At 51.6% G+C, this 138,330-nt stretch overlaps 12 protein-coding genes across 12 annotated transcripts; 6 read left to right on the forward strand and 6 right to left on the reverse strand.

Moving 5' to 3' along the window:
- Positions 1-562: 562 nt before the first annotated feature.
- On the forward strand, positions 563-3,739 carry LOC100900340 (uncharacterized). The gene is made up of 9 exons (XM_018638593.1): positions 563-875; positions 979-1,022; positions 1,621-1,689; positions 1,875-1,943; positions 2,129-2,197; positions 2,326-2,367; positions 2,933-2,974; positions 3,383-3,459; positions 3,669-3,739. The coding sequence occupies exons 2-9, from the start codon at positions 1,020-1,022 to the stop codon at positions 3,688-3,690; spliced, it is 393 nt and encodes a 130-aa protein (XP_018494109.1). The 5' UTR covers positions 563-875; positions 979-1,019; the 3' UTR covers positions 3,691-3,739.
- Positions 3,740-4,038: 299 nt separating this feature from the next.
- Positions 4,039-5,555, forward strand: LOC100900484 (coiled-coil domain-containing protein 51). The gene is made up of 5 exons (XM_003740996.2): positions 4,039-4,369; positions 4,488-4,643; positions 4,756-4,939; positions 5,022-5,128; positions 5,248-5,555. The coding sequence occupies exons 1-5, from the start codon at positions 4,184-4,186 to the stop codon at positions 5,467-5,469; spliced, it is 855 nt and encodes a 284-aa protein (XP_003741044.1). The 5' UTR covers positions 4,039-4,183; the 3' UTR covers positions 5,470-5,555.
- Positions 5,556-6,089: 534 nt separating this feature from the next.
- LOC100908158 (H(+)/Cl(-) exchange transporter 5) lies at positions 6,090-11,343 on the forward strand. Its single transcript, XM_003740965.1, has 20 exons — positions 6,090-6,182; positions 6,551-6,641; positions 6,748-6,880; positions 7,166-7,278; positions 7,383-7,516; positions 7,629-7,688; positions 7,785-7,961; positions 8,171-8,278; positions 8,358-8,468; positions 8,580-8,702; positions 8,810-8,959; positions 9,052-9,176; positions 9,322-9,463; positions 9,553-9,760; positions 9,867-9,973; positions 10,056-10,205; positions 10,323-10,443; positions 10,564-10,661; positions 10,772-10,878; positions 10,970-11,343. The coding sequence occupies exons 2-20, from the start codon at positions 6,563-6,565 to the stop codon at positions 11,091-11,093; spliced, it is 2,370 nt and encodes a 789-aa protein (XP_003741013.1). The 5' UTR covers positions 6,090-6,182; positions 6,551-6,562; the 3' UTR covers positions 11,094-11,343.
- Positions 11,344-23,194: 11,851 nt separating this feature from the next.
- Positions 23,195-29,440, forward strand: LOC100900626 (homeobox protein prophet of Pit-1). Its single transcript, XM_029110791.1, has 6 exons — positions 23,195-23,662; positions 24,475-24,659; positions 28,261-28,389; positions 28,670-28,793; positions 28,886-29,218; positions 29,381-29,440. The coding sequence occupies exons 1-6, from the start codon at positions 23,549-23,551 to the stop codon at positions 29,438-29,440; spliced, it is 945 nt and encodes a 314-aa protein (XP_028966624.1). The 5' UTR covers positions 23,195-23,548.
- A 1,010-nt stretch (positions 29,441-30,450) lies between these two features.
- LOC100908304 (myosin-2 essential light chain) lies at positions 30,451-34,450 on the reverse strand. Its single transcript, XM_003740966.1, has 5 exons — positions 34,355-34,450; positions 33,234-33,374; positions 33,039-33,127; positions 32,808-32,961; positions 30,451-30,611 (listed from the first exon to the last, which is right to left on the reverse strand). The coding sequence occupies exons 1-5, from the start codon at positions 34,371-34,373 to the stop codon at positions 30,583-30,585; spliced, it is 432 nt and encodes a 143-aa protein (XP_003741014.1). The 5' UTR covers positions 34,374-34,450; the 3' UTR covers positions 30,451-30,582.
- Positions 34,451-35,877: 1,427 nt separating this feature from the next.
- Positions 35,878-42,158, reverse strand: Liprin-alpha (PTPRF interacting protein alpha). The gene is made up of 17 exons (XM_029110803.1): positions 41,988-42,158; positions 41,400-41,562; positions 40,907-41,100; positions 40,654-40,803; positions 40,224-40,430; positions 39,988-40,115; positions 38,863-39,488; positions 38,533-38,720; positions 38,302-38,397; positions 37,980-38,212; positions 37,790-37,929; positions 37,430-37,635; positions 37,129-37,335; positions 36,642-36,979; positions 36,380-36,533; positions 36,027-36,176; positions 35,878-35,937 (listed from the first exon to the last, which is right to left on the reverse strand). The coding sequence occupies exons 1-17, from the start codon at positions 42,156-42,158 to the stop codon at positions 35,878-35,880; spliced, it is 3,411 nt and encodes a 1,136-aa protein (XP_028966636.1).
- A 738-nt stretch (positions 42,159-42,896) lies between these two features.
- Positions 42,897-45,298, reverse strand: LOC114828083 (uncharacterized). The gene is made up of 10 exons (XM_029110804.1): positions 45,040-45,298; positions 44,781-44,929; positions 44,533-44,682; positions 44,197-44,385; positions 43,980-44,094; positions 43,782-43,879; positions 43,563-43,671; positions 43,310-43,454; positions 43,157-43,232; positions 42,897-43,022 (listed from the first exon to the last, which is right to left on the reverse strand). Exons 1-10 carry the CDS (start codon positions 45,296-45,298, stop codon positions 42,897-42,899), a joined length of 1,416 nt encoding a protein of 471 aa, XP_028966637.1.
- A 927-nt stretch (positions 45,299-46,225) lies between these two features.
- Positions 46,226-48,155, reverse strand: LOC100900916 (forkhead box protein K2-like). Its single transcript, XM_029110805.1, has one exon. The coding sequence runs from the start codon at positions 48,053-48,055 to the stop codon at positions 46,226-46,228; it is 1,830 nt and encodes a 609-aa protein (XP_028966638.1). The 5' UTR covers positions 48,056-48,155.
- A 1,891-nt stretch (positions 48,156-50,046) lies between these two features.
- eIF2alpha (eukaryotic translation initiation factor 2 subunit alpha) lies at positions 50,047-52,726 on the reverse strand. The gene is made up of 9 exons (XM_003740967.1): positions 52,597-52,726; positions 51,952-52,189; positions 51,757-51,827; positions 51,508-51,662; positions 51,062-51,176; positions 50,853-50,942; positions 50,602-50,733; positions 50,287-50,415; positions 50,047-50,171 (listed from the first exon to the last, which is right to left on the reverse strand). Exons 2-9 carry the CDS (start codon positions 52,187-52,189, stop codon positions 50,118-50,120), a joined length of 984 nt encoding a protein of 327 aa, XP_003741015.1. The 5' UTR covers positions 52,597-52,726; the 3' UTR covers positions 50,047-50,117.
- A 183-nt stretch (positions 52,727-52,909) lies between these two features.
- RpS12 (ribosomal protein S12) lies at positions 52,910-54,025 on the forward strand. Its single transcript, XM_003740968.2, has 4 exons — positions 52,910-53,033; positions 53,368-53,487; positions 53,564-53,666; positions 53,791-54,025. Coding segments are annotated over exons 1-4 (393 nt in total). The 5' UTR covers positions 52,910-53,031; the 3' UTR covers positions 53,959-54,025.
- A 1,716-nt stretch (positions 54,026-55,741) lies between these two features.
- On the reverse strand, positions 55,742-77,979 carry Ptp69D (Protein tyrosine phosphatase 69D). Its single transcript, XM_018638592.1, has 22 exons — positions 77,937-77,979; positions 77,535-77,831; positions 68,219-68,602; positions 67,802-68,095; positions 65,275-65,510; positions 65,096-65,165; positions 64,847-64,968; positions 61,352-61,456; positions 61,071-61,185; positions 60,323-60,422; positions 59,935-60,084; positions 59,506-59,755; positions 59,164-59,405; positions 58,932-59,068; positions 58,525-58,637; positions 58,349-58,439; positions 57,594-58,225; positions 57,249-57,492; positions 57,061-57,137; positions 56,692-56,955; positions 56,196-56,504; positions 55,742-56,111 (listed from the first exon to the last, which is right to left on the reverse strand). The coding sequence occupies exons 1-22, from the start codon at positions 77,977-77,979 to the stop codon at positions 56,028-56,030; spliced, it is 4,359 nt and encodes a 1,452-aa protein (XP_018494108.1). The 3' UTR covers positions 55,742-56,027.
- LOC114828084 (adult-specific rigid cuticular protein 15.5) lies at positions 63,267-64,128 on the forward strand. The gene is made up of 2 exons (XM_029110808.1): positions 63,267-63,368; positions 63,554-64,128. The coding sequence occupies exons 1-2, from the start codon at positions 63,267-63,269 to the stop codon at positions 63,917-63,919; spliced, it is 468 nt and encodes a 155-aa protein (XP_028966641.1). The 3' UTR covers positions 63,920-64,128.
- Positions 77,980-138,330: the final 60,351 nt, after the last annotated feature.

The following is a 138,330-nucleotide window of genomic DNA, read 5'->3' on the forward strand; positions in this document are numbered from 1 at the left end:
CAGCTGCCTCCCGGACGGCCACTCGAGGAATTTTATTCTTTGAACTCTGACTATGCGTCACAAGACGTGCATGAGAATTCGAAAGCGCGCCGAGACCATGGTGTGAGGGACCGCTCGAGGTATCGAGCGCAATAGCCATCGCGGGAATAATTTTCGATGGATATAATATACAGTGGAAGCTCGTTACTACGAACACGAAGGGACCGACGAAACTGGTTCGTTGTACCGAGTTTTCGCTGTAACGAATGCCGCTCAACACTATCCCTATGGCGAGCTGGCCAAAGGAGGCGAAATTCCTTGTTCGTTGTACCGAGGAATTCGTTGTAATGGGGGTCGTTATAACGAGCTTTTACTGTAACGAGCTACGCAATATTTAGCGTTAAGGAATAAACCAGGGAATAAACCCTCTAATTTTTGAAGGGTCCAGGCTAGGTTTTGAGGGGCAGGGGTCCGGAATGATGCCGTGCTGTACACTCAATCTTTAGGGAATGGGAATTTCCGGGCCATGCTCCCCCCGATTCGCGCCCGGTATAGCGGGTCGCAGGCGAAGATCATCAATAACATTGTTTTCAAAAGCCAACCCGCGAGCCCTTCGCGAGAGAGAGCTGGAGAAGACGCTGCTCGTGAAAACAGGTTACCCAGACTCGACACCCCCTGTCACGTCCAGTTGTTCCGCAGTGACGACACAGTCTCTCGGGAATCACGCAAGGGGTTGGCTGGACCGCGTCGCGGTGGAACATCACTAGGTAGCCATCTTCAGAGGAAGTGAGCGGCTTGCTACGTAAATCGCAATTCTCTTGTCAGTAACGAAGTGGTGTGCAACATCTTTCCTCCGACTCGATTCTTCCGAATCTCGAGTCGAGATCGACCGCTAGGTATGAAAAGTTTCCCTTAGCCGGGAATCTCGGAATCGATTTGTATGGTCACCTTTCTCCTCGGATAATTTCTCGAATTCTCAGCAACGTTTTTCGATTGCAGCGTTCGCCAACATCGCTTTCTCGACGGATTCAACCATCGTCATGGTGAGTTGCCCCGGTTTGAATTCCGAGGAGCGCCCTCAAGGGTGAGACATCATCATCAATGACAATGGCTTTGTGCGCTCCCGATCCTATGGTGCCCGTCTGTCGAAGCATTCCCATCTTTTAGTATAGGACTTCTTGAACTGTTTCCCTGCGAACTGCAGGACCAGATATTCGCTTCGTAATTTCCATGGGACGTCTCGTAATATAAATGAATAAGCTCTTCATCCGTGAACGTTATTTCAAAGGAGGGCTTCTAAGACCCCCACTTCGAGCGATCGCATGCGAGTTCCGGCTATTGGACCGTGATCTGTGCGAGGTCGATGTAGGTGTGAAGTTCAAGGAGTGCGCGAGAGCGTTGGCTAGCCCCATCCAAGCACAGAGGTGAACGGAACGCGAAGTCGTGATATCCCACATTTGGAGCTGAACAACCTATGTCTGACCTCCGTGCAGCGAACAGCAACCCCTGACGGCTATTTCGAAATTAGACTGCACGGGCTCCGGGAATTCGAGATTTTGACCTCATTTACTTTTGGATGGAAATTCGGCGCAGGTTCTCTGCCACGTTACCGGTAAAGAACAAGTTAATGTAACCTTCCAGCCTAAACGGCTCAGCAGGGCTCAACCCGAGAAAGAAGTCGAGAAATTGAGATCCCAGCTTGAAGAAAAGGTAATTTCTTCTCCATCCAAGCCGAACGATCGAATGAACCACAGCAACCCCTGACGGCTATTTCGAAATTAGACTGCACGGGCTCCGGGAATTCGAGATTTTGACCTCATTTACTTTTGGATTGAAATTCGGCGCAGGTTCTCTGCCACGTTACCGGTAAAGAATAAGTTATTGTAACCTTCCAGCCTAAACGGCTCAGCAGGGCTCAACTCGAAGAAGAAGTCGAGAAATTGAGATCCCAGCTTAAAGAAAAGGTAATTCCTTCTCCATCCAAGCCGAACGATCGAATGAACCACAGCAACCCCTGACGGCTATTTCGAAATCAGACCGCACGGGCTCCGGGAATTCGAGATTTTGACCTCATTTACTTTTGGATGGAAATTCGGCGCAGGTTCTCTGCCACATTACCGGTAAAGATTAAGTTATTGTAACCTTCCAGCCTAAACGGTTCAACAGGGCTCAACTCGAGGAAGATGCCGTGAAATTGAGATCCGAGCTTAAAGAAAAGGTAATTTCTTCTCCATCCAAGCCGAACGATCGAATGAACCACAGAGATTACCATGTCAAAATTCCCTTCCGAGATGATGATAATCGACGGAACTCCAATTCTAACAGGTAAACCACTTCCTTTTACAGGACGAGAAGGCTGAGTGGCTGGAGGAGCTTACGATGGAGCGTGTGAGTCTACTTTGCTTGCCTAACACCATCAAGTCAAAATGAATCATCGTTACTTAGGAATCTCGATACGGCGATAATCTATATAGAATCTCCAGCTGAATCTCCAGACCTTACTCGGCTCAAGCTGCCGTTGGGAACCTAGTTCGTTTCGCGGGCCACTCTGCCGATCGGTGCTGTTGACGGATCCCTGTTTCAAGCGCTAAAGCATTGGTACTGCCGGTTGAGGGAGGGGCGAAGATTCTGGCGGAAAGCTCCTCGACTTAAGGGTGATCACCAAGGAGTCCTGCTCATTATTCATGCATAATATAGTAATTCTCTCAAGACCAGGATTGCCCACGCTTCTCTTCGACACCTGCCTTCCCCCGGCTCGCTCCCATTCGGAATCCGGTCGCTCACAACTTTCGGAGAGATTACTGAAAACTGGATTCTGTTTACGATAGGTGGCACCGATATACGAGTGGCCTTTCACCTACATACGCGGCAACTACTGGAGTCATACAAATCGCGATCCACGCTCTCATGTGAACTCGAATGATGAATTTGGAAAATACCTTTCCATTTCCAGGTAGCGAGACGCCAAAAGGTGGAGGCAGACATAGCAAGACTTGTGAGTTCATCCGTGGCCTCAGAGACTCTGATATATACAGTAAAACCTCGATTATATCAACTAATTGATGTCGAAAAATGTTGATATAATCAAGGATTGATATAATCGAGGTTCCATAGGAATACATGGGAAACTCGATTATATCAACCATTTTTCCCTCACAAAAGTTGATATAATCAAGGTGGAGCTTTTGAGAGTTGACATAATCAAGGTTGATATAATCGAGGTTCTACTGTATGAATATATGTGAAACGGTGAAAAGAAGTGATCAAACGGCATCTGATCGAAGAGCCGCCGAGGAGTTCCGTTTATCACCGCTGATTGCTGCGGATGGGCTCCGCTTGTCCGATCTTCTCGCGAAAACAGGAGGGCTTCGAAAATCACCTTGACAGAGGAATCCTCTTTCAGCATGAAGCTGGGGCAAGAGCCAAGGCGGCGATGGCACAGTTGGGAGCTCAAATCCTTCTGTTGAAATCCCAAGAGCGGTACGTAATGTCGCTGATCTCGTGGCATCGGAAAACGAAGCTACGAAGTATCTTAGTAGCTCCATTTCATCTTCAATGCCTACTTTTGACTAGCTTATGGTGTCCTATAAGATCCAGTTGGAGTGCGCGGAGAAACTGCGGGAGGAGTTCCGAAGATTGATAAGAATCACCGCGCTACCGGAGATAAGCTGAACGACTTCCTCTTACAGCTCCACGCAAACCACGGAGTAGATCGGGCGCGCTGCGAATCATCAAATAAATAAACGCCTTGTTCATGGTTCATCGAGCCACCTCATCACTTCAAGAAGAATGCCTGCATGTTTGGTAATCGGACTGTGTCCTGAGATGAATATCGATCGATTATCCAGTAGCCCAGGTTTGGGCCAAGTGGGGTTAGTTATCGAGGCAGCGAAGCGAGCATTGGCGACAGGCGATCGCGAATCGAAATACCTACTGTGTTGGTCTTCCGGAGCTAGTTTCGAACACATAGGCAACCTTCCCGTTCCTTTGGAGCCTCAAGAGAGCGACTTCCGAGAATTAGGCCTCCCGAGCTTTAAGAGAGCGACTTCTGAGGATTAGCGACGAGCGATCGGTGCGGCGGTCACAATCAGCTGTTATCATCTCAGAAGAATTGGTCATCCGAGTCAACATTGCGAGACATTAGCCGATGCTCTCAACTTCGATTCCGGAGAGTGTCTCCTGATCTTAAGGTTTGCCTGCCAGCATGCTGGAGACCATGAAAATTGGCAACAAAGCCGTGAGTTTCGGCCTGCAAGTTTCCCGTGCGAAACACACAGCTAGTAGTGGTTGGATCGTCGGCAATCCCAAACTTGAGGAGAAACTTACCTATATCATGCGGGTGTATGAAGAATTCATCGGCTTGAGAGAAGTGAAATTAGCTCAAGCAAAAGTGAGTGAGAATCTGGATGCGGCGGAAGATGAAAATAGACAGTTGACCCCGCTCACACCGGGTGATGATCCTCTTCATCTATCTGATCACCTATGCGAAACTCTGTGACTCTTTCAAGGTCATAGAAGCTGAGACAAAGTTCAAGCAAGCCCAGGAACGACGAATGCAACAGCAACAGCAAATGCTGAATATCCAAAAGAGCCTGAGAGAGATCCACGCTGAACTCGATAAAACTGCTCGTGGGGAGGACCGATATTTGCAATTAATAACAAAGGTATCGTCAGATTGAGAGGTAACTGTGGAATACAAGGAGCTCGATGGAATGGCCGCGGATACATCAGAGAGGGGTAATGTTTCTGAGAGGGGTTACACTGTAAGACTTACAGGAACACTCACTCCTGAAAGAAGACAGGGCTCTGCTAGCGGAGTTCCGAGCCACCGAGAAACAGGAATACGACAATTTTTCTATGTTATCGTTCGCTCTCCGCGAGTCCCACGAGAAAGAGCGAGCGCAAGCTGAGAAAACCAAATATTGGTCGATCATAGGCTCCATAACGGGAACTCTGATAGGTGATCAATTTCATTTCGAACTTCAAGCTTATCCTACCTCTCCAAGAGCGAGGAATTCAGCTTCCGATCGCAACAATTTCAGGAGCTCTGGTGAGCACTCTGACGAATCGATACAGGATGCAGCAGCTGAGAGAAATGATTTCGACAGCGTCGTCAAAGTCAGCTACAGCCAGCGACTTGATGGAGCAGGTGAGGGTTCCGCTCACATGAACGAGACTGCGGTAGTTTCCGAGCGAGGAATGGAAAAGGAGGAGGAGGGGGAGGCGATCTTCCCCAACCGTTGTTTGATGTATGCAGACTTCTTCCAGATACGTGACAGTCTGGACAGACGGAAAAATCCGAGCGAGGACCCGACAGCCGGAGCGGCCTCCGACTCATCTGCCGCTTCTCTGGAGGATGCCGTTACCGAGCTGATAGACAGAACAGCTCATTTAGAAAAAGTTGTCGAACAATATTCCGCAGTCAACATCGGTCTTCTATCGACCATCCTAGTGATTACCCCCTTGGTGGGCTGGATGCTTTCCAGATGAGATTGCATTCCGAGGAGAATAGATCTATGAGCTCCAGGAAGACACCGTTATTGACGTACATGAATAAATTCAAGCCATTCCCGGCTTCTGTGTCGAATTCCGTTCCGTGAATGTCACTTCGTGGATCAAGACGATATAGACAGATCTTTCTGTAGATACTTCTCCGGCTTCGACAATGCTTATGCATCGCCATCACTGTCCCGATATTTCGCGAGGCAGTTGAGCATGAAGAAATCATCACTGGGAGGAGCGGAGGGATAATTATACTATGATCTGAATGAAGCTTAAGGATTTGGTGGGTCGCCAAATCGAGAAACTCTTCCGCGGGCATCTGATGTTCGAAGAATGGTTCGGCTCACTGCGCGCTCAGCCGTATCGGATGACTCTAGCGGCGATCAGGTGCCATCGAGTAGAGATAGACCACGGTGATGTTGATGATGATGTCTCCCCGTGCTCTCTTCCGAAATTCGCTCGCAACAATCGTGGGAGACCCGGAATCTCAGAAATTCCTCTAAGTCAAACTCTGGCAGTGACATAAATAATCCCGAACTGGGGTTCTCGAGGCTCGCCGAGTTCCGTTCGGGCAACTTTTCGAATCCGAGCAGCGGTAGCGTTTCTCACCAATGATGTAGACTGTGCTGCGCAAACAGTAATGAATTTAGACATGACGTACACGAAATCGGGAAAATTGTGAAAGATCTTCCTGCTTAAAAGTAAGTTGACCTCACTCTTACCCTCGTGACCGGGATCCCATATCCCTAGTGTACCGGGTGGAAATCGGAATTTCATGTTGAGAAACGTCAGTTGGTTTTCCGCCGTCGATCCAATTCGCGTCTACTTCACAACGAGCATGAGTCGGACGAATGAGATCGTGTGGAAGGTCAACGCAGTTTTTGGGATTTCATTCCGCTCCTATGCGTTGATGCAATTGGTTTCGAGTCTCGCCAAGATCGAAATACTTTTCCCATCGAAAGTTTCAATATAAAGTTTCGTCAAGACACCGGTGTCCCACCGGAGAGATGGAGTTTAGGCCGGTAGATGCCAGTGTCCCGCACGAAGATTCATTAAAGCTTCTTCAAAGGTTTCTAGGAGTATGGCCGAGTCTTCCCAAAAGAGGCAGTCTCTGGAATATCTTGACTTCGATCGCGAAGATGACTCCGAAACATACGGAGGTAAGTCTCTTTATGCTAACGGAGAATGCAGGAACAGTACACGAAAATTTCCGCGGTCAAGCTCTATGATCCTTGCGAGGAAATTCTAAAAATCAACATGGGACAGGTACGCGCTCTCAGGATGAGCCTGCGGAGGTCGAAGAGCCCGCTGATCCCTTGGCTTCAACGTCAACACATTACGATGATTTTCACACGATAGACTGGCAGCGAGACATCGCTGCTGAGCGTCAGCGACACCGGTGAGTTCCTCGAGTCTAAAGAACCCACCTAACACTATTCCCTCGGAAACTATCCGGAGTTGAGCTTGATCTCAAATCATCTGACTGGGGAGCGATACCGCTCGAGGATTAAGCATCGAGCTCGATCGGCAAAATAAAGGTGCCTTTGACTGCAGTGAAATCAGCTCAGTCGCAACTCGCTTCGCGGAGCGAACGGAAGCGAGACTAGAACTTCCGCGGTGCAAGAGACTTCTCCACGGATAGTCAGCAGCGTTCTAATTACCTCAACATTCCTCCCAAATTCAGAGTCATCTTGAAACGGAAAGGGACACTTCCAGGACTATTGCTCGCTGGTTTCGATGCCTGTTCCGGTTGGCTCTGTGTTCTCATCGTTGGTGTGCTAGCCGGTTTCATCGCAGGTATACTTGAATACTGAAAATGAGATCCGATCTAAGAGATGATCAGATAGCTTGTCGCGATTATAAGTCGACGAGAATCCTGAGTCGTCTCATTGAATCGGCAGGTGTCATAGACATAGGCGCAGCATGGATGAAGGATTTGCGCGAGGGTGTCTGTCCTGACGCTTTCTGGCTGAATAAAGAGCAGTGCTGTTGGTCCTCAAACGAGACGTCGTTCGAAGGCGAAACCTGTGATCAAGTGAGTTCAATGGAGCTCTGGACCTCCTCTCCCCATTCATTCGAGAATCTGAAAGACTGTCAAGTAATCGTTGAGAGCATTTCCCGAATTTTGAGATCCCTTCGATTTTCAGTGGCGCTCATGGCCCTCGACTGTCTTCACATCCATCGATACTTCAGGGGGATGGCACTACGTGAGTTAATTCCCAGCTCACGAGTTTCCATGCAACGTCCCAGAGAAAAAGCCCCCATCGGGACTGACAGCGGTATCAATGTTTTCATGGTTCCAGATTCTGGCTTGGTTGACATATCTAGCCCTCTCAATCCTGATGGCCGGCTCTGCTGCTCAACTTGTCAAGACTTTCGCTCCCTATGCGAGCGGTTCCGGTATCCCAGAGATCAAGACAATCCTCAGCGGTTTCGTTATTCGAGGTTACCTCGGTAAATGGACACTTTTGATCAAATCTGTGAGTGCTCAACGCAAGATATTTTGACTAATGAACCGAGACGCATAGAAAGCTGGGGATAGGCGAATCCTCGTTCCGCCTGATTCGTCGATAGCGGACAGATGATCCCGCGCAAGTGCGCGGGACAATCATTTCCCAAGTAGATAATCATTCAGGGAAACCCGTCCGAATTTCCGTGTCGGCTCATGCTCGGCCGCCTTATCTTGCAGGTTGGCCTAGTGCTGGCGGTCGGTGCCGGACTCTCATTGGGAAAAGAAGGACCGCTCGTCCACGTCGCGTGCTGTATTGGGAATATTGTCGCCTATGCCTTCCCTAAGGTTAGCTGCCGTAAGAATCAATCGAAGATACTTCATCCTACCCGCAAGAGCCCGGGAACTGAATAGGAATCTTTTTCAGTATGGTAAAAACGAGGCCAAGAAACGAGAAATTCTTTCTGCCGCCGCCGCAGCAGGTGTTTCCGTGGCCTTCGGCGCACCCATCGGTGGAGTTCTGTTTTCTTTGGAAGAGGTTTGTGGGCTGAAGGAGGGGTATTTCTCGTTATCAGCAGATGGAAGCTTGATGGATTATTATCTTTCGATAGACGTGACCATGAGGATTGACATCCGTTCCCTCCTCCAGGTTTCCTACTACTTCCCTCTAAAGACACTTTGGAGGTCATTCTTTTGTGCTTTGGTGGCGGCGTCGGTTCTCCGCAGCATAAATCCATTCGGAAATGATCATCTGGTCATGTTCTCGGTCAAGGTAGGTATCGATACAGATATCTGAATCAACCGAGCCACTCTTCGATCTACACCCGTCGGTTTCATATATGAGATCCTTACGATAATTTCATGACATTCCGCTTCCAGCACGACTTCTCCTGGTCCTCATGGGAATTGCTTCCATTTTTGCTGCTGGGAGTATTGGGAGGCATTATTGGCACTGTGTTCACGAGGTTGAACCTGCGTTGGTGCAAGTTCCGTAAAGAGTCATCACTCGGCCATTACCCTATCTTCGAGGTGAGCCCAACAGACGCATCTTCCCAAGCACGATCAGATCGATGCCATTGGGATCACTCACCGTCTTCTACACGATGACTCGTTCCTTGAAGGTTCTAGCCGTTGCCGCCGTCACGGCCCTCTTCTCGTTTCCGAATCTGTACACGCGAATGAACACTTCCGATCTCATCAAACTCCTCTTTGTCGACTGCGGCATAGGCGATAGGACTCCATTGTGGTAAGTAGCTTATCCTCCTACACGGGCAGTCAGATACGCTGAATCATTTCATGCATCCGATCGAGAGATCATCCATTGTCTCGACGACGTGCGTAGCGGGAAAGAGCAACTAAGCTGGCCTAAATTGAATCGCTCTCGATTCCAGTGACTACAAAAGGAACTTTACGGATGCCAAGTCTCGGATTGATATAGCAGAGGCAGGAGATGGCGTTTACACTGCCATGTGGGAGCTCGGTCTCGCCTTCGTCCTCAAAATCTTCATTACGGTTTTCACTTTCGGCATGAAGGTGATCATTTGAGACTGAGCCCATTTGTGTGATGTCGTGCTCTTTCGTTTCATACCTCTATAGCGCCATTTTCCCCTGCTTCGATCCAGGTGCCTGCTGGGATATTTATTCCTTCTCTTGCGATGGGTGCCATAATCGGACGAGCCATGGGAGTTGCGGTCGAGCAGGCGATCTGGAATCACAGAACGTCTTGGCTCTTCAATGAGATATGCGCCAGTGGAGAAGGCTGCATACCGCCCGGTCTCTACGCCATGGTTGGGGCGGCAGCGTGTCTCGGAGGGGTCACCAGAATGACGGGTGAGAGAGGGAACTCTCGTTATGATAGACCATAAGCATCAGCCTCCGGAGTTCAGCGATGAGCCAATCGACCGGGTCGTTTTAATGATGTTTCCTCTCCTTCTAGTCTCACTCGTCGTTATAATGTTCGAGTTGACCGGATCAGTGAAATATATCCTGCCGCTGATGACCGCCATCATGGCCGCCAAATGGGTCGCGGACGCATTGAATAAGGTAATTCTTCGGCGCGTCACTTGCTTCCCTTGGAGCACTCGAAAGCGAGCCATGGGGATAAACGGATGAATCTTCTTCTCAGGAGGGGATATACGATGCGCATATAGGTCTCAATAATTACCCGTTCCTCGACACGAAGGAAGAGTTTCATAATACATCGAAAGCCGGAGAGGTCATGAGACCTCAACCCGAAGAAGGGCCACTCAAGGTTCTCCTGCAAGAAGGCCTCACGGTAAGTTCTGAATCCCGAGTATATCTTCCCTTGGCTCATTGTTGTCGTGCGACAACTAGACAGGCTCGAGTGATCGAAACGATCAGACCTCTTCGATGATTCTCTGTTCTCTCGAAGGTTGATCAGCTGACCGCATTCCTGGGAGCAAACACTCATAACGGGTTCCCAGTCGTTGTGTCCGAAACAGACAAGTCACTCATCGGCTTCGTTAAACGGAAAGATCTCACAGTCGCGCTCAGTAAGTTACTTCCCTATTCCCTTTATAACTCAAAGTTGACTTTGTTTCTCGTTTTGGCCATCGATCGATAGAAGCAGTCACCCTCGAAATTCCGCCTAAGAGTTTCATATTTGCTTCTAGCCATGTTGAATGCCGCTGAGAACATCGTCGGGTCGAGCCCGGTCGTTTTCTCGTCGCATCCTCCGGCGTCGAATCCTCCTCCATTAAAACTGAGAAGGGTAAGGGATTAAAGCGCAGGTGCCTTAGTTTAGGATAGATTCTATTATGAGAGTTCTTCAGGGCCTCAAAACCTCCCGGATAAATTGGATTGAACGCTTCTCTTCCGCAGTATCTCGACATGGCACCCTTAACTGTCACGGAAATGACGCCAATGGAAACTGTTGTCGACATGTTCCGTAAATTAGGAGTGCGACACGTGCTCGTCACATCAAACGGGTATTAGTTCATGAGATCTACGACATTTCAGCTTAGAATGTGATGGTCAGGCAACATGTTCAAGAGAGTTGACTAACCCCCGATCTTCCAGCACGATAAGAGGAGTCATCACGAAAAAAGATGTGCTCCGGTATGTCAAAACTATGAAGGGAGAATATGATGGAATTCTGATTAATCATCGACATGTAAATACTTTCGGAGCCGTGGATACGTGATCCTTCAGCGGGCTCGGAGAGAGTCCATCTTGGCCACAAGTGTTCATCTGGCTCGTTGGGCCAAGAGTGTCGGGAGGAGCATTCCCCATGTTTCGTCTTCGTTTCAACCAATCCATTTCTACGTGTTCTTCTTGTATCGCTCGTTTGATTTCCGGAATGGGACAGAATTAATATAATTGACGCTGTATTTTCCTGGGAATGAACATGCATCAATGACAATAAGTGAATAAACGAAGCACAGGTAACGATGCGAAATCCCGGGCCCTTCTGTTGACCAAGTTTATGCATTCGCTTTCCCGCCATCGACTCATTCTCAGAGTATGCAGATGATTTACAATGATCTAGCTCTCCAGATTTGGGTGGGTGGGTGCGAGATGTGCTCCGAGATTAGGTCCCTCTCGACAATACCGAGAGTTCCGCCCGCGCAATAATTTTCTCCGCGCACAAATATAAAATTCACTGGGGGTCAAATTGATAGAGCCTCTTGTGATCCAAGAAGCCCGTCAAGAGTGGCTCTATTTCTCGACCGCCAGTGCATCTTCAATGAGCGAAGCTGAATATAAGCATCATACTCCAGAGATCGATGATTGCTCCGTGGTTGCAATTCTGGAAAAAAAATTGGACCAAAAATGTGGCACACGATCTCCGATCACTAAATGAAAACACAGAGAATCATCGAGAGAAAGGATTCGGTGCGCACGGATTGAGTTCGACTAGGCCTAGCCTGTTGATTCGACTTGGGGATTTGAACCCTTGGTTTGAGAACTTGGGTCCTCGGATCTCACGGACGTGTCCGGTTGATCGAGAGCGTCAATGTTGTTGCGTGTATGTGTGTATGTCCGTGCTTATCTCGGCTGGGTCGCGGTACTTCTCCAGAGCGCCGGCAGACGCTTGACAGATGTCTGTAGCGCCGCCTGCGGGAGGAGATGACTCGGAGAGACCGCGCGCGATCGAGACATGTGCTCGTGTCGCTGTGTTATCCGTGGAGCGGCCTAATCCACACCCGTTTTTTGGCATCTCTCCTCGAGATGAATTACTCGAAAATTATGGGGAATAACTTATTGTAGCATGAATATTACTGTAGATGGTTAGTTGGGTAGGCAGGATGATAATTACCTAAGTAAGGTCCTATGCGTCTCCTGAATTTCGCTGTGTCTGCATGTGAGGTGTAAATGAGGTGTTTAATCGTTTGTTCGTTTCTGGGGTTTGGTGGAGTCGACTGGGTGAGGTATATGCGCAAGGAACCTAGTCCATTCGCCATAATGAATATTCATTGAATTATCAATGAATTTCTCATCGGAACAGTGCAGATTCAAACGGGCTTGCGTGTCTCTATTCTCAACAAGATTGAGCTCCTGGCCCAGGGTTCTCTCCACGGAAGGCCTCTCTTCCTCCCCTGAAAGTCTTCTGGGCCCACCCTGGTCGAACACATCGATGCACAGACATTGTAAGGAAGTATCCAGACCATGTCTCTTCGATGACATGATGTGATTTGACCATGATGTCTTTTTGCGATGTCAATAGCTGATCAATTATCTTGCTTGTATAATGTATATGCAGTAGTGCACTGTTGGCCTGCTCCCAATGGATCTCTCAATTAGGACCGCACCCCATGATTTCCGCCGTCCAGTCACTGGAGGTCCTAGGACGAATCACGACGCTTTCCGTCCGGCGCGCGGTTGGTGCTCGAAATATAATCAAAACCATTTGCGTCGCAGCCGTCATCAGTCATCAACAATTCGTTCGAATGGCTTCTTGAGATCCAAACCTCACCGCGATGAGGCCTGAAAGCAGTCACATATTTCGACCTGATTTTGTTGAGGTCTAGGTCGCCTCATGGTTGTCCTGTCTCTCATCTTCCCAAACCTGAGCTCCCACTGGCCGGCGACTCGGAATCCGGGACCCTCACAGGAAAACTGTTCTGTAACCAGTCTCTGCTAAGGGGTTTCTGTGGGACGTGGGATCGGGAACACCTCGAATGCCCCGGGCCGTGCATCCACGTGCTTGCTGGCGGAAAATTTCTGCAATTCCATGTATCAGATGAAAGGGATATTTCCCCCCTCTAATGCCATCCCCGCTCGCAAGTTCGGTCGAAAAATTCCTCACCCTCATCAGTCTCCTATCGGTACAATGTCGAGAAGCGAGGGACGGCCAAATTGTTTCTCATCTTCCCTCATACACAAATGTCCAGACTTCCGAAAGTATTTGTCGCTGTAGTGTACCGGGCTGATCATGGATGATTTCAACCGGAGTACTCCAGAATCGGTCGAAACGCAGTCACTTCGGGGTTGTCGGGGCACTTGACCACGTCGCACAGTTCTTAAAAAGATTCTTAGGTGGACAAAATTATTTTTCCGATCTTCGATGTTTAGCGCAAAAAATGCGTCGTCGGACCTTAAGCTGTGTGCAGGTTTTCCGCGAGCTGGTTCGCTGAGCGCGAGGAATCAGAGAATTACGCCACATTCGGGAGCGAGGCGTCGTCTGTCAGCCAGGTCAACAATCTTGATGGATTACGGAGGGCATAACAAAACTTGTCTCGGTCCCATACCCGGTCGCCGTGACAAGGGGCTGAGAGCGAGCTACAGCTAAGCTCATATTCGGGGTCGCGCATCAGATCCGATTGAGGCTCGATCTCTCTCTCCGGTTGACGTCGGCGTCGCTGGAAGGGTTTGTCTCCGGCTATTCGATGGGAGGGTGTCGACTCGAGTCATCCGTCTCAAAGAAGCACCCTCACCATTGACCCTCCAAAGCGATTTGGAGACTATCATTTATAATGCCGAGACGTGACGACGACGTGCTCAGGCTCATGCACAGATACGAATCACGCCCCCGGAAGCCTCCGTTCCCCGCCCCTGAGTACTTCCGCCCCCTCATGCACGGGTTGAAACAACAGTCGAGGGAGCTATGCGTCGCTTCCGTGTGTAGAGAGAACGCTTGCTCGCTTGGTTTGCTGAACGCCTGAAATTTTTTCCGGATTCATCGATGTTCTCAACGCTGTTCACCGTCGATCCCTGTTCGTGTTCGGAAGAGTTTGCATATCCTGGGATGAGCGTCGCGTCGGCAGTACACTTATCGAAAACATGATCGGTGTTCGTAGGAGAGCAGTCACATACGAAGGTCTCAAATAGCCCGGAATGGTAAGATGCTGCGCAATGCAGCGAGCTTCCGCGAACTTGGGAGAACGTTCCGCGAAAGACTCACACCTCGATCTAACGAGAATCATTATGTACGCAAAACCATCGCCAGATGTCAGAAAACGAATCTGAATAATTGACGGTGATCAAATGCTCTCAGGGAATCCCTTTCCAGTGGATCTTCAAGCTGGAAAAGAGTCCACCATGTTTCGGTGCGTAAGAGTCAGCCCAGGTTGAAACGTCCTTTCGCAGGAAACTCGGCGGGTAGAGCCGAATCGATCGAGGAACGCAGACAAGATTAGCGGGATTGACTTCCCTTGCCCGAGACCGTCATCTTATTCTCGCTCCGGGAGAGACACATGCTCACACTAAAAAAGGTGCAGGTCGCAGACCCGTCAAGGAATAACTAGACTAGTCGATCGGGCGTCGCGATTGTCAGACGAATCAGAATGACTGATTCCATCGGAATGGATCCTTCTTCCTTCTTTTTACGGATGACAAGCTGATGCAACGTTCCCCGCTGGGAGAGATCGCTCCCGCGATCAGGGCGGGTGTGGCCGGTATGTCTGACGCTCACGCTTCAGCAAACCGGGTGTCGCGTGCGGCTCTAATCGTAGAAACATTGGCGACTCAATTGCGAGAGTTTCTTCCGTCGAATCGCCCAGACCGCTACCCTTATCCCGATGGAGAACGAGAGATTCGAGCACCGGAACCGAAGACTCCCGCATGAGTTCCTCCTTCATAGGCCGATCCGATGCGGTGTAAAACGTATGCCGCGGAAAGTCTATCGATACACAACCAGAAAGAGTGGGGGAGGTGATTCCGAACGATCGTGTGAGTTTAGAAACTGAAAAATGGGTTCTTCGCTCCTCGCTGCGGCTAACGTAAGGACTACTCCTCGTGAGGTGATAAATCTCGACCAGATGAAAGTCCAACGTATTAAAAAGTTAATTCGGCAAGGCTCACTTGAAGCCGACACCTCTAGTCCTAGCCAAGCATGCGCGTCCCTTCGGATACGTCGAGCATCGATCTTTGGATTTCCCCATATCTTCCAGGATCCTCCTGGGTCCTGGGCTGCGAAAGTTCCTCGGCCGTCAATTGAACGGTGAAAGGAGCCGTCTGACCAGTCGCGGGAAGCTGTTCTCGCTTCGACGTGTCGTTTCCCAGGAGCCGTAGGAAATGAATTCGAGTTCGAGTAGCGCTCATGAGCTCTCTCTCTCTCATTCAGAAATCGGCGATTGAATTTTGTGCGAAATTCCGGTAAGCGTAGGCCCAAGATGTTTCCGAATGTCAAGCCAGAGAACACAGCGGGCATTATTTCCGCTCATCTAGAGATCACGATGGAACAAGTTGTTGTCGATGTTGCTAATGTTGTCATTCGAGGAGGAGTGTGCCGCCTCTTCATCAGCGAGTCGAGCGTGGTCGCTCGTCCTGCTGAGAGCACTGGAGGTTCTCTAATGCAGTGCTAATGCGATCTTTTGTCGGCACTCCTCAGCCCCTTCGACCACTGCTGCTTCCGCCACTACCACCAACCACCAGCAGCGACTCCACTACCACCCCGTCGAGCTCAGAGAGTTCTCTGTCCTCTCCGCATCACCCCTCCTCCTGCTGGTCCGAGCTACCTTGTTCGCTCCTTGTCAGTCTGCACATCCAGAAGCTTTCGTCTCTTCCTTCACCCCGAGCATAACAGGTGCGTTGCACACTAGATGTACGAGCGCCACCGAGAGATGAGAGGAGCAGCGAGAGATTGTCAGGGGAAGTAGAGGAGGAGGACGACGCCGACGACCAGGTACAAGGATGGTGTAGAATTTCCAGCTGCGCGAAACTTCCTACACCTCGGCTACCTGGCTGAAATTGAATTTCTTCTTCGGCTGGCTGGCTTGCTTTCCCGCCATTCTCGCCCAACTTTCCTCCATAGCTGAGTCACTCGAAACACACGAAGATCCACTGGAGGTACTTCCACAACTCCAAGTCGATTCACTCTTTATCCTCACATTTTTTTCCACGTATCCACCCGTGGGTCGGCGATTCATGGTGATGATTTCAACTTCGCGTACGATATAATGTCCGAGACGGCAGATAAATCGAATCGACCCATATACAGGGACCATCGCCTTCAGGGATATTGACTCCTTCTCCGAGAAAGTATCTGCTTCGAGTCATTCCTCCATCTTCAGGAAAAGTTCTCCCTCAGAACGCTCTCACCGAAGAATTCGTCGAATATATCGCGTATGAGAACTCTGATGGACCATACGTCCGTACCAGAGCGTCTACAGTCTACGGGGGGTCGATGAATATCCCCCTCGCGAGAGAGATAAATCAGTCGCCCGCTAAAACCCTGCGCTATCTCTTCAATTCGGGCTGGACTCGATTCTCACCCCCGGACGCTTCTCGAAATTATTACTTTTCTCTCGCACGGTATTGCATCGCAGGAGACTGAGCGAAACTAGGTATAAAATTATGGGACGTCGTGATGCTCACGTGAAGTTCGCTGATTCTTGGGGGCAGTTCCCTCCAGAGAACTCTTGACGAATATATAGCTCTCCAAGTTCGTCGTGGAGCGGATCTCGAATGGAAAACGCGCCAGCCGCGGCCGTCGAGCCTCCTGTACAAGTTTCCTCATTTGCAAGTCGATCTGTGCATTCATGCGGCATATAGAGTTGTCCTGCAGAGCCGCTGCTCCCTCAATCGTCCTCTCATCAATCCACTGTGGCTTCCATCTGGATAATCATCTGAGTAAGCATCGTCGGCGTGATCTTCTGTCCGCGGCTCTTCCGGCTTCCCCGCACATCGATTCATCCGAGGGATTCGTACATCGCGCAAGCCTACAATCATACTCAATTGCGAACAGGAACCCTGCTGGGCCCTCGGCGGCTCCCTCAAGCGGACTCGTGCCGGGCGACGCAGGTGCATGACAGGTCCTCATGAACCCAGTTACCTGTGTCATCTGTCCTGTCAAGGAACTCGTCGGCCCAGCACAAGCTTATTGAGGGGTATCTGGGCCTAGCGCATCGAATGTATCTAACTCGCGATCGAGTTTTTCTGGATCACGCGAATGTGACGTCTGCCACACGTGGGCGTCCTTCGGAATTTCTTCTACAAGGTCTGGACCCCCACGCCAAGTTTAATGTCCCGAGAATCGTCGATCAGGTATCGCTTCTGCGAACAAATTTAGGAGAAAGCACCTGACTGCATTGTGACCCATACCAGCGAGTTTTTCGGACGGCGAAAATCCAACCCCTCTCTAATGGAAACTCAAAAAAATATCCACAGGAAAATCTCAATGGATGACCTGATAGTGAAGCAGCCGAGCGATCGAGCAGCTCTCTCGAACACACTGGAGCATCACTCCATTATACATACACACGGGGAGAATGCACTTTTGCACGACTTGACTTTCTCGGAACTAGAAGCACTTTCTCCAAAAAGGCGAAAGAAGCGCCGACCCCCGAACCACCGGGTCGAGCATGTCTCGACCGAAATCACGCTGCGAAATGTGGAGAGCTGAAATCGCGTTTTGGAATCTCGACTCGGATGAAGGATGAGGAATTATTTTCTGAGAGCTTCCAACAGAAACACTCCGGATGCGGACATTGTACAAAGAAATAACTGGTATTCACTAATGAAGTCATTCTCCGGGAGACAGAGCTCCCCGCACGATACAACCTGTCTGAAATTCGATATTTGTGTTAGATATTCAGAGGCCGGGGGAGAAACTGTGTTAAGTGCTGTGTTCTCGTGACAGATGGCCTTACTCGACACCAGACACTTTGCTCATTCGGTCATTCGTTCTAGCGACGGAGCATCCGTCTATCGCTCCTAGCATCCCGCTCCGAACCCACTCGAGGGGGCTGATTGCCTGCAGGGAGCAGGTTTAAAGTGCCGCTGATAGGAGTGAGCAATAACAGCGAATTCATTGATTCGCGACTCGAGTTACTCCAAGGCTCGGAGTCGCTTGGGGACTCAAGTGCTACATTGCCTCGACGACAGGCCAATGTTTGCTCTTCAGAGAGACAAGGACTTCAGATGTTGAATTTGGCTCATCCGTATCCGCGGAGGCTGCTCGGATTCCGGCCGAAGCGGACTTCGATTTCTCCGTGGGATTCTGCGGCTGAAAATCGAGTCGTGGATAAGTCGAAGGTCGGTCGATAGCGAGGGTCTTCAGATTCTAGACTCCAGGCCAAGGCTTGACGAAGTTCTACAGCGTAATTAACACGGAATAAATCTGTTACACAGATCGAATGTGGAGAACCTTTTCTGGGTCCGGGAATGGGGATGATTAGGAAGCCGCCGAAGCAGCTTTCGGTCCTTGGACACGCAGCCCGCAACATTGATTTTTCGATCTGAATCTCGTGTGATTCATTCACGGAAGCTCATCATCTTGGAGGACATGACGGGTGATTGCGAGAAGCGTAGACTCGAGTCAGAGCGCGTTGAATTGTTTCGAGAGCACGGTCGCCAGCGGGAGGGATGCATCATACTGTAGCTTCAAAATATTGAGTAAAGTCTGCACAGTGAACCTGCAAGTCGACCTCTTGAGAGATGACCCTTCGAGAATGAACCTGGCTGACTTTCGCACGCCTGAGCAATTCGATACTCTTTCCTGTTCTAGTCAGTGAGGCCGTAGCCTCTCGGAGAACCGCCTAGCCACCTCCTACCGACGTGATTCACAGGAAAACCGCATGGAAGAAGCAAACGCGAGATATCCGAATTCAGGATCGCTTCCTCTGTGTCTCTCATGAGCGAATTCAGGACATAGGGGTTTTTACCTGGTTCGCTGTTCTCCCAGAGGCAGAGTAAATCCGAAGATCCCTGGTGATTGTTCATTGCACAGATTACGAATCGTTAAAAATACCTGGACTTTCATACGCAGACGATTGAGTCCTCACGACCACCTCGTATGAGGAAATGGACGTTCACCTCGGGATGACGTCTGATTTCAGACAAGAACCAACAATTATTCAGTCCCGAAAAGTGCGCGGTCGTGATATTCAGCGAGGTGAGCCTGAGTCAGGTTCACCCTCGAGATACAGGGGATTGACCCGGAGTTATCCGACCATTACGAATACCTGGGGATAATCCCATGCGCGAGCTCGAACCATTTCGCAATACCATGGGACGAACGTTGGGAGGGAAGCAGAAGAATGGCGCAGGCACGCGCAGCGCCCATGGACGTTTGATAGGTCCGAGAAGTCCAAAATACGATGGAAAGCTACTCGACGTACGCAAATGCTATCAATGCATGGCGAGGGACGAGGAGGCTCACGGCACACCTTGGGAAAATTCAAATGGCCGGGGCCGGCGGGCCTTAGGTAGATATCACGGGATACAAAGTTGCTAAGGAATTCATCATGGGCGAATTGGGATGGTCAACGTTCGGAGGAGAGAGGCTTTGGGCAAGATCAGGTACTTCACGAGAATAAGTGCTACGAGACCGGATGGTGGTGGCCACTGCCGATCCTGTCGATGAAGGCGATCACAAAAATATACCTACATAGAAACAGCCAAAGAACTTGAGATCTCGCGATGCAGATACCATTGCGGGGTGAGCCCACTGATTTAGGTACAACCGAGACGAACACTTCTGGGTTCTTAATACAAGGAACGGAAAACCACGAAGCCCAGACATGGAGAGAAGGTGTGAGCCAGAAACGAAGCCAGGAATTATACGCCAACTTTAAGGAAGCTCGAGGGGTTACAAAGTTTGGCAATACAGTAGAACCTCGATTATATCAACTAATTGATGTCAAAAAATGTTGATATAATCAAGGATTGATATAATCGAGGTTCCATAGGAATACATGGGAAACTCGATTATATCAACCATTTTTCCCTCACAAAAAGTGATATAATCAAGGTGGAGCTTTTGAGAGTTGATATAATCAAGGTTGATATAATCGAGCTTCTACTGTACATTTGAGAACGGGGGCGGGGAGCACCACGCATTGCATTAGCAAGAGCGGGCACGCATTCGGGCCTACCGTTGAAAGTTTCAAAATATAAACCCGAACTGTTCTAAGCGCGGAGTAGAAGACGGAACGGTCGAGCATGTCCTGAGGAAGAGGTTCCAAGAAAATAAAGGTTCTTGGAAGACCTTGACAATGGACAGGTGAAGCGATCAGAGCAACAGTTTCAGCGACAAAATGAGAGACCCGAGTTATTCGCTGAGGAGCCGCCCCTGATGGAAAGGAATATGATTCATGTGAATGATTACGAGTTATGTGGATCAATGAAGTATGGATCAACAACTCCGCAAGAGGACATGTGTAAGCATCAGTACTGCGACGTTATTTGCACTTTTTTCTCACAAGCGACTCAACCGGCCTTCGCTGCTGCAAGGTCGCTCGATCGGTTGCCTTCCCCGGAATAATCAGTCTCGGTTCGAATTCGCGTATTCTCCCATCTCGCTCCCGAATATTACCGAGACAGCAACGCTATCCTAGGCTGTGCCAATCGTGCATGCTTGCCTTCCAGGATATATCCTCTCCATCCGCTCCGCGAGATCTGGAGATTGAAGTCGTGTTTCTTGAGCGCGAACCTCCGGAGTCGATGGGGAGCGTTCCGAAAAGTGATAGCCCCTCCTATTGTCCCGGCCACTTTTATCGGACTGAAGGAACCGAGCAAGCAGAAGCGATGATAATGAGGTCAGCTTGAAGGTTCTGCCCTTAACAGCCCCGCGCGAGCTCTTCGCGGCCAGGAGCTCCGTTGAATCATGGTATGGTACAAACTACCATTCCTGGAAAGACATGCGTTCAAAATCTTGCGAAGGGAGCGATGTTCAAATCCAATGATCATCTGGAATTTCGGTTCCAAGAGATACTTTTTTCGGAAGGGCCGCTGTGGTTACTCGAGAATCCTGGGATTTCCGGTGATTCATCAGGGTTCGTGATGGAGTCCTTCTCCTGGGAGGTATTCACTGAGGAGCCTGCATTTCCTTCGGCCGAAACTTTCCAAATTATTGCTCATCCGTGACTAACGTCCACGGTCACATCATCGCGGGAGAGTCTTCTTCGGCCCATTCCCTTGAGCCGAGAGGTCTCCCTCTGAAAGGCTCATTGATCGAGTTCCTATCCAGCCTTCTCATGGGATCTGACCGCGCTCCGTCGATGCTTCGTAAAAGTCCCTCTGAGCCGGCAGTTCTCGGCCTCCTTGTCTCGCGGGCCCCCCTCGAATCATGAGGCCGAGTAAAGGACCCCCTGCGATCAAGTCTCGTATGTATTGCCCTACGGTATCCCACGATGAGTATCATATCTACGATAATTCGAGTCATCATCAAGAATGGATGCCTATTTTAACGGTCTGATGTTGCTGATGCGAGTCCTCGATCTCATGATGATGACACCGCATAGGTTGATCCTCTGGTGTCTCAAAATTGTGCCGTGAAACTCTGATCGGAATACACAGTCGAGTTCTCCCATGAGTAGGTTTTTTTCTTTCCACGCGGGAGGCTGGGATGAGACTGGAAAGCGGACGGGTAGGCTTTCCGGATGGAACATCAGGGAACAAGTCGGCTGGAAGTGGGACTGGAGGGATCATTGGATCATGCACCTCGGCTCGAATTCGGGAGAAGCTCCCCGTAGCGAGGTAGCGATTCGAGACTCATGCTGTCATCCACCCGAAATCCTCGAGGAAATTCTGGAGAGACCTGGCTTATCATAAGCGCGAGCAGCGTCTTTAGAGAATTATCTTACTTTAAGGTATCCCGAACTTATGGATCCGGTTTACGAGCTGTTCGGCCTGAGCCTCCGAGTCGGGGCATGAATAAGTCCGAAGCGAGATGAATACCTGACAAGAAGTCGTCTGGGAGAGATCTTGCGGCGCAATATTTGTTGTATTGCCTACGAAACAGATGCATCGCCGATGGTATTTGGATAGGGAAAAAATGTCAGTTAATTTGTATTCCTCCATTCCTATGTCAGGCTCTCCTAGGAAGAATGCTCGAGAAGACCGCACAATATCGATTGTGTTCCCCGGCTCAATTTGTCGGTACTATACCCCCCGGAGGCGTGGCGTCCGTGACCCCACCTACGTCGATATCCAAGGAGAGGGCGCTGGTACCTTATATTCGGAGAGTGTAGGACGGTCCAGTATCCACCAGCACCGCGATGAATTTTCCCAGCGTCGAAAATCTCCAGAGATTCAAGGGGACGTTGGCTCCAGGAGCCGATTTTTTATATTTTCGTGGAGTTCCCCGCGAAAATCGGGCCAGGAATCAGGGAATCTTCCCAGAAACACCAGAAACTGATTTTGGAAGGGATCTACTCTCGCGGAGTCGTCCATGCTTCTGTGCAGGGTTGAATCATTGGACAGTTTCCGAGAATGGAAGCCTCTAACTTGCATTAAAATTACAATCACTCTGATCCACGAAATCCTACTTTCTCCAGCCAGCGTCTCTGACCGATTTAACGATTACATGGCTCAGCTAGTCGGGGACTACGCCAGACCCGACAACCCTAGAGTTGACTCGCTTGTATTTCCTCATTCGAAGAGCGTTCTTGTGATCTGTTTTCTCCGTGGAAATCCAGTGAAACTTGCCCGAAAGGCGAAGAAAAAATGACTCGATGTGCATGAATACGCTTCTCGGCCTAAGGGAAGCGCGAGCCGAGGCGCTGGCGTCATTCGCCGAGAGCGGACGAACGAACGAGCGAGAGAATGAGGCTGTCGAATAGAGAGCGTTGGTTCGTGGCATCCTCGCCCAAGACGAATTACATTCGCAGACTCGTCTATCGGATTGCGCCTGCGCTGAGAGGCGGAGTCTGCTGGAGGTCCGACTTGGGGGCAGGTTTTTGTGTCGAGGCAGAATCTGTTTAAGGAGTAATTGAGTTTGTCTTGATGGGAGTGACGGTAAGAGGTGCTGACAACCAGAGCTGCCGAAGATTCGCTGTCCTCCCTTCAAGTTCACGAATCTGACATCGAATCGTGCCTTTTAATTGCGAGAAAACTAGTTGGTTACTCCGTGTTTTAAACAATCGCTAGCTCGCTCATCCGCTCGCTTTCGTGCCTAGCGGTCCTTGAGACCGAGTGCCCGACCGACCGACCGACTGACTGACTGACGTACTGACCGGCCGAACGAGCGATCGAGCAAACGACCGATCGACGGACCGTCCATTCTTTCGTCAGCTGTTCGTCCGTCCGTTTCCCAACTATGTTATCTACGTGCGCGGGTGTAGAGTGTACGCGGTGTGAAGTACAGTGATCGCATCGGAATTTTGTGCGAAGGAATCCGAAAAAACTATTATTCGAGCCAAAGACACGACGACGGACAGGCTGCTGCTCAGAGACGAAACCCTCCGACAATTCGGGGGTGGGTTAGCAGCCGGGATGGTGGAACGACACACAGGTTGCGATTGCGGGAGAAGTTGGTGTAGTCTTTGCGGAACCAATTCCTTAGCGTCCGCCGTCGCGCAAGTCAACGGAAGGCTTAACGCAGAGCAGGTGAGAATTCACTACGAAGTCTAATTGTTCTGGCCGGATCGTCTCGTGCGTATCGTCGTCTGCTTATCAGCCGCGATCGGAAGGGAGAATGTCGAGGCACCTGTGCAACCTCTGACTCTTGATTTTGAGCTAACTTTATGAATGAGCATAAGCACAAGGTTAGCTGAAACTAGCTCACGCTCCCCGTAAGAGCAACCGGATTTGAATATCGACGTCGTCTCGAGAACAGCACAAGTGTCTGGTTGACCTTCCCGATGTCAAAAATGCTTTGAGGTCGTAAACGAGAGCTCTCGAATCAATCACAAGTAATTCTTCAGACTCTAGTCCCAGCACAGGGGCTCTTGATATTGAGTTCAAGTTAAACGAGCTTGCTTCTTTTGCTGGGCTCGATTCTAGCGGAATCCTCGATTAACCGCATATCCTACCGGAACTCCGGAGGGTTCTCCGCGAAAGCCCTCAGCTACGTACTTCGTGCTCCGTCGCGGCAAAATGACCGAAAGTACTCTGCTCGTCCCAAACTTCTAACCGATCAGGACACATCGAGCCCATCATAGGAAATGGAGACAGGACGCTTCTCCCTAACTCGGCGAATATCCATTAGATAAGAAAGAGCCATGCCAGTAAAATCCTCCGCGCTGCCGTTGAGCGCTCCAACCATGAGTGTTCAGAGATTCTGTTTTTCCCGTGAGCTCCGGAGCTCGGATTTCGGAACTCATCCCGTTCCTCTTCGCCGCAATTTTCGATAGGCAGGGTACCATTTTTGGATCCGCGTCCCGAAAATCACCAAAGTCATCCAATACTGTCACTTTCAGAATTCACCGAGTCCATCACCCGTGGAGAAGCCTCTTCCACCGCTCGTCTTGGGAAAAGGCGGCTCGGGCAGTTCTTTTCTGTACAACTCTCCACATATGGCACCGCCATCGCCTTCGAATACGCCGACCGACAATCTACTCCCAGTGGGCGCCCATTCTCCTTATAACAAGAATACCTCAGGCAAGTACCTAGTCTCCGAACCACGCCATCTTCGGGGCGGATCCAACGACTCCGGATGATTGCCAGAAATCGGAATTTATTCGAATATCGGAAAGTATTCGTGACCCTATCGGAATTCCCATCTGGGTGATTCTTTCGGCGACAAATTACACTGGTCTCCGTCATTCATCGGTGACGTGAGCTTTCCCGATCGGAATTCTAATCGAGTCACTCTAAATCGAGACCAAAGCTCACAATCGCCGACACTGAATAATTCGAATAGAGCTAGACGGTCGCGTCGACGCCCGTACGATCGCTCCGGAAAGTGTTTCTCCACTCCTCCAAACTCCGACAGAGGCAATCGGCAGATTGGAAGAATGCGTCAATCTTCCTCTTGACGATCGCCTCAGGCTCGTCGATCAGGAGTCGCAACTCTCCGAACCAAATCCTGGAATCCGGCATTAGGACAGCGGGAATTTCAGTGGCGCGATCAGTCGCTCGAGGCTCAGACAACTTTATGACTCAGACGATCTCCTCTACATGTCACTCGCGATAAAAGCTTTTTTGTCGCGCTCGGCTCTGATAAGCATTCGCGGAGCCCAAGTGGCTTGAACCTTTGACCCCCTGCGTGTTTCGCCAAAAATAATCGCGTGGTCAATAATTACGACCGAAATCTCCTTCGAATGGCACGTGAAGTCAGATCACACCGACCGAATCAACTGCAGACGAGCCGTTAGTTTCAGTTGTGTCTTCCAAGCGGCGGGAAGTAATGCTGGGCAGGGAAATTTTTCGTTCCGGGACTCCGGTCCTTCCCCGTAAGAGCCCTGAGGGAACTTCGGCGCGATGCGAGGACGACTGAGACTCAGACGTTGCGATAGCGGCGATACCCGACGGATTTCGAGCCAAAGCTCATTGATGGACAGCCGCCCCTTTGCTTTTCGAGTTTTGCTCCGACCGACGCCTCGCGGACAGTAGCGGTATAAGTGCCCGGTGAAAGCTCGAAGACAAAAAGTCGCAGAGTGTGAGCCACAGCAGTGACAGATCGGTCTAGTGTGCGACAGTCGACATGAAGCCAGCATTTGTGCTCAACTATCAGAACCTTTCAAGCGCGTTCAGGCACTGTCGCAGCCAGACAGGCGGACACGGTGGCAGTCAAGCGGGCCAACGATGCCGACGTTTCATTCAGGAAGTCTCTCACCTTACACAAGCAGTGCGCTGACAGCCGACTCTCTCTGTTTCTTTTTCTTGAGCTACTAGTTCTGTGAAGCACGCTCGAATTCGATACTCTCACGTACCATACGGAAACTCTCCATTGAGAAGACCCTCAGCCTAGAATTCATCATCGGAATCGTTCCCTTAAATTATCGTGCAAGTCCTCTGAAAAGGTCAGAGCCTCCTCGAAGGATGGAAAGCTGGACCAATTAGGCACGGATCTTGCCTCGATATTTACTGGCGGGTATCATATTTCTTCCACCCTGCTGAGCGCTCTTCACCCATCAATCCATTCCTTTATACGCCTCCCCGTCCAGTCACGGAGATGCGGTCGGAGTTCCCTCCGCGACCTTTCCGATTCGCCCATCGTCACCACGCGCGGAGGAGCGGACGAACTCGCAAGCATCGGAACGGAGAGCGAGTGGGGGTGATCTGCGATACGTTTCCGCTGAAAAAAAACTCGCTGGATTCCCGTCGGAAAATTCGGGGCCCGAAAGCTCCAACTCGGCCAAGATTGGGAGGCGTCTAACCCTCTCTCAATCATCTTGTCATCCCCGTAAGAAGGAAGCGTCTACCTTCCAATGATCATCGAATTCCCGGGTGAATGACTCGTAGAGGCAGGATTCACATAAAGGAGGATTTTCGAGACCCTCTTCGCGCGATGTGTCAGCGGTTGTCGAGCGGATGGTCTGATGGGGAGAAATTCGAAACAAGGATTACCGTAACCAGTCGTTATGGAAGCGAAAAGGGAAGATTCGATGGCAAAACAGAGGGGTCAGACGTGAAATAAAATACAGGAAGTAACGCACCAATACGTACCTCCATCATGTATTGCAGTCGAATCCGCTCATGAGAGAGCTTCCGGGAATCGAAAGCATTCCTCTATATGAAGTTTCCTCATACGTGTGGTTTCCCAAAGCACGACCCCGATATAAGACGGTAGGATTATTCAGGTCTCTCTCGCGCGGTCCCCTCTCAGATGCAATTTTCCCATGAGTGGGTCAAACTGTATGTGGAAATACTATCGATCGAAACTGCCTATCGAATGGGCTAGACCTTCTCGCACAGAAGCATCGGGGAATGAACTTATTCTCGTGGGAAGCTCTCGCGGCAAAATATTCCAAGGCGAGATTGGAACCACAAAGGCATGTCCTCTAGAATTCTAGACTACGACCTTCGAAGGCTTCTCCCGTAATTTCGCGAGTCCAGAGAGCGGATGTTCCACCCGGTTTGATAGCCAAATGGGACGGGTTGGAGTCAAAACTGACGTATGGTCGAGGGGTGAGGACTCTTAACACGTCACATGCGAGTTTGCGCTGATAACTTTCGATCCGTGCTGCTACTTTGTTTTGTACGGAAGATTGCTACTTCGGACGCAGCGGCCGGCCTTCTTGCGTCACCATTAGGTTTTCCAGAAAGTCATATAATATCAACCTTGATTTTCCTTAGGTTCCCTCCTGTTCCTTCATCGGTATGCCAATTCTTTTCGGGTAGATGCCGGACTACATTCGAACCCATTACATCGGCCGCGACCGACTGATTTCCGGAGAGAGTCGAAATCTTTCCGAGTCTCGACACTTTGGAGAAAGCCGGAATTCAAACAATTCTCTCAGACCGCTCCGTCCACTCACTGCAGGGGGGCGATGGAATTTTCAAACAACCTGCTGGCCGCACTGACCCATTGACTATTACTATAAGGAGCCGATTCTGACCCAGGCGTGACGCCAGCAGTCGTCTTGGAGCCTCAGACGTAATCAAAACTCCCTCTCCATCGGAGCTCGTGAGAGTTCCTGCGAATAGTCCGTAATTCCCATGAAGTCTGCACATCCATCGGACACCATGGATGGTCTTGGTCTCAAGTCGAGAAGCATTCGATATCGTGAAAAAACAGCTCATTGGAAGTGCGCCGCGCCGCCGCCATGACGGGCACCGACAGCACGGCTGCTCTTGGGGAACGCGTTCCGCGAGAGACCTCCGGTTCCCGAAGCCTCAGCGAGACTTGCAAACCCTCGCCTCGATTTATACACATCTGCTTTCCGGATTAGGACACCTGCGCGATCCCGTCGATGAGCTGAACTCGGAAGCCAGCTCGTAATTCGTCGGTTGTGTCTCACCGTATTCGAGAATTCTGCGCGCGAGACGTCAGTGAAGATTTGCGGTATGCTGTGATTCCCCATTCCGGAGGAATGTTCGCGATCATGATCCTCGGATCTATCGAACTCGTCAACGGCTTCAGAGGCAGCGATTGCGGCGCTGCGTTCTGGTGCGCATCCCCGAAATATGGGGTCTCGTCAAAGCTAGGGACTCGTTGAGCGTGTCGTAGGCCTTGCGAACCCTTATCTCGCTTTCGGTCCTGACCAGCCGCAGAACATAGCGGAATACCTAGCCCAAGCCGAGAAGAATGTCTTATGGAGTGGCTTTCCAGGTGGCGCGTTCAAAAAGCTGAAGGTGGAACCCGGCTGCCTCCCGCTGTCTACTGCACCTCAAGGATCTCTTAGCTCTCCGGCTTGCTTGCCTCAAACTCCAGCTCGGAGAAGACACAGGTGAGTTCAATTCACATTGAGCAGTGACGCTCCTGAAATCAAGTGAGCATGTATGGAAGACTGGGCTCGCGGTCGAGTCTCGCGAGTACTCACGGAGCATTGCCGGTGTTCTCGAGATTTTCGGAGAATCATCCCCCAAATCCACCCATTGCACTCCGACTATTCGCAAGAATATCTCCCAGATAGGCTGAGTTCTACATACACCGCTCCGAATAATGGAATTTGAAGCGGAGCACCACCGTGCTGATGACGTGACAAATTGTCCCTTATCCTCCTGCAGGACGACGTTCACCCAAGAGCAGCTGCAGGAATTAGAATCTGCTTTCGCTAAGAGTCATTATCCAGACATATACTGCAGAGAAGAATTGGCTCGCATAACGAAGCTCAACGAGGCGCGGATCCAAGTAAGTCCGATCGTGATGGAGGCAACCATCCAGAGACGGGAATAGTCCGGAAGATTTCATGTATCCTGAACGGAGAATCCTTGTCCTCTCAGGTCTGGTTTCAAAACCGACGAGCAAAGTATCGCAAGCAAGAGAAACAACTCCAAAGAGCCTTGGCTGGCCCGTCAGCGATGTTACCGGCGGCTTGCATGAGATCCATGTACCCCACCGGAGCCGCTCAACAAAGTCCCGGTGTCGTAGGAGGTTATCCCGGTGCTGGATATGGACCACCTCCTCAGAGTTTGAGCGGACCATCGCCATCGCACTACATGGCGGCGCAAGGCAACCCCTATTGTCCATCATCTCAAGCGGGGACACCATTCCACTCTCAGGGGACATCCGGCAATTCCGCAAGCAACTCGCCGGGTCACGAATGGTATACAAAGGTGAGTTTGGCCAGCGATTCACTCTCGATTCACTCACCGACCTCGGCAACATCGACGCTTCCGTTCGGAACCGCATGCGAAGACGGCTGCGGAGAAGGTCGAGCCTCGGGAGCGAAAGATCTTGGGATGCCAGGGCTCAAGAAATGCTCGTGTATTTTTCAGGCAGGAGCTTTAGCGGGACTTCGATTGAATTCTTCGTCATTACATTACCCCTCGAGCTAGACAGTGATAGCAATGTCGTATGATCTTATGGCAAACGACGCGATACAGAACGCCCGGAGTGACTTCGGTTCGACCATGAGCAACGAGACAGCTGTTTCCAGGTTCTGTTTGGATTAGGAAGCGGAATACTATCGAGAGAACCCCCAATATCAGGAGAAAGAGCTTACGATTGCAGAATCATCCGTGTACATAGAGAGCGTTTTCTACGACCCAGCACGACTTGTTCAACAACTTACAGCAATCTGAGGATGAGTCCACACAGCGGTACTTTTTCGTATGCTTGTGTTACTTTCGGGCCCTGAAAGGCAGAAGAACACACCGAGCGTGTCGGCTGAGTTGTTCCGGAGCTCTCGATTATTGTGCAGAGAGACGAGACCGGAGCGAAGGAGCGATATGCTCGGTTCCTGAATTTGTGGATGAGTCGATCGGGGCGGCAAACTCTCCGAACATGAAGGAAGGTATCGTAGAGTTTTAAAATGGTGACGCTCATCAGACAGAATTGCTTGACAGTCTCCATCGAGTCTCATTTCTTGTGTTTGCCAACAATTCAATTGATGTGATCCGCAGAGGAGCCTAGATGAAGCAGAAGACAAGAAGCGAATCTATGACGAGTGAATACAGAAAGACATACTAATCTTATCATTACTAACACTATAACCACTACGGCAACGGACAATCTGGGCTCACGAAATTCTAGTCAGACGTTCGCCACGCTCGTAACAACTTCGTGGTGCTTTCCCGCTCGGTCCGAGTGAAAACAAATGACGATGCTAACGATAACTGCGATTCTGTCACGTACGATCTTGCAGGAGGCGAGGGGAGGCGACCTCTCTCTGATAACTTACAAAAGAATGAGTATGTTTTGAACTCGACAGCGAAGATGCAGGCAGCCCGAGACCGATAAGCCTTGTATAAAATCGTATATTGTAATATCAAAATGTAACTCAGAAATGCGCCATTGAGGATCGATGATAGAGTCGACGGAGGACGATATTGAATAAACCAGAAATAAACCAAATTTATGATGAAAATTCACAAAGTCCTCATCGTCACGATCTCAAAAAAATATCTTTCCGAGCCCGCTTCCCGACTGCTGGAGAAGAGGATGAGGGACCTCGTCTCGAGCAAGCCGAGTCCCTCATTCAATTTGAAACGATGATTCTCACGAATTCTGGAATCAAGAAAGACTCTCGTCAGGTATATGAGCATCATCTGGCCGTGCGTCGAATTGGGAGGAACCGAATTCGACCCATCATAGATTTCCTCCGAATATTTGCTAGTACAGGAGCTTCAAGTCCGACGCATTGTATTTCATCGGGGAGGGTTTCCTTGCCTACATCTTCTCTTGGAATTGATCCCTCGCAGCAGAACCCAAGAGATTTCTGATACAAGGAACGGTTAATGCCCTTTTTCTGTTTATCAACTGGTATCTCCCGAATTCCCAGTTGTCTCGCATTACATAGGACAGCCGGGGATACAATTCCGTAATTTCAGTCTCCTACGCTGGATGCACAGGGGCTCTCTACCGACTTATCAACATGCAGAACCGTTTCGCCGCTTCAAGACTGAGAAAGTTCTATCTATCTTATGGTAGGACGGGTGGGTTTGGGCCTGGGTGGCAGTTGAGATGGCTGACTGTTTGGCCGGACGGCTGGTCGGGCGGCCCGACTTGGTGCATCAGGCAAAAAGGGAGCTGAGCTAAGCCAATTTACTTCCTTGGGGAGTAGCACCAGGGTCTCTAGATCAAAAGGCTGGATCCCGGACGTTCTTCCGAAGCTCCCCTCGGCCTGACTCGCCCCACTGCCATAATGTGCTCCGCCTCTGGGACTTTCGCTTCTTCACCCTCCCTTGATCTTAGCAGTCGCCCAACCCTCGTGTTGGCACCGACTGACGTGAAGCCAAGCGCCCCTGGCGGCTCGATGAAATCTCCCTACGTCTCTGTCTCGAAGCCACCACGAAGATTCCGGCTCGATTCATCAAACAAAACCGCGAAGGAAATCAATGAAGCCTGGAATCGTAACTCGTCCGATTGTCGATTTCTCAGCTGAGCAAGATTCTCGCTGCTTATGCTGGCTTGAAGTTTGCTGCTTCCAGGAGAAGCATGAGCCAGACAATTTCAGTGTGGGTTCTTCGGATAGCCCCCTGATACCCCAGAAAACAGCGCAGCGTCGCGGTGACGATACGATATGCAGCACATCAGACGCGGAGGCGATCCAGTTCACGTTCCGATTACGCCGCGCCTAGATCGAGGGACTCGAACGGGAGGATTGACCGTCTTTTTTCACCTAAGGAAATGTTCCGTAAGATTTGCGGCTTTAACCCGTGCTAGCGAGGTTTCTCCACGCCGTTGATCACCGAGCCGACCAAATCGATCATCCGAACGGGAATACTGTTGCAGAGTCGTTCCAGGAAAGAAGGTTATGTCCCTCGACTATTGATCAATCCTGCGATGTGAGCACAACAATACTCATCTGGGCGAGGACCAGCATGAGAGATGATGACATGTCCTGTCTTTCTCCTGACCAATATGTTGGAGATGAGAAGTCAGCGAAGACATCGCATGTAGACATTCAAACACTCGATAAAATTCGAAGTCACAATGAGGAGCGAGGGATTTCGTGACGAGAGAATGGATATTCTATCTCATCGCCCATCCCAGTCCACGACGGGGAAAGAGCGAAGGAATATCTAAAGCATCGTCATCCCACGCGAAGGGGCCGATGGGAAGCAGAACCTCCGAACGCATGGGAGCTACATATTCCTGTTACTGGTTCATTGCCGAACGTCTGGCCCTCGCACAAGGCCTCCCCGCTTGAGACGAGGCTCGCGCGTAAATTTTCGAGTCACATCATATACCGCATCGATTCGGATGCGCGGATACCCGCTACGTGCTCGCATAAATAGTACAACCGGAGCCAGGCTGTAAGCGGCAAGAGCTATCCGATCAATTCGTATGCCTGTAACTCTGAGACACTCCTCGTCCAAGCGATTTTCCCCGCTCTGAGACAGAATTCAGTGCTCTCGCGGACCCACATATGCGCATCGCCAGATTATTATTGTTGAGGGCCCAACAGCGGCGAACTCGTTCCTCCTTCGACCCCTGTCTCCCTGAGCTCGTTACCGGAGCGAGAGAGCGATGTGCCCAATCAGGGACACGCGCGAACCCTAGAACTCGTCTATTTAACAAACGAAGGATTCTGACCTCGCATAGTCTCGAGCTTCTCGCACGGTATTCATAACGTTAACGATTCGTTCCTCCTGCGGCTCGCAAGGTTCTCGAAGCGACGAACATTCGACGAGAGGTCTCAGAGCTGATGCTTCGCGTGCACGGTCGGGGATCCACATGAGAATCGTTGGACAAGCTCACCTTCGTAGTTGATGTTCCCGTAGGAATTCTCTATCCCCTCGAGGATCTGCTGGGCTTCTTCTTCGCTCAGCTTATCACCGATCGACGTGAGGATTCGTTTGAGTTCTGCTGTTTGCATAAAGCCGTTTCCCTGCCTGTCGAAATTCCGCAGAACCTGGGGGAGAAGAAAGTTCAGAATAGTTATCGAGGACTCTTCTGATGATTCGGATCGGGGTTCTTCCACCGGCTCACCTCTACGATTTCGGCTGGGCTGAAACTCGGTTTCCGTTTCTCCACGTTATTGCGTATCGGCATGAATTGGTCCAGGCTTAGGCGATCGTCTGAGGAGCGATTACGAATCACTAGAGATTACGAATTTGAATGGCGATGTCTCATGGATGATGGACGGGAACTCGATTTCGACGGACGGGCAAATCAAAATCTCACCCGGGGCGTAGTCTCCGGTGCACTTTTCGAGCAGACTCGCCGTCGGGTTCTGGCCACATGCGCGGAGGACATCGCCCAGATGCTTGACGAAGACCTTACCGTCACCAACCGTGTCGAATAAGGCGAATACATCGGCGTAATCTGGGGAGCAATTGAGAGGGGAAGAGCTTCTATTGCAGATCGAATCATGCGGCTCTTCACGTGGACATTGAGTGAAAAATGAGCCGCATGCTTCTGACTGAGTGAGTATAAGTACTTTTCAGCGACGATTATTCTTTTGGTCAGTAACAGACAGAGATGGCGTCTTGTAGCATGTAGCTCAATACAGCATTCTTCTGAGCGTAATCTCTGATCACCACAGTAAAGATCTGGCATGATTCACCCATGGACAAGGTTTTTGTTTCCTGCGTCGATATCGAGGGATATCGGAAGTTCAGCCCCGGGAATCTCACTCGAAGGAGTTTGGGCACGACTGTCCGAATTTCTCTCCTCAAGGAGTGAGGTATACATTACCTCCATTGGCGCACGCGCGTGCGTAAGTCGTTTTCTGCGTGAATATTTCTGGACGATTCTTCGAGAATCTCATTAGTCTCTCTCCGAGAATCCGAGTTTGGAAGCCATATCCGAGCGGAACGTCCGTATCCAATCACTTCACCTATCCACACGCACCGAGACGTCCCAGATATTCCAAGATGAGCGTGGGCGGATCACAGACGACCCTCGACAAAAAGGGAGCTCTGAACAGAGGAAAACCAAATCTACCGCAGATTCTTTTCCCGTCGTTGTGATCTAAATTCCCCTCCGGCTGCGCCGCATGTATTCCGTCCTGACCCACAGAGCCTTCTCGTGAAGCGAGAAATCGTCAGACCTTAGCGCTCATCGTATTTCCGCTCTCTATAAATAATTACGGGAAAACGCACGCCCCCGTAGAACTGGTGATGAATGACGGGTCCATGAGCACAGGAGATTGCTTGTAGCATTTGGCGTCGAGCCATACCGCGGCGCACAGCACGCGTCGCCTCTACGTGAAGCCCTCACTATTAACGGTAGCATGCAAGATGTCAATATCAGCGAATCGTTTCCTCTCGAATGGAGGACTGCGAAATCTCGCGAGTTCTTACCTTCTGGAGCAAGAGACATGCTTATTCCGGAGTGGATTGCGCAGTATTGAGCAAAGAGAGCTGGACGCCGATTTCAACCGATGTACTCGTAGCAATGACCTGCGGCAAGATCCCTCATGTCTCATGCGAATTAAGAAAGGGTACAAAGGAACCACTAAGTCGCGGTTGGCGAAGTCCACTTTAGTCCATTCCGTGGTCAGTACTCAGGATAGCGATGTGACGCATCGGCGAGTAGTGGTACTCTGCGCCGATATTCCGCGTCGAGTCTCTGAGATTCACGATGGCTTGAATGATAGCACAAATGTTTATCACATACATTGCAGCTTGTGTTTATTGAATTATTCCGAGTTCCATGCCTTGCACGTTCTGCCGCAACGTGAACATTACACACGATGACACGATCCGGACTCGGTCAAGCCAGAATCTGTTCATCGAACTCATGAGAAATGGCGATCGCTTTCTAAGTTCTCTCTTCTCCGTCTCTATTACGTACTCGTATTTATTCATCAATCGATTCCTGGTCATTCGATTTTCGTTCGAAAGTCTCCTAAGTCCGCTCGTTCTATGACTCGTAATAATAATTATAATGATAATAATTCATTAATAATAAGATTATATATTATTATCAATGTCGTCGTTTATCGTACAATCGTCGTCGTCATTTTGTCGGAACGCATAACTTGGAAAAACCTAGTGTTATCGAAGGACGTGAATGCCTACGACCCGCTGCTCATAACGAGTCGCGCATCGTAATGAACATACAAATAAGGATTTACAGTGGAATTACAGTCGATTGCTTTGGATACTGCAACTTCGACACCTTCAAAGATACAACCTTTCAACTTTCACCGCAAATTACAAAAGGAACAAAAGTGATTGATATGAGAAACGTTTGGCAAAATTAAGAGAACTCCGGGAACAATACAAACGGCTTGATATGGTTGGAATCCAGTTTGGAATAGATATCAGCTTTCTTGAATGGCACATAGTGAGATCCTCTCGTTTGCGACTCCGGTCTCCCCTTCGCTCCGAATCGTACAATGATCGCAATAGTTTCCGAGCTACCGTGACTAACTATGACAAGAACCGTATTAAGTGACTGTGTTGCTTCCCAGTGGAATTTCCTGATCGACTCTAGTTCGTTCCCACTTCCAAACCCAAGGTCGGGGCCCGTCGCGGCCTGCTGTATTTGGATCCGTATGAGCGTTCCGAGGGCGAGGTTTTCGTCCGCTTGCTCTCTTCTTCTTCTTCTTCCATAAGAGACTGTACAAAAAGCCGGTGGTGATTAATTCGTGTGTTCTCCCATATCGGATGTCGAGTCGGAGTGATTCATATTTCACTTTCAATCTGACTACGTTCATCTCGTCCTAATGTACAAGGTTCCCTGTGTTAACATCAAGTTGTTTGGTGTGACAAGAGTTTGTTCGGGCTTTCAAGTGCAATTATTATAGCTGTAGCATAGCTCTAGGTTGGCTACATGGCGTTGTGGACTGCGTTGTCTTGTCGAAAATCTAATTCCCCGTTCAAACTAAACGATCACCCTGCAGCGATGGAAGATTGCTAAGGCTGTGGTGTGATGGCACCTGGAAAATTCGGCTCGGTCACAATAGGTTCAGGGGAAAATGCTCCCAATGGGGCTCATCCGCCTTGAAGTCTGAGCTGGAACACTCACCCTGTTACCTTCGCCACCTGGTCCAACGGCAGCCCCCCTTTCCGTGCCATGGAGTATGAGTTGGTTGAACTCAAGTTCCAGTGTTTCACGGGCTTTCGTGTTCTGTGAAGGTATTTGCAACAAAATCGCCATCGCGTTTGCATCGAAAGCCTGCAAGTAGAAATCGTGTCAGCTCAGATTCGATTGCGGCACAATAATTTCATGATCAACGTATTTTCTGACTGTCCGTCCCGCTACTGGGGGTTGTGCTCTCCAACCTGTAGGATCACTAGCATGGGGAGCTCGTGATCTGATTTTGATTTATTCCTTTCGGGGGAACGAGAGAATGATGAGCGTGATTATTGATCACTTACCTCGTCGAGAGCAATCAATGCACCGTGGACACCACTTTCTAGGTGTATGTTTGCCGCATAATCCCGGAGACCGACTTGATTCAACCAGCGCATCACTCGCTCGTTCGACCAGACGAGGACATCGCGCGAAGATTCATGTTCGGCGAGGCGTCGTCTGAAAGCACACCGTATCGCTCATTGCTCGATTCCGACGCAGAAAACTCAGAATCATGGGTGTCGATCAAGGGCAGATTCCCTCGCCCAGCAAAGAAGCCAAACTCACCTTTCTTCGAGTTGGATACGATCAAAATTCAATCGTTTCAGACATTGGAACCCGCACGTCAGAGATATACGGTGGAGGTTGTCGACCATTTTCAGGTGGACTCTCAAATCTTTTTTCGTGAGATGTTCGAGCATTCGGGCATCCACCAAGCACTCCATGAATGTAGACCTGTATTGTGCCAGGCCGAGTGAAGGCAACCACTCGTTTCCGAGCCATTCGTGATTCATTTCACCGAACGCTAAACCGCCATTTGGCAGCAAAAGTGGCTTCGCAGGTCCAACTCCTTGAGGACCTCCGCTGCTTCCTTGTCCAGCCGGAGCTGTCAATGCCACCATTTCCTGGAATTGATTGTCATAGTCAAGAGATTTTTCAGCCGATATCCCCCATGGGGAGTGACGCCATTCCAAATTATGTCAATTATGTATCGGGGGTTGTCGAGAAGAGATTCACGTTTCCGCTGATCGTGATGCTCGAGGAAATACCCTACCTGAATGGCCAGCCGAAGTTTCAGTCGATGTAAGGGATTGCTTATTCCGATCTCTCGTTGTATTTCGGTGTCAGAGAGAGCGGACATGATAGCTCCCGACTTGACGTTTGCTCTGCATGCAGCAACATACCAAGGAGGCATTCCAACCCACAATTCCAGCCAGGCCACAATCGTCGGCCCATTCCAGAGTGCAAATGGCGTCCCGGCCTGCAATCGTGTCCCGAAGAATGTTATACCGCCGGCACGATGGGACGTCGCGAATGAATAAGCAGCGAGAGAATGCGCTGCCGACATAAAATACCTTCAACGACTCCATGAGCAAATCATGTTTGTTTTTCGTTCGTCGGTCGACGGTGGCTTGAGAGTCTTTCCCAGCGCCTCGAGCGAATCCCGCCAGGTCTCTCGATGATATGGAGGCTGTCGGGGACGCTAAGCCGGATTGGGAACCGACTATGTCACTGCAGCTACCGTACTCACTGTCCGAGTACATATTGCTGATCCCCACCACTGTTAAGGAGAGAGAGAGGAACTGAGCTTTTCGATTTCCCGCCTCCAGATAGATGATGACATCTGATACTCTCCTGAATATATCCGGAGAATATATATATCTGATGATCCCGTCGAGGAATCCTAGATGAGAGAAAATCGCTGTTTCGCTTACTCGAATTGCTCTTCTTGTCTTTCTTTGTGAATAAGCGTCCGAATGAGCTCTTGATGCCTTTGTTCTTCTTCTTGCCCGACAGGGATTCTTGGGAAGTCGCCGTGCTGATTGACACAGGGAGAATGACCGTTAGCTTGAGCCTAGCGTCCCATGCAGAATCGACAAGTGCATATCAAGCAAGGCAGCCTACCTCATTCCACCGGCGGGACTCTGAAGTCCACTGACGTCACGCATCATCAGATTGCAGTGCATTTGTCGCTCAGCTATGATCTGCGCCATGGTTCGGCTCTGCGCGAGAGGCCGATGCTCCATTGGTCCGACACCATGGAACATAACGCTTGAGACCGCGTTCGCTTGTTGTGATATATTCGTCGATGACGGTATCGACCGGGCTTCCATGGGGTGCGTTTGCTGCGACGAAACCTTCGGCGAAAAACGTTGAGATGAGGATCCTTGCCAGATATTTGTGAACCGGGTTTGGGGTATTTCGTATTGGAAAATCTTCTACTGACCTGTTGTTGAGCCTGCGCCGCAGAGATCAATTGCGATCGATGCCAAGAATCCGCAACGCGCGATTCCAATTCCTCGGCGCGCTGTTCCGTGTTTTCCTATCGAAAGCGAGCATTGAAAACCAAGCGCCATCAGGAATAAGACCGACGAGACAGGGACGGGGGGGAACTCTCTTGACCACTGGACGTACCATCCAACGGGGAAGGGGATCTCATGGGGAGCGTGGAACTCACCTTCTCTTCTTGGATGAGGAGGATTTCGTTGTTGATGGCATCCAGTTGGTGTTGGAGCATCATGGCCAATGCTTGAGCTTCGCTTTGGTCAGATGCAGGGTCGCCCATTATCCATTTGGTATCCGCATCTTCTTTTTCTGAATGATGCTCGAGACCATTGGATAACGATACGTTGGCATATTCGGTCGCTGCGAAAAAAATAAAAAGAAATTATCAAGTTAGCCGTTCATCGTTCAATGAAAAACGATTAGCCGTTCACTCGGAGACATTGTTGTGGAGTTGGAGGGGGCGAAGCCAGATCTTCCGCCTCTCTCCTGTCCGTGAACTCACCCATTGCATGAGCAGTCGCAAGCTGCTCCTCGTGGAACTGCTGCATGTGCACGATTTCCGCTCGCATTCGCTCAACTTCCTGAACGACTTTCGATCGTTCGCTGGCGGCACCCTCGACAGCTTTCCGTGTTTTGTCCAATTCTTGTATGAGACAGTTCTTCTCCTCGAGCGCTTCCATCCTCTCCTTGAGCTGCATCTCGAGTCGTTCCTTGCTCTCTTGTAGAAGTTTATCGACCGTACCGCTGAGTTTCTGAGAGTGCTCCTCATTCATCTTCTCTCTTTGACGAGCACGGGTCAGCTCTTGCGACTTCTCCTCGAGCTGGAGCTCGAGTCGCGTGAGTCTGTCCTGGACACTCTTATCAATCTGTGCCTTGGTTTGCGCTCCGGCTTCACCGCTGCTCTGGGCCGCTTCGGCGGCAGCGGTAGCTTTGGCAGCTTCTTCGATGAGTTTCTCTTCCCGAGCCGAGGCCGACAGAACTTTCTCTTCCGCCATTTGCAGTCGCTCTTGCAGGGAGCGACACCTTTCCTCCGCCAGTCGTAGCTGCGCCGAATGCGCTGACACTTCATGTTCCAGTTTCTCGTTCACGTCGTGCAGGGAGACTGACTCACGCTGCGCATTTAGGCACCTGCAAGCAAATTTGGATGTTCAGAATGACTCGAGCAGACCCAAGCTCGTTTCTATCTGCTTCCTTCGTTCCGAAATTTGAACCCAGGGCCCGACTTTGCGTGTTTATTCTAATGTTCCCATCCGATCTCCTCCACGTTCAGGAGAATCGCTTCGGTCACCCGAGGGTCGCACCGATAGGAACCAATGAAATTATTCAGACTCTCACGATTGTGATATCACATAATTCCGAATCCGAGGAAATTCCTGAGACTCCGGTGCTCTATTCAGTTGAAAATCTTCCCCCGATTGGTTGGTTCTACGGTTTGCGCCGCTGGCTCTTGCTCCTTGCATCTCGATACGGCGCGGTCTCGAATCAGAACGCTCGTAACCGAAATATTGAGATCCCGTGATTCCATTGCTTATACATGGCGCGAAAATTCCCGGAGCCCAGACTCACTAAGAACTCACGCTATCGGAAAAAGAAATCTCAACTTGAGTAGAATCGTTAGAAAACGAACCGTTTCTCTAGAGTGGCTATTCGCTCTTCTTGATCTTCTTTTTGAGCATTGTTCTCCGCGAGGTCGCGACACAGCCGTTGGTTCTCCTCCTTCATTTGCAGAAGTTCTTTCTGGGTATCTCGAAGTACCTGCAGAAAAATTCCAGAGACCCCGTCATTCTCCATCTGAAGGATATCCAGCGGAGCTAATTCAAAGTGCAATTCTTCGATTCGGTGCGCCTACGGCCTAGAAATTACCTCTTCGATGTCTCTGCAACGAGCCTTCAATTCGACAATCTGACCGCGACTCCGAGCTAACTCAGCCGTTTGTCGTTCTAGTTGGCTCTCCAGATCTTGAACTGTCTGGTTTGCGCCGGATTGCGACGCTTTGCCCTGGGACGCCTCTTCCGAATGGTTGGATGCTTGCGCGGAACTCTGCAGGGATGAGAGTATTTGCTTTGAATTCTCGAAAACAAGAGCGATAAGTTCAGTATATTCTCGCGTGATGATTTCCAATCTCATCCGGGAATCTCTTTGATCGACTGCAAGCTTGGCAGAATGAGCAGCGCTGTCCGCTCACAGATCGACACCATGTGTGAGTCTGAGAAGACCAGCTTGCGTGGGATCATTTCCCCGAGGGCAGGAAGACGTTGACAATGGAAGAGCGTGAACAGTTGAGAGTACCAACCTGAATTATGGGAGGCTGTTGGTTTGCTTGCTGATGTCGATGTTGAACGTTCTGTTGACTAGTTACTTGGGACAACTGATCCGTTGTCCGAGATAGTTCCTCTTCGAGTTGCGAAACCCGTTCCAGAGCCGCCCGGAGACGCTCTCGCACCTTTGAAGAGATCCATCAGGTTACTCATCCCCGCAGAGCATCGAAAATGAAGCGGGACCGTTGAATGAAATCACGCTGAGGCTAGACTGCAATTATTCATTACCTTCTCATCTAAAGCTTTGTGGTGCTCGAATAGACTCTTGAGAGCTTTGAGAACTTCAACCTCCGAACTGACGCCAGCGGGTGATTGGGCCTGCCTCTTCACCACGGTCATTCGTAGGGATCTTTCGTGTCTCGAAACTAGACACTCGAGGTGTTCCAAGAGCAGTCGAGTATTGTTTCGTTCAGCTTTCAGTTCTGGAAATGGAGAAACATGAAGACTACATCGTCCGAATACTGGCTTCCGAAGCCAACGCATTCGCGGCGAAAAGTTCTCCACGAAAACTCGTACGAGACATCGCCATCTTCCTGACACTTCCATGAATTCTCAGACATCCGTGAAACACTCAAATAAAGGAATTCTCAAGCTGATGGACGGCTATCAAATCCTCCTGAATGAGCAAATGTGGTGCAGACGAGATCGCGGACTGATTTGAGAGCGTTTCAAGCTTCGATTGAAACTTATTTCGAGCCACGGCTCATTGGCGCTCCCTTACCGGCAATTTCTTCATCTCTTTCGAGCATGTGCTCTCTGGCAGCATTGAGCTCTTTGCTCAGAGTGGCGTAGTCTTTCGGCACTGTCTGAGACATTTGTCGAGCCAGGGCATCCCGTTCCTTTTGCACATCCATCATCTTCTGCTGCTGAGTCGTCAGTTGCTCCTTTGAATGAAGAGATCGGAATTTTAATCGGCGGTTCGACTGAAACCATACGCTTCTCGCCCCGCAGAATCGGAAGCTGTACTGCAGCAGCTGAGACCGAATTTCAGTGTCACGCTCAGAACTTTCCGAAAGAACCTCGACGACGTTAATCATCACACGTTCTTTCCCTAAAGTATTCGTCTGAGACCCCGGAAAATATTTCCTCCCTGAGCGCCGAATCTTTAAGAAAGCCGAGACGGAAAGCGCCGCATCTCTACATTACAACGACAGTAAAGAGCCATCCTGAGCGGGCCGGCGTCAAGATTAATTGGCGGCTTGACACTGAAACGACACTACCGCGCGATTCGACCGCGCCGTCTCAATCCGTCGTCACCGTGTGAAGGAGGAACACGGTGTGCGCCACGCTCGCGCCCCCCCAAGCTTACCTGGGTCTCTCTGAGTGTTTCCATGAGTTTATCTCGCTCGTCCAACATGTTCACCATCAACTGCTCGAAGTTGCTCTCATTCTGAGCTTCTCCGCCCACAGCACCTGCAGCCGGGCCGCTGCTCCGGTCCTCGACGATCGTGGGCATCACGTCACAGATCATGTTCCACATGATGAACGCGGATTATTCGTTTGACGCTAGAATTTAATCGAGATCTCCCCACTTTCGGTCCTCGATCGATTTACGGAGAGAACGAGTCTTCGACCGGTGTACCGACCAACCGGATGGCTGATTGACTGGCGGTCCGTCTGACTGATTGAGTGACAGGCAGACGGACGGACAGAGAAGAAAGCAAGGGCTGTGCTTCGGCGATCCAACGGGGCCGGCCGCTTCTAGATGGCCGAAAAGGCCGGACTCCGCGCCATCGCCCACATGACGAGATCACCACTATGTAAACCAGCGGGGCTCACACGAAACTCACATGAGCCCCCTCAAAGAAGCGAGATGAAAAACCATCATAAGCTCTGCTGGGCTATTCACAAGTAAATATGGAGCTGCGCTCAGTGAGAGAAGCCCGATCTGAATGAACGCATTGAGCTCCGTAGCTGCGCGGGCTTTTCAAGCGGTTGGTTCGCGACGAATCCAGCCGAGGGCTCGTGGATCGTGGATTGAATTTCATTTGAGATAATCCCGGGTGGCCCAGGATGAACTTCCGATTGGCTATTCGCTCCTATTCACTAGGGTAGGGTAACGAATGTCGGGATCGACCTTGAGTCGCGGAATCCTCAGAGTGAGTTCCGGTACTACGAGGCAAGAATCCCAGAGCCATCTCAGAGCCGCCTCATGAGTTCAGCGTATTTTTTTTGTGTCAGGATCGAGCTTTTTTATTCATACCGCTCGGGGAGCCCGTCAGCGATAATACAGTGTTTTAATAGTTGTGTCGTTGGGTTCCTGGTGGCTCGCCGTAAATATCATCCTGTCGGTTCCATTGATCAGGAGCAATTCTGGAAATGAATGGGTAAAGTTCACGAGTGTCTGAAACACCGCAACGAAGTCATGAGGCGTAGATCGGGGCAAAGCTTCAAATGATTCTCCTCGACAATCTATATACACACACGATATCCGAACGAAATAAACAAACCTTGAGCGCTCTCGGGTGAAATACAGACTTCGTTCTTACTCAGAATGTCTAGGATAGAAAGACGTCCGTCGGTGTTTTTGAGCATAATCAAATTCTGGCTAAGCCTGGAAACGACTGTCAGTTAGCCGATTTGCCAGATACGGTGTTTGAGTACGCAATTAGCAGAGACTGAATATCCTACCTCCGAATGTAGCTGAAGTCCTCCATCTGAATATTTTTCCGCCATACGATACCCCGACTCGTGTAGATTCTAAATTCGTGGAGAGTCTGTATCAGAGTATGCGTAGAGTTCACTGGAAGCAGGTCTCTGTGGGGAGTAAGCATTTCTGTCAAATCGAGAGATCGAGTCTCGATCCTCGACCGAGTGATCCATGCGAAAGACATAGAACTTCGGATCGTGCAACAAACTCACATGACCGTCTCACTAGCCGCGCTCAAAATGTCCTCGATTTTCCTTTCCGTGATGCTCAACGTCGACACGACGCCCTTGTCGTGAAGTATGTACAAGACCGTGTCGTTGTAAGTATGGAGACGGACGGGTAACTGCAACGGGAATCGTATTCAGCCGCTCAGAGCAACGAGCCTAACGACGAAAGGAACCTGATAAGAGCGGCATCCCAAGACTCTTCAATCAAAGAAAGGCGACATGCTACCTTGAAAAATCCGGCAAAATCTGCCGGTATCGGTTTATCTTGATTGAGCGACGTGGAGTGCAGGAGCACGGATTTCGGGATGATGTACAGCGACGCACCTGAAAAGTTAGCTGAATCGATAACTCTCGTGACCGGGATTCGTGCTGCGACAGTTTGGGAAATGACAGATCGACGAAAGTAGATTTCTTGAATACGAACTTGTAGTGTTCAGTCCCTGCTGACACAGAACAGCCAATCGAGCTCCTACTGGTTGAATTCGACTTATCCTTGTGCAATTCTTGATGCGAATATGAGTTGTCGCCCTCCCTGTGTCCTGAATAAGCATCGAGTGGACATATTTGGAAGGTGGATCATAACGCATCTCGATCGTGCAAATTATTCAACTCGATATATCGAAACTCTGTGGTTGATCTACCTGTCGATAGATGATTATGTATTCGTTGTGGAAGACCACAATGCGGCTGCCCCACGATGTCGACATCAGATAAGGCTGCGCTTTGATCCTAAGCGTCCACATGAATCCTCCTTGAGTAGGTTCAAGCGCTGTCACCGTGTTGTTACCGTAGACGATACATGCCGCGTCGTTGCATTGAATGTTTTCGATCTGTTTCCAAAAAATTCTTTCAAATTTTTCATCGTCAGTAGACTACCCTTGGGTCTTGAATTCGCACGAAACTCAGATTGAGATATATTCAGCAACTGATAAGCGGAGACCTTCCCCCATTCAACGATCCGGCAGGACGATTCGAACCTTGTGTATCAGCGCCCGTTTCCAGATGAGACTGCTCTCCTCGGTCTTGGAACAAACTACGGTGTTTTTCGCGCAGCAGTAAATCGCCCGTGTGCCGTTGGGCATCGACAAGGTGGCCATATTTGAATCGATCGTCAAATTATGTAACACCTGAATAAATGATTCCTCAGTTCTGCTGGAAATCTCCCGAATCCGCGAGATATAGGCTGCTCGAATCCGAATAGGATCCATCAATATGTGCTGCTCACCACTTCGTGAACGAAGTAGAAGTAATAAGGCATTTGGGAACTCTTCTTGGCTCTGTGGAACAGAACAGCAAATCTGCACACCAACAGCACTAAACTCGCGATTGCAAGGGCACAGATAATATTCCTAGATCTCCTCTTCGTCTTCGCGTCTGCCGAACAGAATTCGATTAGGGTCGTGGATCTCCCGTTATCTTCTTGAGATGGGAGACTTGTTCTCGGAGCACGGGAAGGCTTCACTAACAATAATTCATCAACCTACTTGTCTGACAGACTCCGGGCGATCCCTCGGGCGCCGGCAGCCCGGGCCCGGGTATTGGTAGAGAATTATTGTTCTCATGGAACGTCGTTTCTTCACAGTCTTCTTCTAGAGTTGAATACGCTCGCCGCTTGTTGACGAGCTTCAGGCGTTTTTCTACCAAACTAAGAGAGTTCATGACCGTCCCTCCATCGTCAGTCCGTTCATCACTGTTGAAGTACTGCTTGTACCTCGACGTTTTCCCCAAACTGCCACCGAACATTTCCATTCATTAGCTATGAAAACTAATCTGTCACGAAAAATGGAAACCACATGTTTCTGCAGACATGATGTAGGACATCATCTGAATCTGGTAGGATTTTTCGATGTTTGGATCGTCGGAGCCTCGATCTGTTTGAGATCGGTTTCGGGCACTTCTTAGGCTCAGATGCTAACCTTTTGCTAGGGGCGGAATCCGAGCGTAGTTCCGACACACGCACTAGATCCCCCTTTGTCTCTCTCTCTCTTTCTGCGACATAGTCTCAGTCTCAGAGCGGAGCTTTTCTCGAAGTCCTACGGAACTTCAGCTCTCTCTCACTTGTTTCCTCCCCTAGCTAACCATATTCTTAGGGCATTAGGCCCCCCGAACGACACGAATACGCTATAAGAACGTGGGGGTTACGTGACTGGGATACAACTCATTGGTGAGCTCCCGAGCAGGGTGGAAACGTCTCAGAACTCCTGGGTTTGTGGGGATTGTATGAGCGTGACAATCATGACGGAAGTCGATGCTTTCGGGGAAGTGGACAAGAACAAATTTATTCAATGTGCCTAGTGTATCGCATGCCACTCCGCACCGGACCGGTGCAGCGAGCATGTATCAGCGGTTCAAATCAATGTATTAACAATCGAATCCGTTTCTCAAAAGCAACAGAAATGCTTTCAACCATCGCTCCCGACAACGGCCACCGAGCGTCGAGCGAGATCGACGATTCCGTTGTCGAATATTTTTCCTCTGTATAAGTAAGTGTTTAATGTATATATATATTTTATGTATATATATTCATTTTTGAGAATTGATAGATGACTGATTTCCACGTACTCGGGCTCTGGCTCGAGTCCGACGACTTCGCTAACAATTTTTGGTAGAGTCAGTGTGAAAAAACCATCTCAAAACGAATTGGGTCTATTCTATATTAGTTTCATCCTCTCAAGGCGTCGCACGTTCACCGGAAACATCTTCACTCGATGGTGCCGGCGGTGGAGGCGTCGAGGACGATTTGGGACATTCAGCTTTCTCATCTTGCAAGGATTGAGCTTCTTCCAGCTCTTCATCGATAGTCTGTTCCACAACGACAGACGCAGGTGCCGTCGCTGCCGCGGCGGCCGCAGCAGCTGCGGATTGCGGTGCTTGCACAATGACCGGTTGATAAACAACCAGATGTTCTCTGACCGGGGCTGAATCGGAGCTTGTGAAAGTAGCTGACGACAGGGGTTTTGTAACGAACATGTTCGCGTTTTCCCCGGGAAAAACGTGGATTTGTTGCTGCTGCTGCTGTTGTTGATACTCCTCATCGGGCATAATCGAAGCGACGGCTTCCTGCAACGAAGCCTGTTCCTCTTCGACGACGATTTCCGAATGGACCGGTAGAGGGTTCTGATCGATGAGCAGGTGTTGAGGGGGAATCGGCGACGGCTCCCGGCTCAGCGAGTCGGGGGTGGCCATGCCGAGGCTCAAACCTAGACTAGCGTTAACGTGAACGGGGGACGCTGGAGCCGACCTCGTCGAGCCTCCACCGTAGGGAGCTCTGAAGCACGGAAGACCTCTCTGTCTCCGACGACGGAACGCTTGTTCAACGAGTTTATCTTCGGAAGACGGATCGATTCTCCAGAACGAGCCTTTCCCGGGCTCTTCCTGTGATCTAGCTACTTTCATGAAATAGCGATTCAATGATAAGTTATGTCGTATAGAATTCTGCCAGCCTTTCTCGGCATTCCTATAGTAGGGATAGTTTTTGGTGATGTATGAATAAATACCGCTCAGCGTGAGCTGTTTGTCTGGAGTCGACGAGATCGCCTGCACAATCAATTGCGCGTAACTGAATGGTGGCTTCTGTTCATCGGAAGCGAGAGACGTGCCGCCGCCGCCGCCACCACCACCAACGCCGCCACTCGAAGCGCCAATTTCGTGCTTTATGTTGCTTTTTTGAGGTTGCAGCAAGTTGACCATGTGTTGATGAGCTGCCGCGTTCGTGACGTTTGTAACAATATTACGATGCTGGAGAGTATGAAACGACGACATTGAAACGCCTGAGCGCGGTGACGTTGGACAAGAGTTGGCAGCTGATATGGTACCGGTCGGCGAAGGGCACGGACTCGGCATGATGAGGTCCTCATGGGTTGGGATATTGATTTTCAGCGGCTGGAATCGCACTAGGTTCGGATTAAGATTATTGAAGTGATTCGGCTGAGTTGTCTGAGCTTTCGGTGTCGTCAGCTGAAGAGGTGCAGCTGACGGGCAGAGCTCTTCGGAAGCTGCCGATGGCACTTGCTTTGGTGATGGTATCGATCGCGGCGGTAGTTCAAAGTCCAACGCGTCCTTAGTCTGAAGTACACACCGCTCGCGGGAGTAGGTTGCCGGCTCCAGGCATGACGTAAACATGATTTTGATATTTGTCGATGGGAACCGCAGAGTGCACGTAGGCGCTAATTTCACGGGGGGAGTTCCTTTCCTACAGAAGGCACCGTCGACGAAGACGCCGTTCTTCCCATTGCACAACATGTGGATGTATCGTCCCTCATTGAAGAGTTCAAGGTGTTTGCGCGAGATGAACGACGAATTCCCCATGGAAACATCGACGTCACCGTTGGCGGAGTTTCGGCCGATGGTGATCCGTTTCTTGAACATAAAGTATTGGAACTCACGGCCGTCGAGTCGGGCCAAGGGACTTTCGGCTCCCTCCGTAACATAATTGGCGTGAAACACTCTCGGGCCCTCGGAAGCCCGGGCCCCGCTCTCGTCTCTAGCATAGTTGCTCATCGCTCTAGGTGAGCATCGGGACAACGACGATCTTTCACCCACGTGAGACGAGCCGCCGAAAACCGGTGGAATACACGCTCAAAGCGTACAATCCATTGGCAGATTACAGTCTGAGCGAAAATCTCGAACTTGAGCGATCAACAAAAATATTCTCCGTGGTCTAACAGCCGGTGGAAGGACACCGATACAAATGACGTAATGGCGCGAACATTTCAAAACCCGCGGGAGGCCCGGAGTTTTTCAGAAGGCCTCGGAACGTAACCGCTCACGGAATCCGACCGAATTCGCGAGACTTAAATTCGCAGACTCTTCGTCAGTGTTTCTCCTTGAGTCGTTCCGCCGAGGAGGAATAATTGTTTCGGGCTCCACCATCAACTTGGCAGAAGGAGTGCGAGTATTCGCCCACCACTGCACATACACGCACTGATAACGCATGTGAGAGGGGCCTCCCGAGCTGATCGCGAATTTTTCACGCGAGAACACATTGCATGAGGTTCTGATAAGACACTCATCAAGTGGCGCTCTCGGGGTCGCTCGGAATATTCGTAGTCACCGGCGGATGAGATCTGCGAGAGCACTCCTCGGCCAGGTGGCGCTGTTCAGTGACTGCTGGCGGATTCTTGATTATCGTTTAGCTTCCGGTCGAAACTCGCGCAGACTTGCCGAAAACCGGACGAGCCGTATCAGCGGCGAGCCGATGGTTGATCGCAGCGACCGTGAGCGTCGAGCTGACCCGATATAGGTAGTCCGGAACATGTCCCTTCAGTCACATGCCCCTCTGCCGGCCTCGCAGACGCGTCCTCATCTAATGCGGAAAATCACTCTCTACCCGAGAAGAGCTCCAAGCGATCGTCTGATGCCAGCGGTTGCGACTCCTTACCGAACCGAACGATGCCGAAGCTCAGAGTTGCCGTCCTCGAGGATGAGGATTGAGGCTTGTTTCGAAATGGGCGGAGCTTACATGGGCTCCACATGGGTTCCCCTCGCACATGTGCAATGATATTCCTTTCATGAGTGTCAGCATCCGGAGTCGGAGCCATGCATCTACCAGATCGTCGTGACCGATCATTAATTATGATTTGGGCTGGGAGTTCATCACGGCACCTTTCCCGAAAATTCACGGTGCCGTGAATTTTTTTGATGATCACTTTTTCAGCATCTCTCGACCGCCAGGTTCTTCTTCCGATAGTGGAATCCTTATCTCCACGTCGAAACCGCTCTTAGAAGTCTGGAACCATCTCAAAGAAGAGTGAAAAAAAAATCACGGCATCTCAGGAAGAAGGAAAATTAACGGCTTCCGGCGCGACTGTGAATTCCGTGATGGATTCCCAGTCCTAATTATGATTGGTTGCGCTGACCGGTGGGCACTTTTTGATTTGAGATCAAAAGCCGAGGAAGGTACTCTCCGGAATATTGAGAACCGGCTTGAAATCGAGAAGAACCGATTCCTCCGAGAAGATCCTCGTCTGCCTATTCTCTAGGCTCGGAAATTCTCAGATTATTTACCCTGCTTTTCGAGTTCGAAGATACCTCCATCCGGATCTTATGCTCGCAGCCAAGAGTTCCGTATCAGGTTGGATGGCATCTTGCATGGAAATCCTGATCGAGTCGAATATAAATATGGACCTGTTAGCTCCCGAATCCAGTATCATCGTGGCGGGAGAACCGGCGCAGGAGCGCGGCTCTCGGTACTTTCTCAGGAAATCTGATCGAGTCCGGAAATCTTTGGACGAGAGCTCATGGTGGATAATTACCAGGACGGGCATCTTCCGCAGTCGAGCTCCCTCGATCCGAGCAGTAGGAAGACTGACGAGTCGACCGACCAGAGATCTCAAGGAGAAGTTCCAGGAACCAAGGACTTCAACAAGAGGATTTAGCTCCCCGTAACCTTCTCGGAGCGCGGTATGCATGCAGTAAAATGACGTTCAGTCGATTCCTCCTTTAGGATCAGCTCGGCTCGCATCGTTTGGGTTATGATTGAATGACACACATTTTGCAGCGCGGACTAGCGAATAATTCCAAAATTTATTGTTGCCAGCGTAATTGTGAAATCTATCCCATCTTAGTCTTCCGCCGCCACTTCGTCACCGCTCCCCTCTTCGCCACTCGACGTCGCCTGGAATGTTCAGAAATGCTTCGCTCAGAAAACGCTTTCACCGAACACCTCGGAACAACAGCGAGGAGCTCTAGACGTACGGCAAACACCGACGGGTAGTGATAGATCTATTCACCTTCGGGGGTGCGTCATCGTCGTTGTCATCGTCTCCGTCAACCTCTCTGTTGGCCTCTTCCAAAGATTCGAGCTGCTTCGCCAGCTCAACCTCGTCGATATCGGTGACGACTTTCGGCATGTTTTGGACCTGGAAGATCGAATCGTACCGAATCAGTTCAGCTCCATGACAGATACTTTTGACGCTCGAGTGCTCAGACCTCCCGAACCACCGGTCCAGTTTGGAGCCATAGGCCTCGAATGTCGATGAATTCTCAATCCATCCAATCGGAGTGTCTCATTCAGTGATGATCGTGAGTCGCTCTTGGGCGCTTACTTTGAACATTCCACCGGCTTTTTTGATCGTTTCCTGGACTTTTGCGATCGCCAAGTTGAGCAGGTCGAGACCATCGTTCCGATCCATGGTCGTCGTTGTCATGACGTAGAGTGGAGGCGCGATCAGGTTTATCTGCAACAATAATCACTTCTAAATTAAATGGGCGGGTTCGAGCAAACGAGCCGTCTTTCTTTCGTGTCGGGGCGGTCGAAGCTCGAGAAAAGAGAAGAACACAGGAGGGAAGCACCCACCTTTATCTGCATCTCTTCGGTCGACAGAGCCATGCCCTCACGGAGTGCGTGTTTGACCGCATCGATACCCTCGTATTCGTAGCAAGACACCTGCATTCGAAGGCCGTCACATTAATGACTAGGTCTTGACTTTTCAATGCAAAACGAAGTGAATCCATGTCTCTCTAGCACTAGAATTCTTTTGGAGGGGAAAAAAGTCCTCGGTGTACCTCAATATCTGCACGGCATTTCAGGGCCTGCGGAGCCAAGCGATGGTTGATTGTTTGTAGGAGTAGATCTAGAACATCTTTCTCGAGTTGGCACTCATCCAACACTTTAGGATCTCTGTGGAAGAAACGCTCCTCAGAAATCTCGACACACATGCAAAGCATCTGGGGAGAGGAATTTTCAAGCTCGATCAGACAGGGCCCTCCTTCTGGGGAGAAGAAACCTGATACGAGGTGCCTGAACGCTCCCAAGTCTCTCTATGTCCCGCGCACCCTCTATGAAAATACCATTCATCATAAGATCAATGGACCCTGCCGGTGCCAATAGAGGACTCGGAATCGTCGTGGAACGAGGGATTGAGATGAGGTTAGAGAATTCATACGGAGCTCACTCAGAGAAAACAATAAGGAATTCGTGACTTCCCAGTGGGGGACCTATGGTAGCTTACGTGACGGCGGCCTTGAAGACATCGTGACCTGCGGTGACTTTCTTGAGCTTCTCGTCGAAATGCCAGGCTGTCTTCATATACAAATCATCTAATTGCTCTTTGCTGTAACCGAGCTTGTCGGCAACGTGTCGGAGAATACTGTTCACAGCTCGAGCCTTGAATGAATATAATCATTGATGAGTCGACTTCAATCAGAGATCTCATAAATTATTCACCTGACCTCACGAACCAACACAGCTCAGTTCTCACCTTGGCGAATTTCTCTTCACACTTGACGATGTCCTCGGTTGAAACTCTTCGTTTTGAGAGATCGATATAGCCTGAGGATGAATTTGACGGTATTCAGTTCCGTGCTCAAGACTCAAGCTCCGACGTATCTTCGCGAATCAAGCGGTCAATAATATTCTTGGGGGCCGGTCTCGCCGAAAAAGTCTCGGGACGCACCTTTGTCCTTATCTACTCGAATGACAACGACACACTCATTTCTCCCCACTCGGATGAGTTTGTTGATGGATCTGATACGTCTGCGGGACAACTCCGAAAGCAATATCATGCCCTCTATGTTGTCGTATTCCAGTAAGTGTACATAAGCTCCCATGTCAGCGATTTGTCGAACATTTACCATGACCACATCGTCCGGCTCCGGGTACTTCGAAGCGTAGAATCGACACGTGAGCACCATCTGAAGATGAAAATCGAATGGGTATTCAGCGTCCGAGGAAGAATGAGACGCGAACCGGATCCCTGACCCAGGCTGGACGCATGCCCTCGTCTTGTCGGTGTTTGAGTCCGAGTATCCGAGAATGCACTCTTTCGGAGTGTTCGAACACGCCAGCTAGGCCCTATCGGACGCTGATTCGGGCGTCACGAGCCTTTCTCGTCGCGACACAGGACCGACTCGGTGTGAGTCGTTGCCGGCGTTGTGGAGCTTGATTTACGGCGCGGCGAGCTCAATGAAGGATACTCGGAGCACTCAGAGAAGTCTCTGACAATATGCTACCGGCAACACGATGTCACCGGGTGATCCAGGAAACCGGGATGAGCCTAAGCATTCGAGAGAGTGCAAGGGCTTCGCATGGATTCACTCACCGTGATACTTCACTCTATCGCACAGAGGTCTTCAGTCGAGCAAACTCTCTTTTTTGCTAAAAATCCGAAGAGCGTGGCTCAAAAATTTGACTTCACCGATGTTGCTGTTCGTGGAGGAGCGTTCGAATTCGATAGAGGGCGCCACTGCTGCTCCTGTTATTCTCGATAATATTGTTTACGGCGCCCAGTGTCGAGCTCATACTTAGGGTTGTCATCAACCGAGGTCGCAATTCTCGAAGTCGACATTGGAAACGAACTCAGGAGCGAGAGCTCCAGAAAAGACATTTTCGAAACGACGGGTGGCGCCACCTCTGAGCCAAGTCCCGATTCCGAAACCACTGGCTGTTCCTTTTCGTGCTCAACTTTCGAAGCGGCTAGCCGCACGTTGATCTAATCTACGTAGATCCGGCGAGGACAGAATCCAAACTTGGAACTATGTGAGTATAGTCCATCGAGAATATCCCGGATGGATCGCGGTACCGATCGATGCCGCCTTCGAGCGTGAATTAGGTTCTGACTCGCTCGCATTCGGATGACGATCTGTTCACACACATGCTCTGAGCGGCTTTGCAAACGTTGGCATTGCATTTAATGTATCGGTACCGCATCTATTACGGCACTCGGCGTTTGTTTCACAGTGATGACCACAATTCCGAAAGACCGAAAACAATGGTTAATTAATACCTTCCTTAGATGTCTGAAGCCCATAATGCCCGATGGGCGCCGGGCTTCGCTTTACTTGTTTACACGGTCATCTCGAATCATTTGCAGGGAGCCGGTGGTCGGAGAGCCGAAGGATGTCACCCAGGCACTTCAAGAAGTGCTGAAGATCGCCAGTCACCGTCGTGGCCTTGCCAAAGGCTTGCACGAGGTTGCTAAGGTTCTCGGAGAGTGAGTACCCCGTTTACTTCTCGCTTATTGTCGCGTGCTTGTTGAGATTCTTTTTCTCAGTAAAGTCCATTCACAGAGGAAGAGCTCACTTGTGCGTCCTTGCTCAAAACTGCGATGAACCCGCTTACGTGAAACTCGTCGAAGCCCTGTGTGCTGAGCGGGGAATCAATCTCTTCCGTGTAAGTACTGGAAGACCGAAACCGAATCGCGGTGGTACCTGAAGTTTCCATCGATGGAGTCATCCGTCTGCTAAGGGGGGGAATCGAATCGACGTCCCGCTTATCTTAGTTTTCCTTGATCCAGGTTGACTCCAACAAGAAACTCGGAGAATGGGTCGGTCTCTGCAAACTCGACAAGGAGGGAAAGGCCCGGAAGGTTGTTGGCTGCTCGTGCGTTGCTGTGAAGGACTACGGTGAGGAGACTGACGCTCACGATATCCTCACCGACTACTTCAAGAAGCAGAAGGCCTAGAACCCAGGCAATGGCCACGATGGATACTTGAGTCGAAAATAAAGACTTGGGCGCGTGCATCCATCCATCCATCGTCTCTCGTCTTTCTACCGATCTTCCCTCGATTTTCATTTCTAAACGCTTTCCTCCCAATGAACGCCCACACTTTTCGAGGAGAATGGTGCTACGTTCCGTCGGATACATTCATCCGGACGTCAGCATCTCATTCACGAACCACTTTTGGAACAACCACGAAAGCTCCATACCCCGCTCGGTGACTTCGATTCTGATCTGAAATTTTTCAATCTGAAGAAGAAAGCTTGACAACTGTGGCGCGTGCAGGAGGCTTCTTATAGTGAGGAGGAGGGAAGTCGAAGGCAAATCTGCTCTCGAAAATTCGGAAGAGAGGGAGACCGAGGAAGTGGGTAATCAAAAATCTCGATTCGGATATCCCTCCCTAGGCGTCGCGTCGCCCAGAACTCGAGGGATCAATTTTTGTGCTGAGATCTCCTTGAGGAGCAAGTTTCAGGGCAGAGAATCGTAGGTGTCGTTGGTTGCTCTAGGTGCGGGTTCTGTTCTCCACAGGGAGAGATTGATCGGTGGTTTTCCTCTGTTCGTGTGAGCCGGGCCGGGTGCCGGGAGGTATCCGTCCTGGTGTCTTCTTGGGCTGAGGTCTTCTGAGGATATCCATGCGTGAAAGGGTCCTGAATGGGGAAGTTCTGAGATGAACCCCGCGGACATCTCTATTCCGCCGGGTTGTTTGAGGGAAATGAAAACTCCATCAACGAGTTCAGAACAGGATCACGTAAGACACTTTATTCGTTTTTTGCTCATTCCGGACGTGCTCGAATCCTCAGTCGATGATCGGCCGCCGACGAGCTGCGAGGCGATTGAACAACAGAATCTCCCATGGCTCACTCCGAAGTCGAATAGCTATTCTCGTCGATTCTCGAGTATCTCGATTTTACACTGTACACAACTCTGAAGCTCGGCTAGTCTCAGAGTCCCATCATTATCATGACTTGGCCATCCTCGACGCTCTTTGAAGTAGTTCCAATCGGGGAGCGAAGCTTTCGAAAGGAAACCTCACGTCGGAAGAGCATCTCACGTCCTGACACAGAATTTGCGTGATCTAGTTGTCCATCCGATTCTGACGTCAACAAAAGACCGCAGAAGGGAAATTCCATCTTTCCAATTTACAGGACATCCGCGTATGTCTTCTCTTGCGTGACAAAACCCACTGTTTGGAATACCCATCGATACAAATGCGACCGGCTCCAACGAACGGACAGTTGTTTTAAAATCGGTTGTTATTGCAAACAGAATACATTTTAACAACATCAGCAATTATTCTATGATGAATCGGAAATGAGCTCCTGTTGTGTCCCTTTCCTGTCATTCGAGACGGTCTTTGTAACACTACGCTACTTATGTGTGTAGAAAATTTGAGCTTGAGTTCTGTGGAAGTCATTCCCCTGGTTGGTGAAACACGGACGATCCGACTCGTCTTCCCTCGATCTGTTTTGCGATATCTCCATCATTCCCCTCTTATAGCAGATGGATGAATTATTCACTCATGAGATCAGCCTCCACGTAACAACAGAATTCGGAGGCTGCAGAAATCGCGTAAATATTCAACAGATGCCTTAATGCTGCCCATTTGACAGATCCATATTCGAAATGAAAAAATGTAATACTCAAAGTACGGATCGGATGAGCTACGATACATAAGCCTTAGGTGACGTCAAACCTCCGGAAACAGAAGACTTCGTACAAGCGCAGTAAGTAGTAAGAGGAAATTCCGTATTTCTTGCATCGAGCTCTCAGGTAGCACTTGATGACGACGGGGAGATCGTCGTTGAGAAAGTCGAAAGAGAAGAAGGCGAAGGAGAATCCCTCATCTCTTGAACCAAATACGACGGGAGGGGTGAAGGCCGGATAACAGGAGGGCACTGATTGTATATCGTCGAGCTCAATTGATCTGTCACCTCCAGGGTACAATAGGCTTCACTGAGAGCCAGAGTAGGCACAAACGTTTGTTCCGTCTGCAGAGGTCCGCCTTGATTTGAACATCCTAGGTTAGCCCACCCTCAGAGTTGCGTGTCCGCCATGTCGCACAGTTGATGAGTCTCAATGTAGGTTAAAAGGCCTCTGTACAAGAATTCATACTGATTCTGTGGAAGAGGAGACAAGGTAGTATCTCGTCAGCTCCGACATCCGGGGCAAGGGTATGGCGACGATCGTATGGTGCAACTTACCGCTGTTTGTAGCATACAAGGTCTTTGTGAGCGAATATGCCTCGTTGTCTGGAATACGTCCACCCGCTCCTCTGCCCTTAGCTGCTGGATAAGTTCGAACAGCGAGACGAATACTGAAGAGCGGTCGCCGCCGCCGCTGCAATGGATAACGATGGGACCGACTTCCCGGACTGGCCTGAGAGTGAGAGCTGTAGCCCTACTCATCTGGGCCGCGTCAATCACAGCAAGGATCGAGATGCACGAATCATAATCAATTTGCCCAATCCAGCCCTTGTGTTGGAATTGCGTGACTTGATGACCTTCTTGGGTCTGTAAGAAACGGAGACTCTGAGTCTGGGGTGCCTCTCGCAGTTTTTTTGTCCGGATTCCTTTCAATTCGGCTCGAACGATCGGGTTTTCCCTTTTGATGATGATAATGATCGATCACGAAAAAAACTCGAGGGAACATCATGCAAGGGATATAGACTCCATGACTCCTTCCACATCTATAACTCACTTTAGTGTTGAAGATTTCGAAATCTCTCCGGATGTAGAAATCATTGGCTTCTTCCTTGATGAATTTGACCTTCACGTATTCACATATCAGCTCCGAATTGACGGGCCAATATGGATGGCATTTGGTTTGAGTAGGTGAACAACCCAACTCACTGAGCATCACAATCGTGGATACACCGTGTTCCACGATCATTCTCCAGAAATCTACGACCGTCGTATCCAGTGGATCTTGCGTGACTATGAATGTCATCGATCTGTCGAATCCCTGAAATTCAGTCACCAGACTTAGAATCGATGGAGCTTCCTTGTTATTCGACTATTTTTACCACGGAATGGGCTCTGAGTATTCTTCATGCGCCGCCGCACAAACCTGTATGAAAGACGCATTTATGTAGGAGGAATTTTTCCTCGACGGCGATTCCGGCAGGACGAGCCGATTATGATCGTCTGAAAATCATTATCTCACGATAAAATGGTGGCCGTACGCATCAGATGAAATCATGGGTTCCTAATCTCTTCAATTCCTACATCGGAGCATCGAAAGTGGGTCAGACTTACAGGGCAATATGAAATTATATCTGTTTTTGGATGCGTGTACTTCGGACTGCCCCGCTTTACAGGGCTGAGGCTCCTCGATGACCTCCTGAAGTTTCTCGAATTCCATCGCTAGTCCGTCCTTTCCCTCGAGATTTGTCTTCTCTTTCAGCTGAAGGTAGTGGTCGCGGAGGTGGCCGATTTCTATCTCGGTGTCACCGAACTGAGCGTGTTCCATCAGCGCTCGATATATGAATTTGTATTGTTTCTGCAAGAATCGTCGGAATGATTGGGATGCAATCATCGCTACGATGGGGCGTTATTGATTCAACACGCAAGGGCGAACGACCAGTAAGAGAATGAGCTCACCGAGGTCTGCACGACACGCATTCTGTGATGACGTAGATAGGACACACAACTGAAGATGTCAACCTGGTCGCTACCATCAAGATCGTCGAGTAGCATATCGATTGCGACGAAAGTACCCGTTCTACCCGACCCGGTGGAGCAGTGCACGAGCAAAGGCCCCCGGTCCGGAACGAAGTGCTCATTGACTCGTTTGACAAAACGCATCACCCAGGTGGGCCGCTCGGGCACCAAAAAGTCTCCCCACGTCATGTATTGGAAGTGGAGTATCTCCCGTTCTTCCGTGACTCCCCCGGAAATACGATTTACAATAAATTTCCGAACTTTGAAGTCGGCGTAGTGCCTGACTGCGAGCACACCGACGATGAACTCCTTCTCGATTTCTTTGGCGCCCAGATCGGCCCAGTACGACGAGCATCTTTGTTTGCCGTATTCCTCGACGCCGCTTAGCATAACAATCACAGTAACACTTTGCTCCCAGACCATTTTCCAAAAATCGTATACTGTCTTGTCTATAGGTCCTTGGGCGCAAATATAGCTTTTCTTATTTCGGTAGCCTTCCACGATGCTCGCATTGATGTAGTCGGATCCGACCACCCCGTCGATCGGAGTCAGTTTGACTCGGGTCTGGTCGTCTGTGGAACACACGCAGGGGAAAAGAGAACATCGTGAGCAATGAAATCCAGACTTCAACAACAGTCAAGATACCGTCAAGAACATCAGGAAGAAATTCGTAATTTCGTGGTCTCGGAACTTACATGCTACGTGATCAGGATATTGATTCTTGAAGGCGTTCTCCGGCGCATCTGCCGTGAACGTTGTCCTATCTTTGAACTTATCGGGAATCAACTGTAAACCGAAAGAGCGTCTTACTGGACGAGCGGAACGAGCATGTTGCCAATTCGGAATCGATGTCTCGTGCCCCCGATCTCACCTCGAATTCAGCATTGAACAAGAAATCTCCTTGTGCCTGCCTCTTTAATACAGCTTCGGGGAGGTTGTGGGCTTTTATCGGCATCACACTCGGTAGACTTTCTTTGACACTCGCTGGAACGAAAAGTTCTCTCGTTATCGTGAGCCAAGATGTACAATTACGCAGATGACATTGAAATCCGTCAGCCTCTGTTCGAGACATTCGAATCAGCTGTTTCGACACGAATTTCAGCGCGATCATCGACGTTGTTAGTTTGAGTCGGAGTCGTTAGGTAGAGACTTCTTCTAGTAACTGGTATCGATCGAAGTCTCGAAGCCTCGGGAGATCGTGATTGGACTTCAGAGAGGGGCAGCCATCACCGAGGATAGAGAGAGGAAAGGACAGAGACTTCCGTGGATGGCTCTTACTACTGATAATGTTCAGCGGCATCGGTTTGAGGAACACATGACGCAGAAGAGTGGAGAGTCTCAATTCGGCGTAAAAGTGCCTGTCGTTGTCCAGCAGTTCCTCACCTGGGTCTGTGTAAAATTTGAGACTCTTCTTCCTGTGGAATGAAGGATCGAATTAGCTCTATCTGAATGCCCGACTAGAATAGAGTCGGAAATCAGCTCACGGAACATATTTGTCATCTCCGCTGACCTGATCAGGCAGACGAACACAAGGATCATGAGCACGACGAGTAAAACGCCAGAGAATAAAGTAGCAACGAGAGCTGCGGGGCCTTCGGAGACGATGGCAGTTCGATCTGCGCCCGTTTCAACAGGATCGAAGTATGGACTCTGTTGTGACAGGACAGTTCCGTTCTCGCCTCTGACGTGGACTTCTACAAATCCCGAATAATTTGTTTTCGAAGAGAGTGCTCCATCGTAGATCTCCCTGCCCTGAGAATGGCCATGGGAAAATTATTAGTTTCTCCGAGATCAAGACGCATCAAAGCTGTTTCGATGAGCTTCGCGGCAAAGGATCCATGTACGCAGGTACCTGATAAAAATTTGTAGCTCTCTGGTCTCCCGAAGACTCCCGACTTAATCTAAGCAATGTCCTCTTCCGGCGCCGATTACTAATATCGTCGATCGTTTGCATCATAATCTTCTGCTGCTCATCGCTGTTCTCTTGAGAATTCTTCTCAACCGAAATGTTTTTCTGGCGGGGTGGCTGCTTGGCTAGCAGAGCAGAATCACAATGAAAACCTTGTAAGTCGCCGAGTTGAACTTCTTCCGGTAGATCATCGCTGCGAAGGGAAAAGGAATCGGCTTATGAATAGGTCGACCTCTTGTTGAGATTCCGAGACTGCATATGTACTCTCTTTCCTTTGCGGTATAGGGCTTTTGATTTTGAAGCGATTCCGGATCATACATATCGTTTCTTTTATCCATCTCTGAGATTGTTCCTGTCCGGCTCGGAGCATACCTTGGGATCGCTTCGGCAACGTATGCGCCTATGTCTGATCCCGTCCGATGAACGGCTTCCCAAGAAGTTATATTCAATTCTGACTTGTCTCTCGGTAGCAGCCGGAAGACGTCGCCAGTCGGGAGTTTTATCAAAATTATCCGATAACATCTGGAAGACAATGATTCGTTCAGCTTGCCTTCCTTCTGCGCGTGATTTTCTCGCTCCGTGTCGGGAGCGATCATGATCGTGGAAAGTTCTTCGAGAAAACTTGACGGGACTAGAGTCTCGAATTGGAGTTTTTTCCACCCCGCGCTATTAGGCTCGAGTGATAGGAAGTCGAAGGAGACTTCTCGCAAATCGAGATGCTCGTTCGGGAGAATCATCGCTCGAGTCGGTGTACACTCACAAAACATCAGCCGCTCGCTCCGATATCCGAACCATGCGGAGCTTGAGTTGTTTGTCGTGGTCCGTTCGTTCCAGGGTGTACCGGGGGAGAGATGGAGGCGCTGAAATATGAAGACGCTCAACCGTCACGATAATTCATAAAGTTGGATCACGCTTCACGGATTCCAATTGTGAAATAGTCTCTCCACGGGTGGCTTAAGAATTCGGAATTGGCGAAGCGATATTGAATCTTGGGCAAAGTTCCTCTTCCGCAGCATACGGTTGCCCTCCCAGAGAGACTGATTCCCGTTGGTTGTCGTGAACCTCCCGGTGCGCCCTACGGAGCTCGACCGAGAGCTCTGTCTCGGAAGTCGAGTCGAATCATGATTTTCCCGACCGTCCAAGTCGAGTTTCGACGTTTCCCTTGGATCCTAGTTTCCCGCAGGAGCGTTCCCAGGATTTTTTTTTGGGGGGGGGCAGACTAGGTTTTCGGGGGGCCAGAGATCCAAAATGATGAGGTACCCTGTACTCCTGCATTACGCAAAAGGAATTTTCGGGGGGCCGACTGGCCCCCTTGGCCCCCCCCCCCTTGGTACGCCACTGGTTTCCCGCCCCGTTCACACTCTGGAGTCCAGGCAGAGATTTTTGCGAGTTCGGCCCGAACGATTCAGCCCCGTCGGGGAAAAACCACGTGCACTTGGAAAATCTGAAGGACGTGTATTCACTTGTAGGAGAACTCGATTGAAAGATTCCTGATTCGATTATCTCACCGATGGGTGGCGACACGCAAGCACTCCTGGCGCTCACACCGCTGAGATTTCCACATCCGGCTCTATTGACGGTGCAAACCCTCACTGTGTAATTAGTATGGGGTTTGACAGGAGCCTGGAAGACCGAAGGGAAATCAATGAATTCCTCTCGCCAGGAAATCCATCTATCCGGACGCTTCGCCGAAATGGAAGTTCGACCCGGAGGTGGAAAATTTTTAGACTGGGATCTCGGACCCTGCGTGACAGCATATGTATTTTATCGTGATGAATGGAGAAAATACCCGAAATTGGACGGTCGTTGCGTTCACTTCATGGGATTCGATAACTTTTTCCGTTTCGTACGCTCCCGTTTCGCGGCGGAACACCGCGTTGCCCTCAAATGTTATCTGTAAAGAGGGGAAACTCGTTTTCAGTGGGACAATATTTTCCCTTGAATCACCAGAGGAACTTTCCGACTAGAGTATTCTGATTTCCCATTCTGTGCAACTTCCGATCTCCAAAAGTCAAGGTCGCGTAGGATGAAAGATCCATTCATTCCGTACTCAACGCTCTGGTCACCCCTATATCTGGCACTACCACCGAGTTAGAGGCATGTATGCGGAACGAAAACAATTTTTGCCCCTATTCGAGCAGCGGAACATACTCGTGCACCTGGCTTCAGCGGAATTACCAGCAGGCCCTGCTGGAAATAATGATTAAGCAATAATCGGCCGTCCGGAGCCAGATCCGAATTTTTAGGTCAGTCTATGAGCCAATACGTTCATGGAAGAGACCTATTTGAACAATAGATGTGCGAGTGGCTCGCAGTGGCTTCCGGCAGATGCTCAGTTACACAAAGCTTCCCACATCCCTTGGCCACCACGAGATTCGAACGTTTACACTGAAGACACGCAGTCGGCCCGGCAAAAACATATACATATGTAAGTATGTTGGTACTTTAATGCAATGAGGTATCATCTCGATTATGGAATCCGGAGATCAGAAACTTTGTTCCTCTTGGGCTACGTCTTCCTATCGGCATGCGAAAGCGAAGTTCTTCGCCGAGTCTTCCCTGGTGGTGAACTCGAACCACTTTCATTGTTTGTTTTTTGAGTTGCTCCGCCGAAGGGGCTGGAACACGTGCTCATAATAATTGATGCCTCGAGAACTTCCGGACCACCCACCAATCCCTCATATATGATCATCATCGGAGGCGATGACCGACGCTCGAATCACTATCATTACGCTAGAAAAGTTCATGACTCTTCCCCGCGGGATTCGATCACTGTTGACAACAATAAGGCCTCGTGCTTCCTCGTGAGAAAAGAACGAAAGTCGTTAAAAGGACACTCGCGGATTTTACTAACATGTCGGCCAGAGCAGTTGACCATCAGAATGAGAAGCACGAAGAGGTGTAGCCAAGTTATCAGTGAAGACCGACAGAAAAATACATGTCGTCCAGAAAAAGAACGTTCGTTGGGTAATAGAAGCGCTTTAACCAGTCCAAGGTTGCCGACGCCCTCAGCGTTCCTCACGCAGAATGAAACTTCTAGCAATTAGATTTGGCATCTCCCGGCCAGGACAATAAGATCGCAACCGGTGCTCGTCTTGATTTCGAATTCTGGTTTCGTCACACTGATGAGCGGAGCGAAACTTACGGTGGAAGATCTCTCCACAGCTCCGGAGATCGAAAGCTCGGTTTTCTTCGGACCCCAACCGGGGGAATTTTACTGTGCGTGGCGTTCTCTGATCGGAAATTCTGGACGATCATGAATTCATAGTGCGGTTCGATATCGAAAAAAAAAACCAGCTGATTCCGCCCGGCTCCCCCGATTCTTTTGTGAGTCGATTTCCGGATGGGACCGAGCTCCGTTATCGGAACCGAACTGTCTCCGATTCAAATATGTTAAGATATTGGAAGGAGTGGAATCCGACCGATGTTGGAATGACTAATTTTCCGAATCGACGGAAGCTGATTCTCAGGCTGGTTTGACTTCTCGAGAGAAGGCACGCCAGAATCATACTGGTCACTTAACGGCTTTATCGAGCATGTGGAATGTTGCCAGGCCGATAGAAAGAGAGTCAGTGTTCGCTGGCTATTCATTTCTGGGTGGGCGAAAAACGAGAGAGGGGGCACAAAATCGAGACGTCGTCCTAACTATAAAGAGACGTGCGCGTATCAGAGAACCATTCAAGCGAACTCAGAGACAAAGAATCATGAAGGCCTTCATCGTTCTTGCTATCGCAGCTGCCACCGCGCAGGCTGGTCTCCTCGGAGGCCACGAGGCCGGATCCTCCGTCTCCTCCCGCTCCGAAGACGTAAGTCAAAGTGCTGTCCGCTGTCTTGATATTCACCGTCCGATACCGCTTGGGGCACGATCGGCGCTTCGCCATCGGACTTCCCGGATCCTGCCCGACCGATCTCAAGGGGAGAACGCATTTTCGTGGTCCCGACCGGATTCCCTTTAAACAGTGACGTTAGAGCACCATTTTTCCTACGACAGGGACTTGGAAACTACAAGTTCAGCTACAAGGAGCAGCACACCACCGGAGGATCTTTCCGTTCGGAAGCTGGAACTAAGGGAGTTGTTGTCGGTGCCTACGGTCTGAACGACATCGATGGAAGACAGCGACACGTCGAGTATGTGGCTGATGGACTTGGTTTCCGCGCTGCCATCAAGACCAACGAGCCTGGAACCGCTCCGGCCGCCGCTGCCGCCACCTCCATCGTGACCCCCGGCCTCGCCCCTGTTGTGAAGACCATCGCCGCCGCTCCCGTTGTTGCCCACGCCAGCTACGCCGCTCCGGTCGCTTACGGCCATGGCTACGGACACGGAAACGGTTATGGATACGGCTACGGACACTACTAGACGTACTCCCCCCGAAAGCTTCCTGGAAATCTGCTCAATCACCAAATATTCCCGCAATGACTCATTGCTCCCCCTACCCATTCGGACACCTGTCTCTGTTCAGCCCCTGTACAATTTCTGTAGAAGAACCTCTTATCTAATTCCGGAGTCAGATCGATGGGTCAGTCGATTCCTTTCGTACTGAATAAGAAAAAACTTGTGTACATTTTACCGAAAACTTCGCTTCGATCCTTCGTCTGTACTTGTGGATTCGAACATTTTCGAGAACAGAAAAGGTCTCATGAGTCATGAGAATCTTCTTGGCAAGGTTCCTGATCCTGCAACTCGGTGAGAGAATCAGCAACCCTTCGCTCGTATCGTGCTCATCGAAAGGAAACAGTTCGTCGGCAGACGGGAATGCAGAGTCGGCAGGTTGCGCTCGCTAATTCGGGAAAGTTCAGTTTCTGGAATCATCGGGGGTGAAAAAAAGATAGTGGTAGGCAGGTCTCACTGTGACTAGGCCGAAAACCCGAGCTATCAATCGGGCGCGAATGTTCGATCTGCCGTACGTCTTCAGGTGCATGAAGCGATAAGATCCGCGAAAGCCACCTGGTTGCGCCAGTGAATGTTTTACGCGAATAGTTGAGCCACGCAATCTCTCATGGTAATTGCCTCCGACACTAACAAATGCTCGGGGTGGGCAACTTTTAAGCAGCATCGATGCTCCCACCGCACCCGACTTTCCCAAACTGTTGTCGCTCAAGGCTCCCAGTATCCTGTATCCATCCCCGTCAAGGAGGGCCGGACATTCGAATTCTCGAGGGGGTTATCGATTTCCCACAAGATGATACTCAACACCGTATTATCGTCGCTAAGTAAGTTGGCCTCCCGATCATCATTCCGTCGGATCCTCTCAAGCTACATACGAGGACCGGGGCCGGTACTCACGTTGTATCCTTGGATGGTACCACGAGCTTCTTTCGGTGCTTTCCATGTCACCAAGGTATATGTGATCGTACGATCATCGTTAGAGAAGCACAGCATCTGAACATCCTCGGGAGCTCCGGCGGCTGTGAATTCGGAGATGTATATGATGCTTGGACAAAATGAATTTTCCAGGCTTCGAGAGTCGATATTGGAGCAATATATTCTGGAACAAGCTCCGAGGAAATCAATGGCGGCGCGCACTATACTCACTTCCGTCTGAAGTATTGGCTTCTAGCTGGTCCGACCAGTTTCCGCATCCGATCGCGTTGCAAGCTCTGACCTAGAAAGCAGATAAGGCGACCTTACTCCGAGCATTCCCCACGCTCCCGTGCTATCGGAGAGATAAGAATATTGACGCCTCGGCTGAGAAGAATTTAGTGACAACCAACCTGAAACGAATATGAGTCGCCGGGCGTCAGTCCCACGTAGACGAACATGTAGTTGGATCTCGTGCTGTTCTCGTTCGCTGGCATCGTTCGGTTTTCGTGCAGTTGTGAGTCGTGGAGTAGCTCAAAGTTGTATTGCGAAATATTTGCCCCGTTATTATGGGGCGGTCTCTGCCACGCAAATACGAGGGTATTGTTTGTCGTGGCCAGCAGGTGTACTTGATTGATCTTTGGAGGAACTGCAAAGGAACGACACACCCAAGTTTAGTTATTTTCCGGGAGCGATCTCTCGATCTACCCTCAAAGGCCGACCGCCCCTTTGAGGCATCTACATAGAGCGGTGGATTCCCGTCCAACTTCATTCGGAGTCCGCAAGGATCGCTCGATCCCGCTATGATCATCACATGGTTTTGCCTCGAGAGCCGGCGGGGGAGTTCGACCCCTCGAGCTATTCAGCTCGAAGAACTCTCGGCAGATATCATCATGTCAGAAGACACTGACATTCCTGTCTCTGTTCCTGATGACGTGATGTAATTGGCCACCACGCGAGCGATGACAAGCCTCTCTCTTATTCACTCACTCGAGTGGGTACTCGTTAAAGCAGTCGCTAAGGCAATCAGTTGATTGGTCAAACGAGCGAACGAGCCCGGGTCAGTCTTTTGACACGCATCGCGTAGTTAGCAGTGGATTGCTCATGGCGACGAGCGAATCTCCTTTGGTCCGCGAAGGCGACTTGGCGACGCCGACCGTGGCAGAAACAGCGGCCAAGCTCTACACGCCATATAATGAGGTAATATGACCGGGAGAGAAGGTATGAACGTCCACGCGGGAGCAGAACAGCGGCTCGGTGCACGTTCCTCATTATCCCCGGCCAGATTGGAGCGTGCGGAATGAACTTCGTTCCTCGAGCAATTCAGACGTTCGTATCCGATTACAAGTGATTTCTCTGCAACCGCCGCGCCGGCGCCGCTGTTCTGTTCTCCTATTCTTGGCATCGTACTTCTTTACACCTCCGGACGTACGTGCCCGCCGCCAGTGCCTTATTGGTCAATAAAAGACGGGAGACTGGAGTGCGTTTGTACAGTGAGTCCGTCAGTCCGTCAGTCCGTCAGTCCGTCAGTCCGTCAGTCCGTCAGTCCGTCAGTCCGTCAGTCCGTCAGTCCGTCAGTCCGTCAGTCCGTCAGTCCGTCAGTCCGTCAGTCCGTCAGTCCGTCAGTCCGTCAGTCCGTCAGTCCGTCAGTCCGTCAGTCCGTCAGTCCGTCAGTCCGTCAGTCCGTCACAGGTGGCTAACGCTCGTCGATTGCACGACTAATTTCGACGCCTCCGCTTGCGGCAAGATACGCCCTCCGGACACAAATCCATGCACCGACGAGAAACTTCATCGACAGCACGGGCGTTTTCGGTAGCTCGCTCTCCGCTCCGCAAACAAGGCCCGCGGGCTATCGCCGCGGAGTGAGCTCGCATATATTGTCCTTTACTCGACTTTCACCCGAAGTGGCGTGTTGGTCGGCTGGTAAGCGCGTCGAGCTTCTCAGATGCTAAACCTTCATTAGCCAAACGTCAACCCTAGACGAAAGAAAGCTAGTTCCAGTCCGGCTATGGGCGATGGTGTTCGGCCTAGTATGTCCCCGAAGCCTCTGGTGGGGATTCGGGCTCGCGGACAAATAACCGAAATCCACTGCAATGCGCGAAACCTCGGTCATCGAATCGACGACCGAAGTGTTCGGGAGCTCAGACTTCCCTCAGCGGGATTGGAGAAGATCGAACCGGATTCGGCGGGGCAGCTGATCCTCTCTCGGTTTCCCCGTATCGCAACGGAGTCGAAAAGCGGATTTCCATCGTGACCGGGGATATTCTGGACGATTCCCGTGATGGAAGGGGTCCGCCGAAAGGCAAGTCACAAACTCTAGTTCACAAAATCAGGGACCCTCGCCTATGTAATTATTCCAGCTAATGCCGGAGGACATGTCACTTCGGAAGCGATAAATCTATGGTTCTCACACGATGGCTTCGAGAGGATCGCTTGGCCTCCTGAATCACAGAAGTGTATTTTGCCCTCCTCAGTGTATGGCGAGCCGATCGGGCGGCCGACCGGTCAATCCGGCGGACACGGAGAACGCTCAATGTATGAATGAATGAACGAACGAACGAGCGAGCGAGCCGGTGGGCTTGCGCTCAATACCTCGGTGGGCGAATGAAAGAGACGAGATTGCAAGATTGGGGGAGGAACGCCAGTCCGACGGAGCCGTGTCGTAGATCAGGAATTCAATTCCTCTTAGCGGTGGCATAGCTATGCATTTCATTGTGGGAGAGCTCATGGGAAATCGAACAATTAAGACCAAAGCTCCGTATTAGATAAGGGTTCTATCCGCGCACTGTATTCCGAATGGCATTCGCGATTGGAAGTAAGAGCGATACGGACGGTCACAACGACGACGTCGGCGGCGAATCTTGTGCCTATGGACCGGCTAACTAATGGATTCACTGGAGGCGGCTGGCAGGAGAAAGGGATTTCTCTGGATTTCCTTACCATCGGGAGGCATGGTGATGTTTCGTGCGATCCATTCTCCTACACCGACGTTGTTAACCCCGGCCACTCTGAAGCCGTAGGTGACTCCAGGAGCGAGGTATCCGACGGTGTACGTAGTCGTGTTAGCGGGAATGGCGTTGTGAACGTCCAGCCAATCGACCTCCGCACTGTAGTTTTTCACTTGCAGGTGATAGCGGGCCACAGGCTGATTGTTGGGGAATTTCACTTGCCATTTCAGCTTGACAGTACGCGAGTCCTCTGCTGTCACCTTGCCGAAACCGAGTTCGGGGGGCTCTGGAAATGTAGAGCTTGATGAGATTCTGCCTCGCTTATGGCCGAGGGCGTACGAGGTTATGGACAATCATACACATGATATATGACATCTGTGTTTTATGTTCGCTCGAATCGATCGCTCACCAATCACTTGCACATGATGTGACGACATGGCGGTCATATTGTTCTGCGAGTTGTACGCATAGCAGAAGTACGTGGCATTTTGAAAGCGAGAAAGGTCCTCTAGGACGAGAGTGCTGACACTTGTCACCTCGTCTACTTGAGTCGCGTTGCTCACACTCTGTGCGTGAGTGTCATTGGTGAGGTTCCAGATGTTGTTGGCGGATGTATCAGTCTCATTGCGTCCCTGTGTCGACCACCATGAATTACTCGAATTCGATGGCAAGGGACCTCGAGACCACGCAAGGTAGATACTGTGGGGCCATGCGGTCACTCGGCACGTCAACGTGACATTTCCGTGTAGGGGAGGCTCGTCGAAATCAGACGAAACATCCACGCTCACGGGAACTGGAAAAAATTGAAGAATGTGAGATGGGAACGTGCTTTTGATTTTTTTCCATAACGTCTCATATTGCTTTTCTGTGTCACGGAGGAAGGACTCTTCGATGCAGTGGGCAGCATCGTACATTAGGGCGGGGCCGAGGGGACCGTGCCCCCCATCCCCCGGAACATCGCCTCGTACATGCAACTCTATGGGGATCATCATTCTGCCTCCCCCCGAAGAGTCATTGCTTCCCCCTCCCCCTTCCCCAAAAACGTGCTATATACGCCTCTGGCAGTGGAAGAGGGCATCCTGCGCGTCCAGAAAAAAGGTTTTGACGACAATTCATTCATAGATGAAACGGAGTTTTGCGTTTGGCGGGAGCGTCATCTCCTCATTGATCCTACATCATTTATTGAATTTACAGCCCTCCGATGTGGCTGGTCCTCCGAGAGCACAGCGTGTTCATTCCTCTGTCGATAGCTGAGCGAGACCTCTCGGAAGCCGAATAGATGGCCCGAAGATTCCGAGCTCTCCGAACCTTTCCCTACTGGGAATCGCTCCTTCGGACTTGGTCAGAAGTCAGAAGAAACGCGTCCCGGTCGGTCCAGACCAGAAAAAAGTGCCGATCAAGAAGTCAATCAGACCCCTCAAAGGAAGGAAGAGTCTTCCATGGACGCCCTCTGAATCGTCGAAAGCACGGCGCTCCGACCTAATTGTTAGCACGTGTCGGCCAACTCCCGGTCCAGGGGGGAGGTCGAGGTGTCTGGAGATCACATTGGAGCGCCTCGCGGCTGCTTTCTTCTCGAGTCCCTCCCGTCGCCTTTTGTCCCGTCCCGCCGACGGAGATCGGACAGTCGTGCACACTCGGCGGCTCGGAAAATCTCAGAAAATGTCGAAGAATTAGCTCGATGAGCGGCGATGGTACCTGTGTATGTATTTCAGATGGCGACCGTTGAGAGAAGCGTCAGACAGGGCGAGGGGGAACTTTTTCAGAGATAAGAACTTTCGCGGAAGTAGATCACTCGCGGGGTTCCTTGGACCATACAGAAATATTCTGAATAGACTTCGAGGCGTCTCGCTCTCGTTCTCGGGGAAAGAAAATCCATTTGTTGCTATGGAGATCAAAAGACGTCCTTGTTGGCATGTATCTGAAACTGGCTGAACGCGGAGTTCCCCCGACGCATCAACACGTTCTCTGTCGCTCGATGAATTATGCATTGGAATATCGTGATTCAACCTTTGTTCTCGCTTTGATTTCGAAGACGATCCGTCGAAATTCCCGGAAATTCTCTCGAGGCTCACGGAAGATTCCTCGGTCGCTCGAGTTCCCCGAAATGAGTTATTCATGAATCTCCTGGATTTCAAATCAAGAGGTCCTGCCCATCAGGACAGGATCGTCTACGAAATTTCCGTCCCAGAGTCGAGTCCTCACGGGGCTATTCTAATCCGACGAATCGGCGCTCTTACGGGTCCATCCCGAGGCACTTGCAAAAACTTCGCATCGCGACCAATGGAATTTCCAGGATGCGCGCTAATTTGATTGTCCCCAACTAAATACGGCCTCGTTAAGTGGGCCGCGGGGTCGTCTTACTTCCCTCCGTCCTCGTCCTCTCTTCTTTCCCGGCCCGCCTACTCGACCACCTCTTCTGTTTGAGCGTTGTGTCTTCATACACAATGGAGTGACTGATTTCTTTATTCGAGCTCCCGTCTGCGCCGCTACTGCTGCGGGAGCACAAGCGAAAGAAGAGACACGTAGAGAGGTTTTACTTTTGTGCATGTGTGTCGGGCAAGTGATCAAGAATCCGGCAAGATCCCGCAGCGTGTCTTCAAAGCGTGCGAAACAGGGGAGCTCTCGCAGCTGCAGTTTCAGCGCTTCTTCTTTGAGGCTATGCCCAGCGCACTACGTATGCTATTATTCCATGCAAAATGTCAAGAAGAGATGCAGCCTGGATGGAACGGCTTGGAGGAGAAGAATAGAGCAAGTGCTCCTGCTGAGAGCCAGCTCCAGACCGCTGAGTGCTCTACAGCTCTCGCCGCATGTTGTAATGACAAGCTCTACTTCCTGAGCTCGTCTGATATGACAGAGATTTAAACCCCTCGCCTCTTGCAGCAGTTTTTCGCTCTCGCTCGAGCGGTCGTGCTTCGACGATCCGATGCCTACGGAGACGTGCGTTCACAGTTCCCGCGTTTTTTGCCTCAGAGTTTCATGAAAGACGATTCCAGATTCTAACTTTATTCCGAGTCGCCTCATTCCTAAATATCATCCAGTGTTTTTTCGTCACGAGCTGCGTTCCAGTGCAAGGCATGGACAGACAATCCGGAAAAACGGGTAGCGCAACCCGAAGTTTCAGGAGCGTCCCCATGCGGTCCGGGTCGGAGCCCGAGTGCTCCGAAATAACGAACGGAGAATCGAACGGCTGAGCGGTAAAAAGCAAACGATCCCCGTTCGAGTCCCCACGGATCGAATGCGAGGATACATCACAGACTTGTACCTAGATTGTTGCCGTCGTCTGAGTTGTCTCTACCTTGTGTGTCGTTCGTCAGCAATCATATTTTCCTGGAGCATGGAACGTCAATCGCTCAGGAAGCTTTGCAAGCATCCGAGTAGCGGAAGCATCATCACGGGGGATCGTGGCATCCGTTGTCGTCGTTTCCCCTCCGCCGCGAACATCTCGAAATCAATGGGGAGGCATTCTTCAATAAGACGAGCGGAAAGCTTTCCGTCTGCTACACTGAGCGATTCTCCTCGTTCCTCCGTCTCTTGCGCTGACTTGGTGATTCCTCTACCGGCTGCTTTCATGAATGTACCTCCTTGCCTCGGCGGGCCCCCCTCGCGGTTGTATGTTTGTGACGGAACGTTCATTGATTTGTCGAATCGATCGAGTTTAGGGTCGAGCAGAGACTTGAAACTGTACTCTCGTCGAACGGATAGGCAGTATGTGTCTCGCGTATTCGTTCCCGCAAATCAGCGCACTAGAGGCTGAAGGATGATGACTCGAATTCGATTGCGGCGATCGGTTGGAGAGAGACGTTGCTTCACAGCGAATCCTCACTGCACTCATTCGATGCGTGCTCTCCGTCGGACAGAACCCCCAGACAGTCGCAAGGGTCGTCCGTCTAATAAGAAGACAATTGCTTGTTAGCAAGAGTGACACAGCTACATGTTTAGGCTTGCTCGGCTCCTGGTTCAGTCGCGAATCCGTCGACCGAGCCACCGATCGGAGAAAGGCCTGATTAGGCTTCGGCGAGAATTTCGCATCTCTAGCTCGATGATTAGGCAGATCCCCGCCGACTAATCAACAGCTGGATAGCTCGCGAGGCGTCAGCCGCTGTATCGGTCGAGCGACGCCGGGACGAGTCAGTCAGCAACCGATGAAGCAAGAGGTCGACGGAAAGGTCTCCTCCAATATAAAAGATCGCTCGTTTGCACATAGCGTTTGCTTCGGCAGATAGCGCCACAGCCAGAAGATGCCTCTCCAAGATGTTTGCAGATACTTTCTTTGCTTATTGCTTCCCCACCGATACACGCACCGTCTCCCGTATCCGATCTTCTTGGCGGTCTCGGTGAACGATTGCATATGAAATAGTTTGTGGGGAACCTCGGCCGAGAACCGCACGACTGCGCTCCACGTTTCACCGAATATCCGAAACGTTTCTCCTCGGCTGAGACGGATCTCTCTGGATAGTCTTAGGGGGGTCGATCGAGTAGGGAATTCATCACTCAATCGGAAGCAGATCTGACGGAGTCACCCACTGCAGTTATGAACTGTAAAGTTTTCGATGAGATTGACCCAAGGACATCGTATAGGTGGGTCATGAAAGAAAAACAAGATGAGGTCGCGCTTCCGGCTCTTGTCTTCCATCAGCAAACGGGAGAAAGCGTCAGAATCGGACGGATTTTGGGAAGGGAAGGAGGAAATTTCTCCGAAACTTCACCGTTTGCAAGAAGTCGCAGGAGCAGCCAACCAACCGGCGGCGGAGCGAAGGAGAAAACGACAGTTGCGTAGAACGAGGGAAGCACCGACCGTCCGTCCGTCCGTCCGTCCTCATGTCTGTCCATCGGTCGCTCGGCCTGTACATCCGTCTGTACGTACGTCCGTCCGTCCGCTCGCTCACTCGCTGGGCCGAGAAACTCAGAATGGGTAATGGTTTGGAATGCGAGGATGGCTCTTGCAGACTGACTGGCTGGTGAGCTGCCGCGGCGGCTGCAGGATGTGAAACCCGCCCCCAACGGAGGAAACGAACAAACGAGCGGGCCGGCCGCTCGGCCTGCCGACGAGGGGACGAACGAGAGCACCAGTGTGAGAGTGAGCTGACGGAAAAAAGGCAGAGCGTTGCGGCGACGGCAACTTCCGTGCGTCTTTCCAGCCGGCCGGCACCGCAGCTGCGGATCGACGCTCTCCAACGGCCGTTACGATACCCGGAGGATGGTAAGCCGCCGACATCGACGCGATCAATTGAAGAACTGACTAACACGAACGAAGCACGGGCTGTGAGAGGGACACGAAAACATACTCATAACACAAGCCGACATGGGGCAAGTTACCAAAAGGACACTGAAGCCAACGCAGCGGCGGGCGGAAAATATGTGCTCCGAATGTCGTTGTGATTCTTATGCGCCGGTCCCTCGCGGACGCTTGCTGCGCTACTTTTTGTTCCGTTCTCATAAATGTGATACCTTGTCCAGCCTTTTCTGGGCAATGAGCCGCTTTGTTTTCCCCGGCGAGCGCTTTCGTTCCATGGCCCTCCCTTAGGTTTTCTTCCGCTCGTCTTTCCTTGGACTGGTCCTCCTCATTCTCCCTCCTTCGGTGCAGAAGGAAATCTCCGAAGTGTTGTGGTTTCGGTCGCGGTGGAGCATCGAGGAGCTCCCGAGCACTTGGCTGCGGTGAGCGGACGGCTCCGCGTGGCGCAAGACGCCGATCTTCGTCCGAGATGCCCACGCAGCCAGGCTCCCTCTTTTTTGCCCGCTAGATAGTCGGGGATAGACATGGCTAGCAAGCTCTTTTGCTCGACCGTTTTGCCGTCGCTGCTATCGCCGCACCGTCTTGATCCGGACCCAGCAGGGTAGAAAAGTGACTTCGTGTAGGATATTGAGCTGGCGTCTCTTTCCCCGCCCGCAAAAACTTCACCTCTGCGTTGCTCGAACCGGAACGAAAGTGAGCGGACAATGTGGCCTGGACGCTGGTCACTGAGCCGCGGCCAAATCAAAGCTGCCAGACAAAGTGAGCTGGAACGAGCATAAGGCACACTCGCTTGTTCCTCCGCACGTTGCATCTTCCCGGAGGGAGAAACTACCTTCTTCGGGCTCGAGATGCGGCAGCAGCTGCCGCGGTGACGGCGTCGTACATATTATGTACATATGTAGCCGGGCAAACCACCAGTCAGAGCGCGCATGGGGTAGGGATGGCAGGCAAGCGAGCGATCGAGCAACCGACCGACCGATCACCCGACTGCCGAGCCTAGCGGCAGAAAAACAGGCAAACGTCATCTCGACATCTTGGCAAACGTCTAGCCATGGACGGCGCACACGCATGAATATGCGAAGACGCTCTGCCTGATGTCAACACGGATGAATGACCTGATGAGAAGAGTGGGAACAGAACAGTCGAAGGGCTTGACTCTTAAACTAAGGGTACACTTTCAATTCCCTTCGATGAATAATATTTTCGATTGAGGCCGAGGGACCCTTGTTGCCGGACGTTTCACTGGGGATAAGCTGCGAGTTCTGGCGACACGAACATGGCTCCTTGTGTTTGAGCTTTATTCTAAAGTATCATTAAATATTATTTGTCAAAAAAAAATATACAAGGAGGCGCCCGACGTTTATGGAATGCCTGCGTACTTCGAGCTGCCGTCTGTCGAAGAGTGCCCGCACATTGGGGGCTCTCGCATTTTGTGCAAGAGGTGCATTTCTCCTCGTGGAGTCGACTGCGCGGTGCTCGCGCAGGAGGCAGCGTGGATTCTGCTCTTGTCGCCGACGAATCCGCGAATCCCCAACGCGACGTTCGTCTATCGTCGTGCGAGTATCTTCCCGAGCTCGTGATTCGGGGATTATCCATCATCAAGGATACAGGTGGACCAGTAGTTCGAAAGAGCAGAGCTGGGCGAGAGACCACGCGACGCCTGCACCCGGGCCGAGACCGAGTAAGGCTCTCATTTTCGCCCTCGTGCTCCCCGCTCGGAAAAGTTCACTCGTTTCTTTTTTGTCGTTTCGCTCCCCGCGACAGCTGCTTGCTCCTCGTGTCGTCGTGGAATGCGTGTTTCGAAATTTTTCTCGGCTCGAAATTGCGTGCTCTGTGAAAAACCTGACTGAGGATACGCGGCTCTCATCGTCGGATGTTTCCTCGAGGAATCCCGACATCTAATTCGAAAAGAAAGGATCACAAGGGAGGCGGCAGTGGATGCAAAGACAATCAAGTCTAGGTCTCCGGTGCAAAACAGAGCGATGGAAAAGAATTCAGGAATGCGAAAGGGGGACCATGGAGGAAGGAATGAATTCGATTAAGAAATATGAATATACACTTCCAGGAAAGAGCTCGACGTCCTCAAGATCCGGCGGATCGCTTAAGCGCGTACCGCTCAACATCTTCATAGTGAACGAGGAACGAATATCCTGGTCATATTTCCGCTGAGAGAGAAGGCGGATGGGCCGGAGTGAGATGAAGAACGACGAGAACGTGTACGAGGGGTATAATTTAAGTGTGAGACATCAACTCATCTCTTGGCTCGGCTCATTCTTTCGGATTGTGCTTCCTCAGCGCATCTCCTAGGAAGACGAGCATGTCGACGATAGCGGCAACGAGAGCCATGACGGCGACAACTGCCGCTTGCGCTGTCTCTTTCCGTCTTTTCCGCCGTGGATCGAGTGTGAAGAGCGCGAGCCTACGAACGATGCTCCTTGCGTCAGCGCAGTTCATGGCCCTCTGAGAAAGAGCCTTCCGGTATGTATTCGCATCGACCTTGTGCATGAGAATTGGGGGAGGAGGAGGACAACGCCAGATTCCGATTGTTCAGTGCAATGATCGAGAAGTTTCCAATCATTTTACTAATTTTTTTATTCAGAGGGTTCTTAATGGAAAGCATCCGCTGATAGACGAAGTCCGCGCAGTCAAAACAGATTTGCGGATCGAATAACGGTGTCGCGAGGAGGTCTTCGTTCTTCAACCAAACGGGGGCGAATTCGTCCTCCTTGTGAATTCATCAAGGACAGATGGTAAACAATGATAGGAGTCTCCGATCGTAGCAGAAGCCGTATGTAAAACCAAATCCCTACGCCGGGAGTAGCGCTTGAAGACAGAGGGCACCACATCGGGGGAAAGGTGAAGAAAGAGCTCGAGGAGGCGCGTCTTCATTTTGACCCCCTCTCCCCATCGCTAATTTGGCTCGCCCCCGCGTGCCCCACTCAAGAAAAATATGGAAACGCACTAGTCGCCTTGTCGACAAAGAGGGGGAGGGAGCGGAGTGCGCCCGCTGGAACAATGATGGAATGATTTGAATAACAGTGAGTTCGTGCGAAGAAAAGACAAAAGCCGTCTCGCTCTCCTGCTCTGAACGTCAACTCTATGATAGAAAATCGGAGGTGTATTTGACACTGGCGGAGGGAGGTGCTACTGATTGAGTGAAGAAGATTAATCGACTGGGGCGGCTTTTGTAGCACAATTACCCATCGAGAGATCATCAGCGGAACGCGGCGCCCACAGCAAAGAAAGCTCCGTCTTGCTTTCTCTCGCCACGTTTGCCCGGCTCGAGTCCGCTGTTCATTCGTTTAAAGTTGAGCCGCAACAATGGCTCAGATTTCACTTCTTGCCGAGGAACGGCGGGCAGGCGGTCCCGACGACCGACGCTGCTGGAGGACGGAGACCGTGGAAGTTGTGCCGTGCACGACACCTTCGTTCACACTCTACTAAGTAAGCTGCGGTGTGTCTTTGTGAGTATCTCCGGGAGAGGTTAGAGGAACCGGTCGAGGGGTGTCAATGTTCGTTCGTTCCTTGATTCGCTCTGAGGAGATGGCTTGCTGGCGGTGAGAGTATTTGCTTGGCTGGGCGCTCGGTCGTTCCGTCGGTTGCTGGCTGGCTTGCTTGCTCGGCCGATCGTACGTAGGTTGGTACAACGAACCGACCGATCGCTCTACCTTCAAGCTCGATTTGAGCTCAAATCGTCCGCAAATGATCGAGATGATTGAATTTTTCGCATTGAAAAAGTCATCGTCTCATTACTGCTGGCCCGAGGGTGGGAGGAGGGACGGCCGCGCATTCTTTTGCTCGAACGCTTTGTGCTCACCCCGATGACGTTCTTCGCGCTACGGCTCTATTGAGCACGGAATGTCAAGTTCCCCCGAGGATCCGGGGCTTGAATACAGATTCACTACGACGGTGTTTGAATGTTCATTCTCTCGAAGACTCGACAATCTCTATTTCGGGTTTTCTTCCACAAGATGTAGAATGCGATGTTCGGGCCTGCGTGCCGAGACTTCTCCGACATCTCCCGGCAAAAGCGCGTCGCTCACACGGTTTCTCGTTCTGCTTCCCGAACTGTGAAAAGCGTAAAAGCTCCTGGAACGGTTCTCCCTCTTGCCCTAAATGCGCGGTAGTCGGGAATATTCAAGGAGACAGGCTTAGTTGGCTGCGAACGACCTCCTGAGTACAGCGCATTCCCGTATGAGGTCTCCTCTGCTTCGGGAGCAGCCAAGAGGTACTACTATGATTATTAGGACCCCTGTTTTTGAGCATTTATCATTTTTCATTGATTATTAATTATTGAACAAAATTTTATATTAATTTTTTTGTTACAATTTTCCCCGTTCGTTTCCAACGAGAAGGAGAATTTGAAAAAAAAAAATTGAGATATTAATCAATGATTAATAATTAGGTAATGAGAAAATTATGAATGCCACCACGGGCTATAATAATTGGTACTATTGATTTTATTATTATTATTATTATTATTGTTACTCACCATAAACGTTGAAACTGAGCTCTTTCTTGTAGATAATCGAAGTGTTCTTCTCTTCGGCGAGACACTGGTACACTCCCGTATAATTACGTTCGGGACAAGGAATGTGGAGTTGAGCGATGTCCCCGTCGAAAGAGGTGTTCACTCCGGGAAGCTTCGAGGCATTCTCTCCTCGAAACGACCAATAAACCTCGGTCTTATTTGATCCCTGTTTGTCTGTCAATCGGCAGACGAACGTTACCGGAGTACAGTTTGCCACGTGTAGAGGATTTTCATTGTCGATATCGATTGACAGCGCATCTGAAAACAATAAAGCAGATTAAGTCATATGTTCCGCTCGACTTTGCCAAGTATCGTTTTGTGATTCAATTTCGAATCGATTAGGATATTTCCGTCATTCTGGACCATGATCTCTCCATTTCGAGACCGCGAGACTCCATGAGGGCATGTATTTTCCCACGGAACGCTCGATAATTTGTCGTTGAATTTCCCACCACACCTCATTTATTTCCTTTTATTTCGAATCAAGCCTTCCGAATGTAGAGGTAATGTCCAGCCTCTGCCAAGAAGGACGTCAGGCGCCTCGGTGGAGCTAATCTCGTTTCGTTGCTGCTGCTGCTGCCGCTGTCCTTGCGACTTCAAACTTGACGTGGCTTGACGATCGGGTCGTTCTTCTCCCCCTCTCCATCCGTTCGCTCGCTCCTTGACCGCTCTGAACTAGAACGAAGCTTCCGGCGAGTGGGCAAACCCGCGTGGACCTGATTGGTTCGCTGTAATTGGCTGCGCGGCTTCCGTCCGATGGCCAATGTTCATCTCGAGCCCATCGATGGCCGCCTACAATGTGGACGACCGGCCGGCCGGCTGGCTGGCTAGACGTCCGCTCGTTTGACTTGCGGGTATGCTTGCTTCGTTTTCTCCAAGCGGCTCGCTCAACGACGTCCACGGTTGGTCAGCCATCGTTTGCAGACTTGAGGGATAATTGTGCCGAAGGCAGAGCAGACGACGCGACCCGAGATCGCTCGCCCGACTCACTGGGTTCACTTGGTGATTGCCGCTTGCAGTTGACATGCAGGCCGGTCCGAGCTCTCTCCGCCGTCGGCAGAGGAGGTCGGCGCGACGTGGCATCGTTACCGGAATGCCGAGTAGGGGAATGTTCCCTTTTGTCTGAAATTTCCTCGCTGATATACTCGTGTACCATGATATGTGGAAGTGTTTACGACTTTCGTTGGTCGGCCTACACCGTTCCTCTCATGCAGCTGCACTGAAAAATGTAACAGCTATTCTCGGGTGTGGGATCTTCGTCGCAGCAGACGCACCGGCGGCGTATCTGCTCAGTTCCCTACTGTTGATACTGCCGTTACTGTCGGTGGTGATGCCGCTGCGTTTGATGTCGCTTCCATGGGGAGACTCCGGCCGGCCGACCGACCGATACCGAGTCTCGCGGGGATGTTTGCTCGATTTGTCCTTAGGCCTATCTGAGCCCGGCCTCCTGTTTTCTGACCGCCCCTCGACGGCAGCCCCTCGGAGGGCTGCACTCCGTGCTCTTTGAGGTCACAGTTCCCCTCGCTGGGGAACAGTACCGGAAGAACGGACGCAAAGAGGAGCGAGGGCCTCGAGTGGAAGAAATGGAAGAAAGAGAGCGGGTGGCGGGGAGTCGCCGCCGCGCTCCAAACATACGACCGACGCGACTTCAACTCTTCTCGGAAGTGGTCGATACGGGGTCACACGGTCCGGGGAGAGCATTTTGAGTGAACTTTTCCCGGGACTGTTTGATTCGTTGAGGAAATCGAATTCACGGCATTCCCGGAGCTCACCATCACGAATCGCATCTGGATCTCGTATCGGAAATCCGAAGGTTAGGCTATAAGCCTCCGGTGAGGAATAGCCATTCATTCCTCATTTCTCTGCTGTCATTTTCGATTCAAGCGAGGGCTGATCGTTCCCGCCAGGGAGAAGCGAGGATGTTTCATGACTCGGGGGCAATGGGCCGAGCGGGTGACTTCTCAGAGGAGTACGTGCTCGCGCACGAATTAATGCATGCGTGCGTGAATATGTAGCGCCGACCAGCCGTGGTTGAATTAAAAGTCCGGACAGCTCGGAGTAAGCTTAGTTTCCGAAGAAGCATATACATATATATCATACATCAGGCACAGAATTAACACGATGCATGATGGCTGCTACTAAGTGAGTAGTAGTAGTCGTCGGCGGCATGTGGTCCGAATCTCCGAAGGGACGTCGAGGTACGTGACGAAAGTTTGAGCTGTTTGCTCGAGATTCCACTTACTTAGTAGGCCGGTCACGCGTTTAAATCATCACTTCGCAAAAGACGATCCTCTCTGCTCGAACAATTCTTTTCTATTCATCAGATGACAAGCTCGGCGGCAATGGGTGCCCTACAAGCTCCTTTGCTCTCGGATTCTCGGTCTCGTTCGCGTTCCGATTCCACGGCATCCGAATTCTGTTCCTGACCGCAATTTTAGAGGTGAATGAGCATTTTGGATCACGCTCAGATCGTTGCCATCGAAAGTTCGCGGCCGCTCCGTGCTGTTCCTACTCTGCCCCTGCGAGCCTTTCCCGACACGTTAACGTTCCCATTAGGACGAAGTCTACGATAGAGCTGGCGTCATGAACCTGAATGCGCCTTCTTCCGTCCGAGCACATGATAATAATTCTGAAAGAGGTCCTCGGGATGAGAGCGCCTATCCCGAATGTCTCAGACCTCCGAATAACCGAATAGGGACTGAGCCTGTGGAGCGACAGGCCATCTCTCCGCCAGATGTGGCGGGATTTCGTGGATTGCTGACAACGGGGGAATAAATCGAAAAGCCTCGAACGGGGCTTCCCATGTTCCATCCATCATCTGTCCGAACTGAGCGGTAATTCCCTAATGAGGCAAGGTGAATTTTTCTCAAGTCCGAGGTGCTCTCCCGAGGCAACTTCTAGGGAGCTTTAGTTTCTGTGTCGGAGTCGGAACTATCGAAATCGAGATTTTTCGAACATCTTCTGCTTTTCTCCATCTTTGCCATGAAAACTCAATTTGCAGTGAATAAAACCCAATTCCTGGCGGGAACCGGCCGGTATCAATGCGACGAGTTTTCGTTCTGTATTTTTCTCCAAACCGAGCTGGTGATACGTCGATACTCGCGCAAGATTCAGCCACCTATCCGCGGCGCCCGGGGATGCCTAAGCGAAGGAACAAATGCGTTTCGACTGAGAAGCATGTCCAGTGAAAATTCCGACGCTTCAGCATCAATCCGCGCAAAGTCCCGGCTCTCAACGAGAATTCCCTCTCAAGCCACCTCTCGGATGTCACGTTTAGGAGCTGTTTTCGGAGGAAGATTCTACACCGCTCAGTCCTGCGAGTCATGAGCTCATGAAGTACTACCACTCCAGAAGAAGACTCATGAAGAGATGCTCTCGGAAGCTTTCGACGGAGCTAAGCATTTCCCACTCCAGGGCTTGGATGTCAGGCTAGCGAACTGGGAAGTGAAAACCTGGAGTTTAAGGAGGCACCCTTTCCCCCATCTAGTGAATGAGACCCGCGCCTAGGGTTTAAAGCACGCCGCGAGGAGGACGACAGCCGAGAACCAAACCCATGATGGGGGAAGCGGAACACCAGGTACTGGGGGGGACGCGCTTGAGATAAGTCGAAAGCGTCCAGATGAGACGAGTGATGGCAAACATGCGGCTTTCCAGCCATCTCCGCTAATCGTTCGGAGAGCTTGCCGCCTGTCTTGCCTCGCTTCCATTCCGCTTGTTTGCTTGCCTGCCTGCCTGCAGGTTCTGCCTCCAGCCGACGATCCGACGCCTGCCGTGAACAAGATACTGGAGGAACGCACTGCCGTCTTTTCGAGCGGCGGGTGGAAACCGCCGAGACTGCTGTATACTCGGGCGCTCGGTATAGAGTCTAGTCTCGCTGTTCGCTTGATCGGGCTCAGCACGTTTTTTACGTAGTTCCAGCTCTAACGAACAGCTCTCTCGCAAGCCGCTAATGCGTGTAACGCAGTAGAGTGAGTCAGTGCGACGTCAGGAGAAAATTGATGAACGTTGACATATCGACCCTTTTTTCCACTTCGTCCGCTCCCGCTCAGCCTCTCGTTCACTCAGCCCCCCGTCTTCGTTTCGACAGAACTGCGGGATAGCCCTAAGCGCCGTCACCTTATCCACGTTGAGCAGCTAGCTGACGAGTGAACTCGCCAGCTCGGAACCCAGAACTCGAGCGAATGAGAGGACAGGCGGCCGTCGGATAGCGACTGAGCTGAATCTACAGTGAGTTGACTCTGAGCAATCAGAGTCAATCGACAATGAAGCGATGGAGGCGTAGCGTGCTGAAATATTCACTCGGATCCGATCGTCGTCGAGGAGCATCGTCGGTCGTAGAGAAACGGGAGGAGATCCGACTATCGGTAGTGGATCGTTCGTTCCTCCCTCCCTGGATTCGCGGTTTGCGTTCTCCGTCGATCGAGCGGGCGCTTCCCATCGACCGCGTGAGGCGTGTCACCCGTATTCATGTGATCACGCCAACAAAGCAATCGATGGAGCCAACTGTGAATCTTTGCTTTTATCCGTACCCACCTTCCCTGGGAATCGAGAGAGCTCTCTTGTCTGAACTTTCTCGAGTTGCGGGCTAACGCAAATATGAGTCGTTCTCCGACGGTGTCCCCCTCCCAATCTTATTTTTTCTCCGCTCTACAGTATGTATACGAACAATCGCACGAGAAGCTCAGTCGACTTCATAGGTGCCCAGAGAGAGGAGACGCTCCCGTTTTACGTGGGGGGAACGCGACGGTCCCAGCATCGGCGTCGCGTGCTTGATTCTTCCCACCCCTTCAATGGGAATAAGACGTGTCGGATGCCCGTGTCGACGACAGCCGGCCGGCCGACGTCTATCAAAATGTGCTCCTGACCAAGAGGAGCAGTGTATGACGATCGCGATGAATAAAAAGACTGTCGACGGAATGATGACTGGTAATTGCCCGAATGGCATCAATAAATGGCTCGTTCATCTCAATCAGTCACCGAATACGGCTCCAGCGGAACGTTCACACGCCGGTGCTCGCTATTGAGGTGTTCCGTGCTGTCTCTCACCCACTCGGTAGGTCTCTCCCAAGGCTTTTTGCCAGGCGCTCGCCGCCTTCATGGAGAATTCTCGCTTATAGCTCATTCATCCTTATCCTCGCCAGGAAATATCGAGATTTTTCACGCATCCACGCGGGAGTCCGTGGGAGGGCTTATTTGCCGACCTTCTCCTCGGGATGAATCAGCATATCCTGGTGAAAGATCATTTCTCTTCAACGAATCTCGAGCATTTGATCTTCTCACTCAGTGGCAAATCAAGGGTGGTGGTGAAGGGTCTCGTCCGGGGAAGTGGACGGCATTTATTCCCTCGGAGCAATGGCCATCACTTTCAAACGCTTGCCATGTAAGGTTTCGATTGCGAACGCCGTGATGCCGTCCGAGTCGCATGGGATTCCTTCCGATTGGAACCCGAGGGTCTCCCTGCAAACGACGCGACGTACAGGCTGAAGGCTTCAAAGGATCGGCCTTGTCCTGCTCTTGAACTCGTCGTTGCCTCGTTCTCACGTCACGAGAGAAACTGAGAAAGATGTCGACTAATCGGATCTGCTCGAAGAGCAGGCCAATCATTCGATTATCCCTTGAATTCGATGACAACCCAGCAGCTTCTTGCAACTTGTGGTGAGGACTCCTCCAACCGGCTGGAGCTCGACTCGAGAGCTCTCTCGCTCGCTCGCTCGCATGCTTAGTCCTGACGTAAGCTCACTACTCGGCGGAAGCGACTGTCTGGACTTTATTTACTGTCGCCCAAGGCGCAAAGTTTTTAACCCCGCTGGTCCGTGCGGCACGTCTCCAAAGACATCTCTGGAGTGACGGCCGGCACGGCGGAGGAAAGAACGCCGAGGAAGTTTATTTAGCTATCGACTTTCCCTGAGAAAATTAGGCAATCCCCGGCCCCGGACAAATGGTTTCTCAACGGTTGCTCTAATTTTTCTCCTCCCGACATGTACGCGCCTAATCAGATGCAAAAACAACTATTTCGAAGAGCCGTCGAAGAACGTCAGCTAATCCTGCATCATCGACGAAATATGGAATCCCCTGGGAGGAAAGTTTCCCGTCCAGAGCTCTCGGTTCGTTCGGGCAGGGAAAAGCGATCGCGCGCAACAGATCCATCACCTGCGGCAGAAAAACTCTGTTGACCCTGGACTCAACACGCATAGTCCCTGAAAGCGATCCGTCGAGAAGCCTTTTCCACCGGGGCGGGCGACTGAATCGTCTTCCTGCCATTCGCCATTCCTGGTGCTCGGTCCGTCGCCTCGTCTATGGAACAACCTGCGTCCCTATGTGCGTTTCCTCTCATTGACCGGAAGTGTCTGTCATTGAAGACCGACATCGACACCAACATTGAAAAGACGTCTTTCCGGGATTAGGATCACCGGAACGCCAAGCCAAACAAGCAGAGAGCATGGTGTGAGCGTGAATTTATTCATCAGGATGGAATGGAAGTACGCTGCGTGATCCGTGTCGTCAGGCCCCGCGTTCGAATTTTTCAATTTTCGTTTACCCCGTGTGTAGCGTAGTCGTGTGTTGCCACAATTCGATCGACTCTCGTGGACTCAGAGCTTCATGAAGCTTTCCGTTGTATCTCAAAACCCAGCCTGCATCATGGGCTCTTTTTCCATCCGCTGAGAGCATCTACCCAGAGCTCTTTGGTGCGTGTTTCCTTTTCTGTTTGCTCTCTTCGCTTTTGCATAGAATACTACTGCAGTTCGCTCCTGTCACACTTTTCCGTTTGGTCAGTGCTGTCCCGTCCGAGTTGGTTATTATCATAATAATTCCGCCTCGTCGGAAAATTAGAGTCAACAACACGTCAGGCTGCGGCTCACTCCGATCGGGTGGCAGTTTTTCATTTCGGTCCCTCTACCGCGCGTCCGTATCCTACTCTGGATACTGACCGTTTGAACAGCGACGTGGGGAGAAGGTCAACCCATTAGTCTTTTTTGACGTCTTGATTTCCTGTCAGGAATTATGTTCCCGAAAGGCAGCTAGCTGAAAGCGTCAACGGTGTCACAAAGGCACTCGGAGCGCGAGATGACTGAGTGTCAACGCAATTAATTCTGACGTGGATCATCTCTTCAGCGATTTCCATGGAAACGAAACTCCGTGAACTCTGACCGAAAGCGAGAGCCCCATGAGAGAGGTCGCCGCAATCAGCCCCAGCAATCCATTTACGGAATGACAAATACATATTATGTATTCTCATTGGGCAACGAGTCATGTCTCTGAAAATTTCAGGTTCGTTCCTGTGGTCTATGATAGATAAAGCCTATTATTTCTGAAAGTCGAACCCAACTTCCTGGAGGCTGCCTACATTCCAAGCTCGGGCTCTCTGCAGCTCTTGAGCCTAGCGTGGTATGTTATTCTGGGGATCATTATGTCAGCGGAGGAGAAACGGGAATGGAAACGGAGCTCGGAAAACAAAAAAAAGAGAGGGTAACGATCGCACGGTCAAGATACATAGAAGGAATCGTTTGAATAATATTACTCATATGCCCCGGATGGTTTCTCCCTTCTGATCTACCCGCCATTTGGATGATCGTCGATCCTTTTCTCGACAGGGCTTTCTATGGAGCTACACTTGCAATGGAGAGGCGCAGTGCTTCTCTTCTTCTTAGCTGCCGCTAATGACATCCGTCTGAAGCTACGTCAATCGTCAGTGCCATCGTTCTTCGAGCCGTCGAGGCTCGGGGAGCCTCAGAGACAGGAGGCCGAGAGAAACGAAGAGAGACAGACGGACAGGCAGGCTGGCGGCCAGTTGGAATTCCTTCGAAAGCTCCTGACGAGCGCGACGTGAGGCGACTCCGTCGGCAATTCTTCAGCCAGCCCTGAGATGCTCGCCCCCCCCCCCTCTCCCGACCACTACGTTGGATGGTGTTCCCTCGGTTGCTCTACATCGCTCGCTTGACCTGGTCTGATCCGGCTTGGCTTGTTTTGCCGCCGCCACATCCAAGCTCTTCCACGTGCTCGCCTCCCTTTCATTCAACATTCCCGGCTTGCCGTCACCGCGGGCGTGCGCTGAGGCAATTGTCTCCCGGGAGCCTGACGAGTCTGTTGCGTAGAGCCGAATCAGTCGTCACTCTCACGTCATCTTCCATCGCGAGCCTCACAATTCGAATCAAAGAGGTTCCGAGCCTGAGAATCAGGAGCCACGAGCTCAGTTGAAATTCTCACGACTTCCGAACCCCTGGACTCTCCTGCGAAGGGTAAACAGGATTTCTCCCGGGTCTCCCAACCCGTCGATTCGGTATGGAGTCGGCAGCAGCTACAGGAAATCGGACGAACGTACACCGAGTCCGTCTACGGGGCGTTCGTGACTAGAGTGCATCGAAACTTCTGCCGTCGAATCGCGATCCCTCCCTGCGATTTGATAGATCGTGAATGTTCACAAGAGAAGTGAGCGGGAGTAATGAGGGAAGATGTGCATTGTCGGAGTTCCTAGACCCCCCGATCAAAGCTTTGCGTGGCACGCTTCTTTTTAGGCGGCAGCGACACTGCTGCTCGAATCCATCAGATGATGCCCGCTGCTCCTAGACGTTCGCTGCAATTTCGGGATGTCGATCATTCTCGAGGGGCGGCTGACGCCTTCATTTGCCGCCGCAACCGCCTGCACCTCCGGTGGAGACCACACGTCACGGCAAAACGAGAGGCTTCCCGTATTCTTCATTATCAGCGCTCTGCCATCAGTATTCCGACCACAATGGCTGCAAGCAATCATCGGATAGCAGATCCGTCGGAGCGGCCGTCTCGACGGCTGAGCGTTGAGATTAGAACCGGAGTTCACTTTTTGAATTCCGAACGAAAAACGGTCGGAGCAGCTCCGGTCTGATCGCGTCTGACGGGGCGACGTGAGCGTCGCGCAAAGTTCCACGCCCTCCTCCGACGTTCCCGTGATCTAGACGGAGCGGGCGACTTTGAAGAAAATATGCTGTTTTCGACGCATGACGGACAGCCGAGTGTAATTCAATTTTTTTTCCAGAGCGGCGAGCGATTACCCGACAGGTTGCCGCCTGTGCGCCCATGAACACCCAAGATTTTGATCGAGTACCTCAACGGTGAACTTGAGAGACAGCGTGGCGCCATCGAAGGTCGGGAAGAAGCATCGTTTCAGGGAAGTCGTAACTGGGCAGACTTTCGATCCCGCCGACTCCGAGTCGAGGAGCTCCGGCGACGCGAGAATGATGAGGGCTTTCGAAAATAGGTACTCATATTTCGTCCACTGGTCGCCGGCGCAATGGGTCCGAAGATTTAGAGGAAATCACTCGCCCCATCATCGGGATGCCCCGCCGATTCGGCCAGCATCGATTTAGGGCGGAAGCGGGCGGCCATTTTCCGAAAGCTTGGGACGGCAACACTTGAGCCGGCTTGCAGGTCCCGATTTCACTAGTGCATTTCGGCTGCGCGAATGACCCCAATAACATCAAGTAGTTCTTGTTCGGCTTTGTTCGTTTTGTAGTTGTAAATACAGCAGTAAAGCTTTTATTAGGGCACAGTGGACGACCGACCGACCAGCAGAGCAGCCGACCAGCCCACCAGCTTGCCTTTCCGCTTGCCAAAGCGTCAGCCTCTCTGCTTCTCTCGCCTCTCGCCTCGGCTTGTTCAGAGGGTGGGAAACAGAGCGGACCGAAAAGCGGCAGCGACGGTGGTGGAAAAGGAACCAGCGACCCGGAGATCTAGCGGAGGGCTTTCGGGGGGCTCTGCTGAACGGATTGGTGTTGGTGGCGAAGGCGATCGCCGCAGAGAATGACTCGTGGGAGTTTGACTTTTCCTCCCAAAAGTCTCGGTTTCAAAGCCGTTTCATCATTACGCTAAGAGTCAAAGAGAAGAAGATGGCTTTATCACCACCGTGGCGACGCCATCTGTGTCGAATCCCGCTGTAACTTGTTTTTTTTTTCGATGTGCGAGAGACGATCCGGCTGTGGAGGAAAAGTTGATTTATTTGGCATCCCACGGCGCAGACATTGGGGGAGACGGAACTTCCCACTTGTTTGTGAGCCTAGGAAGTGCAATCGAGAGTATAGCGGGAGCAAGTATTTTTCCGGAGCTGGCAGCCTCCTCTGGAAAGGAGGGCGGGAAGGAGAAAGTGGATCGGACACCTGAATTTTGTGTTCGATGGTATTCCGCAGGAATCATCCAATGCATGAGCTTCCGCAGGTTCTTCGGGCCCGACCAGGCCTATTCTCGAGCACTTGACCTCTAGCCTCCTTTCCGGAATCAATTATTATAGGGAAGTTCCCGCTGTCCCAGCACGGACCTTTTGTTGGAATCGGCCCCCGAAGGTAAGTGGATCTTGGGGCGCCGTGGATTGGAGGAGCGAAGAAAGGTTCTGCGAGCGAATGTAGATTTGAATAATTGCGACCAGAGGATGAGGAACGAAGCAAGAGAAAATGCGACCACTGGCACGGTGTTCGACGACAAATTGACCGCTTGCATCGGAACAATGGATCCAACCTCTATCGCGGACTCTCGTTCCGACGGACTTTCGATCTCTTACATTCCCTCGGAGCAGCGAAATTAGTTCCACAAGGAGGAGGGAACCCAATAAAATGGGATTTATGCTAAGGTTTGGCGTATGACAGGATGTTAATTGTCCAGACAGATGGCGATATCCCAGATTTTCCCGGGGGAATATCACGTGCTTCAGAAGAATCGAATCGAATCTGGTCCCCTATGAGATCGGAATCTGCAATAGGTTTTTCGAGTTGCGATTACCGGAGGAAGCCGAGGAACAGACTCCGTGTTCAGGTTTGTGGAGCGGTACGAGGGATACTCGTTGTATCTCTTCATCTCCAGATCCCGGTGCGTCTCCCAATTAATCGACTCCGTAGAGCTTGATGGCAAGGACTCCGCCGACGTTTCCTCCAGGATGGAACTCGAGCCGACGGATCGATTCCTGAACGGCGCTAATTGGCGGAACTCATTCTAGAGAATCGAATTGGGCGAAAAAAATGCTCGCCGTCGTCAGTTTCGGTGAGAGGAGTATTGTGACAAACGAATTTCCATTCTTCCCCTGCGACATCTATGGTACAATCTTCTGGTATCTTATCGTATAGTGGATGCACTTCGACGAAGCACGTTCTTTCTGTATCATTGGCGTCGTAATTTGTAGTTCATTATCCGAGCAATACGGTCTCCATTTACAATTAGTGAACATCTCGTCCCACCCCTCCCTCATTTGAGCCTTGCTCCATCAAACGAGGACCGGGCGAATGACGAAGGATAGGAGCGCGCGAGCGAACGAACCAAGGATGAAGCGACCGACTGACCGACCCGGACTTCCCCTCGATCGGATCGAGCCCGAGGACTTATTCAAGCACACCATTAATCAAGTGCAGGCCATCTTCTTTGTAGTATTTTCTCGATTCCCCGGTCAGAAGCAACGCTGCAGGCTAGCCTGCTTGTGAAACGAACGGAGGAATGAACGGACGAGCCGGGTATCTGGCCGGCTACTTGGCTGGGAGCGAGTCGGAGACGGCTGGAACGATAGACCGACATACAGCGATGAAGGCCGTGCTAGGAACGCAGTAGTCTCTGACCTCGCAGAAGGCAGTCGACGTACAGTAAACATATCGAAAAGGGATTACGCGCCCTCCCCCTGCAGTTCATATGGCTTCTCCAGGGCAATTTACGCTCGCTCCTTTATGGAAGCTATCTTTCGTCGAGTATCACTCTTCTTGCTAATCAAGACGCCGGGCCACATACATACGTATGTACATACTTGACGCAGCCAGTCGTTTCTAACGAGACTTCCTCCTGCATTTTCCTCCATCAGCCGCGCACTGAATATCCCCATCGTGGATTAGAATGAAGTTTCCTCAAAAACGAGGAGAGTTCAAGCAGCCGGAGGAATTTTTTCGTTTTTCCCCGGGGCGTTCGAGGGACCACACTCGGATCCAGAGAGAGTTCAGATCCGCTGGAATCCATGACGCCATCCCCAACGAACAATAGAGATGGAAAGTCTTCCGAAAATTGATGGTCCATTCATGCGCAACAAGAAGTGTAGTTCTATTTAACTGAGTGAGCGAACATCCATAAACCTGCCACACCCGAACAAAGGGTGTAAGAATGAAGATGCTCCCTCCGAACGAAACGACCACGAAAGCACCAGGGGAACTCGAACGTCGGAACGGAGAGAATTTCTGTCGCAACTATCCGGCGGAGTGTATCCGTTGCTCGAGTCTCGACATCTCGTCAGGTTGGGGGGGAGGGGGGAGAGGGTGGGCTGGTTTCATAATTCTCGATGCAAGCTCTAGGTGAGATATGTACTCTGGGTATTCCTTTGAGGTGCAAGGATTACAAGTAGCAGCCGATTCGGATTGAGGGATGGGACAGAATATCCGTCTCCAGGAGACGGAGCAGCACGTCTCTGGAATATCGGTTTGCCATCGTGGAGTATCCCGATTGTTTTCCGTGACGGTGGTATGCGCTGACGTTCCCCTCTCGTTGTCGCGATCGGCTGCGCGAACACACCCGACTCTTATGATTGGTTTTATTGACAGCTGCGGCGACTGGTCTTTTTTGCACCATGTAGATTTGTCTCTCGCTGTCGATGGCCTACGAGCAATAAAATGACAAATCAACTTAATGGTCCGTTCTGCGAAATACAATGAACGCTGTCTCGAGCAGAACCGACGATCCGCAGACTCATCTCCTCCCGCACACTTCTCGGGGAGTCATCGGGAAAACTAAGTTCCTGCTTTGCGCCTCGAGGACGAGAGTCGATGTTTCCTGGTTCCGCGCGGTATCTATGGTGGCTCAGGAGTCCCACCGCTTGTTACAGCTCTCGATGAACCTCCCGCAGATGGAAATCAGTGAACGATTGCGAGCTGGAACTTCGCCCTCGTTGGGAATTCCTTAGCTCCTCATATGGTCTCACTCGCACCGTTTGCGTTTCCAGACCTCTATTCGAGTGAGCTCATTATCAGCTCGTTCTTCCTGAATCCTCGCTCGCATGGTTCCTGGGCCGACTCGAGATCGGAATCCCGAGAGAAGTCATATGCGGTTTCGGTCGCGGACGCAGCCGGGAAAGAGCCGCGCAAATCCGGCCATAGACCTCTCTGGACTTGCCTGAATATGTATGTATGATATAGTTCCGTTAAGCCCGCGGCATGAACTTCCGAAACCTCGGGTCTCTCAGAGAGTTGAACTTTCTCCTCCGCTCTCGCCTATGCCGTTAAGCATACAGCGGGACGTCCGCAGGACCTCCGCTGGCCAGCCGAACGGTTGAGCTTATTATGACAATCATAGTCGTGGCCATAAGAACGGTCTCTGACTTGTCGGTTTTTCCGTCCTTAATCAGGAAAGGCAGAGCCCCCTGGACTTGTGGTCTCGTGAGACTGGATAATCCTCGACATAAAACCTTCCTCCTTCAGAGTTCGGGCCGAATCTCATGAGGGATCGGCCGATGTCCTGGACTGCTCTTTCATCCTGGTCGGGAGACGCCATCCAGATAATCGAAATTTAAGGTCAGTGCGAGCGTTCCGGATCAGGATCGCAGCAACAGAAGAAAACCTTTGTAATCTGACGATGCCCCGAACTATCGCAGCTCACGGTCCTCGATGCGGGGTCTTTTCAGCCGGAATCGAGCAGAAGGGGTCGGCAAGTGCCGTCGATACGTAGGCTCCATTCCTTTCGCTTAGGCATGTGAATAATTCATTCACAAATCGTCATGAGTTCATCAACTACACGTGCCATGCGCCTTCCGTGCGGTGCAGTGGATATTCAATTATCTGCTCATCGAGCGCAGTGCCGGATTAAGTCCCAATCCGGTCTCGCGACGGTTGAAATACTAACTCGGAGCTCCCTCAAGCAAGAATATTCGACGAGCAGGTGGTCGGTAGACGATGGTCCCATCGGTAGGTGGCGGGGAGAAAAAACGAACAGATGCTCCGCGAGTGATCATCACTGAGATAAGCGAAGAAACAGACGCAAGTAAACATTATAGATGGCGACATCACTTGATTTATGCCGTGATGCTCGCTCATATAGGAACGCTAACGAGGGAGAAGACTGGCTGTCTACCCTTTCGCGAGCCACTTTGTCCGCCTACGTAATTTATATTCTGTCTCTGCGAGGCCGAATGACATTTTGTTTACCTAACCTAAGCTCATGGAGGCAAGAAGCTCTGAACTGGTAAGCGAAGAACACTGGCCCCCAGACTCATTCAGTCCCGAAGAGCCCCGGCGTTTTTTTCCGGGTGATGACGATTTCGAGAAAGAATTTTTGAGGTCTCATCCGAGTTGGGTTTCTTCAGATACGGTGAGGCGCGACGGAATGCTGCGTGGCTGCCAGCCTTGCTCCTGAGACGCTTCCCAGGAGCCTACGTGGCACCCCTTGCCTTGAGGCCCGTCTTCCCAGCTGCATCCAGCATTCTCGTAGGCTCTCCCGGAGAACAGGATTCGGAAATCTGCAGCAGAGCGAACGTGGAGCTTCTCGTTTCTCCCGATCAGAAAGAGTACTCCGTATCCGTAACCTGAGAGTGGGTATCTCATCGCGGGAAAACTCGACTTGTTGGTAGAGGATCGTAAGTGGTCGACAGGCGTTGTGGGCAGAATTTCTCTGCCGATTGTCTTCTCACGATCCGGCGACACGCGCAGTGAATAATCGTCGCCCGATGTGCAGCGACACGGTAGCTTTATACCAAGCTCCTAATCAGTACCAGCGGCCGCCGGTAGATGTATTGGTCGCTCGTGTTGAAGGCGAGCCCTTTTTGAGGCGAGTCGTCGGAACGGTCGGTTCAGGTCGTTATTAGCGCTGCGGGCCATTAAAGAGTCGGGGCCGCGCGTTTTAATTCCATGATCCACTAGCCTGAACTCACGGCGTATTCATGTCGTCACCCGAGAAAGCTCGGAGCTTACTTGGGCATGGACGTAGGCACCGAGGTCGTTGTATGTCCACCCACGAGCAGCTCTAAACATATGGTGATCTCTTCCCTCAAAATTAGATATTGTTTTTCTCCTGCTCAGCTAGCGACAGCGAGAGAGTTCGTTGGTATAAGGCGTCGCGGAAAATCGTTTTACTCATTTAGGTCAAACGCAGGATCAAAAAATACTCAGGTCGGAATAGTATTCATGCGAGACATGCACTCGAACATGTCGTGACAGTCATAATTCATGTTTCCGATCCTTCGATCATCGGGCTGTACGGCTGTACCAGTTCCCGGAGAACGTTTCTCCGGTACGTGTATATCTTGCGGAAGAAATCCCAGATAGAGGGAAACAGTGAGGAGGGACTGTTCCCAGAGGCGTCGAGACTAAGGTCATCATAAGTCGTTCGTCCGGGGAAAAAGGAACCAAAAGAGGATCAAATGTGAGCGTCGAGATGAGGAGCAGCCGCCATACTATTACCTTTGGGCGTCCCCTAGGGATACAGCGTTTTTGAAAACAGGTCACGATGAACTTTGAATGAAATGGCGGTTCACTATCGGATCTCCGCTGATTCGCTGGCTGCTGCTACCGCCTTCCCTTCTTCTTCCATCTCATTCCTCTTTTCTTTATTTCTTCACTACGTTACATCCAAACACCGGCCCACTGCTCGGCTCGCCATTCCTCGGCTCGTGTCTTGACCCCCATGGTGTCCCTCTCCCGATCTCCTCGCCCTCTTTCTCGTTATTTCTCGCCCGTTCGCCGGCTTTGATATTTCTTTTCGGGTGCCCTCCGACATTCGTGGGAGGTGCCGCTGGATGCGGCCAAACGAACTGAGGAGTAAAACAGGCGCCGAACAGAAGGGCGGGAAAAAATGAGTGAGGAGAGCGCTGGGCCCGAGAGTGAGAGATGCCCACGGAGAGAGAGCGCTCTGCACCAATGCCGAGTCGATCGAAGGAGACGGAAGCTTAGGGAAAGTTTGAGCAACTTTCGCGAAATAGACGAAGGTTTGTTCCGCAGAGAGCGCGAGCAACAGACGGACGGGGAAACAAGTTGCAAACCTGTCTGGGAACAGTGCGACCGACCGACCCACTAACCAACCAACGAGTCAAGGAAGCAACGGAACGGGCGAGAGGATGGGCAACTAGGGAAGCAAGACGAGCACGCAGATCGATTCTTGTCCGCGTGACACACGAGCCTGACAACGAGAAGGAGCGGTCCGTCGGATGGGAGAAGACCCGACAGATGTGTTCGTTGGCTCCATGCCTGCAGCGTTTCTGGCCTCACGCTTAGTGGGCCAGGCGGCCGGGCGGCCCTCCTGGAGGGCTCCCCGCTCTTTCCGCTTTCGAGACAGGATTTTCGACCGGTCCCCCCCTCCCCGAGCTCTCAGTACGCGGATCGGATCGAAGCTTATCGCGCAGAAATTGAGTCGTATTGCTCCCAGGCAGCGTTCCGAAATCATATATCGGAAGCTGAGCAGCGTGAGCACTATTGAATACTTGTCGACTCAACGGCCGGACCTCTCCGATTCAGCAACCGATCGACTCGCAGACCGACCCCCGTCCGCTTGTCGGTTGGCCGTTCGGTTGCTTTGTCGGTTAGTTCGTCTGTCCATCTATCCATCCATTCGATCAGCCGCCCCTGCGACCGTACGCTTCGGGGCAGCGGAGAAGGAAATTTCGATCGCCTCAGCTACTCGGTCCGTCGACCATCGTTCGCCCGTCTGTTTCGGTCAACTTCGATGGGGCTTTAAGCGGAAGGATGGTCGTCGACCGACACCGGGAGAAATACGCGGAGAAAAGACCGTTGCGTCGCCCAGACCGAGGAATCATGACGGCGACGTCGACGACGACAGAGAAAGAGATGGGAAGCCGACAGGCAGACATCAACACGGAAGCTCCAAACTCCCCATCGGGTTTCACTTCGTTCTCGACGGCGCGTTCTCCTCCGCTTCGGCTATTGGCTCCGTCTTCGGAGCGATTTGTGTCTAACTCAACGATGAGCTCAAATACTTTTATATTGAAACTCTGCGAGGGAATGTAGAAGCCAACTTGGCTAAAAAGAAGAAAAAAAGAATAGCGGCGGATTCCTTCTTCTCGAGCGGAGATTTTCTCGGAAAACTACGCTGCAGTAGCGACGGGAAATGAGAGACAACGGGAAACCCTTCGGGCACTGGTCTACGAGAGAACGCGCGGGTGGCTACCACGGACCAAGATGAACGGCGGAACGTTCTCCCTCACGTTGCACACGACCCCTTCTTGAAGATTGTGGCCGTAGGCATTAAGAGAATTAGAAGTAGTCGCGACTCGGGCTGCTGGAGCCGACAGACGGACGACGGCAAGACTAACGGACGCACAAACAGAGAGCCATAGGAGGGACCCATGATCGAACGTACCGAACGAAACGGTCCACCAGAAGCCCGTCTTACCATCGTAGGATACGTGGTGCGCAATCGTTAGTTCGGCGGAGCTCTCTCGGTAGCCTACGACCTCGGTTTGGAATCGACTTGGTGGCCTCCTGTGTCACGCCTTCGAAGTCCATCGTATGACTGTGGCTCTGGAGTTGGAAAAATGCCACATTGAGCATCGAATCAAGCGAAATGCTCGATAAGTACTAACCGTACAAACGCAGCTCATCTTTTGAAGTTTCCTCAGAGGCTTCTTTCGCTTGAATGACAGCAGTGTGAGGACTGCTGGTGACCGAAATGCGAACGTCCGTCCTGCTCGTTGACTCATTCGCGCTTGGTCCGATACACGAGCGAAGAACGAATGAACGAGCGAACGAACTGATAAACAAACAAAGAAACAAACAAACAAGCAAAGAGAGAAACAAACAAACAAACAGCCGGTCACTACGAACTTATGCTCTGGTTTGTCGCTCTCGTTCATTGCTGTGTTTGCGCAGTGGCTGGTCGACGGACTTTATTTCTAGATGCCTCTTTGTCTGGTGGAACTGCTGCGTGCCCACAAGTCGACTAAGCGCTGGAGAAACAACGAGACTGCGCATCCACCAGGCTCCCAGACACCTAGAAACGCGTCTGGTCCTAGTTCGCAGTTGTTTCTGCTGCTGCTCCCCCTGCGCTCATCGGAGAACCACAACAAGAGCGTGGCAGACAGCAGCAGGAAAAAAAGAAGGATGGAAACGTATTACGACGTTTCACAACAGGAATTCTGAGCCAGAACATGAAGCCCCGTCGATGAGCTTCGTCGGTGGAGGATCGGCGGGGCGGGGTACGCTAATAAGTACGCAATTTAAAACCCGGTATTTCTTATCGCAGACGTACGTAAGCTCCAAGCTTCTCGCTCTCAATCACCGAACGAGCGATGAACAGCGCGAACCGCGTAGCAATATGTGTGTCGAACTCGAGCGCGGATTCTCCCCGGTCCAGGAGCAATAACGATCAACAAGGGATCTTGTGCGAGCTCGAGAAGCTTGAGAACGAGTCATGGTTTCCCGGCGGTGTCTCAGTGGACTCCGGGCGCTCCTCCTAATGTCCTGGTGCTCCCGTCTCTCCCGAACTCTCATGCTTTCAACAGCGTATTTGTCTTGAATACGAAACCCACAAACAAACCTAACGAACCGCTCACCCGCCTACCACGCACGCCATCCGAGAGCTCAGACGGCAGCAAGCGAGAGACCAAGGCGGATGGCTTGAAGGGATAAACGTATAAACGTACCTACTACACCCAAGATTCAGGTTGCTGGCTGGTTGCCACAGGTAACACACGGGCCCCAAGGGTGTGCTACAGCTTCCGGCGAAGCATGACACGGCTTTCTCTCCTTCGGCGGCGCGTACACATTCGCACTCAATCCTTCGGTTGTTCTCCCTTCCAGTTATTACCGGCTGCGCGCACAGTTCACCCGTGAAGTCATCGTCGTCGCACTCGAAGTTCGTGAACCTCTGCCGCCTTCTTTCCGATCGATTTCCCTCCCGTCGCGGTTTCCGCCGGCCGGTTCAACAGAGGAATGAAAATCGCGTTCGAGGGTTGAGAAAATATCGAACTTCTGCGGAAAGAGACGACGCGAGAGACTCACGAAATCACGACGGATAACGCGTTCGTCATGACGACGGTCGATGGTGACGACAATTAAATATACGGAACGAAGAGAGTCGTCTCCACCGTTGCCGTCGTGGATCTTTACGGTCTGAGTCCTTTTACACTCCTGCTTTCAACGAACTCGCCCAGGACTCAGTCGCCGGAGGGTGCGCGGAAAAACTTTCTTCCGTTCCTTCTATTTGGTGAGCATCGCAGGAAAAATGGAGGCGGGAGAAGGGTCAAGACGAAGAGCGATTTTTCCGATCCAGAGGTCATAACATTTGTCATCAGCGGAACTAATGGAAACAAAACCACCAGTCCGTCAGCCAACCTCCTTGCCCAAGCGTTCGAATGACCGACCGCACGGCCTCCTAACGGGCTCGGCCACTTACAGGGTGATCTGAATGAAGGAACTCGGACGACTCGAGGAAACTCCGACTGAAAGGACCGAATTGAATCAAAAGGTCCGATCCGACCCTCACTGGGGAGAAGCAGAAAGAATCTTTCACTAACTAACTCCAAGAGATCCCTATTTAAGCCGGAGGAGGGTCAGAGAAAAGCTGCTCTTTATGTCCGAACAAATCGAATCCCTCGATCACTAATATGGCACGAAAGTCGACTCCATCTGTATGTAGCTTATGTACTCGTGTACGGAACCTCGATCGGGACCAGTCCGCTTGATTTCTGTATACAGTCCCTAGTTCTAGAGCTTTCATTATCGGGAGCTCGAATCAAGACCTGCCCCTAATGATAATTACAAGTGGGCTGGGCCGACAGACTCTCCGTGGCAAGGGTTGCAGAGCGATCTCAAGAACTTGAAATTAGTCAAGTAAGAGAGCTGCGGAGTTCGCGTTTCCGGAACAGGGAGACCTGGGGAGGGAAAAAGAGTCCTTGCTGCGATAGTCCCTCTCCGTTCGGAGACTGTCGCCTTACTCAGCATCAAGCACATCGAAGAGTGGGCAGTCAGTCAGTCACTCGCTCCCTCATTGAGTCAGTCAGGCAAGGAGGCAAGCGAGCGAGCTTGGTCAGAACACTCCGAGAAACTGGTCTATCTCAGGAGACACGACGGAGATCGCTGGTTGCGCCAAAGTAGGAGCTGGGAGATTCGCTCCGGATCCCACTTGGCGGGGATGTCTGCTGGAGCTGGGACTGCTCATCGATAGGGGCGGGGCGGTGGCCTCCGTGGAGGGAAGGGGGAGGAGAGAAAGAGAGAGATTTCCGGTGGGGAGCTGATGAAGACTTCCGGAAATCTGTCTCTCCGAAGGCAGGATCCCTCTCTAGTGGTACTCGACAAGACCTCTGCGGTCGCGGTCTCTCGTCTCGCGACGCATCACAAGATTGTTTCCGCCGCATGATACGGTATACCGTAAGAGCATAAACACAGCATCCAGACGGGACGTTTCGCACCCTGCTCCTTGCTAGCTGACCGGAGGAAGTCCGACGAGATTGGCGCAACGCGTCTCGTCGAGTCCACTTGGATCTCGCGTGGACTCTCACTTGTCAGTGGCTAGCGACAGTCGTGGCGCAAACTCAAAATGACTCAGGATGTTGCAGAATCACTAGCCTCCGGATTCTGAACGAACGGGGGACAGCGTCGCACGACGGTCTGAATGGAAGCGGATTGGGTCCATCCGGCGGTAGCTGCGATTGCGATTCGCTTCCCAATTATTACTCTTCTGCTCTTCGGGCTTCCGTCCGCCCGTGCTTCCGCTTCGTCGATCAAGGTCTTCGACGTGGAGGAACACGTGTCATCCCTTACAGCTGGACGATATTGCGATCCGGAATCCGGCGGCTGATCTCGCCTGCCGGACATCTTCTGGTTGCCCACGTATCAGAACACGTGCATATTGTCCGGATCGGTGTGGTTCTGAGTCAGTGGATACGTGGTCAATTACATCCAATCCATGTGGGGAGTGGACGAGAAATTGCCGTGTTCTGCAAACCGCTCGATCATGTTCCGGATCTACTCCACAGCGCAAACAATTCGGCCGATATGAGCTTAACACGAACGTAACGTGTATAAGTGTTTTACATTCGGAATGACCGACAGATCACCACTCAGACGATGCGCAATAGTAATTTAGGCGTCCGTGACCGCTGAGTGCACGCCCTTTTCACACGATTGGGGTCTCGTGTGAGCGGCGAGCTCCGCCGAGCGCTCTCGCCCCACTCGCAGCCGGTCTGAGCATTTCGGAAATGAACGAGGGGTCAACAAAATGGACGACGAGAGTGATGGCGACTGCGAACGCAGCAGTGGAAACGATTACCCCGGAATGAGGTATTATTTGTGACACTCATTCGTTACGAAATGCCGCAGCGTTCTGCTCTGATGGCGCGATCCTTTCGGTCAGTTTTTCGGCCAAAGAGTCCTCGGCGATCTCATACTGTGAGGGAGTTCTGAAGAAGGGTGCAGACTGTTCCCAAAATCTTAAGCATCCAAGAACTCCATCGTTCCCTTCGACGCCTCCCGGCTGGGATATCACCAATGGATTTTGAACGAATGATTTCATTCTGTGTGTGTTCGCACGGATATGTTGTTCCTCGTCGTTCGATATGGTCCTTAGGACTCCACCGTTTCAATTTTGAGTTTTTACGCCGCCGGTGTGTCTGCTTAGAGCACACTCGAGCTCCAAGCCGTCGCTTCTCCATCGACTGCGACATTCCGCGGAGCGCGACTCCGCGTACGTCTGAGCTTCGGAGTGAATGTTTGCCAAGCTATTCCTAATCGCTCAAGCCTCAGAACGTTGAAGGATGTTCTGCAGCCGTCAGACGACCGCTTCTTTCGAATTAATTCTCGCGGATCCCTTGCGTGGATGGAGTTGCCGCGGAATCGAAGGCGAGGAAGGCGAGGAAGGCGGCCTCGACGATTCGAGTTCCAGTTATAATGCTTACCTGAAAGCGAAAAATGAGCGAATATTATTATTTGATCCATAATTACGGTCCTTGGTTCTGAAAGATCAGTCGATGGAAGCCCAAAGTATCGATCCGGAGCAGCGGCAGGACACATAGATGGAAATTTCCTAGGGAGAGTTCCTCGTGCGGCATCGACGAGCATTTCATCCGGCTCGGCATCTTAGTGGACTCGGTCGGGGTCGTTGGGTCGTCGACGGCAGAACCTGGTCTCGGAGGCATTGTATCCCATTGTCATTAAGCCTAAGCCCCCATGGGCGAAAAAGAGGCGACAGAGCCATGAGCTGCAGTCAGCTACTGCGGCCTCCGCTGCCCCGTATTCATGACCCGACCTTCCTGTTTCGCTTTTTCCCTCGCTACAACAGCGTTGCGAAGGAAAAAAGAGCTCATGCTGACGAAGAAGTAAAATGAAGTCGTCATGATGATGTCGACGAGGACGACGACGATGAACGGAACCAAGATCATCATGGTGGAACAGTTCCAGGGACGAGGACGACAAAAAGCTAAATGTGTTGCTCGCTCTGGAACTCGCTCCGCTCATGAAGATTAAGTTATTCATGTTCGCCACCTCTCTCCGCGTTTTCTCTCTGTGCGCGTCGCGTGAAATGACGATCGTTCCGATATACAAACGACTTGATGTCGATAAGAACGTGTATCGTCAACGCTAGACGATCATCATCATCATCAGTAGCACCAGCTCCGCACTCAGGCTTTCGGCGAGATCCCCATCGAGGTACAGCAGGAGACGTCCCGATCCCCTCAAGCCGGTAATCCAATCGGTCTTCGGACCGGGGTTGGGCTCACTGGGATGGTTTCAACGACAAAACCAGACTGGAAGGCGAACGTCAGCCGCGTCGGTTCTCTCACTACTACTTGCTTCCCCTCCTGATGCGACTATCGATGTCAGTGCCCAAGCTTGCGGGTTCGGTCCGCTATCATTAATCTTTTTAGGAGCCCCGGAAGATGTATTGAGCGCAGGACAGTGGCGCATATGGACGTGCAGGCGCACAAGGACTCGCTCCAGACTCTGACAGTACTGTGGAGAATCTCCGCTGACGCTCTCTCCTCTTGCATTTACTCGTTTCCTTGTTTCTCTCCGGACGAAAGTCTCCCGATGAGAGGATCGGCCGTCTTTTCGGCTTGCCTCGAATGGCACAGCACTGGGATATGGGTGGGCACCTCGCAACGACGCTTCCAAGAGTTCTGACAAAGCACGTATGATGTGAGGTGGAGGTGAGCGCAAGCTTCTCGGCTTCGCGGCCGATCTGAGGATTGTGGCAGTCTCCCTCAGTCCCCTGAAGGAACGGTCGAGATGTGATCCGACGGGAAGTATCGACTTAAACAACAAAACTTCCTTCAAGACCCCAATGGGGAAGTTTGGATGCGGCCGGGTCTAACTCGGGATCCGAAGATTCGACCAGTCGTCACAAGTTTTTCACAAAGAAGGAGAGTTCTGCTAATCTCCTTGCCGTCCCCAGAGACCGGCGTCTAGGTATGGGGAAGTCTCAGAAGACGGGATGAAGGAGAAGAAGACTCTGTTTGTAGGCGGGTGCGGGCTAGTTGCGTGTAGGGCTTGTGAACTGCGACTCTGGTGGAGAACGTTTCGGCAAACGCCACCAGACTCTCTGACACCTCTCAGCGACTAAGACGGAGCAACGAAATTGAAAGTTCACGTTTTCGAGTCAAGTTTGTGCTAGTTGTCCCACACCTTCGAAGTCGTGTCATTGTTGCAGTACTTGTTAGTTTCTCTTGAGCTTCTCTCCTCGTCTCACCTTTCGCTTTCGCACTACTCGCAGTTCGACTCTCGGTGGAGGGAACTTCCCCTTACGCGAGGCTAACGAGGCTGCATCGAGAGTCCTCTGTGAGACCCGCTAACAGCGAATCGCCCGACGACGCCGGGAATATAATGAGCGAAACGCGATTGCTCCAGTCAAAAAGAGCGGCGGATGTTGGCGAAAGAAGGAAATCAGATTAGAGTTTGGTAAGACTGTTACTCTCATGACCTCAAAGGCTACCGAGGACGAGAGGCCTCCGAGGTCATTGAGAGTGTACGGCCGGCGGCCGGAGGAGAGCAAGCAACGTTGACGCAAACGACCACCGGTTGCATCCGTTGTGCTCTTGACGCGAGGATTCATTTAGTGTAGGCAGCCTTATGCTTGAGCGGTGTGTTGGCCAGTCGGCTCATCTTCCATAACAGTGTTACAAGTGACAGGGGACTAAATTTGAGCGGAGAGGATCCTGCGCGGGAAGCTCGTTCCGACCGAGGGGAACCCGCTGGAGAATGTGAGCCACAAAAGACATGAGCGATCCGACGTGGCTCGGGAATTCCTCTTCTTCCCCGACGCCGACGCCTGGCAGACCCCATCGAGAGGACCGTACGACAGGAAATATATCAAATCGGAGTAGGAACCAATTTTGAAACCGAATCATCAGGAAGCCTGTGACAATATCGAAACATGTCGTTCAGCGGGAGTGCCCGGAAAATAAGTCATCTCGCGCCTTGCATCGAGTCCCGTTCCGGCTAGGGAGGGGAACCCGGGTTCTCCGGGAGAAAATCCGACGACTCGGATCATGGGGAGCTTCCGAGTCCGCTCCTCTCCAGATCCTTCAGCAAGTATCCCCCGATTCGCCTCCATTTGTGATTTTCTCCGCAAGATTAATGGACGCTCTTACGCAGGAATCCAAGAGCTGTTCTCCGATCCGAAGCACGGTTTCTCCGTGAGAAATTTTCTCCGTTCCCACCGTGTCACATGCCAGCTCGGGTCTACAGAACCAATTTTAGTCCTGCGTTTTCTCCGTGAAAGAACGCAGAGCATTCGCCGCCACGACTACCGAAGCTTTCATCAGCTTAGAAGCGACGCCGACGTTGACGTTGATGACCTCGTATAATCTATTTATGTGCTTCCTGATCTTCAGCTAATCTCCGAAAGCATTGTCGGGTCGGAACTCCCCGACCACCCGAAGGCTTTCCCCGTGAATAAGCCAGTGATTCCGCTGAAAACGCGAACTTATTAGTGCCTTTCCCCGGAGCTTTCTTTTCCCACATTCACAGAAACCCAGGAGAGAACTCGGCTCCGATACTCAGTCGGTCTCGCAGAAAATCTGAAGAGCTTCAGTTGGGTCACCACGGACAGACTGAAGACAACGACGGAGATCTCGTCTGATTACAGATCAAGTGCACGCAGCTGAGCGGTTGAGTCGGCGGCGCCGGCGTACAATCCATACAAAGCGACTTCGTTTGATTCTCACTCGCGAGTCGACTAACTCGTCCTCTCTCCTCTGCTTACTCGTATCCCCGTTTTTTTTCTCCCGACGACTCGGTAACAGCGCACAGAGATCCCCGAGGAGCAACGCCGAGATCAATCGGGCCCGCTCTACTTGTCTTCGATAAGGGATCAGGGACTTTCCGACTATGGGCAGGCGTTAGACGCAAAGAGAAGCAATGGGAAGAGGTGACAAAGAGCGTAAGAACTTTGAAATTAACTCGTCTGTTCCTTCCCGTCTCCGTTCATTCCCCGGATCACTGAATCCCGTCTTCCCCACTTCAACTAGTGTCTCCCATTAACGACTGCTGAGAGCAAACTTCGGCACCTCGGTTCTCTCCTGATATCGCTCATCGAGATCGAAGGACAAATTCCCCCTTAACTCGGCGTTTGCGTCTTACGATTACCACGAGAAAGGGAGGGGAACATCACCGGGAATGCTGCGATTTTCGAGCTCGCCTTTCCTTTCGGGACGTCGGTTTTCTTCAGCGGCTCGTGCCGCTTCCCACGTAACGATGGCACCGGAGAGTCAGAAGGAGACGCGAAAACCCATGCTGTTTGTTCCCTTCTGGTGCCGAATGTCAAAGGAAGATGCGGCGACTCCCCCACTCCTCGTCGACTCAAAAGCCAGAAGGCCCCTCTCGGTTCCCATAAGTACATCGTTTACTCAGGACAAGCGCTCGATCCGTCGAATGAGTCCTGGCTGAGCGCATCGTGGGGAATAAATCCGCGAAGCCCGAAGCCAACCGGGAGCTCGAACCCCGTGCAAAATAGCTGGATTGAGCGGTGGCGGACTACATGCAAGGTGGACCTCCAAGTGTTCGGGGCCGCGTCTGGACTACGGAAATATTACCCGAAACAAAATTGTCGACAAGCTGACGGTAGTAAGACGGCATGAATAGAAGGGAAGAATACAGCAGCATGTTCTGTTCCCATCGGAAAATGTGATCATTGTTTGGGATTGCCCAGACATAGAGGTAGAGGTGAGCATCGCCCAGTCAGATCATTTGGAATGATCGTTCGCTCCTGAACCGCCTTGAATGACTTATCTCGACAGGGGTAAGTGCGATAGACATCGTCGGAACAACGAGTTCGGAGAGCAGCAGCAGCAGCAGTTCATCGCATGCTCTCCGCGGCCGGAAGCGCTCACGCGAATTCTCCCCCTACGTTGTTGGTCAGTCAGTAAGTGATTGCTCCTCAAAATAGGCTCAGGCACGCCATTCGGGTCCGGGTAGTCTCAACAGCGCCTAGGCATCTGCGAAGGAGTTTCTGGGCACTGAACGGATGAGACTCACTCTACGCTCCTGTTCGCTCTGGAATTGGGATACTGCCCCCGGGTTGATCAGCTGGCATTCAAGGGATCTTTTCTTGATTTTGTCACAGTCTAGAGCCTCGTTCTTGAGCGACGGAACGACAGTTTAGCGCAGGAGCATTCGCTAGTCGGGTTTGATCGCTGCCTAATTCTTCGGAGCAGATACCCCGTTTCGACCGTCCTTCGCTCTCAGAGAGATTCCCATCTTGTTCCAAACGGCTCCCCGCCCCACTCCGTGCATCGAATGATGAGCTTCGAATTGGACGCGCATACCAAAAGTTGCAGAATCGATCCGAAATCGATATGGACCTCGGGGCGACTCGAAAAGAGTCTTCACCTCAATTTGCATTAGTCTGTGAATTCAGCCGCAAAGCATCATTCTTACATGTACACTGTGAAACACGAAAACGCGTGGGTATTTCCTCGGAAGGTCGATTATTATCATTATTGATTCCTAGGGATTTGCCTAATTATCCTATTTCTCCAGGTAAACCTCGGAAGAATCCATGACGAACTGGATTGGACCCTTCCGGTCAGAGCCCCTCCCATATAATGGGTCTGCCCTAGAAGCTCGAAAGGACAGAAGTTCTGTCGTGATGTCACAAAAACAGCGAGTCTCCGCCGGGACAAGTTTGACTCGTCGGTATCGCACGCCGAGATCGATGAGCTTGCACTCCCGGTGCCAATATCATTCGATCGTTACGTTGCGTGATAATAATGTTGACGGTCTGCCTGCTTCGCCGGTCGTGTAAATAAGTGTATGTCCCCTCTTTCTACGACTCGAGTCCGATCCATCCATCGTAACTTGACATCCGTAAGTCCGTAGCGACAGCGGCACACATTTCTTCTTTGCTATCGCGAATTAATGTTCGACCTCTCGATTATTATCGAGTGTGACACCCACAGAAGAGCGGTCACAAGTCTATTGCGACTCCAAACTTCCGTGAAGAGTTTCGACATGGCATCCGAAGTTTAGGACTATCCAGCGAGAGAATTCGCGAGACTTTTTTGGACGTTTACGAAGATGGCAGATCCGCATATGGAAAGTTGTCGATCCGCATGAGCTCCAGGAGAACACCAAAAACGCCCCGCACGCACCGATCCTCTCAATATTTTCGTTATCAGTGAAAATAATTACCGCGTTTGGGCTCGCCTGCCTCTCCGGGAATCTTCGCCGGCCAACGAACGGCCGTGAATACTAAAGTGAATAACGAAAAGATCTGCGGACGCCGGGAGGAAGGAGATTCTCTAGCAGAGAATGAATGTTCTTGCAGAGGAATACAGTCCGTGAGTTTGCTCGAGTATCGAAGTCTCCGTCCACCTGAGCTTCGTTCGGCTCTGGAGTAACCTTGTTACGTAGCGACAAGAGCGCTGCGGCCGCCAGTAGCTAACGTATAAATGAATACACCACTCAAATAAAGCTGATGACGGAAAGATTGTTCGTTGGACAATGAGCATCGGCGAGCCTCAAGGAAGCCACTGTTGCACGTATATACGTGCGGTTCCCTGAGCGTCCGTCCGAGTTTGTATATGGTCAGTCTACGTACGTATACAATTAGATACAACGGTCGGCACGTTTCGTTTAGCGAATACAAAGACTCGGTTCTGCTGCCAGTCGTGGTAGTCGCAACCGTCCGTAATACGTAGAAGCCGCAATGGTGGTAAGTGTGCAGCTTGCCGGCGATGGTGGTGAAAATGGAGGCGGTTCACCATGGGAATGATGACGGCGACGGCGGCAATAGTTGTGGGCCGCTGTCATTGTCGTTCCATGTGTCCGTCCCTCCCCATTGTGATCCGATTGTTTGCAGCGTCAGAAAAGAATAATTCACCTTATCTGTTCTCGCTATGGCTGCTTGGGACGTTACGATGGCCGGTCGGTCGCAGGGAGACAACGGTACATAATCGACTGAAACTACGACGACCACAACAATAGTTTTTGCTCGAACTTCCACTCGGAAGATCCGTCCCTACAGGGAATCCTGCTCCTCCAGGGCTTATAAATATATTTCGAGCCCTTTTGAGACATAATAAAGATTAGCGCGAGCTTCATGACCCATGAAACCGGCGGGAGGAACCAATGGCACCTGAATTTCTTCAGCGAGAATTCCTTGCCGGGGGCGGAGCGGGCATCGTAAAAATTATTCTGCTCGTAAGTAACTTTCTGCGTTCGATTCGGAGGACGTACGACCGAGTTCGTGAATATCTGATGTATCGATTTTCCGCAGGATGTCGAGAGAAAAGGAATTCGCCAGCTTTTCCGTCGCGATAAGGTTCGCTCAATCGGGTCCGGACAACCGGTGGAAAGGCACCCGGATCATGACCCGGACAGGGGGGATGCGGGAGAGGAGGTGTGGAGACGGCCGAATGGACAATCAATGTCCTCCTTCATTATTTGCGGTCCCTTGTAATTAGTTAATTATTACAGCTTCTTCTGTCGAGGACATGTACGGGCGGCCGGATGACTCTCAATGAGCAGTTGAACGAGCGAGAAAAGTGAGAGTGAGGGAACGAGAACGTCTTCCCTCTTCCCCGAGTGGGGGGGCGTCGCGCGTCCGGGAGACGACGAGCAGATGGGGGAGCCGAGGGAAGTTTCCGTTGTCACGTAGCCAAGGGATGCTTGAGCAACAGAGCGCAACGCCGCCCCGGGTAAATTTAAAATCAACAATCTCCACAAAGTGCGAGTGCACGTTACAGGTAGTTTACTTCATCAGCCACTAGGCAGTAGTCCAACTCGACTGCCTGCCGAGCGAGGCAAGCCAATCAGTCGGTGGACCGATATCGATCGAAGTGTGCACAGCACGGATCTCGAGTGCAGGACATCCGATTAGAGGGGACATCGGAGACGAGAGAATAGTAGGAGTTCGATGACGTTCTCCCATTCCTCTAGCCTACCTCGTAGATCCTGGTATTCTTTCTTCCTCGGCTCGAATACGATGCGCGTACGTTTCTGCTCGGTCCGTGGATGCGATTGGCAATTGATGCGGAGGAAAGCGTTACAAACGATCATGGAGAACGAATTATGTGTGGGAGGCCGGAGCGTTTTGAAATTCGTTTCGTGGACCTTCGAGCCGATTACACCTTTCCGGATTAGTCCGTGGGACTCGTCGTGTACCAGTGCGGTCAACCGGAAGCCTTCCCGCAAGCCTAGCTTTCTCTCGACTGCTTGCGAAATAAGGGAACTCTCCGGTAGAACGGCGCGAGGAGGAGGAGGAGCTTACGCGCGAAACCGTAACGGACCGGGAGGAGAAACTCGCTCAGTCTGACTGGGGGAAAATAACGATCACAAAAGTGGTCTTCGTCCCTTACTCAATCTTCTACTTCTGCAGTTTCTCCATTCGTCTTGGTGGTTACCCTGGCTGGATAACGGGTGTGCGAATGAGAGCGGAGGCGACGGCGCTATAGCCGACTCGCTCCTCGTCAAAGTCGGACGAAGGTGTTCAATGTCAGCAGATTCGCCGAGTGAATCTTCATTCGGTGCCGATTCTCTTTGTTCCTGCCAAAATAGGCTTCGGCTCCTGCTTTTATTTCACTTCGCAGTCCACCAGGTATTTCTCCGAATCGAGTTTTCCGACGCGCCGATTCCGAATCTATCTCGTACGATTTTCCTTGCTGCGTTTTGAAATTGAATTTGCTCTGTCCTCAGGACGATTGTAATATACATTTCGCTTTCGTCCCGCCGCCCCGCTGTGGCATGCCATCCTCCACACACATCACTAGTGCGGAGTCGGATGCGGTTTCGGCCGAAAAGAAAAGCAAAAAGATGGCATGGACAAGTGGAGCCTGATCGCGTATGCCACCTCTTTCGTTTTTCTTTCTTTCGTACAGTTCTCGATCCTGTTCTGAATCGATTCGCGCAAAAGACTCTTCCCCAACCGCGCGATCGTCCAGTCATCCGTGCGTTCGCTCGGGTGCTCGGAGAGGTTTCTTTTTGTTCCCGAACGCCGCTTTGCCGGGACCGCGCTTCTTCCGTCGAATATTTTGAGTTCCCGACTCCGATCGCATTTCTCTTCGAAATCGATAAATCACAATGAGCAGGATTCGTGGCGCGCGGACCGGACCTCGACGCCCGCTGTCGAGGATCGTCCCTCCTGGTTTGTGTCTTGCGAGGAAGCGGTCGCTGCATGGCGCGGTCGCAGCGACCTCAGAGAAGGAATAGACCTCTGAGAAGGAATAGACCTCTCAGGTTGACCAGCGGCGATTCTACACTTGAATCCCGTCATGCTTGGAAGATGTTCGCGCGAAACATACGGGGGGTTCCCGCAGAGCTCGAGAGACGGAATCTCATCTTGTTGTTGTATATGTCCTGAGCTTCCTCGGAGGAACGGTTCTTTCCATCGCTATGTTCACCTCGCAAGCTTTCGCTCACAGTTTTCGACGCTGCCGTCGAAACATGTGAGTGCGCGAGGGTCTAACATAGTACTATCGTCGCCTCTTCAAAGTCGGCCGCAGGTGTTCGTTCGCTCGGTCATCAAACGTGAGCACTTTGTTCCCTCTCTCGTCGGACGGTTTTCCCGCAGGAATTCCACCCCTCTTTCTTTATTCGACTGCAATCACACTTACGATGGCAGCTGGGCGGCAATTGTAATTAGGCGTTGTTCGCTTGAAACATGCTTTGTACCTTTCTAAAATCAAAATTAATGAATACTCCCGGCTCGATGATACGTCCTGGACGGAAGAAATTCCAGGAGCGCATTGTCGCACAATTCGCAAGATGATCCGTGGGCATCCGACGGAAATCGATCCATGGGGTGACTCCGAGAACTTCCGTACACCATGCGTGCGATCCCATGTACAGGTCTCAAGTCTGAGTAATCGAAATTAGGACCTGCATTCCGACTTCGGCGAAGGAACACCAATCATCCCATTGTCGAGCTGCTTGTTAAACAAACAACAGGAGGCAGTAACGGCGACATCGACTCGAACAACACTTGTCACCCGCTACGAGTCGGCTCTTCCGCTAGCTGTAGACAAGCACTTTCACTTTCTAGTTTGTTGTACTAGACGAGAGAGACCGAGAAAAATACGGGCGGGGAACAAGTAGCAGTAGAGATAAACTCTGTTCGATCGGGAGAAATATCAAGGATAGTCCGGGAGAGAGGCTGTAATTCTAGAGCAGTGAGCGACCTGCAGACAGCGGAACATCCCCCCAGGGAATGGGAGAAATGAGCCCTCATTGTGTTGCTGACTGTTCACCTCTTCACTCTTGGCTTCGTTTTCCACGAAGAAGATTGTCAGGTGACAGTCTCTGCGTCAATCGAGGAATTCTATGTGGTCGCTTTCTGCGAGACGAGGGGACGGATTCCAATTGGAGTCAACGCGCGAGTCAACTCCGCTCTGGTGAAATACCAAGAGAGCGTCGGGAAATCGGCCCGACCCTATCAAAATCCAATCTGTTTGCACCTTCAGGTGCGTCAGTCCTGTCCCGTGGGCGCGGAATCGTCCATGCTAGATGCTTCTTGGAGCTTAGGGTTTTCAGAGAGATGCACGTTTTTCCCGGCGGCCCGTATCAGGAGCTCTCCAATGGAGGACCGCTCATGGAACAAAGAGGCATCAGGATGTCAAGCAAGTGTCTGGAAGCTCAATGCATCAACCTTACAAAAGCACGCGATTCGGGAGGTTTTCGGTATGGACCAGTAAAAACGTCCATTCGTGCATAATCTCCACAGCGAGGAGACACCTCGACGAGCATCGGGCCAGTCTCTCATAGACAGCACGAGAGCAATGACTGGGATCTGTTTGCGAAAATGCGAGCCGTGAGTGCGATTATCGAATCTTTGCTGTGCGGCTCCGCCTAATACATAATCATCTTATCCCGTCCCGAAGTTTATTTCCCTCGTGTTTTTACGACCTCAGTAGCGGTTGGAGCTCATACGGGTACCGAGGCCGGAGAGAACGGCGGGTGGCCTCGGAAGCGTGGTCTTTCGTTGTCTCAAAGAAAAATGAAGCGCACTGGAGGACGAAAGAGGGAAAAAGTGCTTGTTGTGGGATCGGCCCAGAAAGGAAAGAAGAGTAAACGACCGGGAGCCGTTCGCTACGGAGACGAGTCAACAAAACAAGCGAATCAGGGGCGGAAAGTTGATCGGACTTTCCGCTGGCCTTCCTTATCTCTTATCTGGTCTGCTTGAATGGAAATGGTGGAAACAGTGCCGCAGCCGCCTCGGTGAGGCTGCTTGGAAAAAATACAGCGCCTCGTGAATCCGCTCATGGAAGGACCACGGAAAGTGAGTCGATCCGCCGTCCGGGAGCCGCGGTACGGGACTTGAAGGGAGGCGAACGCGAAAAAAAACGTCCGACTGCAGTTGCTTAAAGCCAATCAAGGATCATCTCTGACTGCACACACTCGTAAAGAATTATGACTTCTGCTGGCAGGACGCGAGACTCGCCGAGTTTCGGTGACGGTCTCCTCTGACAAGAGCTAAGACCTCATGGGGCTCGAGTCTACACGATTACAAGGATCAAAGCCATCATCGACGTCATCGTCGTCGGCGTCATCATCTAAAGAATCAGGATCAAGGAGACTGTCCTTGGTGCCGTCGCTATACTCCAAGACATGAGGATCATCATCGACAAGGATTCCGCGCAGGACAAATCACGCGATTCTCCCTAGGATCTCTAGGGAAAAGTCCGGGCCCGGGAACTCCGCAAGGGAAGGGGCATCGTTCCCTCTCCGGCGCATCCTCACGAAGCGTAGTACCCGTGAAGTCGAAATGGGCCCCGTCGAGATGGAGACAGCAGCCTTCTCCTACGTCGACGCAAACAAGGAGAGTAGAGGAGGAAAAGGAGCCGTGGAAAGACAGAGGATGAATCTAGCGGCGAGAAGCAGCCGAATGAAAGTGAAGCATGGAGGAGAAAGTAAGATTCGGATTTGCATCTATTAGGTGACTCGGTTGCTTGCCAGCATGCGTGCCTCCTGGATCAGCTGGTTGAAGGCTGGTTTCGTTCGTTTCTTGTTCCCCCTTCGCCGTGATGGCTGAGCGGGCGGTGGGTGCTAGAAGGGGAGATGGCGGTGACTGTGCGATCATTAGGTAAGAAGAAATCAGTAATGGTGTCTGCTGCCGGCGGAACCGCCCCCGAAGACGTCGCGTCGTCATCGAGTCGCTGCCTCGGGCGTTGTCGCTTTTTTTCTCCGTCGTCAGGTTTTCCCTCTCGGTGTTTGTTGCGTGCATCCTCATGCTCTCCCCGCTTCCTTCACCTTCTCAGTGTTATCCTCCGAGCGGGCCGCCCGTTCCTGCGCGTCCGAGTACGGTTCCTTTCCACGGTTTCCCGGCTCTCGTTCAGAATCCGCCCTGTCATCGGTCGCCTGATCCAGGCATGTGAATCTTTGTTGTTATCCTTTGATTTGTTCCTGAGTGACTTCCTCCGATTCCTCTCAATCCGATCTCATTCGATCCGACGCTAGACGGAGAGTACACTGGAGTCCTCGTACCTCATTCCTCGGCTTTTAGATCTGCCCTGTGCCCTGCCACGCGTTCCGTTCAAATGTCATCCATCATTGCTGAAGGGATGCCTCAATGAGCGCAAGCGGGCCTTCGTCGCGGTGACGCGCGCAAACTACTCGGAACATTACCGAATACTTCTCCGCCGTTTTCTCCACCTTGCCGAAGCCCATATATTCTACCGATTTTTCCGCCCGAGCACCCAAGCGCTGCCTAGCTAGCCCGGAAGCATCTTCGACCTTCGAGATATTCTCCCGAGTGTTTCCGGGCTCGAGAATTTTTTTTTCGTAGAATGTGGTTAAGCTTCAGTCGTGAAAAAAAATCAGTGAAGCCTTCCAATCGATCAGAATGAATGAAATCAGAGCGGACTCAACGCCAGACAAGAGAGTTCAAAAATTCGATACAGTGTATCGAAACTGGAAACGATACTCAGTCTCCCAACTCTCGCGACTCCCGTGCCGGCCTCGCGATGCTCACAAAAATCTCGAGCCACCTCTCTAACCTTTCCCCCACGAAGCGTGCTGCAGGCCCGATTTCCGTTCATTCTACTTCCGATTTTTGTATTTCATTTCCTCGTTCGGAAATGATTTCGCACGTTCGTCCTCTCGAGGATTTCCGACCGCTTTGCTCGCTCGGGTCCCTCTTTTTGCGAGTTTCGGCGCGAAATTATTTGTTGCGTGACCATCACCGACACGACCACGACTGACCTTCATTACAGTTTCTGACGGAAATGAGCGATGACTCGGACACTACATGTCCGTGAGTCTTTCGATTGTTCCGAGTGACGGACCGCCCGTTCATCGGCCCCTACGTCCATACGTCTCTCTCCGTCCATCTGTCCCTGCGTCTACACGGAGACCCGCATCGTTTGATGAATTCTACGTAATTGATCAGAAGTATGGGTGAAGTCTTGGGTGTAGGGGCAGCCGGACAACTCTCGCGAGCGATAATAAGCTCATTTGATGTTGAATCAGGGTTCAATGGTTTCATCCTCATTCGATTTTAAGAATGGACGAGCCTCGAACAAATCCTTCAGCAGCACACCAGGACTACACGCAGGGTTAGATAACGCAGGTCGCAAGACGTCGAGCGTAAACGATCGGACTTCTGCTGCTCCGCTCGGACCAGCTCATGAGCAATTATTCGTAACGTTGCCGCCGCCTTACCGTGAGAGATTTGTTTCACGTTGATGGTCAATGTCCGCAAGCAGAAATGCCTCCCGCATCCTTTCTCGATTGTTGGAACTCACTCTCTTTGAACAGGACAAAGGGACTGCATGTCGTCTCTCTGGATCCTCTGACTGGAACAATCCGATGCACCTACCGTGACGCTGGCCTAGTGCTCGCGATTCTCTGCAAGCGGAATCTTGCAAGACCTGCGCCCAGAGGATCGTAATGGAATCTCGGACCATGTCGGCAAGGGCAACATCTGTAGTGGCAGAAATTTCCTGAACTTGAATTTGAACCTCCTGGAATTTTCGGTTCCGATCCCGCTCCCTGATCAGAAGGTGTTGCTCGACTAGGAGGCGTCGCATGGACCCGGGCGAAAGCTCCGATCAGCATTATAGGGATAGTTTCTCTTGGAAATCCCCCCGGATGACAAACGGCTCGAAGATAGCCAGGATCCTCTGCGAGAATCCGGCCATAGCAGATTCTCAACAGAGTATCGCATCATGCCGGAAAACCGAGCCAACAATCCACTACCCGAAGATTGATGGAGCGAGGATGGAGCTGGCGGTCCCTCCGATATATTGTCGAAAATCCTTTACAGCCGACCTCCGAGTTTCCCAGAGAGTGATTCTGGAGCAGAACCGCGAGAGTCGGAACAGTCGTTAGTCTTCGCCTCGATCAGGTTTAGTCGAAATCCTATGAAATCCGAAACCACCCTCGTGATCTCAATAAGGAAAAATTCCATGGAGAGACACCAGGAATATCCGTCCACGTCGAATCACTCCCTTAGTGGGGCGATGGAACCAGCTACCGTGGATCTGACCGAGTGTCAACTCTCGATCTCGTCACCCGGAACTGGCTCGCCAACTCATCTGAGTCTTTCCATAGAAAAGGAGCGACATCGATTTTTTCCTGTCGAAGAGCCCGAGAGCGACTACCTCATGAAAGTCCCATCTGGTGGTCATCTTTCTCGGATCCTCCTCTCTTCTGCGGCAGCTGTTGGCATTTTTAATTTTTCATTGCGTTCGCTCACCCGTTTTTCCGATAGCTTCCCGGGTCGGAATGAACACAAAGTGTCGATTCCCTCTTCAGTTTGCGCTCATCATCGAGTTTGATTCGGTGGTTGGGTCGAGTCAGCCTTTTGGCCCTTCCACATCGAGTTCGAGAAGATAGGGTTGACTGACGACTCGGTAATGAATCCTTCTCCCTCTCGCATCTTCTTTTCCTTTTCCGGACCGTCCTCCGGTTTATTCTCAGAAAACTACTTTTGTCATCAATTCGACGGAGTCATCCCTCTTCTCTTCCGTTTTCTTCTTCTCCTTTCTTCTCTCTTCTTGCTCTGTCGACTGGGACATGGAGAACGACGACTTCTTCAACTTTTTTCTCGCTATCGCGACCGACTCTGCTCTGTATCGCACAGGGGTCGACACGAAGTCACACGACCGGATCGTAATGCCAGCTGGTCAATTATGCATGCCGCGATCATCTTTCTCCGCAATCAAAGCATCGCGGTCCACGACAAGTGTGATATTTACGATTCCTGTGTCACTATCGCTCGAGATGGCCACGGCTCCGGATCGAGGCTTTGGTTTAATTGGGATTTCAGTTCATTCGAAGAATAGTCGAACGAGTCCCGGAGTATCGAAGAGTAATTGAACCGTCTGTCTGACTGAATGAGGGAACGCCTCGTTCCAGGGGAAATGAAGAGAATAGACGGATCTCCGTCGCATCCCTGTGTCTGGCGGCTCGAATGCTTGCATGCCCGCGTCGGGCTGCTTGCTAGACGTTTGCTAGTCCACTGACGGATAGTGATTCCTCACAGAACCGTTCAGGCGTGTAGCTCTCACGTCAACCTCAGGGGCGGGAAGAGACATTTGCAAGCTGCCGCTACCACCGGCCTCCGCCGTCAGCGTCGAGCACTCTCCGACGGCGGCAGCAAAAGAGCATTTTCGACTCCAGAGCGATACCATGGCGCGTTTATCTGATCCTGCTCGAGCTCTTTTTCGCTCTTTCGCCCCCCATAGTTCCCTGGGAATGCTGTGAATGCTATTGCGACCTCCGTCCCCCTCATCACACGATTTCCAGTGAGCGTGGGGCGGAAATTCGGGTGGGATTTCTCCGTCGCGTCGGTAGAGATCGCCACTGCGCGCTCGGGGTACCCACGCGCGACCGGCCCTATGCGTCATTCGCGGAATTCCGACTGGAGGAATCCGTCGGCAGAGTTGCTACACGAGTTTCTATTTTCGGAAACTACAAAGACGAGGAGCGTTGTCGTTTCGAAATGAGGCTTGTGAGCACACATAGACAGACCAACAATGGAAACAATTGCTCAACAGGTGTGTTGTCCGTTCGCCGTTTATTTCGCAAACTAATTCCGATGCGTTGTGAAAGCCGACATGTCTGCCCGAGCTTCCGCCTCTGCTGTCTCTCCGTGGAGCATCCCTGGAATATTGCGGGCTCCTCTCCTACAATAATCTCGTGCAGCTCTGGCATGCAGCCATCGTCGATGGGGCGCTCATTTCGAGTCGATACCGAGCTGAGCTATTCGATAGAAGCCAACGTGCGTGCTCGATACTGATCCCTTGCACGTGCGAAACAATAGTTCTCGGCTACTCACTACTGACCGAGCCTTCGAGTTCGCATCAACGCGCTACGCTGCCGGCGGCGCGGCGGGAACACTTCGCAAGCTCTCCGGTACCGCTCTGGGCCGAGAGATGTCCGAGCTGTGGATCCTCCAGGCTGCCGGGGTTCCTTTACGGAAGCAAATGCCAGCTGACCGACAGCGAATGGAATCCTTCTAGTGCTGGATATTCCATGAAAACGCCCTCCGGGAGATATCGGGGGAGGAGATCCGAGTCTCGACTCACCGAGCACAGTTGTTAGTAGGCAACACCTACGAGCTCTGATGACAGCTGGTTCGCGAGAGATCAATTATTGCGAAAAGATGCCCACTGTCGATCTGTCGTCGGCCTCATGTCTGAGTTCAGAAGTTGCGTCGACTCAAGGTCATTGACACTCAGGATTGCGCGCCTGAGCAATGCATAATTTCTCATTGGGCTTGTTGCTACACATAATTCGACGAAGACGATCTTGCTCCGAAAATCCTAACTTCACCGGTTCCTCGCCTCGAACCGCTCGGTAACTGTCGCGGATTTCCTGGTAAATGGGAAAAGAAAATGGGGAAGAGCTGAGAGACTTCGGGAAAGCAGCTGGCGCGAATGTTCTTCTTCGTCGACGGGCTCCGCGGTTGGCTAGGCCGCGCGCCGGCTCTCCTCCGCTCTCCAACCGTCTGTTTCGAATTCAGGCAGAATTTTCACACGGCTCCGAAAATGTTTTTTCCCCATGGAGGGAAAATATGGCGGACGCGGCGGTATTTTCATTCACCGCAAATCCCTGAGCTTCTCCCGGCTCAACTCGAACCAATGAGAACTTCCAGCTGGCGACGCTTCCTTAGTAGTCGAAGAGAAGCACACTCCCGACCTGAGTGATTCGACTATGCCCAGCAACCGTGAAGTTCTTCGTGAAACGAGAATGATTCATTCCGATCACTTTCACCGATCGTGCCGTGGATAGGCAGACAAACACTGAGAACGTGCTTTTGATATATTGTCCGATAAGAGCCACGCGTGCGCTCTCTCTGTGGATCTTTCAGGCAAACTACTGATTCATTGAACTTCGAGATCACCGATGGGATATCGGCGCAGGGCTCTGTGATTCCTCTGTTGCGGAACCGCCTCCTCCCGCTTACGTTCTTTTTCGCTTTTCCCCCTCTTTCGAGGCTGTTTTCGGCAGCAGCAGCAGCAGGGAGGTCAATGGTTATTTGCTCGGCCTATTTGTGGGCAGACAGTTCTTCAGACGGGCAAACAAGTAAATCCTGGAGCTCTCCAGTCGATGCTGGAGCCGCGGGTAGAAGATCCGAAAACATATCATCGTAGCGGTTTCGGCATTGACACAATCCAATGGAGCTGGTCCCTTGACTGGGACTTTGGCGGAGGTGAGGGGACCGGGGAAATTCAGCGGCGCTCCCCGGCTGCTATCCCGCTGCGTCGGGAAAGCCCACGGATGATCTCGCTCCCTCACCTCTATGCGGAGCCTTCAATGAAGTCGATCAGGCTTCCAGATTGGGAAGACGCTTCAGGGAAAGCGGATGATTGTCGCATTCGATGGCTGCTGCTTCCACCCGGTGAATTGGAGAAACAGAAGCTTCTTATCGATGTGCAGCCAGTCACTCAATCAAGCGAGCGAGCGAGCGAGCAAGCAGCCACTCAGTGAGTCAATCGGTGAGAATGTCACGTGATAGTTCCCGGTAGTCGTTGTGCTCGCCGTCGCTGTCCTCGCAGCGGTTTCAGGTCCGTGGGGATCTTTGACTAGTCAGAATCTGAATCTATATGTAAATGCATGGCCATCGGAAGCGTGGGTCCATCGTGTTCCCGTGCGCCGGCTCGTCTGCTCGCCCGTCACCAAGTCAGTCAGCCAGCTGGTCTGTCGGTCAGTCAGTCCGTCACTTCGTCCGTCAGTCTCTGTCTATCGAGCGGTCGGTCATTCTGAGCTTCGCCGGTCATAAGGTCGGAGCGGTCTACTTCGCCCGATAGCCACGTGGAACCGTCTCTGATAGGAGAAATGAGGAAACGCGAGGGAGCTTCCGGGAAGAATATGCGGCCGCATAGAAAAACCTTCTGCCAGTGTTTCGGCGAGACAACATCTTCGATATTCAGAATCGATCTCTTCATCTCCGAGTACGTCGGGGCGATGCGTATGTTTTGCGGGAATGAATTACTATGATTAGCGCAGGCTCGGGAGTTCTCCAACCTCTCGGCCTCGAACATCGAATCTTTCCCAGCAAAAACGACCCGCCAGTTGGACGGAATGCCTGCCGGTGTCCGAATCGAAAACGAAAACCAAGAGGTCAGCGGAACTGCGGGTCGACGAGGTCGTCCACATCATCGGTTAACCGAAAGCGGCCGACGATAGTGTAAGAGTTCAACAACGAGCCAAGAGTCTCCGTCCCACCGATATCGACCCGTTCACGTAAATCAAGTTGGGGGAGGGGGGCGGATATTGATTGAAGGAGCCAGCGAGCCAAACCAACCGACACCGTGGGTGGTCCAACCTTCTAGTTAGCCGTTTACACACACAACAAGCAAGCAAACCAAGAACCTGCTCCAAGAAGACCCGGACTCGGGCCCCGGTCTCCGTTGAGCTTATCGGGTTTGCACTCTCACAACAACGTAGCGTCGAGGACATATTCCGATCGAGATCGGGGAAACTGATTTCGGTCGAGCTTATTCCTCCGGGACGTCTACCGAAAGCGTCGCGGATCGTGCGACGCACACGAGGACGTTCGGACCGATCAGCAGAGCTTCTGAGCGCCGAGTGCCTCCGGACGAGACCCGTTCCATATAGGAGCTGCATTCAATTTTTCCCTCGGGATTTCCTCCGGGAAAAGTCTCCTACTCCCATTGACACTCGAATGAGGCGGAATTATTAACCCGGCTCTTCATCGAATTCTGGCGACAACGGCGGCGCCGGCAGGGAGCCTCTCCGTGCGGTCGGAGCTATCGACGACTCTGATAGGAATAAGCGCCGATTCGGCATTCGAACATCGATCCGACGACGACATCGATCCCGGATAATTCGGAGAACATCCGAACGCTCCGAATTCGAACAGCAGTCGGACGGTCACGCGGAGCGCAAAGGAACTCGGTGGGAAAGGGCAGCGAGAGAAATGAGTTTTTCTTTGAATAGAGCGTAGAGCTGATTCTTCTCTGCCGCGTTTATCGGCGACAACAGTCGGTGTGGCCGGGATCGCCCGGGGGAATTCCCCCGTTTTCCAGTTCGCCTCAGGAAAACTACCGATAGATAGACAAACAGACAGACGGACTCGCCTCGGATTGTTCGATCTGGCCATTGATACGGTGCGACCGACGACGGTATGTTTCGCGAAGCTATCGTCGTCGCCCGCCGAAACTATCTTGAAACGAACGTTCGATTAGTCGCTCAATGTTGAGCAACGTCAGACTTTTGTGTTCGCTTCCTCCGTGCGGTTCATCTCGCTTTCTTGTGGCTCCATGATGGATGTGTGGAAATCGTAGGTGAATCGGCGGCCACGACGACCGACGCAAGTCGGCAACGACGGACTCGCAGGCGGCAGCTTTCCCGCACTCGGCTCGCTCAGTCACCGAGTCCCAAGCTGCTACCTCTACAGCTGGACGAGGCGAGTCTCATCTAAACTTTAGCTCGAGACGAAAGCAATACGTATCTCGCAAACGTTCACTTCGAGCGCTCCGTTGCCACGACCGCTGTCGCAGAGAAAGAGAACACCACGAAACCGCTTGGGAGAACCTGTGGGGACTGGCGCGTGATTATTTCACTTGTTCTGGCTGCTCGACAGCTCGCTCCGGTGTACGTACGTACTTGCGTACGTCCGGGCTTGGTGCCACTTCCGTCCTCTGATTGAGATATTGACCGTCTGCGAGTAGATGGAGGTCTATCGTGTCTCGTCCAAGCGGCCGAATCGATCTCCGGAGGGGGTGAGGAGGAAAAAACATGATTGCAGAAGTTCCAGGAGATAGCAGGGGGGAAAACAAGCGCTGAGCCCCTCCTGTGTCGGAATTCGTCGTGATCAGGTTCAGAACAAAATGTGAGCCGTCATCAATCTTCGAAGCGTCGAGTCACCGGTGGTGGTTTGTCAAAGACCGATCCGCGTTCACTTGTTCCCTCCTCTCGGTCCTCGGCGGGAAGCACGGTGTCCCGGACGATATCCTCCACTGTTGGAAGAAAAGGGTATTCGCTTGTTCCGCTTTGCACGAGAGAAAAAAATACATCAATGTTTCTTATCGGACTCCGAGAGGTCGCGCGGTCGTTCGCTCAGATGCTCGCCAGCTGAAGCGTGTGAGTTTCGATCCGGTCGCCCAGAGCGGCGCGGGTGCGTAGAGTGCGGGATGGGCGGCCGAGCGAGCTGGTTTTCGTTGGGAATGTCGTGTGACTTCATCACCATACTATTGACTGCGGGCACAATGGCTCGAGGCTAAGCAGTCTCTGCAGTAGCGGAGGCTCCCCCGCTGCGTTCCGACGGCGGCCTCGTATTGGCGCCCGTCGCCACCGCAGATCCTCGGCCATCTCGCATTAGATTGGTTACAGTGTACGGAAGACATTCATATTCAGTTTGATGTATTCACGTAGACTCGCTCCAGCGGTCTGGACGCACGTTTCCTGAGCACGCAGTTGTTTTGATGTCAACCGTGGAGCAGGAACGGGGGCGGCGGCAGCGGCGGCGGCAGTCTCTATTAGTGCTTGCACGAACTTCCGTTGAGGGGAACAGCTCACTCACTCACGCAGTCGGAGAGCGTTGAATGAATTTAATGAGTCGTCGTTGATGTTTCCACGATGTGAAAACACAATTTAATCTGGGCCCGGACCCGAGTTCCACTGACCATGGGGTGCGTGCATCTGCGCGCTCCGTTTGCTCAACCATTCGCTCATCCGTTGGTTAGGTCGTTCCCTCGAATGTTTGATGTTGGCGCGTACGTACGTACGTACGCTAGTGTGTACGTACGTACGTACGTTCGTTTGCGAGGTGTTCACTCCTGTATGCGTCGGGGCGGGCGGCTCAGAGGAAAGAGGAAAGCCTGCTTGAAGGTCGCCGCAATAAGCTAATCTAATGTTTGAACAGGCTCTGCTCTACTGAGACGTCATAGTTGAGTCCTCAGAGACACTCTCGAAACACAGCGACTCGATGATTCGACGCGCGTTCGCACACGCAGAGCACGCGCGCACTCGCTCATTCGGTTGTCTGTTTGAAACTGAATGCATGTAGCTCCTGCTGCCGACGACCAAATTGAAAATACGAAACCCCACGGGCTCCGCGAGAGACTGCATTGAAGTGAGCCGTATCCGCCAACTTCGCTTTGACGTAACAATATATGTCTACGGCGAGCGAGAACGAACCCTTCGGAGTGATCCCGGGACGTCAGAGTCCGTGAGGTGGGGTCGGGACTCCGTCTCGAGCAGCGGAAAGTTATCGTCGCGATGGGAGGAGTCAGTACCGTGAATATTCACGGCGCTGCCGCCGCCGCCGACGTTTGCCCCACGATCACTCACGGCCCGGCCCACGGCGGCGCGGCACGGTGACGGTTACTCATCAGACTCGAGGGATCTAACGGAAAGTCGCATGCGGCACAAAAAATTCTGCATTCACCAGAACAATGGAACGAGTCCCTCGGGCCACGGCAAATTAATTCTGGTAGCGAAGCCAGAGAGAATTTCCCAGTTCGTTTCTGCATAAACGGGAGTCCAGATAAAGCTCGATATGAGTTTGATTATCGGACTCTTTTTACGCATCGCTGAATAGATGGGTAACAAGGTAAGTGGACGCTGTTGTTTCAGTGGCTTCTCTATTCAGTGAGCGGGCAACTGGCCCGCGGGGCTCTGGAACAACGAGCTCCCTCGTGTTTACAGACTCGTTCGGCGCTGGCTCCTAGACGAGCCACTGACTAACCGAGCGGCCACCAGACAAGCGACGAAAGCACGAACCAGAGAGTCTTCGTTCCAGGCAGATCTGCAGCAGAGCGGCCAACCTGCAGATCAGGGAATTCTTCCGTCAGCAGAAGCGGCTTAACGGCTGTCGGTTTCTTCTCAGGAGAAGAATCCGTCTTTGTCGTGAACGCAGAGAACGTAGTGCTTCAAGTTCCCATCTGGAAGGAATTGAAGGGACGCGCTCTCCGCTGACATGAAAAGGGGACATCTCTCTTTGTAAATGAATCGTCTCCACCGCTTTGTTCACTCCAACAGCGGATGAGTTCCAGAGACAGCGGTGGCAGGAGCAATTGCACGAGGACTCGGGAGGGGCCGAGGGCAAGAAATAAACAGCGACTGCGTCGCTGAGGTCTCGAGGTATCTGACGCGGACCGATGGGTCGGGGGAGGTTTTCGAGTTCCTCACTCGAGTGTCCTTCAGAATGTATCCAATCATACAGGCGGGATCCTCCGGCCAGGGGGGGGGGGGCAGGCGAAGGGAACAATTCCGGAATTTCGTGCGAAATTCTCCCCGAGGAGTTGCGTAAGCGGAGTTGACCTGATCACAGGAATGGTCTTCAAGTGCAACGTCTAAAGACAAGCTTCGGGAAAACCGACTGGAGACATCGGAACCGCGATCGATACAACGAGTCAAGGACGATGTTTTCGAGAGAAAATCACGTTCTTCCAATGTAATTACTGCCTAGAGAGTCGTGCACCTCCCTCGAACCGAGATTGTGGGGTCTCGTCGAAAACCAAGTGACGCTATCGAGAGACCCTTGAAATCCCCGACCCCCTAGATCACTTCTCGTACGTCGAGGCATAAAATTGCATGAGCCGTATTTCACCTGTTTAGAGCCCGCGGATGGCTTCACACATCAAATCAAAAACACTACTGCTATTGCCCTTTGCAATTAGCTCGTTTGTGATTGGGGAGCAACGATCAGAACTGTTGCCCGGTGGCTCCGGGACGAGTACGTTGGCGCTGCTCGGAAGCGATGACCCTGTTCGTTTTTGCGAAAGAGAGACATTTCCTATTCTCATCGAGTTGCCAATAATAATCACCCTCCTGGGGTCCCGTCATAAACAATGATCTTCTTCGTTTGGCGGAGGGGGAGGGCGAGCGAGCTGTCTGTCCGTTCGGGTGTTGGCAGGCGGCAGAATCATCAGGACGAGAATCGTCATCAGGGGCGGCCGCAGTCAAGGACCCATCGTCGGCCATCTTCGCCGCGAGATTCAATCCATCATCGACGGCGGTCGTTCTCACCAATAATTGGGAGCGTCGGACCGAAGAACAAGTTTTCCAACAGACAATACAAGATCGTGAACTCCACACTCGAATTTACTTCTTCAGTTTTTTCGCACCCGCGATTTTCGGTAGCCTGGCTCGTGAACAGACCTCGCTCACTCGCGACACGGCACGATTGACGTGGTGGCTCGATGATTCTCGCGATTGACGAGAATGCGCACGGTGGGAGCGTTCAGAACACTAAATTCAAGCCCTGCATCTGCAGCCGCAGATGGTGCCGGCAGTGGCGGCGGCTGACTGGCCGAAAGAGGAAGACTCCGTCCAATGAATATCAAACGGCGGCGGAGACGAGTCTTACAAAGAGGTTCCGTCTTCCTCTTTTGGAGAAAAACGCAGAAGGAGGTGAACGGAAGGAACCCAGCAACGGACGAACGAAAAAACGAGCGAACGACAGAACGAACGAATTGAATGGGTCTGGCCGTTCGGATGGTTGGGTAGTGACATCTTTTGTGAATAACTAATGATAGCGCTGTGGTGAAGAAACCCGGTCACAGTGAGAGCAAGAATGCGAGGGGGACGGAGAATACCCACGCGACTACAACTCTTTTGGGAACAAACTTGCGAGTTTGTTCCTTCGCGAGTACACCTCCTCAGGCACGGGTGAAATTGGGTCTGAGCATAGTTCTGTAATCGCCGAATTGACAGACCGCTGCTGCCGAGCGGGATCGACCCGTGAGCCGAGCTCGGGGAATCTAGGACACGTGGAGCATTGTGTGGGTCTAACCATGGGGATCTACTGCATGAAAAACGTTCGCGAGATCTCACAACGAGGAACAGCTGCAGCGGCCAACTAGAGTTTTTCTCCGCGGGTCCGACGTAGCGGCCGCTTTGCTCAGCGGCAGATGACACTGTGTCGTTCCAGCTTAATCCTCGTGCCGTCTTCCGCAAGCCCATCAAAGCTGAATGAGCGCTTTATAAGAAGACTTAGCTAGCTAGAAACAGAAACGAGCCCTCATATGTCTGCCGCAGGACCCAGACCCGTTCATGCGACGAACGTGTTGTGTTTAAAAAGCACGAACGCGGAATCGATAGGACTTTTTGACGTGAAACGTCTTTGAGCCCGAGTGGGGCGCGCGTTCAATGTACTTTGTACTTTATGTGCCGAATCAGAACAGGCATTCCTTCGTAGTCCTCGAGGCTCTCGAGTCTTATTGGATAGAAAGAAACGGTCCGTCAATGCACTAAACATTTGAATCAAGAAGAAATACTTTCTTTTTTTTCGACAACTTGATCGGTGAGAGAGATTGATGAGAAATCGCGATAGATATTGTACTAGGGGACTGATACCCAAGAGTTGTTGGAAGAGGAAATCGGGAGAAAATCATTATTACTTCGTTGATGAACATTGCAAAAGATCCTTTGACAGACGTTCCACGTCCAATCGCGGTAGTGTCATGACACCACCTGTGTGTTTTTCTCTGACGGTATACTGTAGTCCGCGGGAGCTCGCGGACCCGTGCTTTCGAGGGCTCTAGGGAAACTGCTCCTGCCGAATGGAATCACCATGCACGAAGCTCCAGGGTCTTACCTGAAATACAAGGAAAACAATGTTAGAAGCATGCTTCGACTCAAAGTCCTGGCCGGAGGATCCAGGATTGATGCAAATCCGCCCTCGGCTGGGACGGTACGATCAAAGGTTTCGGAGCCACGCAGGTCCATCTTGTTTGCCTAGAGAGGACTCCTCCCGGAAGAAAATGGCCCTCCACACGATTTTCTTCCCAGTTATTTTTCCATCTTCGTCCCGCGGTGAAACTTCCGACTTTTTCAAGGATACCACCAGAGCTTGATGGGAACGGTTCGTTGTTCCCTTCACCTCATATCGCGCGAGCCCATTCCACACCCTCGTTCGTTGCAAGCCCTGGAATATTCCCGAGGGTGCCTGCAACCATCCCTCTGATAAAACGCTTCGAATTGAAAATTTTCTCATTGAATTATTCTAAGGAAGCCCAGGAATCACTTTCGAGATCGGGGATCATCCGATCACGGCGACAGGATGAGCGTGAACTGAGAAGAGTGGGAGTGAACAACTAGAATCGGTCGAGATCTCAATGCCCCAACTTAGCGGGAGAGGTTCCGGACGGGTAGGAGGGCCGCATGACGGAACCGAAGGATGGATCCTCAGAAGAATAAGAAGGATCGGCGCCAGAAGGTAATGATGAAAAGCTTTGTTAAATCTAATGAAGCGAACAGAACAATCGAGATTTCTTCGCTCGCGAAGGTTCGATGAACATCTGCTGTCCTCATCGTTTGAGTTGTTCGCACCATCGCGCTCCCGCCGCTTACTCATTCATTTCAATAATCGAGCCATCCATCGAACCCAGACATCGGTCGAGCTGGGCGAGCCGCCTGACTCAAGCTGTTTCGGTACAATTCATGCTAACGCTGAATGGAAAGTTTTCAGGGTCTGCTCGGAATCTCAGACTCTTGAAACTCTCACTTTTCGCGGCGTACATGTCGCTCCTTCATGGATGGCTCGCCGGGAGCCGACCGGAGACAGGAAGCTCATACTCGGCAAGTGTCTCTCTCCAGGGACAGGGCGGAAAACTTCCCTGAGACACGTATACACGCTGCGTTCTGTGACCGAATGTCGTATCGTTCCTCATTCTACGAAAGTCCCGGACTTCTCGTGAGATGTGATTTTCCGATATCCGTTATCTCAATGCTAAGTAAGGATTCATCCGGAAAGGAACAGTCGAAAGATTTTCCTCTCTCTACGACAGATTCCCGCATCAGCGACGATAATGGCAGCCGTCGCATTCCTTAGCATTCCTCTTCCCGCCGATCCTACCACGGCGGAAGCCCGCCAGCTTCTTGCCGTTGTGGTCATCGCCAACTCTTCACCGGTCCCGTCCCGAATCACTCGGAACGACGCCGCTTCACCTGCGATTCGCGATAAGCGTAAAAGATGGAACTGGGTAACTTTTCCCATCTGCGTGTCTCGAATATTCGTTGTCTGGACGCCTGGGCTTTCGAGAACTCAGGAGACTGCGAACCCGAGGGAGCAGCGAATCGTGCATGTTTTACGCCTGCTCGCGGCAGCGACGGCACAGCTGAGGCGACAGCGGCCATCATCTCGAATCGCTTGTACCGACGATTTCTCAAGCAGAGGCGCTACACACGCAGCGATCGCGTCAAATTACAGAGCGTGAATGAACTTTCCCCTTGATTGCATGAGCAATGAAAGGCGAAAGTCGAGGGATAAATCGACTTTGCTCCTCACTCAGAATCGGGGCTGTTCCTAGCGGGAGACATCACGGTCATGTGGACAAAACTTATGCTTGTGTGAGCGCATTATGATGGGGGCACTATGATCCCCCAGAGTTAATAATATTTAACGTGGCCCGGCACAGTCCCTTGATGAATTAAAATTAATTACCATTGAAATTTTCCGATTGCGTTAATTAAATTTAACTATCGATATGGAGTATATAAGCTGATCGATTTAAAATTTTTGTTGCTCGTCATCTCCTGACCTCTAAGCCGACGTGAATCATTATTCTAATACGTTTCTTTCGATTGTCGAAAAAAAAAATGGTGAGTTAAGCTTCCGAATCCGTCTACGGATAATATGATTCTGATCTACGAGTTCCGAATGATGTTGCTATGGTCGTCTGATCAGACTTAGTCAGCACTAAGCGCAATACGATCGATTCCACAGTCGTCTGCATCTAGCTCGAAAAGGTGGAATGTCATTATCAAAACCACGAGTAACACGAAGGCTGACATCGACACTGAAAAATCCGCACTCGTGAAGGTTTTAGAGGATTCGGCGACCGTGGCGGCACATCGCCTGGTGTACGACAGTGTGCCTCTGATGAGGCCAGACAATGTGTGTGATTACCCACACCGGCACTTCATGGTGCAATCGCTGTAACTCGAGCCGTCGTAGGCAGCGCCTTTTTTGCCGACCTGTTCCCAGGTCGCGAAATGATTGTCCGTGCTATGCGGAGCACCGGACTCCCGAAATGGGACAAACATTCCGATGGATTGGACGGCATCGCTCCGCGGGCGAATTCAGAAGACACGCCGAAGGAAAACGACAACCAGGTCGAATCTCGGACGGATGTAGATGCCGGGGAAAAAGAGGACTCCTCGATTCCGAGTGGCAGCAGGAAGCGGAGTCGAGTTCGGTATGTGGCAAGCCAACTGAGGACCAAATTCAGGGGGTCGACTCGAAAACAAGTGAGTACCCAGAGAACGCCCGGTCTGCGCCAGCCCTACCTCGGGAACAAATCGATGCCGGTGTTAACATCTGAGCTACAACGGGGGGTCGTACTGGAAGCGGTCGCCCAAAGCAAAACGGCCGACGATGCTCTCCAGTACATTTGGGAGAGTGACATTCTACTCGCCTCGAAGTACTTCGTGTCACTCGAGACATTCTTGGTTAGACTATATGACAAACATCTTGGGCGAATTCTGCATCTTTTAAAAAACCACAATTATCGTGGCCGTTCAGTTCATGACGCGACCCCTGTCGATGTCTTTTCTGAGACGGATAGTGAGGGTGACGAGCCCAGCAAAAAACGTTCGAAAACTAGTGCGACGGACTCAGGATTAAATATGGAGTTCCCGGTCCCGGAGGTCGTGCATGACGAAGAGAATCGGCCGTCTGTTTCGGGCGAGAGCTCAGCTGTTGTCGACGAAGATGCGATTTTCGATAACGTAGACACTCTTTCACTATTTCACTAGTATCGAATAGACGCGAGGTGATCAGACCACGTAAAGTGGAGTAATACCCCGGTCTCTCCGAAGCGATTTCGCCAATCGCTGCGGAGAAAAGAATGTTCTTTCAAGTGTTATATTGACGATATTTCACCGGATTTCAATTACTCTTCGTGCGAGGGCGCCAGTGCTCCGAACAAACAATGGGCGCGACCTTCGATAGGGATGCAATGTTTTTTTTTTTGGTTTCCCTACGTAGAGCTGAACAATGGTAAGCCCTCATTCTCACGGTCACGCACGCAGTTGAAGTTTGTTGGCTTCGCCCGCATGCCCGCGTATTAGCACAGAATTCAATATCTGCATGTTTAGGTGCTATTCGCGATGAAAGAGCAAAGTAGGGATACTGCAGGGTGAGAATTCATTTCGAACGCGTTATGCTCTGAGGCGGACTAATGGAAACACCTGCTGTGACTTTTAATCAGCGTGGTCTTTCGTGATGACCGATGGCGACCTTAGTACGCTCCCCGTCCTACTACTGGCTTCCTGAACGTTGAGGAAACTCGACGTTCAGACGACGTCGCAAGTCGGCGGGCCGGCCCGCCGGACGCTTTCTCGCCCGCACGAAGTCCGTCCGAGTAGGCTGACGGCGACCGGTCTCGAATAATTATTTGCTGCGGAGCCCAACATGCGAGATTTCGGAGTCCAATAACGAAAGACGACACCTATTGGCTATCGACCTGCCGCGGCTGATATAGAGTCCGGAAAGCTTCGTCGTACGGGACGCGTTTCACGAACATTATCAACAAGAGTGACTCCATGGGACACAGAGGGCGCGCACGCGAATCGAGGCCACATCAAGGGAGCAAAACACATACGACCGTTAATAAATCTTCCGGATTCCAGTGAGCTTGTATTTGGGCAGGGGAAAACGAGAAAGTAACATCGGTTCTCCAGTTATTCCGTTCGTCGATCGCTCATTCGGTGGGCCCGCCGCCGCCGCCGCCGGCCGTCCATCGAACCAGGTCAGGTAACTCATCGCAACATTGTAAATGTCTCTCACACGGTCTCCGCTAATAGCTCGGAGTTAATGGAATATCGCGATCTCAGGCTTCACCAGCTTTGTGGCATGTTCTACTCAACGTGATCACAACAGGGCAGATCCGGACGGTCAGCCATAGAGCGTCCACTCGGAGCAAGCGGACCAACTGCCGACCGATAGTTTCATCCGCTTTCGTTCCTCCAATCAGGAGTCCAGGGCCAGTCGTATGAGACAATGTACAGATCACAACATATCATTTCCATTTCGCTCTTCGGTTCCACGTTTCCGGACCGGAGGAATAGACGAATCGGCGACTGCATTGACCACTATCCGTCCACGAGCGACACTGAAAATTGATCTGCGTCGGACACGGTCAAGCCTCGAGTGTCCGAAAGTTTCCTGGGACTGACCCGAGGGAGCATTGTCCTCTGCGAGAGCGTTCCCGCGAATTCCGCGTATGTGTACGCATAGCTCGCGAGAATAATCTGCGTCAACTCTTCAGGTTGAGACACTACACAGTAGCGTTCCGGGACGCGAACCAGACAGCTGACGTTACGCTCGCGCGGTATACGTACATGTTGCGATGTCCCGGACACTGCTCGGGAAGGAGCCAGCGATTAAAAATAAGGGTGAGTAATACCGCACCGCTCGTCTGTTGAGCCAGCTCATTCCAAAATTATGGCATGGGGCGGCGGAGCTAAATTCCGAGTCCTGTGTTCATAATAACTCGCTTACAAGGCTCCCAGGCCGTCCAAGTAATAAATCGATCGCGGGTCGCGATCCGAGGGGATGGATCCAGCTTCAAAAACAAATTTCATTTCCACGGTCACTTAGTTTAATTGGCCTTTAATGTTGTACACCACGATGTCCCCTGAAGGCCATCGGCATTTCGTAGCTTGTCTCGTCATGACAAATTGCGTCGTTCGTAGTCGTCGCAGTAGAGGCGACAGTGGCGGCAGCAGCAGCTTGCCGAGGAAAAAAGAGCTGCTCGTTCCAGCGATTTTTCCCAGAGGAAAATGATACTGCGGTGAGAGTTTCGAGAGAGGCGTCCGCCTCGGCGGCGCGTGTCCCTTTTGAAGTACTGCTGTGATTTTCAGTAGGCGTTTCCGGTCTGGCAGACTCGCAGAATAGGAGTCCTCACACGACGAAGGAAATGATTCGCTCATTTCAACTTCTTCATCTCGCGGAGTCCGTCGAAGAGTTTATGCACATGCCGCGCGATACCGCTGCCCGGAGTTGGGATTTATCAAATCCTACGGAATCGTTTCGACGCCAGATCTCGCGAGAAGGCCTCAAGCAGCAAGGAGGCTCCCTCCACCGCCCCGTAGGCGGGGGGCGGGGGCGACCGCAGCGGCAGGTAGGCTGAGCATGTGAGCTGACTACGTGGTTACGGCCTGGATCTCTGGCTAGATGAATGGGTGGACAGCGTTCCTCGACAAGAGCCCCCGGCAGGATCCCCCATCCTCCGTCGGTCGGTCGGTCGGGCGTTCGTAATGTAGGGGCCAGCCCAAAATTGGAAGCCGAGCGGCTGGCCGAGTGCCGACGTTTGATGACGGTTCTCTGCTTCTGCTGCGGTCGGTCGCAGTGGTGTTGGTAACGCTGGAGAGAGTTAAAAATGAGCGCCCACTAATTTTAAGCTAGCTCTCCCTAGCCAACCGGCTCTCTCGCTAGACAGCCATGACGAAAGCGCTTAACAAGCGCCGCTGCCTATCATCATCAACAACATCATCATCCCGACAGCGACCGTCGACGACAACGTTATCATCAGCTCCAGCTTGTCCCTTGCCCACTCGTTCTGAGCCAGAGGCTCTGATGGAATGGAAAACAATATAACCAATGATCGTTCCCGCGTGATGAGGCTCCCGACGTAGGACAACGTCGGCGCGTGCCGCGCTCGACGCTGAAAAAATTTGCGCAACTTGAACCTTGACAGCCGGGCTGATAAAATTCAATTCATCCACGCTGCGGGTTCAAGCTCTGGCGTCGAGAACAAACAAACGAATGAACATGAGAACAAACGAACCCCGGCTCGCCCCCAGCCTCCCGCGACGAACAGACAGTCGGGCGAGCGGACAAACAAAGACGGGAGTCAGCCAGCCCCCGCAAGGCGAGAGACAGGAAAAAAAACACGAACGTACGCGATTTATGGCGTGCTCGCATTCCGATGCGGCGCCTCGCGCATTCCGGCTCGTCTCGACAACCACCCGACCGAAGAGCCGCCGACGCAACGTTTCCCGAGGCGGCCTCGCAGGTCTGTCCGCGCAAATCCGGACGAGCGAATCCTTCAAAACACGTGTTCCGCAGACGGCTCGAGCCGACCGCGGGTTCGCTATGGGGCCATGACGCGGAACCGTTGGAATCGATCACGGCAGCAATCGATTTCTATGAGTTAATCATCACGGTGCACCAGCGGGGGCCACCAGTGACGCCCGGAGCTCTGAGATTCGACCTAAGCCGATTGTCGAGAGAAAACATCGGACCGATGGAAAAACAGCGCGGAGAGCGAAACCCCGGGATTACAAGAACAGCCCCTGGACATCATGCTCCGCTCGAGGGACCGGGGTCGTCGGGCGTTCTCGACGTTTGCGGGCGTCGTTCCAACCTTCCTGACCGATAGAGTGTTCGGGGACCTCGGGAGCAAATTGAAACGCCTAAATAGTTCAATCGGGAGGAAATCGCGCAACGGTCGAAGCCATCGCGGCTCGAATGGATGCAAGCGACGCGCTCGATTATTCGAGGACAAATAGGTTGCGACGAAGTGACACCTTCCCTGGGGAATTGGGGTATAGTGAAGTTCCTCCTGTATCGTGTAGCAGCTCGGATAAATGCTCGACCTCCATACTCTCTGATGGTCCCGGCGCTTTTCCCATGCGTATTCTCCGAACGAGCGACTTGCCAGTCAGCGAACAAGTTTGTTGGGACATTCTCGGTGAGACGAGAGCTTCCGATTGCGTGGGAATTGCCGATCGAGGTGTAAGCGTCAATCCGTGTGCAAACATCTTGCGACCCAATTCGCTCGTACTGCAGCCGCCGAGCGTTCTCCGGGCCAACTGTAACCACTGCCGCCCGGCCGCCGTGCCCGCCCGCTTGCCTCTAGCTCTCAACCCTCTACTTTTGAGAGAAACCAGCTGGCTGGCCGAGCAGGCGGGCGGGCGGGCGGACAGCCGGATCGCCAACGATTTAACAACAACCACTGCCCTTTGCGACGGAGAATCATTGAAATTTATCTCTGTCCAAGCGTGCCGCGGGGTCTCCACCCTGAGAGCAAGCGATTCTTGCCCGGGTGAGCCTTTCTCTCCTATTCGAAAGCGACTCCTCTCAAGCAGCGCTATACCGCAGACTCTTCGTACAATTGCCCTCCCGTTCGCCACCCAAGCAGCGGAGGGCGCAGAGAGTTGATGAGCCACCCAGTCGTATATCCTTTCAGGACTACCACCCCGACCGACGCGACGTGCTTACCACCAGGACGACCGCGATCATCACCCTCCTCGGAGGGAGGGTCTATGTGTAGAAGATTTTTTGAACTACGCCCCGCGACAGCGAACTTAATCAGTGACCGGTTAATTTGCCGTCGCACAAAGAACAAAACCAATTTTATGTAAATTTCAAAGCTCACCCGGGCTGAGTTGGTTGGGCGGGTGGAGGAGACTGCGGCTTCGTGGAGGGGAAACCCTCAGTCGGAGGGCTCTCATCGAACAGGGAGAAGGGTTTCTCACAAAGTCTGTACTCAGTCCCAGTCACACACACCGCATAAGGGTCTGATGTCTACATCATCTGAATAGTAGGTCGTCGTGTCGTCAAATCGCGAACGTATTCATCCCTCCAGGTCGGGATATGTATTTCGATATGGGTCAATACGGCGTCTCGCCTAGGCAATCCATCACGCGAGATGTCTTCAAGTTCGAGATCCGGCCGGCGAATAATTTCTTTTCCTTGAATATAAACACGCGGCCGAAGCTCGAGCCATCGGACCGCATCCCCGCTATCCCCGAATAGATCGGATTCATTGTACGTCTGTATGTCGCAGGTATCGAGGTCGGGGCAGGCAGCATGGAAATTTCTCTCAGAGAGCTCTCGGGGCAATGACTCCTCTGTTAGGAACTGATTGAGCGAATCAAGACCGCGGTAGCATCACGACGACCCACGATAATAGCCTGTTAGCGTGACGTGTTGAGGTTTTGCGTCGAGCCGAACAGGCATGCTACCGAGGTGGAGCCGACAGCGCTAATGGTGGACAGCCTGAGATAGGCATTGGAGGAAAACCTTCTTTGAGAGCGTGTGATGAACAATCTGAACAATCTGATCGCTTCCTGACCCAGCCATGAATCGCCCGTCCGTGAGTGCGATTCTGAAAAGCCGTATCCCGATTCTGTATACCTACTCCGATATCCTTGCAGAATTCAATAAAGCAGGCGCGACGAGTTTTTATGCGAAGCCCCACACCCACGCCGCAAAAATAGCTCTGCGCGAATTGGACGCCCCCGAAAAGTGTCGTCCAAATCTGGCCTATAAAAAACTCGAGGTGGGTGGCAAAGATTGAGGGACGGGCGGAAGCAAACATCGAGCTCAAACGAGGAATACTGCAACGCCAACTTTATTCAACGCACGGTCTTCGCCAACTCTTCGACTCTATCAGATCGACTGAGCCACTTGAGCTATCTGTCAGCTGCTTGGTCGGTCAGTCGGTCGGTCGGCCAGTCGGTCGGTCGGACGGTCATGGTCTGAGTGAGAGATGCTAAGGTCGTCATCATTGAGCTCATGCTGTCAGGTTCTTCCTCACCGAATCAGTTCCTCTCGTTCTGCTTCCCGTCGCAGAGGCTCGCTCTCCCGACACGCCCCCGGATCCGAGCACCCTGCGATCCAGATACCCCTCGGCGAAGTAGTTCCTGAGAGGTCCGAGCGGATTCGAGTAGTGATTTGGTTTACAAAACATTTCCGGTTGGTTCCGGCAGCATCAGCGGTGAGCTTTTGGGAAGAGTTTCCAAGCATGGCAAAAGAGCCTTCAGCGGAAAGAGTAAGGGACCTGTCTTCGCTGCTATCAGGTTATCAGAGGACGGCGCGGCGGATCAAGGAACCCGACCCGCCGAAAAAAAAGGAAAACGATCTCTGGGTCGTCTTGTATTCACTTCTATCCCCGAGGGTGACACCTCCGTTGTTGACCTACTCATGTGAAAGCCGTCGCGTGAGAATTATTCCCATCGCCGAATATTCCAGTCTGCGATTCCGAGTTATGGGTGACTTCGCTCCTCACAGAAGGATCCAAGTTCGACTGTAGAGTTCGGGTTTTGCGAAAGAGGCCAAGGTCTTGCCTTCCCACGACACTCCTCTCACCGACGGACCTTCGAAGTTCTCGATTCCGCCGATGGCGTGGTTGGCGCTGCGCGAGAACAAGAATTCCATCCTTCTTCGTTCCCACGCTCCCGATCCTGAGCTTCTTCACCTTTGTTCGTAAGGATATGCGGAATCCGTTCTCTCAACGCCGCGACCTCAACAACTTTCACCGTCACGCGCTCGGACCCTCTCCCAATACAAGGGGAGGCTGTCACCGTGCATCGGACGACTAGTCGTCAGTCGCGACTGTCGCAGCGACCGTGTAGACGGAGCTCTTCCATCAAAGAGCCTGATGCATTGGACGCGATTCATTGCATCTTGGTTTTCATTTGGAGATGCTCTTCCGGGGATCAGCGGCAAAGGACTCGTATTAGAAGCATCTGCGACACCCGCCAGATCTCATTTACCCTATCCGAGGTCAGCAAAGCCCTCAGCGAATATTCCGCTGCCGCCTCTCCTACTCTCCCGATATACCTACTGTCAAATGACAAGTACTCGATTAATGTCATCGAGGCCCCTAGCTGGCCGAGTGGAGATACACCCTGCAGATTGTCGGCGAGTTCCGATACGTGGCGGCGAGCGAAGCATCAGGCTAATTAGTGATGCAATGCTAATTTCTCCCATGCCGACCTGGAACCGGTCGAACGCGATTCTCCGGTAGTTTCCCGAGCTCAGACGAACAGAAGCCTTAAGCGACCCTCAGAAAACTCCGTTAATTTTCTGAGGTTCACGATTTCTCGATGTTTGACATAGACCAGATCTGGACATCAGACTCGAAGCCCAGGGATTCGAGCCTAGGACTCCATGCGGAACGCGTACGATTTCGCAAATGAACGCATATCTCAGGATTTTGCTTCCCAGAATGCACGAAGGAGGCTTCGCGGCATGATTCCGCACAATTCCTTCGCAATAATTTTTCGCTGGTTCTTCCAGGATGACGGTGAATCAATTTTCTCGAGTGAGAGTAAACGAGGCAGCTTGACAACTTGGGAGGGCTGAATGAATGAATTGGGAGGCTTGCTCTGATCGGATTTCCGAATGCATATGTTGCTCTCTTCAGCGCAGATATCGTCCGGTGTCAGTGCATATTCGGAAGCCTATTTTCGCTTTTTTCGGTGCATCAACTACCAGGCTCTAATCATTACCGGACTGAAGTTGCCTGCAACGCCCGGAAATACAAGAAAAGTGGCCTGCCTGCGTGTACTAGTCCGTCGACTGGCCTAATTCACAAACTTTCCCGCGGCACACGCGATCCATCCAAGACCGGCTCTCTCGTGCATCTGCGTACGGAAAGCGTGGACTGAATCACCGACAGGTCACGTTAGATAGCTCGATCCCGACGAGCTCGCCTCCGAGAAGTCCTCCAAAACCACATAGCTCATCTGAACGTGTTCGTTCCATGGGGAGGAGGTTTCTCCTTTCCATTTCTCGCAATCAGTAGGAGCATCGAGAAATGAGCTCCATTTCATGTGGAGATAATCCCTCATTCTCCGAGCCGCCAACCGCCAATCAGTCGAGCAGCCGAGCGGCTAAGTAAGCGACTGGCTTACCTCATGAGCGGCTTGGAATGTACCGCATAATTACGCTACCTCTCTCGCTCATATCTGAACGCCGAGCGACTCCACCGCATCCATAAGTCACGGAGAGTCGCATGCGCGCACACCTTTACATAGATAGTATGTAATAAACATGTGACACCCTCGGCCTAGATCAGTTACTCATCGTAAAACCGCACTCCCCGAGCCGGCTCGCGATAACTCTCAGAGTAGGTACTGCGTATAAAAGGAGTCCATATCTCACGAACGAGCGGTCCCGGCCAAAGAACAGACATTCTGCAAGCCGAACTCGCAGATCCCCGGCGAAAACCTGCGGTGCGAAAAGCTCCAGGCTCGCACTGAATTTCTTCCGAACGTGTGAATCGGAAAAGAAGAACGGCGCCGTCCGTCTTGAATAGGCCGCAGATCCTGCGGAGTGAACGTCGTCGTTGGCAATCGTCGAGCCGAGAGGCTGAACTTCACCGGGGAATGAAAAAAGACTTCCGCCCACCACGATATTTCACAAATGAAATACTTCCGGGATGATGTACGCGGCGCTATCATGGAAATTTATGCGGGAGACAGAGGCGAGAGACAGGAATTACTCGATCTATCACTTGGATTTCCCAAGCAAATACGAAAGTGACCGCGGCAATGCCTGCGTGGAATTGCGGAACCCCGCCGAAAGCCAGCTGGACCAGAGAGCGTTGTGAGCGTTACGCAAAGTCTCCGTTCCGCTGTGAGAGGGGTTTCAGGAGAGCTCTTCCGCAGTAATTAGCGGAAGTTCCGCGGGACCAAGATTGTAGGGGAGCGCGAGATGCAAAATCTCGATCCGACTCGCTTCGTGAAATAGAAAGGATCGCCGACCGATCTCCCAAAACGCCGCGAATCAGGGGACGTGGCGGGAGCGTGAAGCATCATATTGTACGGTACAGAGAGAAAGGGGGTGCGACAACATCGGCGCGCGACGACAAAGGCACAGACAAAGGTTGCCGTTACAGCATCGCTGGTGGATCTGTTTCGTCGATCGATAGTGCGATGGATTTATCGTTTATACTTGTTGTATGTCGTCGAATCAGAGTGGAAGAACGATCCTCGTGTATGTAGATTTTGTTTGTTCCTGTACGGATGTGTACGTCGGATACGGGAGCCTTATCTCTCTGAAGCACAGTTGCTGCCGTTCTTGCTTCTCATTGTTGAAAAGTTTGCTTGCATACGAGAAGAACCAATCTGCGAAAGTACATACCGTTGTGGATTGCCTGCCTATCTTTCTCAACTTACGTACGCGATGCGTCACGCTACCAACCGCGAAGAAGGGAGGGTAGAAAGCATCAACAAATACAAACTATCCGCTTCCAGCGAGCAGAATAAGTGTTCCATCCCGAAGGTGGGTCGTACCGAATTTCGCGGTATCGTATTCACGAGGCTTACGATGCAGGCTCCCGCCGAGCGCCGCCGCCGCCGCCGACAAATAATCAGCTCAGATTATTATCGCTGACTTGATCAATTAGTGCCGTGTTTGTTTGCGAATCATTGAGTGCGTATGTGCACGCAGGCCACTGCCAGCATTCGGAAGGTGCGCTCAGGACACGTTCGAGCCGGCGAATCCCCTCAAATTCTGATAGAGCCCGACGGTGACTTTCGAAATTCCTATCGCGAAAGGCTCTCGCAAGTTTTGCAGGCAACGGGAGTGGATACGGGAAGCGCCTCCAAGATATTTCACTTCTTGAAGACTGAACCCTGTGTCGAGTCTCCGAGATTTATCTTACTTCCGGATTCGGATTTCCGCGACGGAGGCGATAGAGAGGCCTTCGACTCACAGGCTCCCCGCTTACCTCAGGCTATATGCCTCCTGTCATGATGTCATGTGCAAGATGTCACCCAGACCGATCTCACGCTTTTGCGGTTAGCCCGTTGTTCGGTGATGGCAATTCCAGGGGAACTTCCGAGTCTTTTTTGGGAACTTCCGATGTCACTTTCCACCTTCACTAGCGGGGCTAATTAAATATTTGAGCCACTCTTTTCAATAAAGCTGCACACAAAGCCAGCGAAACTCTCCATTCTCACTTCCGGCTAAACTGAACTTGAAGCGCCGACTCCTTGCGACAACGACGACGGCTATGGCGCTGACGCTCGTTTACACGTGCGGCGCAAGGATTCAAGTTCACAGTCAGCTCCGAACACACGAGAACCAGCTTACTCTTCGAAGACGTGGAGTCGAATGCGAGCCAACTCTCGCGCGGGTCTTGAACTCCGAGAGCTCGCCCGTGGCGCCATCTGACCTCTGGGCCAGGAACCAGGACCGTGGTAGGGGAACCCGACGCGGGAGGAGATCGCCGTGGAAATCATATAGCAGCACGATGATCCAAACATCATAGAAAATCGGGAGGAATTCATACCGAGTGGGGATTCCAGGACGACCGATATATGATAGCTCGTCACTTCGGTTCTCCATGGAATACTCCCGACGCGAAACGAGAAGAAAGAAGGAACGCGACGGCGGAGAATTTCCCAGGAATCGCATTTCTGGCCATCGACCTGTCAATGAAAACAGAGCTGTTCCTTCCGCGCGGAGGAAAAAAAACACCGCAGCTTTATTATGCTCGACTTTTTTAATTATACACTAATGAGTGAATCCCTCTTAATTAGAATCGAGCATAGTATCCGAGTTCTCTTCGTTATTTCCCGAAGTCACTCGGTAATAGGATCTGATGGAATATTCATCGTCTCCTAGCGATAAGATAGACCACTTCCGCGACGAAATCGAGATATGTCGATGTTCGAACATTCCGGCTGCCTGAACCCTCGAACCTAAGGAAGGCTCTCCCTGGCGACCGCTCGATTTCGACCTCTGTCCGTCAAAATCTTCACTTTCCCGGAGCTTGAAGAACTTGATGACTCAAATAAATCGTCGTGGCTGCTTTCTCGGCTTCGCTGGGAGCGAACGCACGATTTACGCTGCCGGAATCGCGCATGAAAGCAAATTAAAACAAAGCGAGGCAAGGTGTATTGGACTCGGTGTCGTCATGAATAACAAATTGACTCCATACAAACATTGGGAGAGCAGACGGGAGACTCTTCTCTTGATTGACGGATGGCTGACTGAGGCTGAACGCATCGACGTATCAGAGAGGACTTAGTTTGATTGATTGCTTAATCGATCGACGGATTGATTTATCGAATGGGCTCGAAGTTAACTTAAATCAGACTTCCGATGGAGCTCGAGAATTGATAGACTCCAGGCAACGACGAACACATTTGTAGTCGGGTCGCTCGCTTGCTCGCTCGTTTATAAACCCTTCGAGCTCGTCTCGTTGTTATGAAAGTCGCGTCACTTCGGGAAGTCT

Source organism: Galendromus occidentalis, unplaced genomic scaffold, assembly GCF_000255335.2.
Source record: "Galendromus occidentalis unplaced genomic scaffold, Mocc_1.1 scf7180000077116, whole genome shotgun sequence".
Taxonomy (NCBI): Eukaryota; Metazoa; Arthropoda; class Arachnida; order Mesostigmata; family Phytoseiidae; genus Galendromus; species Galendromus occidentalis.

Coding starts and splice junctions, on each gene's coding strand:
- LOC114828084 (XM_029110808.1), top strand. CDS start 63,267: ATGAAGGCCTTCATCGTTCTTGCTATCGCAGCTGCCACCGCGCAGGCT. Junction 63,369..63,553: donor TCTCCTCCCGCTCCGAAGAC/GTAAGTCAAAGT, acceptor TTCCTACGACAG/GGACTTGGAAACTACAAGTT.
- LOC100900626 (XM_029110791.1), top strand. CDS start 23,549: ATGGTGGAACGACACACAGGTTGCGATTGCGGGAGAAGTTGGTGTAGT. Junction 24,660..28,260: donor AACAAGAATACCTCAGGCAA/GTACCTAGTCTC, acceptor TGTCTTATGGAG/TGGCTTTCCAGGTGGCGCGT. Junction 29,219..29,380: donor GTCACGAATGGTATACAAAG/GTGAGTTTGGCC, acceptor TGTATTTTTCAG/GCAGGAGCTTTAGCGGGACT.
- LOC100900340 (XM_018638593.1), top strand. Junction 2,198..2,325: donor GATCCGAGCTTAAAGAAAAG/GTAATTTCTTCT, acceptor TTCCTTTTACAG/GACGAGAAGGCTGAGTGGCT. Junction 2,368..2,932: donor AGGAGCTTACGATGGAGCGT/GTGAGTCTACTT, acceptor TTCCATTTCCAG/GTAGCGAGACGCCAAAAGGT.
- Ptp69D (XM_018638592.1), bottom strand. CDS start 77,979: ATGCCCTCATGGAGTCTCGCGGTCTCGAAATGGAGAGATCATG. Junction 60,423..61,070: donor TTGCGTGTCGCCACCCATCG/GTGAGATAATCG, acceptor TTCATATTTCAG/CGCCTCCATCTCTCCCCCGG. Junction 57,493..57,593: donor TGCGTGTCGTGCAGACCTCG/GTGAGCTCATTC, acceptor CGATTCTTGCAG/AAACAATACAAATTCATATA.
- RpS12 (XM_003740968.2), top strand. Junction 53,488..53,563: donor GTTGCTAAGGTTCTCGGAGA/GTGAGTACCCCG, acceptor GTCCATTCACAG/AGGAAGAGCTCACTTGTGCG. Junction 53,667..53,790: donor GGGGAATCAATCTCTTCCGT/GTAAGTACTGGA, acceptor TCCTTGATCCAG/GTTGACTCCAACAAGAAACT.
- Liprin-alpha (XM_029110803.1), bottom strand. CDS start 42,158: ATGTGGAACATGATCTGTGACGTGATGCCCACGATCGTCGAGGACCGG. Junction 37,636..37,789: donor AGACAAGAAGAGCAATTCGA/GTAAGCGAAACA, acceptor TCTCCTTAACAG/TGGTGGGGATCAGCAATATG. Junction 36,534..36,641: donor CGTATCCAACTCGAAGAAAG/GTGAGTTTGGCT, acceptor GTGTGCTTTCAG/ACGACGCCTCGCCGAACATG.
- eIF2alpha (XM_003740967.1), bottom strand. CDS start 52,189: ATGGTGCTCACGTGTCGATTCTACGCTTCGAAGTACCCGGAGCCGGAC. Junction 51,177..51,507: donor GTCTTCAAGGCCGCCGTCAC/GTAAGCTACCAT, acceptor TTTCTTCCACAG/AGATCCTAAAGTGTTGGATG. Junction 50,943..51,061: donor AATGCCGTGCAGATATTGAG/GTACACCGAGGA, acceptor CTTCGAATGCAG/GTGTCTTGCTACGAATACGA.
- LOC114828083 (XM_029110804.1), bottom strand. CDS start 45,298: ATGTTCGGTGGCAGTTTGGGGAAAACGTCGAGGTACAAGCAGTACTTC. Junction 44,683..44,780: donor TCTACTTCGTTCACGAAGTG/GTGAGCAGCACA, acceptor TCATTTATTCAG/GTGTTACATAATTTGACGAT. Junction 43,023..43,156: donor ACATTCTGAGTAAGAACGAA/GTCTGTATTTCA, acceptor GCGGTGTTTCAG/ACACTCGTGAACTTTACCCA.
- LOC100908304 (XM_003740966.1), bottom strand. Junction 33,128..33,233: donor CACCGGAGACTACGCCCCGG/GTGAGATTTTGA, acceptor ATCGCTCCTCAG/ACGATCGCCTAAGCCTGGAC. Junction 30,612..32,807: donor CGGGAACATCAACTACGAAG/GTGAGCTTGTCC, acceptor TCTTGATTCCAG/AATTCGTGAGAATCATCGTT.
- LOC100900916 (XM_029110805.1), bottom strand. CDS start 48,055: ATGAGCAACTATGCTAGAGACGAGAGCGGGGCCCGGGCTTCCGAGGGC.
- LOC100908158 (XM_003740965.1), top strand. CDS start 6,563: ATGGCCGAGTCTTCCCAAAAGAGGCAGTCTCTGGAATATCTTGACTTC. Junction 8,279..8,357: donor TCGCCTATGCCTTCCCTAAG/GTTAGCTGCCGT, acceptor AATCTTTTTCAG/TATGGTAAAAACGAGGCCAA. Junction 10,206..10,322: donor TCCTGCAAGAAGGCCTCACG/GTAAGTTCTGAA, acceptor GTTCTCTCGAAG/GTTGATCAGCTGACCGCATT.
- LOC100900484 (XM_003740996.2), top strand. CDS start 4,184: ATGCTGGAGACCATGAAAATTGGCAACAAAGCCGTGAGTTTCGGCCTG. Junction 4,370..4,487: donor TGAAATTAGCTCAAGCAAAA/GTGAGTGAGAAT, acceptor GACTCTTTCAAG/GTCATAGAAGCTGAGACAAA. Junction 4,940..5,021: donor CATAACGGGAACTCTGATAG/GTGATCAATTTC, acceptor CAACAATTTCAG/GAGCTCTGGTGAGCACTCTG.